This window comes from Vicugna pacos, chromosome 9 (assembly GCF_048564905.1).
Source record: "Vicugna pacos chromosome 9, VicPac4, whole genome shotgun sequence".
In the NCBI taxonomy this organism is placed as follows: Eukaryota; Metazoa; Chordata; class Mammalia; order Artiodactyla; family Camelidae; genus Vicugna; species Vicugna pacos.
This window is the reverse complement of record NC_132995.1, coordinates 8,782,406-8,901,754: the sequence shown is the minus strand read 5'-3', so window position 1 is coordinate 8,901,754 and position 119,349 is coordinate 8,782,406. Positions and strand designations below refer to the sequence as shown.

Sequence of the window (119,349 nt, the reverse complement as noted above, 5' to 3'; positions counted from 1 at the left end):
AGCATGCTCACGAGTGCTTCCTTCATATGTGGGAGCAACTGTCGGTCTGAGGGAGTGGTTTCCCCAGTTTGCATTTGTGTAGCTGGATGTATGGGTATTTGAACCCCGCTGACTGTGTGTCTATTTGTGTGTACTTGTGAGTCTTTGTATGTGGTCATATGTGAAACAGTAAGTGTGTAAGTACCTGTGGATGTGTACAGTTTTGCCTCTAGCTTGCATTTCTGGTTGTGTGTGTGTTATGTGTGTCACTCTGGATCTCTGTGTATGGTCATCTGTATGTAACTCTGCAGGCAACTGTGTTTGTCAGCAGATTGTCTCTCATGGTTCTTTCTGCAGTGTTTATCACAATTTTTAATTATACACTTGTTTGTTTGTTTATGTTCTGTCTCCCCCACTGGACTTCGTGACCCACGAGGGTAGGTCCCAAGGCTGTTGTGGTCATTGCTGGGTTCCCAGCACTGCCCTGCACACAGTAGGTACTCAGTAATTATTCATTGAGTAAATGAATCAGTGACTCATGAGTGTCTGTGTCAAGTGCACATGTCTGTGTAACTGTGTGAATGGTACTATGCCTCTGGGTGGCATTCTCCTATGTGTGCCTTCCAGTTTTTTGGGTCTCTTTTCCTACATACGTCTGGCTATGTAGCTCTAATTTTCCGCACCTACCACACAGTGTGACATGTAGCACAGCTTCAGTCAATATTTGTGGACTTGAACTGTATTAGCATTAGGACCTCTATGTACCTTAGTTTTATCATCTGTCTAATGGGTACAAATAATAATGATATCCACTCAGGGGACTGTGGTGGGTAGTAAATGAGTTCATACAGAGAACTCTTAGAAAGTGCATGGTACAGAATAAACTTTTACAAAACACCACTTTGGACTGTCAGCAGTACTGTTACCTCCTCTTTGTGTGTCCCTGTATGCATGTGTCCAGAATCTGAATCACAGACTCAGGCATTAGCTGTGTGATTCTGAGCTAGTGGGTCCCACAATACTTCCGAGTGTCAATTTCCTTCCTACAAAATGAGCATGATAACAGGCCTAATACAGGGATGGTTGTGATCAAATGAAGCCGAGTCTGTAAGTCTTGACCCTGGTGTAAGTTCCCAGGGAGCGCTCAGTGTCTGCAAGGCCCAATCACGATCATGACTGTGAAGCTCAGGAAAGGCAGTGGCAGGGTGGAGTTTGGGGGTGGGGAGATTAAAGGTTCAAATCATTCAGTGGGACTGAGAATGAGGAAAGTTGAAGAGGGACGAAAAAGCACCTGCTGCAGCAGGTTGGCTGAAGGTCAGGGTCCTGGAAGGACATCCTCCAAGGGACTGTTTGGAGGTTTACAATGAAAAGAAGCTGGAACTGTTAGGAGGGCTGTTGGAGGAACAGAAATCAGCCTGAGTCTTGCAGGCTGGTGGAATTTGGGGAGGGGTAACAACAGCAATAACAATATTGTACAGTGTTCAGGCTCTGATAGGGGGTGGGTGAGGAATTTCTGTCTTGTCCTCAGCTCTGTCCCCAGTGCCTAGAGAGCCTGACACAGGCGAGCTGCTGGGAAAATGTGTCTGAATGGCTGACTGGATGAATAAATGAATGAATGAACTTCATCCCACTTACGGATCTCCAGGGAAGGTGGGGAGGGCCGGGTGGGCTGCCAGGGCTGGCCTGGGGCCTTAGCCTCTGGGACCTGCCTCGTGCCTGTCCCCTGGGCCATTGTTCCCACAGCTCAGGGCTGCAGAGGGCGTGGAGGGGGCCGGGAAGGGAGCGTCAGGCTGCCGGCCGCCTGCCCGCCCTGGATAGGTGCCCGGAGTGTCTGCAGGAGGGAGAGGGTAGCTCAGGCGCCTGAGTCACCTCGGAGAAACCCCGGCTGGCCGCCGCATACCTGGCCACTGACATCACGGGCCAGGGCACCCCCGGGCGGCCCAGACAAGCTGACTGAATCACAGGCGGAATTCAGCCACCCCGGGTGCGGGCACGTGGCCCGCTGTGGCCCCCCCACCCTACGACACCCCCGCGTGGCTGTCTGGCTGCGGGGGCCGGCAGGCCACATTTGGGTCAGTGAGGGGGCAGGGAGCCTGAGTCAGGGACAGGGCAGCTCCAGCCAGAGACCACCCAGCCGCAGGCGTCCTCAAGGTGCAGAAAGGGAAGTGTGTGAGGGTGAAAGCCGGTGGGGAGGCCCCTGGGCAGTGAAGAGGAAGCCTGTGTGGGTGTGACTGGGAGGCTGTGGGCTGCGGCCAGCAGCTGGATGACCTGCGGGGGTGGAAATGGGGTCTGGGTGTTTGCGCAGAGAACAATGGAATCACCATGCCGTGAGCTCACGCACGCACACACCCCAGCTCGGCGAGCCCCTGCCTCCACTCACCCTAGGACCGGGGAGCCTCACCACCTCGGTTGGCACCAGCCCTCACTCCACGCAAACCTGCAGGTGGGGCAAGTTCCCTAAGCACTCTGGGCCTCAGTTTCCTTATCTGTTGAGTGGGGATAATAATAATTATTGCCATGACAGCTTACACTTACAGGGAACATGCTTTCTGCCAGGTACTATTCTAGGCATTTTACATATACATTTGTTTACTTTTCAAAACAACGGTAAGAGGGAGGTGCTGTTAGTATTCCCAATTCACAGATGAGGAAATTGAGGCCCAGAGAAGTTAAGTTACTCGCCCAGCATCACACAGCTTATAGTGTTATTGGAAGAGTTAAACAAGAAAATTAGTTTTCTCAAATGACTGCCAGCTATATTATTAATACTACTCATATTATTTTCATTCAAAGTCCAGCCAGAAAGGTCTTCAAAATTGTCATCCTCACCACCTTGGTCTGGTCCTTCCTTTTAGCTTCCCACAGTCTCTCCTACTTCCTCTTCTTTGGTCTTGCTTGTCTACTGTGGGGAGAGAGTGCTTTCGGGGATTCTTTCCAGTAGTTGTCCACACCCACCTCCACCAGGAAGTCCTCCTGGTTTGCTCAGGCCTCACTGAGCACTCCTGCCACCCAATGCCTAGGGGGCTTATAGCCAGTGACACACCATCACACTGTGTGGGTTTGGATTGGGGGTGGCTAGGAGGTTGGCCCCCATAGTGAGGGAGTCCACAACACCCCGGACCAGGGCCTGAGATAAACCAGTATCAGACAGTGGCCTCTGCGTGCTGTGTCTGCATATGTGAAATTGTGTGTGAGTGTGTGTGTGTGTGTGTAGTTGTGAGAGTGCATGGGAAAGATCATAGACAGTGACAGGAGCTGGGTGTGTGATCAGTGTATCTGTGTGCCTTGTTCTGTAGGTTTTTATGCAACTCTGAGCAAGTCTGTGGAGCATCTCTGTGCCTGTATGACTGTGGGGGGACCACCACACTAACGTAGATAGCCAAGAAATTCTGTGAGCCCACAGCCCTGCGGGTCCTCACAGTGGCAGATGGGGGTGTCTGGCTCTGCCAGTTTGTGTGTGTGGATATGTGTATCTGTGCAGACAGACAAAGGAATGTGCCTGTCGGCATCTGTGTAGTTTGGTGTATGCACACCCATGATGTGCATGCGTGACAGTGTGCGTTTAGCTCTGCGTGTGATTGCATGTTTGCTTAGGTAACTGTGTGTCTGTGCAGACAAGGGTCAGAGATGTGTGCGTGTACACCTGTGTTGCCCACCTGTGCATCTGTATTTCTGTCTCCACGGTTTGGATTCTATAAACCAAGCCTTCTTCTTCCCACCCCTGACAAACGTGTCTACCCTACCCCTGGGAGGACCCCAAGTCACCAGCTCAACTCACTTCCTCCCTGGGAACAGGCAGGAGGGACAGGCAGGCGGACTGTTTATCAACACCTGGAGTCAGGCCCCAGCACCCATGGACAGCCTTGCTGCATGTCAACTGGTCTATAACATCTTTCCCCTTCAAACAATGAGATGGCAGAGGAACAGAAGCCCAGATATGTTCCTGCACCAGGAAGTCTGTCAGAGTTTATGAATGAATCAATGAGTGAATGGTGAAGATTCACTTAATTAACAGATATTTATTGTGTACCTGCTGAGCACTTGGCACTGGGGACATGGCCATGACCAAGACAGTGTCAGCCTGGGGCCTGAGTAATAATACAGCCCAGTGAGGAAGATCAGTGATGAACCCAGACAGGCAGAGCAGGGAGCGGGGCTCCCGGGAGACAGGTACTGACCGAGGGAGGGCTTCCTGGAGGAGTTGGTACAGGAGCTGAGACCTGGAGGAAGAGAGTACCAGCTAGTGGAAGGGGCGGGGTGTGCCCCAGGCAGAGGAGAGAGCACACACAAAGACCTGAAGATGAGGCAGGGAGACCACAGCATATGGAACACAAAGGAGACTAGGGAGGGGAGAGACTGGCGTAACTGGACCAGGCCAGATCATGTCCGACCTTGTGGGATGTGCTGAGTGAGGAGTTTGGATGCAGGATTCGGGGGGGGGGTGGTCAAGCTAAGAGTCCCCAACCTGGACTACCCTGCTTTCCTGAAACTCCACAGACACCCCCTCCAGGAGACCTCTAGGATTGCTCAGTGGGGAGCACCCAGTCACACTCAATAATCAATACTGGGCAGTCACAAACCAGCCAGGCTCTACCCTCAGGGAGGTCACAGTCACGGCAGCAGGACACACACCCACACATACAGACCCCTCTCCTCTCGTGCCTCAGAAACTTTCACAGGCCTTTCTTTTGGAGCCAGAGCCTTGGCATCACCCAGGTGCTCCTGGAAATGCAAAAGACTACATCAGATGTGCACCAGACCCCCTAGGTGGTTCGCGATCACATTAACAGCTGAGAAGCACTGTTCTCGGGCTTAACCACCCTGTGCCTCGGTTTCCTTCTCTGTACAACAGGGATAACAACCGAACTTATGTATGGGGCTGATGTGGTATGAGGATTGACTGAGATAATGCATGTGAAAGCATTGAGCAGAGCTTACTAAGCATTGACTTTCAGTCTCCTCCTCCTCATTTTTATAATTACATTTCAGAACCCAAAAGGACTTTCAGAGCCCACCGTCATCCAACCTTTCTCTGTGGATGCAAGAACAGAGCAGCAAGGGTTTTGCCAAAGGAAGAATGTTCAAATGTGCTGAGGGCTCCTTTTGGTAGCATTGGCCAACCCTGGGGCTGTTTACAGGATGCTCTGAGCAAGCAAAGTTGGTACTGCCACCCCAGTCCCAATCTTCAGGGCAGAAGGCTGAGGGCTCCCCCTGCCTCCTCCCCATGCAGAGCCAAGCACTCGGGAGCCAGAGCAGAGGTCCTCCTCCTCCTGGAAGCTCCCTGGGATTGAGCCCCATGGAGAAAGAGTTGTCTTGCCCACTCTAAGCTCTGCGAGCAAGGCACACACATCTCTGTGTGTGTTTGAGTGAGACTCTGTGTGTCTATGTGTGTGCATGTGTGTCTGTCTGTCTCCAGGACCGATTTTTCCCTTAGGCACAGAGGGCATGGTGCCAGGGCCCAGTCTAATTTTAGAGACCCATGAAAATATTTAATTTCTTTTTAGATGAAAGAAAAACTGAACTTCTAGGTCAAATAAAATGTTTTAATATATGATATATGCCTTTTACAAATGCAGTCATGAAATGTAATTTTTAAAATGCCTTTATGGAGAAAGAGGCTGATGAACGCAAAATTTCCCAGGACCCATGAAAGCTCTAATGTGATCCTGTGTGTCTCTGTCCTGGGATGTCCGTAGGAGGGTCTACATTTGCAAAGGTCAAGGTGGCTTTGTTTTTAGAACAATATAAGCCCCTACAACATGCCAAGCTTGTTCCAGGAGTTTTACTGATATTCATTTTACATAATTCTCCCACCAGCCTCATGAACTCGGGGCTACTCTGACCTCCTTTCCCAGGCAAGGAAATGGAGGCTCCAGACATCAACAGCCCAAGTTCACCCAGCCACTCAATGGTGGGGCCAGAATGTAAGCTTAGGGGACCTAGGTTCTGGGTCTGCCTGTCCGGTGGGGTAAATGCCCAGCATCCACATAAGTGTGACATACATAACTCACTTAATAATTTAAAGCACAGGCTCTGAAGCCCCATGTGCTACATTCCTATCCCAGCTCGGCCACTAATTGGCTGTGTGACTCTAGGCAACTGACTTCACCTCTCTGGGCCTCCGTTTTCTTGCCTGTAAAATGATAGTACCTACTTTGTAGGAATGTTGTGAGAATTAAGCCCATTAATGTGAGTGCTCAGAGGAATTAATTCTTGTTCTTGTATGTAAAGAGCATCCACGAGCATCTGTTGCGAAGGTATGTGTATTGGTAACCGGGTGAAGGTGTGTTTGGGTGTGCAGGTGTGTGTGTGTGTGTGCACATGCATGCTGTTTCTCGGTTTGGCCGTGTGTGTTGTGGCTTATGGGTGAATGTCTGAATGCCTGAGTGTGACCCGAGTGTGAGTACGTACTGGCAGCTGTGTGGATGTGTGGGCCACCTGTGTCAGGGTGTCAAGGTCTTTGGGCAGCCAGGGTAGGTATTTGTGTGTCTCCTTTATTCCGTGGGAGAGGAGATGAGGGGCTTGGACAGAACAGGAATGAGGGGTCACTCCCTGTCTGATGCTGGGGCCGAGTCACTGCTTGGTGGTGGTTGCTGTGTCATCTCCTAGTCCCTGTCCTTACTGCCAGACTGGTGGCAGACAGAGGGGGCGTGGGGGAACGAGGTGCTTGAGGCTGGGCCTTTGTCTAGAAACCTCAGCCTCCCTGTATTGCCCCCATGTCCCTCCAGCCTTTCACCTCCCTACCCACTCCCCTCGATTGGGACAGGGAATCAGGAACCATTCAGACCCTCCTGCTCTGCTTCAGACCTGCTGTGTGACCACGAGCCAGGCCCTCTCCCTCTCTAGACCTGTGGGATTCGAGGACTTTCAAGAGCTTCTCCCTCTGTGCCCCAAAGGGGCCAGGCTCTGCATTGGGAGGGAAGTGCCAGGAACTCAGGTTTAGGAAGCAGCTAGGGGAAATCTTACCAGTGGGTGCTTAAGAGTTGGAGGCTGTGGTGCCCAAAATATCCTAATTAGACTCTTGAACTACATTTCCTAACTGGGCGGCCAGGTAAGCAGCTTACCCCTCCGAGCCTAGGTTATAATATTGTACACTGTTGAGCAGGTAGGGATAGGTTTGCAAAGCTTAGAGCTCCCCACCAATGGAAGTTGTCATTTAAACAACACTAAGGTTTTTCAGGGAGTTTCACCGAACCAGGCAGCTCTCAGAAGTCAGGAAGAGAAGGGAATTCTGGGTTTGCATTTCTTGCGAAGGAATCTTGGGCAACTCACAATCTATCATTTTCCTCTTATAAAATGAAGATTTTTCCTCCTTTAACCTTCCACAGCTGTTCTAAGGATTGCAGATCTTGTATTGAAAGGCTTAGTACAAGAGCTGACATACAGTAAGTGTTAAATACATGGCATCTATTATTATTATTACTACTACTATTATCATCGTTATCATTATTACTATTATTATTTATCCCCAGCCCCCCGCAAACATTATTTCTGACTACGGATAAGGAGCGGAAAGCAGAGGCTACCAACACCATCAGCAACTGGGACCCTTCACCCTAAGTTTCATTCCCCAGCCCCTCCAAACCCACGTACCTCCCAAACGCTGGACCTGGGGAGGCATTAGGGTCCAAGACACACAGCCTTTGTCCATCTGGGAAAAGTGAGAGGTAAACATTTTTCAAGCTCTAACAGCGAGTCAGGGTAGAAGCTGGTATAAACCTCGGGACTCCACCCCCACTTCCACTTTCACCTGGAGCATCAGAGCCCCTCCCATCCGGCCCAGGACTCAGTTTCCCCGCCTATGTGACTACACGACACAAGCCTGGGTCTCTTTTTGGAGATTTGACCTTCCTCTCGAGAGAGGGCGCTGCACCACCAGGAGAAATGGGGGGGAGGGATTGCCAGAAGTGAGAGGCACCCTCTACTAGGGTCTTCCCCGCCGGGGTCCTCCCCTGGGCCAGGCTAATTGCCTATTAATACCAGCCCCCGGGGAGGCGCCACGCTGCGCAGGCGCGGGCAGGTTCCGCAGGCGCGAGGGGCGAGCGCGCGAGCGAGCGAGGGATTCCCTCTGACGTAATTGCTAGGATACCAAACAAACACTCAGCCGCGCCGGCCGAGCTCCTTATATGGCTAATTGCGTCACAGGAACTCCGGGGAGACCAAGCCGGGATCCCCTCCCGCCGAATGCTCCAGAACGCAGCCCCCAAGACCCCCAAGGCTGTGAGGGGGATGCAGGTGATCAGATCGATGCTAGGGCAGACCTCTTGCCGGACGGCGCGGGGCCGGGTTCACTAGGGCCGGAGATATTGAGAAGTTTGTGGCGCGCTGGCCGGATGACGTAAGCAGGGGGGCCGGGCCCTGGGTATATAAATACAGGCTGGCGGTTCTGAGCTTCATTCATAAGACTGAAAGCTACGGCCAAGGCAGGGACACGCGGAGCTGGGACTTGATTGTTGTGGTTGTTCTTCTTGGGGGCTGTGAAATTCGGTTTATTATTTTTTTCCGGAAAGTTTTTGGAAAGCTTCTTCTAGATAATTCTACATTTTATTTTGGAAGATCGACTTACTTTTTTTCTTCTTCTTTATTACTCCCCTCCCCCCGTGGGACCCGCCGGACGCGTGGAGGGGACCGCACCCGAAGCAGATTCTGTACAGCGGGACAAAGCTTGCCACCTCTGGGGGAGCGATCCCCCCTCGCCCCTGGTCCTACGGAGCCTGGACTTCCAGGAGGCACAGCGGCATCTTGTGGGGGCCTGGGCTCCGCAAAGGAATTACACAGAAACTTTGCCATTGTTGGAGCGGGACGCTACCTTCACCCCGAGTTTCCCCGGACAGCGTACTCTGGGGACGCGCTCGGCTCACCCCGGACTCGCACCTTTCTTCTCCCACCCGGCCATAGCCTTGGCTTCCCGGCGACCTCAGCGTGGTCACAGGGGTCCCCCTGTGCCCAGGGAAATGTTTCAAGCTTTCCCCGGAGACTACGACTCCGGCTCCCGGTGCAGCTCCTCACCCTCTGCCGAGTCTCAGTATCTGTCTTCGGTGGACTCCTTCGGCAGTCCACCCACCGCCGCCGCCTCCCAGGTAAGGTCCAGAGGGTCGGGGTGCTGCTTTGTGTTTATACAGTTTTTAAAGGCAAGGGGGGGAGAGAGTAATACCCCCACCCCAAATAAAGTAGCGTCAAAACCCAAGATCTGAGAGGGAATAGGCTCACGGCGCACTTTGCAAACTGCTGAGTCCAGACGTACTTGCAATTGGTTGTGTGCGTGGAGCGCAGGGAGGGAACACAGAGGGGTAGGCTTTGGGGGTGGGGAGAGTGAGCTGTTTCATGCAACGTGTATGCGGTAGCAGGGGTAAGAACTTTAAGCCAGCTCGGGGACGGCTCCCTACTCAGGTCACCAACCTGAAGCTAGCGCAGTTAAGCAGGTGGGGGAAATCCCGGAGAAGCTTTCAGTAGCCTCCTCTCTTTTCCTCCTCCATCCGAGCGCCTACTCCAGCGCCAGGTCACCCTCTACCCAGCGGGAAGGCGGGCCTCGAACCCTTGGTCACGCAGCCTCCGCCTCCTGCGCGGAGACGTAACGGGGGACCCGTGCGTAACGGCTGACGCGCTGGAATCCTCCGTCTGACGCGGGGCACGCACGGCGCGTGGCGCCCCCTTCGTCCGCCCCGCCCCTGACGTCCCGGGAGCGTTCTATTTTGGAACGCCGGGGCCACGTTGCTAAGGGAGGGGGCAGTCCGGCGTTCCGATTGGCCGTCGCGGCAAGAGCTTCGGCCAATCAACTTTCCCTTCCTATTTGTAGGGCGCAGTTTCCTTCCCCCAGTTCGTCCCCGGAACCCGTGGTTCTTCAGCGTTAGGGTCTCTTTTATGGGCTTCTAGAGGCTGAGCGAGAGGATTCCAATCGCGAAAGGAGCGATCCGCTGCGAAACAATGAGTCCGCACGGACCTTGCAAAGATCCTGTCCCTCCGCTCTCTGGGTCAGAGGGTGTCTGTGTGTCGGGATTTCTTTGGGAGACATGGTGACCGTCACCCGCTTCTCCAGGCACACACAGGCATATTCCCACTCCCTCTACTCCGGACGCCCGGTGTCTCCGGCGTGTCTGAAGACGGGACTAGAACCGCTAACCCTAGGGGAACCAGCCAGGTGGTCTCCTGGAGCCCCGCCCCCTCTGGATTTCCAGGACGTTGATTGGCCACCGTGCCAGCCCATCCCTCACCACGCCCCCTGGGAGAGTAGTTAAGCCTTCCGAGCAGTTCTAGGATTACATTTGGGGGGTGGGGGGAGATGAGCGCTGCTTGGGCTTGGGGTCTCAGGACCTACACCGTTCCCCCTCCGCTGCAGTCTAAGGGAGCCCGGCTCCTCACTTTCTCTACTTGTCTGCTCATCGTAACCTGTCACTTATCAGTCTCACTCTGGGGAGAGACAATTACTTGAAACGTTGTTCTAAACTCCTAGGCCCGTCCCCCAACACCCTTTTAACTGGGACCCCCGCCCCTGCATGGGGTCTCATGGACCCTCCCAATCCCTCATCCCTTTGCTCAGAGGGGTGTGTATCTGTGTGTGAGTGTAGAGGAAGGCTTGGCCTAAGGCCTCTCCCTCTCCCTCCCCTTGCCTCTGGGGTGGGGGTGGGGTGTTGTGGCTGTGTGTGTGGCTGTGACTCCATCCCGGGGGTTCTGTCACCGGCTGTGTCCAGCCTCCTCCCCACCCCCCACACCTAAGAGTCACCAACCCGGGGTGTGATTCACCACCCGCTGGAACCGTGCAACCTTTCCCCGAGGAAGAAGGAGGAGGTAGAAGCCAGTTGCACAGAAATCCTCTCATTAACCACTGCGTCACGGTGTAGTGGAAGGGTGGGTGTTGTGGCTTTTTGCCTGTGACACACACATCCACACCCGCTCGCCCTGTGCTCACTCACGGGGTCGGTGTGTGTATGTGTGTTGGGTGTGTGTGTGTCGGTGTCTCTGTTTGTGTGTCTACGCCTGTGTGTGTATGTGTCACCCCGTAGGAGTGCGCCGGTCTTGGGGAAATGCCCGGTTCCTTCGTGCCCACGGTCACCGCGATCACAACCAGCCAGGACCTCCAGTGGCTCGTGCAACCCACCCTCATCTCTTCCATGGCCCAGTCCCAGGGGCAGCCACTGGCCTCCCAGCCCCCGGCCGTCGATCCCTACGATATGCCAGGAACCAGTTACTCCACTCCGGGCATGAGTGGCTACAGCAGTGGCGGAGCAAGTGGCAGTGGTGGGCCTTCCACCAGCGGAACCACCAGTGGACCTGGGCCTGCCCGCCCAGCCCGAGCCCGGCCTAGGAGACCCCGAGAGGAGACGGTGAGTAAGGGGCATCTGAACTTGGTCTGGGGTGGGAGTGGGGATGAAGGGAGAGAGGCAGGAACTTTTTCAGTACTGGGGGGAGGGATCACCTGCAGCCTAAATGCTGCAGAAACCCTATCATCCTTGCCACAGCCAGGAGGACCAGAGGGTCCTTTTCTCACTCCTGGGGGCTCTTGGAGAAGAGGAGGTTTAGGATGGATTGGGAGGTATGCTGTGTCCCCAGACCTCATGGCCTCTTTCTCCCCTACTCAGCTCACCCCAGAGGAGGAGGAGAAGAGAAGGGTTCGCCGAGAACGAAACAAACTGGCAGCAGCGAAGTGTAGGAACCGGCGGAGGGAGCTGACTGACCGACTCCAGGCGGTGAGGATAGTCCCTGGTGCGGGGTGGGAGAATGCTGAAGTGGGGCGCTATCCCCCCATCATCTGGTATCCAGCACCACCTGTGCCCTTATCCTGGACGGAGAACCAGAGGTTCCACATGTGGAACTAGATACAGACGGGGTCACCCATCTCACACACGCAGACCCTCACTCCTGGCCACTCCCTGTCCTGGTTTATGACCTCCTCGCCTCGCCCCCCTACCAGTCTCCTGGTCTTCGTTTCATCCTGAGGGGACATATGAGTGACCTTTAATAGAGGACAGCTCCAGTCATTTCCTCTTTTTTGGTCTTGGGAAAGCGAGAACCCATTTTTGCCTCAGTTTCTCCATCTCTTCAGCCCCTCTTGGAATCTCCCAGGTTCCTTGTAGCTTTCACATCCTGGAGAGTATGTGAAATGAAATCCTTTAATCCTACGTCAATTCCCCATCACCTGCCCCAGCCACCTGTAGTTCTCAGGTCTTGAGCTGATGGCCTCTACCCAGGTTCTCCTCTAATTTTATGCCCAACCTCAGCCAGAGAGTTTTCTACCTTATGCTTGCAGGGTGACCTGTTACCGTTTAAGGAAATCAGGGAAAGCTACTTTCCTGGGCTATCTGGTCTTTATCCTGGGAGGCAGAGGCGGAAGGGTCACAGAGGGGAATAGGTGGCCTTAGAAACAAATAACGATCATTGATTCATTCAACAAACCTCTGAATGCATCTTGCAACCAGAGACTTCCCATGTATACCTGGTCCTTTCCCAACCATCCACTTGACAGAGAGGGAAACTGAGACTTCTAGGAGACAAGACCCTTGGCCCAAGTTCCAGAGCACACCAGGCCTCCATCTCAGGGGGTCTTTCAGTCCAGAGCTGCCTTCCAGCCCTGGGCGTCGGCAGCCAGTCTAGGGGAGACCATTTCAGCCATGACCCACCTTCTCTAGTTGCTCACTGCCTTTTTCTCCTTCCTCACTCTCCTCCGCAACCCGGCCACCGGGGACCTCAGGAGACAGACCAGTTGGAGGAAGAAAAGGCAGAGCTGGAGTCGGAGATCGCCGAGCTCCAAAAGGAGAAGGAACGTCTGGAGTTTGTGCTCGTGGCCCACAAACCGGGCTGCAAGATCCCCTACGAAGAGGGGCCTGGGCCGGGCCCGCTGGCGGAGGTGAGAGATTTGCCGGGGTCAGCATCCACTAAGGAAGATGGTTTCAGCTGGCTGCTGCCGCCCCCGCCACCACCGCCCCTGCCCTTCCAGACCAGCCAAGACGCACCCCCCAACCTGACAGCTTCTCTCTTTACACACAGTGAAGTTCAAGTCCTCGGCGACCCTTTCCCCGTTGTTAACCCTTCGTACACTTCCTCGTTTGTCCTCACCTGCCCGGAGGTCTCCGCGTTCGCCAGCACCCAACGCACCAGCGGCAGTGACCAGCCTTCCGACCCCCTGAACTCGCCCTCCCTTCTTGCTCTGTGAACTCTTTAGACACAAAACAAACAAACACACAAGGGAGAGAGATTTGGAAGAGGAGGAGGAGGAGAGAGAGGGAAAGAGACAAAGCCGGTGTGTGGCCTCCCTGCCTCTCCTGTCGGACCCTCTGCTACCACTGCCATCGGACAGGAGGACTTCCTTGTGCTTTGTGCTGCCTCTTGTTTCTCTGGCCTGGCGAGGCCAGAGAGCTGGTGACTTTGGGGACAGGGGATAGGGAGGGGATGGACACCCCCAGCTGCCGGTTGGCTCACTCACTTCAACCCAAGCTCTGGGGATGGGGTGGGGGGTGGGGGGTGATGCCCACCTTCGGGCAAGAGGGAACGGGGTGCAGGCGGTGGGCGGTGGGGTGGGCTGGAGTCCTTTCCAGAGAAGCCTAACAAGGAAACGCCACAGAGCTCCCCCACCCAGGGTCGCCCACACCCACCCTTCAAGGGGTAACCAGGCTGGTTCTCCCTGCTCCCCCGACCTTAGCCTATGTATCCAACATTTCCATGTGGTTAGAGCTTCCTCTGAATTGAGCCCCCCTTTAAAGGGAAGCTGATGCTCCCCTATGATAATCTCCTTCCCCCCACCCAGACTTAGTCTGAAATGTGAACCTCCCTCCCTGACCGTCCAGCTGCTCTTCCCAGCAAAACTGGCTCTGGTTTAAAACTCCCGCCTCCTAAGGATGCCCCACGTTCAAACCCCAGCCCTCCGGTCTGATTACAGTATTATTCCCCTCTCCCCACCTTCAGCCTCCCCTCCTGGCCTTCCTTGTTGGGCCTCTCTGATTCAGGCAGCAGGGGGCGATGTGATGCCTGACCTGCTGGAGAGTTTTATACTGTGAAATGAGTTGGCCGGATCGTGGGGGGAGAGAACTCTTGCGGAGGGATTGTACCCCTACTCCCCAAAGCCTTTCCGTGGTTTCCCCTACCCTCCCACCACATGCCTCCTTCCTCCCCTCAGAGTGAGTTAGACTCAAGGGGGTGACAGAATGGAGAGGGGTGTGACCGTTATCCATCCGCGTGGCCCCTCTTCTCCCCCCAGACCAATCCCTGGCCTTTTTCTGCAAGGTCTGGAACCCCAACCCAGCCTAGGACGCCAACTTCTCCCTCCCCTCGGCACCCCACATCCTTTCTAGAAAGGAAGCAGGGGAGATTGCCAGAGGGCCCGACATTTGTCTGGAGATTGAAAGGCTGAGGCTTTGGCCCCCACCCTCCATATTTTTGGACTGGCAAACTCGAAGGGGCTGGGCTCCCGCCACCCCAGCTTCCCCCCAGCCCCAGCCCCGATTCTTGGTTTTGGCTCCTGCACCCCGCCTTCCCTTGTGCTTCAACTCATGAGAATTTTATCATGAGGCCAATGGATTTTTTTTTTAATATCGGGTGGGTCACGCCGCCCTCCGTGCTGCATGGAAAACATTCCACCGCCCCGTCCCGCGGCTCCCGCCCCGAACCCAGCCCCACTCCTGTGCCTATTTATCCATTTCCTGGTTTCCGAAAGGCACTTATATCTATTATGTATAAATAAATATATTATATATGGGTGTGTGTGTGCGCGTGTGAGTGTGTGAGCGCTTCTGCAACCTTGGCCTAGGTCACGTTGGCCCTCAAAGCCATGCCATTGAATTGGAAACACTGCTTCTGGAGACTTTGAGACAGCTTGTCTCTGGCTGTCTCTCTCTGTAGCTGTCTCTTTTCTAACTGTCTCGGCCCTTCTGGTTGTTTCTGGCCGTCTCTGGCTGCCTCCTTCCCGCTCCGTCTTTCCTTGTCCTGTCTTTACCAGACCTTTTCCATCTGTCTCCGTCCTGAGGTCCCTGATCCTCCAGCCGTCTCCCAACTCTGGGTTCGTTGGGGACCTGAGATTTTATTTTTGTGAGTAAGCCTGAGGGATTATAGATTTTCACAATCTGTATCTTTGAGAATTCTGGGTGTGAGTGTGAGACTGTGAGCAGGGCCTGCCCCTGCAGACCACCATTTATTGACTCCCCAACCCCCACCCCCATGCTGTATTTGTGATTTTCTTTGTATTTTGCACCTGACGCCCGGGGGGTGCTGGGGCTGGCTGGCACTGGGCTGCTACCCTCCCCCTCGTGGTTCTGCACTGTCGCCAATAAAAAGCTCTTAAAAATGCATCCATCAAGCTTCAGGTTCTGTTTACTCCTGAAACCCATTACCTGCCTCCCTTTCTTCCTTTCAGCATGAAGGAGTGAGGTTAGATTGCTGTGGGACTACACACACACACACACACACACACACAGGAAATCCTACCGGTGAATCAGCCTACAGCAGGATGGAGGGACTCTAGACAGTCAGGAGAACTTCCAATACACACAGGCTGTGCCTCCTCCTAGAAGAAGTAAGGAGGCAGAAGGTGGGTGATACTGAAGTGCTAAAGGGTCAGGAAGGCTTCCTGGTGAGGGAAGAACTTATGCTTGACCCTGTAATGCTATGGGGATGGCCTGAGCAAAGGTTAGAAAAAGAAGTTGAACTACAGAGGACTATTTTGAGATGGTCCCAGGAGTCCTCAGGCTTATATGAACCAAAAAAACATGGATCATGTTTCAGTAAAGATGCATTTCCTTTTGCTTTTCACATGATCACTTCTTCTGAATTAGGAACATACTGGAGACAACCCGAGGCTGACTAAGCCAAAAATATTGCCACTTCGTCCAAAGATACAGCTGAGCCATCCCCATGGCAAGCTCCAAGCCCACTCATTTGCAAAGGAGCAAGCATTCTGGGAACTGAAGTAATTGTCCAGAGGTCAGAAGTCTTAGTAAATGAATAAGCATGGGAATTCATCATGATGGAATGAATTACTTACTTAATTCAAAAATTTTGCTAAGTATCTACTGTGTGCCCACCCCCATGCTGGGCATTGTTAGGGACACCGCCGAGACTGAGACAGCCCCAGGCTCCCCTCTCCTAGGGTTCAGAGTCAACTGGGGGACACAGACTTGTTCCCTGTCAGGGACATCCAAAGTGGGCAGTTTTGGGGAAGTCCATGGGACTTGGGGGGCCCAAGAGGGAACCTAACCTGGTCTGGGAGTCAGGAAAGACTTCCTAGAGGAGGGGATAGCTAAGCTGAGTCCTAGAGGATAGAGGGTAGAAAAGGGACTAGAAAAAGGCTGAGTCTAATGAAATAGGGAGTCTGAAGAGCTGTTAAGTGGAAAGAGAGCTTGATACATTGAGGGAGTTGGAGGTTCACCATGGCTAGGACAAAAGGTGTGAAGAGAGGGGTTAGCAGGGACCAGATTCTGCATGCTAAAATCCCAGACTAAGAGTTTAGATCTTCTCTTGAGGGCACTGGGGAGCTATGGCAAGTTATGAGTCCTAGAAGGTCAGGGACAGCCAGTTAATCTTTGGAAAAGGAGGCAAGAATATACAACGCAGAAAGGACAGTCTCCTGAGCAAGTGTTGTTGGGAGAGCTGGACAGCTGCCTGTAAATCAGTGATGTCAGACACACACTTGCACCATACACAAAAATAAAATCAAAGTGGCTTAAAGACTTAAACATAAGACAAGACACCATAAGCCTCCTAGAAGAAAACATAGGCAAAAGATTCTCTGACAAATCATAGCAATGTTCTCCTAGGGCAGTCTACCCAGGCAATAGAAATAAGAGCAAAAATAAATAAATGGGACCTAATTAAACTTATAAGCTTTGGCACAGCAAAGGAAACCATAAGCAAAACAAAATGACAACCGAAAGAATGGAATAAAATATTTGCAAAAATGATGCGACTGATAAAGGTTTAATTTCCGGAATATATAAACAGCTCATACACCTTAGTAACAAAAAAACCAGTCTAATCCAAAAATGGGCAGAAGACCTAAACAGACATTTCTCCAGTGAAGACATACAAATGGCCAAGAGGCACATGAAAAAATGCTCAGTATCACTAATTATCAGAGAAATGCAAATCAAAACTACAATGAGGTATCACCTCACACCAGCCAGAATGGCCATCATGAAAAAGTTCACAAACAATAAATGCTGGAGAGGGTGTGGAGAAAAGGGAACCCTCTATACTGTTGGTGGGAATGTAGTTTGGTGCAGCCATTATGGAAAACAGTACAGAGATTCCTGAAAAAATTGAAAGTAGACTTACTATATGATCCAGCAATTCCAATCCTGGGTATATATCCAAAGGAAGCTCTAATTCAAAAAGATACATGCACCTCAATGTTCATAGCAGCCACAATTACAATAGGCAAGACATGGAAGCAACCTAAATGTCCATCGACAGATGACTGAATAAAGAGATGTGGTGTATATATACAATGGAATACTACTCAGCCATAAAAAATAAAATAATGCCATTTGCAGCAACATGGGATTGATCTGGAGATCATCATACTAAGTGAAGTAAGCCAGAGAAAGGAAAACACCATGTGATATCACTTATATGTGGAATCTAAAAAAAAGGACACAAATGAACTTATTTACAAAACAGAAAGAGACAGATTTAAAAAACAAACTTATGGTTACTGGGGGGAAGGGGGTGGGAAGGGATAAAGTGGGAGTTCGGGATTTGCAGATACTAACTATACAAAATAGATAAACAACAGTGTTCTATTGTATAGCACAAGGAAATATATTCAATATCTTGTATGAAACCTACAATGAAAAAGAATATGAAAAGGAATATATGTATGTATATGTATGACTGAAACATGATGCCATATAGCAGAAATTGGCACGACATTGTAAACTGACTAGATAGACTTCAACAAAAAAAAATTTTTTTTAAAAAGAAAGGAACGGGTGTGTGCTGTAGGAAGACTCCTCTAGCTGCCAAGTTGAGAGTAGCTGGGACAGAAAAGGGCAAGGATAAGGCGGAAGACCAGGGAGGAGGCTGAGGTGAGGAAACTGAGGTGTGAGGGGGAGCCAGGAACAGGACCAGGGCTGTGGGACAGAGAGGAGGGGAAGGGTTCAAAAGACATTTAGACCACCTTAAAGAATTAGAAAAAGAGGAACAAACAAAACCTAAAGTCAGCAGAAGGAAAGAAATGATAAAGATCAGGGAGGAAATAAATAAAAGGGAAATTTTAAAAAATAGAAAAAAATCAATAAAACCAAGAGCTGGCTTTTTGAAAGAGTAAATGAAATCGACAAACCTCTGGCTATATGCTAGGCATTTCCAACAATATTTTTGTTGAAACACTTTCTGGGTTTTATTTATGTTATTTGCAAATGTATGTTTCTGGATGGGGTTTGGATTTCTGCTGAAGTTTATTTTATCCGTGATGTATTTTTTAAAAATTATTTTCATACAGAGGAAAGTCTTCTATTTATTTTTGAAGTATTTCAGTGAAAACTTCGTGTAGGTCTGAAGCCATCTTTTGAAATGTATTTTCTTCATTGCCGGTTCACTGAGTCATCCCATGAAAGCTTTCTTTTGCTTCCTACAAATACATGCTTATCCCCTAAGGGATGCCTTTTAGTCATTGTGGACACGTTATTTAGTAAGTGAATGTCTCTGTTTTCTGTCTTACAAAAAACTTGTCTGTGTGCCCTTTCGTACTGACTTTTGTGTAGGATGAGAGTCCTTGGGTCACTGTGCAGTGGTCTGAAGAATTGTTCCCCCCCAACCCCAAGCAAGCCCTGTTGCTGTGTATGAGCGGCTGAGCTCTTTTTGTAAAATAACCTAAACCTGTTATTTCCATGCTGTCAAATTAGTCAGAGATTCAGGGTCCTTAAAACACACACACACACAACTCTGGCTGTGCTCACCAAAAATAAAAGAGAGAGGACCCAAATAAACAAGATAAGAAATGAAAGGGGAGAAATTACAACCAATACCACAGAAATACAAAAAAAACATAAAAGAGTACTACGAAAAATTATATGCCAACAAACTGGACAACCTAGAAGAAATGGACAGGTTTCTAGAAACATACAGTCCACCAAAACAGAATCAAGAAGAAACAGATAGGGAGTGGGAAGGGATAAACTGGGATTTCAAAATGTAGAATAGATAAACAAGATTATACTATATAGCACAGGGAAATATATACACGATCTTACGGTAGCTCAGAGAGAAAAAAATGTGACAATGAATATATATATGTTCATGTATAACTGAAAAATTGTGCTCTACACTGGAATTTGACACAACATTGTAAAATGATTATAAATCAATAAAAAATGTTAAAAAAAACAAAGAGAAATAGGGAAAAAAAGGGAAGAAACAGATAATTTGAACAGACTGATCACAAGAAGTGAAATAGAATCTGTGAACAAAACAAAAAAATGAAACAAAACAAAACCTCCTTGCAAAAAAAAAAAGTCCAGGATTGGATGGCTTCTCTGGGGAATTCTACCAAACATACAAAGAAGACTTTATAATAATTCTTCTCAAATTCTTCCAAAAGATTGAAGAGGAGGGAATACTCCTAAATTCATTCTATGAAGCCACCATTACCCTGATACCAAAACCAGACTATCAAAAAAGAAAATTACAGACAAATATCTTCGATGAACATAGATGCAAAAATGCTCAACAAAATATTAGCAAGCCAAATCCAACAACACATTAAAAAAGATCATACACTATGATCAAGTTGGATTCATCCCAGTGTCACAAATAGGGTTCAACCCATGCAAATCAATCAATGTGATACATCACATCAATAAAAGGAATGACCAAAACCTTCTTTTGATGATCATCTCAATAGACGCAGAAAAGGCATTGGATAATATTCAGTATCAATTCGTGATTAAAAAAAAAACTCTTACCAAAGTGGATATGGAGGGAACATATAGCAACATAATAAAAGCTGTTTATGACACACAGCCAACATAATACTCAATAGTGAAAAGTTGAAAGCCTTCCCGCTAAAATCTGAAACAAGACAAGGATGCCACTCTCCCCACTTCAATTCAACATAATATTGGAAGTCCTAGCCATAGCAATCAGAAAAGAAAAAGAAATAAAAGGGATCCAGATTGGAAGGGAAGAAGTAAAGTTGTCACTATATGCAGATGTTATACTATATACAGAAAACCCTAAAGATTCCACATAAAAACTACGAGAGCTGATGAACGAATTCAGCAAGGTAGCAGGTTACAAGATTAACATACATAAATGCATTGTATTTCTTTACACTAACAATGAAATATCAGAAAAGGAAAGAAAACAATCCCTTTTTAAATTGCATCAGAAAAATACTTAGCAATAAACTCGACTAAGGAGGTGAAAGACTTATATACCGAGAACTATAAAACACTGATAAAGGAAATTAAAGATGAGTTAAAGAAATAAAAAGATATCCCATGCTCTTAGATTGGAATAATATTGTTAAAATGGCCCTACAACCCAAAGTAATCTACAGATTTAAAGTAATCCCTATCAAAATACCCAGGACATTTTTCACAGAACTAGAATAACCCTAAAATTTATATGGAATCATAAAAGACTCAGAATTGCCAAAGCAATACTGAAGAAAAAAGAATGAAGCTGGAAGCATAATCCTCCCAGACTTCAGACAATACTACAGAGCTACAGTAATCAAAACGGCATGGCATTGGCACAAAAACAGACATATGGATCAATGGAACAGAAACAGAGCCCAGAAATAAACCCACACACTTACAGTCAATTAATCTTTGACCAAGGAGGCAAGAATATACAATGGAGAAAAGACAGTCTCTAAGGCAACTGGTATTGAGAAAGCTGGACAGCTTCATGTAAATCAACGAAGTTAGAACACTCCCTCATAACATACACAAAACCCCAAAAGGCTTAAAGACTTAAACATAAGACAAGAAACCACAAATCTCCTAGAAGAGAACATAGGCAAAACATTATCTGACATAAATTGTAGCAATGTTCTCCTAGGTCTGTCTCCCAAGCAATAGAAATAAAAGCAAAAATAAACAAACGGGACCTAGTTAAACTTATAAGCTTTTGCACAGCAAAGAAAACTATAAACAAAATGAAAAGACAACCTATGGACTGGGAGAAAATATTGGTAAACAATGAGACTGACAAGGGCTTAACTTCCAGAATATACAAACAACTCATACAACTCAGTACCAGCAACAATAACAGCAAAAAAACCAATCCAAAAATGGGCAGAAGACCTAAACAGACATTTCTCCAATGAAGACATACAAATGGCCAAGAGGCACATGAAAAAATGCTCAATATTGCTAATTATCAAAGAAATGCAAATCAAAACTACAATGAGGGAAAAAAATGACAATGAGGTATCATCTTACACCAGTCAGAATGGCCATCATTAAAAAGTTCACAAATGATAAATACTGGAGAGGGTGTGGAGAAAAGGGAACCCTCCTACACTGTTGGTGGCAATGTAATTTGGTCCAGCCATTATGAAAAGCAGTATTGAGATTCCTGAAAAAACTGAAAGTAGATTTTCTATATGATCCAGCAATCTCATTCCTGTTCATATATCTGGAGAAAACTCCAATTCAGAGAGATACATGCACCCCAGTGTTCATAGCAGCACTATTTACAATAGCCAAGACATGGAAACAGCCTAAATGTCCATCAACAGATGACTGGATAAAGAAGATGTGATATATTTATACAATGGAATACTACTCAGCCATAAAAACCGACAACATAACGCCATTTGCAGCAACATGGATGTCCCTGGAGGATGTCATTCTAAGTGAAGTAAGCCAGAAAGAGAAAGAAAAATACCATATGAGATCGCTCATATGTGGAATCTAAAAAAAAAAAGCATAAATACAAAACAGAAATAGACTCACAGACATAGAACACAAACTTGTTGTTGCCAAGGGGGTGGGGGGTGGGAACAGATAGACTGAGATTTCAAAATTGTAGAATAGATAAACAAGATTATACTGTATAGCACAGGGAAATATATACAAGATCTTATGGTAGCTCACAGAGAAAAAAATGTGACAATGAATATATATATGTTCATGTATAACTGAAAAATTGTGCTCTACACTGGAATTTGACCCAACATTGTAAAATGATTATAAATCAATAAAAAGTGTTAAAAAAAAGAGTTGTGGTATATATATAATGGCATACTACTCAGCCATAAAAAAGAATAAAATAAAGCCATTTGCAGCAACATGGGATTGATCTGGAAATCATCACACTAAGTGAAGTAAGCCAGACAGAGAAAGAAAAATACCATATGATATCACTCATATGTAGAACCTAAAAAAAGGATACAAATGAATTTATTTACAAAACAGAAGGAGACTCACAGACATAGAAAACAAATGTATGGTTACCAGGGGGGAAGGTAAGGAAGGGATAAAGTGGGATTCTGGGATTTGCATATACTAGCTACTATATATAAAATAGCTTATCTACAAGGTCCTACTGTCTAGCACAGAGAACTATATTCAATACCTTGTAATAGCCTATAATGAAAAAGGATATGAAAAGGAATACATATACACACATATATGTGTAACTGAATCACTATGCTGTGTACCAGAAATTAACACAACATTGTAAACTGACTATACTGCAATAAAAAAAATTAAAATGGAAAAAAACAATGAAATACTACTCAGTTATAAAAAAAGAATAAAATAATACCATTTGCAGCAACCTAGGTGGAACTGGAGATTATCGTACTAAGTGAAGTAAGTCAGAGAAAGACAAATATCATATGATATCTCTTGTATGTGTCATCTACAAAAATGACACAAATGAACTTATTTACAAAACAGAAAGAGACTCACAGACTTAGAAAACAAACTTATGGTAACCAGGGGGGAAGGAGGGTGGGAAGGGGTAAATTGGGAGTTTGGGATTAGCAAATACACACTGCTATATATAAAATAAATAGACAACAATGTCCTACTGTATAGCACAGGGAACTATATTCAATATCTTGTAGTAACCTATAATGAAAAGGAACATGAAAATTTATATATATATATTAAATATTTATAAAAATATATATATGTGAATCTCTATGCTTTACACCAGAAACTAATACATCGTAAATCACCTATACTTCAATTTAAAAAAAAGGACATTTAGAAGGCAGGACAGGCAGAACTTCGTGAGTAGCTGGCTTGGTAACGACAGCACAGGGCAGTGGTAAATAGCATAAGCCAGAGGTCTGACAGCCGAGCGGCTGAAGCGTACCAAAGCTGGGTGACCTTGGAGAAGAGACTTCACCTTTCTGAACCCGTTTCCTCAGCTGCAGAATGGGACTAAGGAAAGCAGTGAGCTCCTACCTGGTAGCGCTGAGCACAGAGTAAAGGTGCAGTTATCACCATCCTCATCGCTGTTATTGGGCCAGACTGATTCTTCGCCTGGAATATTCTCCCCTTCTGCTGGCTTATCCACGCTCATCCTTCAGGTGCAAGCTCAAGTGTTGCTGACACCCTACCTGAACTCAGTTTTCCTTATAAGATGTCCTCATAGGTTTTGTACCTGCTTTCCCAGTAGTTATCACTTTTGTAGTGGTTAATTAAATGTGTAATTAGTGGTGGTTTAATGTTTGTCTCCTTCACTGGGCTGGGAGAACCACGAGGCCAGAGTCAAGGTTTTATCGTCACGACTCTACCCCCAACGCAGCTCGGTGTCGGGCTGGGCACCCAGCAACCACTGAGCAGATGCTGGTTGAATGAGTAAATGAATGAGTGATCAAATGAATATTTAACTGATTAATAAGTGCATGCGTGGTTAAGTACACGAGTGAATAAATGACTGAATAAGTGAGTAAGCAAACGAAGAGGAGGAATCCAGGATCACTCTCAAGCTGTAAATATCCTAGAACTGAGAGTGTAGATGAGTTGTTCTTCGTCTTTTGGAGTTCTTCGATATTGCCGGGGGGAAAATTGTAACCACAGGAAGAGATACGCGTGGCGTAGGATAAATTGTGATGCAGAGGAGTACGGCGATATCTCTAGGGTACGGGTCCGAGGTCCTTCGGGATAAACGGCATTCTAATAATCAAGTTTGGAGAAAAGGGAAGCCCTGCACGCCCGAAAGGTGGAATTGAACCACTCTGTCGCTAGACAGCTACAGGTTTGAAGCCTGCACCCCAGACCACTGAGGATCATCCGGGCAGGAGAACACGGCCCCTCTACAGCTATATAAAAGCCAAAAATTCTATCTTTTTATAGTCATGGCTGCATAATTTGGTGGGATATAAGACTGTCGAAATCAATATATATAAATCCTCTCTAGCTATTTATTACGGAGTATGTCTTTCAAATGTTGTCTTTGCCTTATATTGATTGAATCATTGTCAATTTGGAAACCGCCTCATTTGCATAGCGCCTCGTATTCTGGGAAACGGCGCGCCAGAGCAGCGCCCTAGCTTCTAGCTCTTAAAGAGTTAGGAGCCACCTTTTCCAAGCGAGAAGCCAATGTTTTTAACAGAAGAGACTCATACTTCGGCATTCAGAAGCCCCTTTCTTGAAAAATCCGGATTCGAGTGAGTAGGTGCCTGCTAGAGTCTGACTTAGCCCAGCCCCGTAGGCTCCGGGCTGGCTGTTATAGGGCTGGTGCGACACCTGCTGCTCTTTTGTGGGAACTTCAGCTACCTACGGAGCCCTATGTTCAAGCAAAAGTTCAGTGAGCACCTATTGAATCCCAGGCACTGCCATAGCTACTGTCAATGGATGATAGGATTTCTGTCCCCATTGATCTTAGACACTAGAGATCATCGATTTTTGCACCTGAATTTTATACTGAGGAAAGTGAGGCGTAGGAACGGAGAGTACTGTACCCTAGTTTACACAGCCCATCCACTTGGGAGACTCATTCCTGTGTCATAATTATTATTACAAAAAAAGGTGATCCTTTCATAACCCAAGCAAGTGACCCTTTGATGACAATATCATTCCCCGGAAATCTCCCATGGCTCCATCTCAGAGTCAAAATTCTCACGACAGCCTTACAGTCCCTATGATCTAGTCCCTTTCACTCCTCTGACCCTATCTCCTACTCCTCTCTCCTCATATACTTGGCTTCAGGCAGATAGATTTCTTCCTGCACACACTAGGCATGCTCCCTTTTCGAGGCCATGGCGTTTATTCTTCCCCGTGCCTGAATTTCATTTCATCTACATGTTTACATGACTCACTGCTTCCCTTACCTCTGGCCTCTGCTTAAATATCACCACTTAACGAGGCCTTCCCTGACCACCCAGTTTAAAATAGCAAGCCCTGTCACTGTGTCCCCTTTCCCTGATGGACTTTTCTCCATCACCCTGATCACCACCTGCCATATTGTATGTGTATTTGCTTATTGTCTCGCTGGTCCCACTAGAATATCAGCTCCATGAAAGCATAGATTTTGTTTTGGTTCACTTCTGCGTCTCTGGTACCTAAACAGTGCTTGCGCACTTAGCAGATGCTCACTAAATGTTCGTAGGATGAATGCAAGAATATTATCAGTATCCTTCTCTGAGCCTCAGTTTCCCCACCCGGAAAACAAGACTAGCCCCACTAGGAGGAATCATAACAAGCAAATCCTGCTTGGCAAATCTGGATTCAAGAGAAGCCCCCTTAAGTCCTCCCTCTTTTAGTTAGCTTGCTGCTGCTAGGCAACTCTTGTATACAAAGTCTGGGGCTGTAACTATTACTCCTGTAACATCATTATCTATCTTCTAAAATGTGACATCCATCATTAGAGGCAAGATTTTAGGTGATGCACAAACAGATTAAATGGTAATGGTTTTGTGTTTATTCTATTTCTGGCAAGCGATGCTGACTTCCCTGGTGGTGAAGTGACATTTTCTTTTAAAAGACATTTGTTTTATTATTTTTAATAAGCCAACTTAAAGAAAAAAATTAGGTAAATAGCGGAATAGGTGATATAAAGATCAACCAGGTCGTGAGGAGATGACTGAGGTTTGGGAAATGGTGTCACAGCTAAGAATAGCAACTTCTGTTTACTGGACATTTATTCTATGCCCGTGACATTGGCTTTACATGTAGGCAGCTTATGGTGAATATTTCCATTTGAGGAAACTGAGGCTGTAAGAGGTGAAGTCACTTGCTCAGGGTCACGCAGCTAAAAAGTAGTGAAGTTGATTCAAATCAAGGCCTACGAGTCTTTAGACTCCAATTGCCTGCCTCCTCCTCCTCCAGCTTACAGTTTTAGAACCTGAAGCCCAAAGAGGTCATGAGGGCCTGTGCTTACTCCCAAGGCAGCTGGAATGGAAAGAAGTGGGTGAGTGAGAAGATAGACATGGTTAGATATAAGGGGGTGCAGGAGGAGTCCAGGGCCATACCTGGGTCTCTGGCCGGGTGACGACGTGGGCAGAGAGGACATCCCTGAGTTGGAAATCAGGTAGGACAAGGAAGAGGTTTGAGTGAGTTTGTCGGGGGAGTAGTCCAGAAGACAGCTGGATACACCGGTCTGGGACTCAGGTGTGATGGAGGGACAGCAGGCAGAGTGTGGGGATCGACTAGTGATGTCTGTCTTGAGCACAGGCATGGAAAGTGGCTGTGAAGGCTTGGCTAGCCCTGGGAGTGGCCATCTCTCAGGTAGTAGAGGGTAAGTTTACTCCCTGAGTATCACTCAGCTGCTTTTCAGTGCGGGAAAGTGAAAGTTGGAGGGGGCTGGAAGCACAGGAGGCCTTGGGTTTTCCACAGAAGTCTTTATTACAGTGTAAATCCAAGCTCAGGCCTCCCCTGGGCCCCATGCAAAGCCCCGGCGTTGGGGCTACTGGCGTCCAGGAGACACCAGCCCCTCACGGCGCCTCCAGCGGCGGGGTCACGGAAGTGTAGGGCGGGTGCCCTATTTAGGCAACTACAAGTCCCAGCAGGCCCCGCGGCCAAGGTGCCTCGCCTTTCCCGGGCTCCTAGAGCAGAGCCTCTTGGGAAATGTAGTCCTGGCCGCTCAGGCAATTTGCGCAAACTCCCAGGTGTGAGTGATCCTGACATCCACCAGGAAACCGCTCCGGCTGAGGCGGGGAGAGGGTGGGGATGGAAGGGAGATGGAGAGGGGCAGAGGGGTACAGAGGGTGGGGGCAGGCGTCCCGCGGGCAGAGACACCGCTTTCATTCGGCTTTGGCTTTGGATCCGGAGACTGCGGCTGCTGCCGAGGCAAGGGCTCCGGTCCCTGGGATCTTAGCTCGGATCCTGAGGAAGAAACAGGTGGAGTCAAAGGGTGGGGCAAGAAATAGGGTAAGTCTGTGAGAACTAAGGGGGAAACGGGATGGAGGAACTGAGTGCCCAAGCCAGCTCCTGCTCTCCACCTACTGGCCTGAGATGGAATTGTCTCTCACCCTTTAAGAAGGAGGCATTCAGCCCCAGGAGGTTTAGGGACAGGAAATATTGGGGGTCGGAGAGCATTCCCAAGATTCCCCCATTCCATTCCCCATCCCATCCATCACCACCACCTCCACCACATGCCCTTACTTAGCTTTGATGTGGCTCAACTGATTGGTCACCAATCCCACATACTGGTCAATCTGGGCCTGGGGAGACCAAGAAGGGGTGAAGGGAGAGATTGGAGGGGGTTCTTCTTCCTAACTCATTCAGGAGGCTTTTTCCTTCCCCATCCTCAAATCAGGAGTTGAGGGAGTGGCCCAACACACAGTCTTCAACTCTAAACCTAATAAAATACCCTTGGAAGTCAGAAGTTCAAGTTGAAGTCAGAAGTTCATTTGACCACACTCTGTGTGGGAAGCAATGTCAGGTAGAGACACAGGAATTTGCAACTGAGTTTGTGTCCTGGACATTATTGTTACTTTTTGAGTGAGTTGCCTGTGTGTGTATTTAGAGGACATTGGTATTGAGTCCCTGGGTGGATTGAATTTAAATACTAGTTTAATTCACAGTGTTAGTTGACTCTGTGAGTCTCGGTGATTCTGGCATGTGAGGGAGTTAGTTAAGACTATCTCTTTGGCAGAGACGTGTAACATTTGGCTCTCAGCTGTGCTGGAGAATGTGGAATCCCAGTCCATCTGCCTGTCTCTGGATAGGATATATGTCAGTTGGCCCTGGTTCTGCCAGTTTTCTGGGTAACAGACAGCCCACCTGATTTAACTGAAATGTCAGTCCCTTGCAGTTTCAGGGAGTGAGGGCATCAGTCAGTCCACCTGATTGGCTGGGATGGGTGTCAGTCAGACCCAGACTATGTGTAGGGATAGATGGCATCAGTCTGTCTGTCTGTCTGCAAATGGAATATGTGTTTTTCAGTCTCCAGGGGTATCAGGGTATCAGGAGAAGGCATTCATCTGTCTGCCTGTTTCTGGCTAGGATGAGTGTTATTCAGCCTCACACTGTGTCAGGGAGAGAAGACACCAGTCAGGCTGCGTCTAGAACATGTCAAGTTGGACCTTGGGTCACTGTCAGGGAGGAGTATCAGATAGACCACCTGCCTTGTGCTGGGACATGTCAATCAGATCCTGGCTCTGCCACAGGACACCAGTCGAAATGCCTGTCTCTGGCTGTTGAAATATCTTATTTTGACTCCAGTTGTATCGAGGAGGGGCAGCAGGCAGACCACCTGTGCCCAGCTGGGGCATGTGTCCATCAGACCCTGACTCTGTCACGGAGAGGGCACATTGTCTTGTCCTCCTGTCTCTGGCTGATACATCTGTCATGGGATCCTGGCTATAGCGAGGGGCAGTCAGACCACTCAAGTTTGGCTAGGATGCTACCAGCTGAGGGCCTTTCACACTCACCTGGTGCTGTCGGTACAGCAGAGGAACTGTGAATAAGCCAATCACTCCTGTGGGCACAGTAATAGGGATCAGGGTTCTCCCAGGAGTTTAATAGCTCCATCCAGAGCCCTGTCCCCCACCAACCCCTCAGTGACCCACATACCCACCCCACCCGCCACAGCCTTCCCAGCTCACCCAGAATGAGGAGAGTCAAACCATTGAAGACGGCACCCACGAAGGTCAAGATGTAGAAGAGAAGGGCCAGCTGAGGGTGAGGGGCAGGGTCAGCAGAGCTGACGGGGTGCTCCCCAGGCTGGGAACTTCCCCAGCAATGGCCCTCCTACCCACCAGGAGCAGGGACAAGAATATTGGGAACCCAGGAGGGAGCAGGGGCTTCCAGGCACCTTGAGGGAGTCCACGAGGTCTTCTACCAGGAAGAAATGCCGCAGCTGCGTGGCCGCAGAGACCACGTGGGAGGCCATCTGCTGGGACAAACGTTCTGTCTGCTCCCGAGTCAGGGTCAGATCCACATCCAGGTAGGCCCTGAGATAACCAGGGTGTGGGAGGTGACTCAGCAGGTGGCAGGGACAAGGGCAAGAAATGAGGGTTGGGAAGAAGGCCAGGCCTAGATAGAGGTGGGGGTCAAGAGACAGGATCAAGGATTAAGGGTCAGAGGTTAGGGCTGGAAGTCAAGGATCATGTGGGAGATAGAAGCGGGGATGGGATGCGTCAGGGCCAGGGTGAGAAGTCAGAGCCTGATTTGAGGTCATGGGTCCTGACTTAGGTCCAGTGCTAGGGTCTGGGCCAGGGGTTCTCACTGGAAAGGGTTGGCGCCGTCCCCCCGGTGCACGGCCTGCAGCACTTTTCGGTAAACCCTGAGAGAGATGGTGCTGCAGAGCAGCAACAGGGCCACGTGGGCGGCCACGGACACGATGCTAAAATGCAGGAGGCAGAGCAGGGAGACCATGAGGCCCGTGAAGACCACTCCCGACGTCCTCGTGTCCTTCCAGTACAGCAGGTCCGCCACTGTGGAGGGAGGGGGTGGCGATCAGGCTGGGGTTTGGAGCTGGTCTGGCTGACCTCTTGACCTCCTATTTCCTGTCTCAGGGCTAAACCATGACCTCTTGACGCACCTGTCTGAGCCTTAATCCAATTACCCGATTTTTATTTGTCATCTTTTATTCTATTCTTGCCTCCTCTCTTCTCCTCCTGAAAAACCCAAGTTAACTGTCTAGTAAGTCCCCTTAAGCTTATTTCTGCCCATAGATTATGGGCGGACACAATTTGGGGGTTAAGATGGTACCATATATATACTCTTCTACATCCTGCATATCTCACTCTACTTTTCCTCCTAGAATTCCCTCTTAGTCAACTGGAATAGCTTTTTTTCCTGTTCTATTCTTTGTATATAATTGAAGTATAATTGGTTTACAATGTTGTGTTAGTTTCTGATGGACAGCATAGTGATTTAATTATATATATACATTCCTTTTCAAATCCTTTTTCATTGTAAGTTATTATAAGATATTGAATGTAGTTCCCTGTGCCATACAGTAGGGCCTTGTTGTTTATCTATTTTATATGGACTAGCTTTTAATTCATTCTTTTTAAAGGCTACATACTATTCCGTGGTGTGACTTCACCATCATTCATTTTATTGAACCACGTATCTATTGCTGGGTCATTTACTTTGTTTCCTCCCCCATCCCCTTCCCCAGCAGTACTGCAAATACCAGCCTCCTACAGATATTCTTACCTCCAAGAGGTTCTATTTCTGAGACAGAATCCAAAGGGTGGAATCATCACTGGGTGGATTAATTATGTATTTTCAAATGTCATAAATATTACCAGATCGCTTACTAGAAAGACTCTAACAATCCTTATTTTCATGAGTAACATGAAAGTGATCTTTTCCCAGCATCCTGCCCAGCAATGGGTGTTATTGTTCTGTTTATTTTTTGCACCCTGACCAGTGTAGTTAGCTCCTTGATACTCCTGCCAACACATTTATCTAAGTCTAAAATATGTTAATAACACTATCCTCCTTCCTAGGCCTTAACTCAAATTTTTGATATCTTTCTGAGACTCATCTCCCTTTTTTTTTCTTTTTGTATTCATGCACATTTTAAATTAAATTCTCCCAAGCCCAGCCTAAACCCTGACCAGTGACCTCCAGACCCCAAAGTTTTTCATCTCACTCATCTAAACTTTGAACAGCCCTCCCTGTAATCCACTCCCCTTTGAGACCTGAACTGAGAGCCCAGTACTCTTCCTTCTACTTCCAGTCTCCATCCTCCAACCCTTACTCCAATCAAACTGATCCATCCCAGCCAGTCCCCCTTAGAGTCTGACTCCCTTCACTTTTGTATCCTCCCTATCACATCCTCCCACCTGCTTCTAACTAGGGCAGACCTCCCCCCAAACCCCTTCCCTACAGGCTCCCCTACAACACCAGAGCCAGTGAATGGGGGAGGGACGGGGTCGCCTGAGGCGGGGGCTAAGTTTAGGCAGCTGGGGGGAGGGAGCCTCACCCGCAGCTGTGCTGGCCCGTCTAGCTCCTGAGTGACAGCGCCGCCTGGGCCTGAGGCTGGGGGAAGGGGCCTCCCCGCTCTTCGGTCCCAAAGCTCCAGCTCGAGAGGGAGGGGACCCCACACCCTCTCCACGCACTCCTTAGACACCCCTGCAGCCCCTTAGCCCCAGCCTGCAGCTCTGGGGAATTTGGGACCAATAGGAAACATCCCCCAGACTTGAGGGAGATAAGAGCGAATATGGACCCCTTTCCGCGATCCCCCAGCACCCCCGTCCCGGCCCGCCCCGAAGGCCCACCTTTACTCCCCATCTCGGCTCCGAATGAGAGGCTACGGACACCGCTGCTTCTCAGGGATTTTGCCCACTTCAGTGGAACCAGAGGGAGGGAGTAGGGGGGCGGGGCCCCTCTGTACCCAGCCAATAGCTCTCCACAGAGGTGGGAACAATTCCAAAATGGGATGGCTGTCTTTGTAAACAGCCAAAATCAGTGATGTCTACAACTAACCCACAGGAACCGTTTGTGGAGGCTGAGCATACTTTAAAATAAGGCGGGGTCTATTTACAACTGGCCAATGCATGTGGTCAGGAAAGAGGAGAGTTTTTAAAAGGTGTAGAGTTTACTTTTAAATGCCCCATGGCTACATTCAGAAGAGAGCCTTTTTTCTCCTCCCCCAGGGATTTGGCCTCTCCAAAAATCAGCCTCTAGGGGGAGCACTCCAAAAGAGGGATTTTTTTTTTTCAGCAATCAGCCAATGCTAATGATCCAAGGAGGGCTAACTTCTCAAATGGGCGGGGGAACTGTATAAAAAGAGCCAATGGTAATCTTAGGTAACAGGAAAAAAATTTAAGGGCAGAGTTTATGATGTCTTGCCAATAGCAATACCTCCTCCCTTCTCCACTCTCCTCCGTTCCTTCGCGAGGCTGGTTCCTTAAAAATTCCAATCCTCCACCCTCGCTGTAGTCCAAAGGAGCACTGTCCCTGACGCAGTTTACCTAGAAGGTATGGTTCCAATGTGAATTCTGATTGGTCCGTGCTATGGAGGCACTGCCCCGTGATTGGCTCCCGCTCCAGCTGCCCCCACAGCTCTTCCTCCTTCTCGACCAGCGAGGACTCATCCGGCCAAGAGTTTGAATCCCGGGATCGGGGAGGGGATGGAGTGCGGGCCTGAGGGGTCCCAGAGCCAGGGCTGGGCTGCGGAGTCAAGACTTCGGGCGGTGAAGACTGAGCGAGTCCAATTTGTAGGTCCAGTTCTGGTGCGTTAGAGAGAGAAGGCTGTAAGCTTTCACCTTGGAGGTGCCCGAATGAGAGACCACCCACCCCTTGTGGCTTTGGTTCCAGCACCTGGGACATCTCACCTTTCCTAGCCTCTCCAGCCTCCGATCCATCCGGCTCCTCGTCTTCTAGTGGGGTGGAGCTACTTGTGGCAGAGTCCTCCCCGGACCCTGCTCCCCGGGCCGCCCAGCCCAGCTGGTCCAGCTTGAGCCCCAGGTCCTCCAGGGGACGCTCCGCCGGAGGGGCAGAATTGGGGTCACCACGGCGCCCAGGCTCCGGGGATTGGCTCAGGCTGGGGATGCTCTCCAAGCTATCGCCCAGGCCAGGCTGAGGGGGTGGGTCTCGCGGCTCCGAGACTGAGCGGCCCTGGGGCCGTGGGCGGCGGGCAGCTGAATCCCTGCGGGCCGCAGAGCCCACCACGCCATCAAAGGCGATGTAGGAGAAGGTCAGCTCCCGCGGAGTGCCCCAGTCCTGCGATGTGGTCTCTTCCTCGTCATCCTCTGAGAATTCCCGGGCTGTGTGCAGCTCCCGAAAATCCGAGTCGTCATTCCCTCCTGCCGTGAGCAAAGGAGGGCATGAACTCCTCTGACCAAGACCCTGACCCATTCCCCTTAACCCGTTTACCCAGCTTTGAGCCTCCTCAAGTCCCACTCTCACATCCTCCCTCTCTACTTACCTTCTGTAGAGTCAGGGGTAGAGGACGCTGTAGATGGAGCTTCTTCTGCGAGAAGGAAAGAATCAAGGACTCTTAGAAGCTTAGACTGCCCGAATTACAGAAGTAGTGTGCCAGTCGTGGAAACTTGTCCGAAATAAGGAATCTTAAAATTTTAATCACAGGACCCTTAGAACATTCTGCATACAGACTGTAAAACTTTAGTATCCTTACTATCAAGAAGCTCAGTCTTAGATTACCCAGTCCGGGAATCTCCATCTTCAAATTAGGGATTTTAGGAGGTTTCAATTAATTAATTCTTTCACCATTAATTGGGTGCTTACTATATGGCAGGCACTGTTTTAGAACCTGAGGATACAACTGTGAATAAAACAGACAAAATCCCTACTCCCATAGAGCTTATACTCTATAGGAAAGACAGACAATAAACAACCAACTTATGGTACTGGGTGCTAAGCATGGGGAGAAAAAATCAAGACAAGGGAGGAGAAAGTAAGGGGGTGCCATTTCAGTCAGGTTGGTGAGGAAGTCTTCTCTGATAACATTTGAGCAGAAACCTGAATCATGTGGGGAAGCCACAGGATGTCAAGAGAACTGCCTTCCAGGCAGAAGGAAAAGCTACTGCAAGCACTATGTTTTGCATATTTGAGGAACAGAGAAGTGTGCAGGTGTGAGTGAAGCATAGTGACTGAGGGAGAGAGGGATGGGACATGAGGACAGAGAAGTAAGGCCAGGGTGGCAGAGGCAGGTAGGGAGATCAAGTAGGGCCTTCCTTTGTAAGCCCAGGTAAGGAAAATATCTTAGAATGTTGGGATGATACTCTAAAATGTTGAAGTAAAAAATTCTCAGGATTTTGGCATCTGGACTCCCAAGACATGCAAGTGGCCAAGTCAGCGTTGAAATCCCCAGCTGTGAGGGTGTGAGACAGAGAATGTTAGACAAGGACTGTTATAGCCCTGGGCTCGGAGATCATGAGGATCAGATAAGACATTTTCATTTGTGGAATCCAGCCCCTTGGAGCTAGCTTTGCCTACAGGAGATGCTCAATACCACTTGGAAAGTGAAATCAGATGTCCCCCACCCCCACTTCGTTTCTTCAGCTGGGAAATAGGAGGCCAGGAATCAGAGGCAGGGAGCGGAGTGGGTCTCCTCCTAGGTAAAGCCACTGGTAATCAATGGTATTAAAGCCTGCTAAGGACCCAGGTGTCCTAGCCCTAAACCAAGGATGGCTGTTTCCCGGGGACAGAGCATTGGGCAATTTGGGCGAGGTCGGAGCTTCCTCTGAATGTGGGCAGAAAACGGAGGTGGGATGCAAAGATGGGTGATGTGGGAGTGGGGGATTCAGATCCCTCTTCTCCATCCTGGCTCTACCCCTCCATTCAAATCCCCTCCCCGCCGGCGGCGGCCAGCACCAGGGCGAGGGGACAGCTCCCGGCGAACATTCTCAACCCCCGGCGGAGCCCTGCGGCGCATCCCAGCGCCCAGCGCGCCCACCGCCGCTATCTCCGTGCCCCCCACTTCTGCCCTGTCTCATTCAGGTTCTCCTGGTCAAGTGGCCCCCATCGCCTCTAGAACACGGAGGGAAGGGAGAGCTTCCTTTGTCTCCTTCGCCTCCTCCCCCATCTCTTCTCTCCCCCGGCCTGAGGCTGAGGAGAAACCCGGGAGGAGCCCACCCGGGCCTCTGGGCCCCACACCAGGCCTGAGCCTCCCCCTACTCACTGCAGTGGGCGAAGACCGGCAGGACCTGCCCCATGGCCCACCTCGGGCCTGCATCGGGACCCCCGCCCACTCCGGCCACGCCGCCCTGGGCCTGGGGCCGCGGGCGCTCATCTCCGCCGCGCCCAGGACGCCGCCGCCGCCATCCTCGCCGACTCCTCCTCCCGGGCCGCTCCAGCAGCCACCGCCGCCGCTGCTGCCGCCGCCCTCAGTTCGGCTTGGCGGAGGCGGGCGGGGCCGCTGGTGGGGGGGGGGCACTGCAGCGCGAGGGCTGGGGGCGGGGCCAGAGAACGGAGGGGAGGAACCTGAGGGATGGCGAGGGGGCGGGGAAACTCGAGTGGATGGAGGGGGCGTGGCCTTTCTAATAGAGGAGCTGAGCTAGGACCGTAGGTTGCCGGGCCAAGAAGGCATGGAAGGCGGCCTGAAGGGCGGGGTCTAAAGGGAAGAGGGTGGGGCCTTTATGGAAGAGGCGCCAGGCCTAGGGTAGGGTGAGGGGCTCAGGGAGAGAATGATGAAACAGCCTAGGTAGAGAGGATGGGGCCGTGGATCTCAGAGTGGTTTGGGGTGGAGCTTGAGGTGGCACTGAGAGGACGGTATAAAGATTCTACTGCTGAGAGGTAGAGTATGAGCCTAGATTCTCAGAGGGAGTGAGAAATGGGGCGGGAGGAAACTACTCAAAGTTTGAGACTAGGGGAAGAGCTCAGACATGGGTGGGGCTTAAGCCAATTTAGACTTATTCAGGTTGGGCGGGGTCAGTCAGAGACAGAGAAGGTAGAGGCACAACCTTATCGAGAGTAGCGCAGAACAGGCAAGGGAGGAGGCGCGGCACAGAAGATGGACGTAACCTGGAGTAGGGGGCTGGGCCTGTAGTTAAGAGGCGGGGCTAGAGGCGGGGCTAGAGGCGGGTCCAGGACTGTCCCAATATTAGAAGCTTGTGAGGCTGTGGGTTTGAATGAATGAGCGGAACCTGGAAGAGAAGAAACTAAAACAATTAAGGATTTAAAGCTTTTGAAACCGGGGACGGGACCACTGATATGAGCGGAGCTTGGACAAAGCAGGGCTGAGGACCCGAAGCCTAGGGTTGTACTGAGAATACGAATTCTAGAGATCGTTTCTCTGTAACCCTTGTTTACTTCTGTGACTCAGTTTCCTCTTCAGTAAATTGGAGAAGATGATATGAAACAGTGTGTAGCTCATGATAAGTGCTAGTGTGTTATTATTATTATTTTTCCCTGACCCAAACTTCAAATCTCGCTTTGAAGGTGCGAGAAAGGAGACCGAGGAGTTCAATCCCTTCTAGTGACTCGACTTGAGTGTAGGTCAAGGGCATAGGAAGATTTAGGTGGTTTAAAATCTCAACGGTGGAGGGGATTAGTGGAGGTGACGAGGGTGAGGGAGCGGTTAGCAGGTGCAGAGGGTGGAGTCTTCCTGATCCCCAGGCCGAAGGATGGCGGCCCTCGCCCGCCTGCTGGAGCGTCTTCTCTGGCCATCTCGCAAGGAAGAAGAGGCGGAGGAGGAGGAGGAAGAGGAGGGGAGGTCTCCGGACAGGCCTCAATCCCTTCTGGACGCGCCGCGCTGCGCCCAGCGGCCGCACGGGGGTGTGGCGGCGTCGTGTGCCCTGAGCTTCGGGGCGAGCTCAGTGCAAGGCTGGGGAGCACACATGGAGGACGCGCATTGCGCTTGGCTCGCCCTACCCGGGCTGCCCCCAGGCTGGTCTTTCTTCGCAGTCCTCGACGGCCACGGCGGGGCGCGAGCCGCCCTCTTTGGCGCGCGCCACCTGCCGGGCCACGTGCTCGATGCTCTGGGCCCCGCGCCCCACGAGCCGGAGGGCGTGTGCAGAGCGCTGCGCCACGCCTTCCTGAGCGCAGACGCACGCCTGCACGCGCTCTGGCCCCGCGGCGAGCCCGGCGGCTCCACCGCTGTGGCATTGCTGGTTTCCCCGCGCTTTCTGTACCTGGCGCACTGTGGTGACTCCCGCGCGGTGCTGAGTCGCGCCGGCGCCGTGGCCTTCAGCACCGAGGACCACCGGCCTCTCCATCCCAGGGAACGCGAGCGCATCCACGACGCAGGCGGCACCATCCTCCGCCGGCGCCTCGAGGGCTCTCTAGCAGTATCGCGAGCACTGGGAGACTTTGCTTACAAAGAGGCTCCAGGAAGGCCCCCTGAACTGCAGCTCGTTTCCGCGGAGCCTGAGGTGACCGCCCTGGCACGCCAGGCCGAGGATGAGTTCATGCTCCTGGCCTCTGATGGAGTGTGGGACGCGATGTCTGGCACTGCCCTGGCGGAACTGGTGGCATCGCGCCTCTGCTTGGGCTTGGCTCCTGAGCTTCTCTGCGCGCAGCTGTTGGACACGTGTCTGTGCAAGGTCCTGAGGGCGGGGCTTGAGATCTTTGAAGAAAGAACCTAAGGGATTTTAGCGGGGGAGGAGCTTTGATGAAGAGGCACGAATAAAACTAGAAAAGGAGTGGCGCTCCACTAAGGGGCAGGGCCAAAATATGCAGAGCGCGGAGACTGAGGGAAGGCTTGTGGCAAGATGGGAGAGTAGTAGTGTTAGATAGGTAAGTGGGAGGGGTTTAAGAGAAAGGGCGTGGGTTTTTTGGAATGGGACAGCCCTTAGACTTCGGAGTGAGCCCTAAGGTGTGATCAGTGGCTGAAAGAAGAGCAGCTAAACAGCAAAGTGGGAGGAGCTTTGGTGAAGGGAAGTGGTTCTCTTTAATAGAGTGGGGCTAGGACAGTGAGAGGGCATGGTCTCAGGGGCTTGTCCTTGTGAGAGGCCTGGTTTAGACTGGCAGAAAGTTGGGATTTGAGAGAAATGGATGTAACCAGATTGTGAAGAGGCACTAGAACCCAGGGAGTGTTGGGAAACTCTATATCCAAGGGCATCCAACCGTGTCCCACCAGGCCCTCTTTTCTCCACCTTCTCCAGGGCAGTCTGGACAACATGACCTGCATCCTGGTCTGCTTCCCGGGGGCCCCCAGGCCTTGTGAGGAGGCCATCAGGAAGGAGCTAGCACTGGACGCAGCTCTGGGACACAGGGTTGTAGGTGAGCAGATGCCAGGAGCCCAGCAGAAGGGGTGGTCGCCAAGGAGGGGAACCCCTGTAACTCTTGCCTCCTTCTCAGAGCTATGTACCTCTACCCAGGAGCCTCCCAGCCTGAACACAGTTTTCAGGACTCTGGCCTCTGAGGACATCCCAGATTTGCCTCCTGGGGGAGGGCTCTACTGCAAGTAGGTTGGAGTGGGGTAGGGTGGAATGAGAGGAGGGGTGGTAGGGTGGAATGGGAGGAGGGTCTCCTCCTGAGGGCCTTCCTTTGCTCTGCAGGGCCACAGTCATCGCTGAAGCGTATTCTGAGTTCTGCCAGGCCTCAGGAGAGCGCTGGGTGGTAAGGACCCTGTGTTCCATAATCTTTCTCTTAGAAGCATGTAATCCAGCCCCCTCACACTGCCCCACCTCCTTAAGTGAGGGGGAAATTGAGGCCAGGGGGAGAAGGGCCTTGCCTGATACATTAATAAATTCTCACTCCTGGTCCTGAAATTTGTGCTAGACATGATGGGAGAGGGGGGATGCTGAAGCAGAGAAGAGACTATGCTTGCCCTTCAAGAAATGTACCCTGTACATTGCTCTGTGAAGCCCTATCATCCCAAACACCACCCACTCTATCCCAGAATAAGGCAAAAAAATTCAAGGAATGTTGATGACCCATACCAAAGGCTGATTGCGCTGCAGAGACCACCATAACATCTCTGAGGGTGGTCCGGGTCTTAGATGAGAGAGGTTGGGCACAGACAGCCTATTTGGAGATGTCCAAAGAAGTGGTGGGCAAAACCAGATAAACTGAGGCATTGGGTGGGAGTCAGGGAGGAAATGTGAAGTAGGAAACCTGAAAGCCTTTGCAGGGCAGAGAAGGAAGTTTGGTTATTACCAATTGGAGGAAGGCGGTGGGGGGTAGGGGGATTGTTGGTAGTTTCTCAAGAGTTAAAGGAGGTGTTTGTCAGGATTCTTTCGTGTTGTGAAAGGCAGAAACCCCTATTCAACCTGAGAAAACAAACCAGGGAATTTCCTGGGCCATGAAATTGAAGAGTTCAGAGACTTAAGGCATGACTGCTCCAGTTGTCGGATGATGTCATCAGGAATCGTCTCTTAGTTTTATTTTCTCTGAGTTGGCTTCATTCCCAGGCAGGGTCTCCGCTTGAGATAGCAGAGTTGCAGCTCCAGGCTCATATCCCAGGAGCCTACAATCCCCACTGGAGAGCGCGCGCCAGTTTCCCGGTAGTTGCAGCTGTGGTTCCAGAGCTGGTTCCCATTGGCCACACCAGATCACGTGCCTGACCAGTCACTGTCTCTGATTGGCTGGGCTAGGATCACAGGCCCATCCCCCAGCGCTCGGGCTTGGGGTTCACACCAGGCAAAACTGAGGGACTAAGAGATGAGGAATCCTGGTTCCTCAAAAGGAAAATAGGAGTGATGCTTCCAGAATACAGGGGAGTAAGTGCAAAGAGGTAAGGGGTTCCTATTCCCACATTTTATGTTACAGAAGGGGCACAATGGGGCTGGGCAGCCCGCTGGCACCCTTTCAAGCTCTGCCTTGGACTTGGAAGCCTGACACGTACACAGCTGTCATCCTCTGGGGATCCTCTGCCCCACTGGGGCCTCAACAGAATAAAGGAAGAAAACTCCCCTTCCTCGGCTGTGCAGACCAGCGGAAGGAAGGCAAGCCAATGGAGGAATCCCAGAATGTTTATTTCCCTTTCTCCTACTTCCCTCTCACATAGTCTTATGAGATAGGGGAAATTGCACCCGTCAGCTAGACTGCCCCCCACCAAAAAACCCCAAGCACAACACCCCCCAAACCAAATGTTTCTGAAATATTTAGAGCTGAATGGACCCTGAGAAATCATCCAGTTCAATAACCTTCTCTTCCCTTTCCATTTTTTATCTGTTTGGGGGTAGGTAGGGGGAAGTTTGATTAAATTTTCATTACATAATTCAAAATACATTTTTCTTGCGGAGGTGGGGGAAATACAAACATTATTTGCCCAGTCCTTTGGCAACTATATATTGGGCACCTGCTGTCTGCAAGGCCCTGCTCACAGCCATCAACTAAGGAGACCCACTGAGGTTCCTTACCCCCAAAACCTCCTAGTGTGAGGGGTGGGGTGGGGGACAGTAAACAAGGGAACCCATAAATAAGGTCATTTCAGACACTGACAAGTGTCTCAAAGAAAATGAAACTAGGGGACGTGATAAGTCAATGTCTAGGGGAACTACTTTGGTTTTTTACATTATTTATTTTTCGAACGGGTAATAAGTTCACTTGGTTTGAAATTTAAAGGGCACAAAATGGTATAAAATGAAAAGTCCCTCTCGATCCCCCATCCCACGGCCACTCAATTTTCCACCTGGGGATGAAGAGGGGACCACTGAGAAGGAACCTAACACAGAAGTAGCCAACCATGCAAAACCCCAGGGAAGAGTGTCCCAAGGTGAAAGGAACAGTCAGTGTGAAAGCCTAGAGGCAGGACTGAATTTGACATTTTCAAGGTGAGGCTTGAGATTACAACCATCAAACTCCATGATCGCATCCCCTGTCCCCAGTGGACACCCCTGCAATGAGTCGGAGTGATTTTTTTTTTCAGATCTTTTATCGGGCATGTACACACACATATATATGGTACCTTAGGTGTTTCCTTGATTTTTTTCATACCCTATGTATCATTTGGCAGTCTGGGTTCTTTGGTTTGTTTGTTTTTTACTCAGTAATGTGTTGGAGAATTCTTTCATGCCACTTGCACATCTCATTCTTTTTAGCTGCTGCGTAGACACTTCAGACAATGGTTTCACCATTCATCATCCTCTTGATGGACATTTAAGCTGTTTTCAATTTCTTGCCCTTACGTCACTGCTGCCATAAAGATCCTTGATCAGGCTCCTGTGTCCATATGCAAGAGTTTCTCTAATACAAGAGTCTGCTACATCTTTTGTGTGGCACTTGAGCTAAGAATGAGTTTTACATTTTTAAAGGCACACAGAAGTCCTCCCCTCCTATTTCACAGATGGGAAAGCTGAGACCCAGAGAGGAGTAAGGACTTGTCCATGATTACACAGAACAGGGGTTCTCATACAGCTAGATAAATGTGTGTTGAGCTGCTGTTCTGGGCCTGGCTGGGTTAGTAAGACCCCAAAATCAATCAAATCTACCTCTGCCCCCAAAGACCTCACTACCTGAGGAGACATACAGACAAACAATTATAACCTACTGTAAATCAACGGTTCAAGGTCTCCCAGAGTGGGGTGGAGAAGGGGAGAGGATTACTCAGCTCTTTGGAAAACAATGTCAGAGCATGGCCTAGGAAAACGAAGTGAAGGAGCTCAGGACGCAGGCACGCAGGCAGCGGATTCCACTTGGAAAAAGGCTGGGAAGGTTGAACCCTGAGAGTAGTTGGTTTTACACTCATACCTTGCACCCAAGCACCACTGGAATTCTGGTGGCTCAGGCACGAGGCAGGCCTCAGTTTACCCATTTCTAAACGTCAAACTGATGATTTCCCAGACTCCTGCCCCTGCCTTCGGCATCTTATCCAGGCCAGGTGGCGCTCTACGGGAGGGGCGTGACCATATTGGTGACGTCACGTGGGGCGGAGCCGGCAGGACCCGCTGCGGAAGCCTGGGAGGGTGTAGGGACTCAGTCGAGTCCCTGGCGCGTGGGGGAGGGGGCTCGCAGGAGCCGGCACTCTGGGAGGGGTCTCCCCGCATCCGTGTCCTCCGATTGCTGGATGATCCCGCCATCCTCCTCAGACGAAACTGAGTCACGGCGGAGCGTGCATCGGGAAGGGGCCAGGGACCTTATCCATACGGGGACCGGGAGTCCCATTTCCACCCAGGTCCAGCGACGCACCCTCTCCCCCCTCGCCACACACACACACACACCCTGCGGCTGTGAGTCAGCGGCCGGCCGCACCCCCTCGGCCCACTTCCTCCTCACCTTCCCAGGGCGGGCGGGGGGTGGGGGGACAGTGAGAGGGGTGGGGCCCCTCCCCACCCATCCCCCTCCTCTGCAGGGGGTGAGGGAATTCACCCTTTAGTAACCCTTCATAAATTGGCAGAGAAGAGAGACGTTGCGGGGTCCGAAGGCAGGAGGATTTAAGGGAGAACATTTGAGAGAATCTATGCTTAACCAGAGGGTCCTCCTCGCCCCCCAAATTAAGTAGAATGTAAAGAAATGGAGAAGATGACGGGGAAATCAGAAGAAATGGTACCCCCATTCAGATTCCCATAAGAATTTCCATCGTGGGAGTAAACTAAGGATCAAGGAAGGATCCCTTCCCCTCTACCAAGCTTCCCCCCTAATTTGGGGGTGACCCCCCCAGAGTGCATTGCTATGCAGTAACATTGGGGAAGAGGGAAATAGCGGAAGTCTAAGGTTCCGCGTCGCCCTGTTAAGCACCCTGCACCTCCCAACCCTACCTCCTGGAGATGTCCGCGGCCCCTTTAAGGCGCGGGGCATTGTGGGTGTGGGGAGTGGAATTTTGGAACGAAATGTAGCGAAGAGAAGTACAGTAGTAAGAGTAACATTGTAGCCGCCGCCGGCCGAGGGGGCGCGCCGGGGAGTGGACGCCGCACCCCCTTTCTGCAGGAGGGACCCCGGATCACAACCCCAGAGGGAGGAGGCGCCTGAGGACCCGCCCCGGCCCTGTCCACGTTCCCCCCAGGAAGCCGGACTCTATGGGGCGGGACCCTGGGGGAGACTGAGCAGAACCTGGAGCCAGCCCTGAACCCCTGAACCTCGAGCTAGGGGCGCCCCGGGAGCACCTACCCCGTGGGCGCTCCGCCCGCCCGCCCAGCAGCCATGAGGTGAGCCACGAATTGCCTCCAGATCCTTCCCCGTCCGGCGCGGGCTCCCGCCCCGCCTTTGTCCCCCTCCCCCCAGCTTGCTCCAGGCTGGAATTTGGGGACAGGACACTGGGAGCCTCGAATTTGAGGCCGAGCCCCCTTGGACGAGCTTCAGGTATTGACCACTTTCCCCTTGAGTCCCAAGGCTCCAGGTGGTGCCGGTGAGGTTCTTCTAGGATCCCTCAGATTTGGGGGCGCTCCGAGGACTCCCGAATTTTTAAAAGACTTTTTCAGAGAACCTCCAAGTTGGTAGATACTGCCCGCAAGGAGGCCAGAATTTAGGCAGGGCTCGGACTTCCCCAAATCTCAACCTGGCCCCGAGAGGGATTGTAGGGGGCCAGTTTGGGGTGTCCCTGGGACCTGGAGGAGAGATTAAGACGTGGATCTTGGTTTTCTGGGTCCCCTTTTACGTGGCGCTGTAAGAAGTCTTCCCAAGAGGGATCTTCTCCTTAACTTCGGGGGTACTTAACCACCTAAATTTGGGGGGCTCATCCTGTGGAGGAGGTTGGTGCGGACGGATCTACGGACCCAGACGCAGCCTTGAGGGTCTGCTTGGGACTCCCCTCCCCCGCCGCTCCCTACCTACAATTTGCTTGAAACAGGCTGTGCCTAGGACCGAGCGAGCGCTATGAGCCGAGGGCGGCTCCCCGGCCTCTGGCCAGAAGGGCGGCCCCTCTCCCCCACCTGCGCGGCCCTAGGGAGGGAGGGGGCGCGGCAGCTAGGGGAAGGGGGGCCTTTGTCTTCCTGACTCACCTGTCGAGACAGCTGGTGTGGGGGGCGGGCAAGGAGCACTGTGGACAGGCAGCTTTCCCCACCACGGCGCCTCCCCCTCCTCTCAACACCGCCCCCCACCTTCCCCAGCCGTCCGGAGTTGTGCGGTTGGAGGAGGGGGCGTTGGAAAGATTCAAGGTCATAGCCCTCTACCCCTGGGACCTAGGCTTCCCAGAGAGTTCCAGCTATCTTCCCAGGAATTTAATCCTGGGGGAAGGGGGCCCAAGGGACCCAGGGATTTTGTCTTTTCCTGGGGCTCACCTGAGGGCGGGGCCAGTGCGGGCTGGGGATCCGACTAGCCCCCCCAACTCCCCTCCCCTTGGCCCCCCATAATCTCTCCCTTGAGGCCTGAGCCTGACAATACTATCTCCCTTCCTCTACTCTCTCTGGGACTTCCTGCCCCAAAGCCCCCAGCTTCAGGGGGAGGCCCCTGGGGACGTCTGGGGATTAACCCTCTGGTGCTCACATCCTCCCACTTCCCCCACGTTCCTACCCCTGCCCTCTGACATGTGTGGCATTCCTTTTTACGACCGTTAGAGAATCCGTCTCCCACATTTGTTCTTTCTGATGTAAAGGGACTGTTGGGAAATTTGGAGCATGGGGGCACCCACAGGACTTCCTGCCTACCCTTTCCCCCATTATAGCAACATCCCTGTCCTGGAGAGGGGTCCGTTTTAGGGAGTCAGGCTCTCTCCGTTCACCTTCTTCCCGGGGGACTCTTCTCTCCCACTGCCCCCCAGCCCCGCCTTGCGTTTCCGGTCCCAGGCACGGTGGAAGGCGGATGGCGGATGTCCGAGTTAGTGCTGCCTCACTCACTGAGACCGTAAAAGGGCAGGAGCAATGTCTCAGCCGGCCTCCGCACCCCGCCCCCCCATCCCGGAGGCCCTGGCCCTCCCACAGGCCCCCCTATTGCCGGCCGGGCCAGACCTCCCACCTCCTGGGGGGTGGCAGAAGTCGTGCCTATGCCTGTCCCACCAGAGGGCCACTCCCACCTCCTGACAGGGTTTTCCCTGAGGAAGGCCACACCCGACCCCAAATGGCTGCACCCCTTCTCCCAGGACAGCTAGGACTCAAAAAGACCCACACCTCTGTATGGTGGCAGCTGGGGAAACTGAGGCTCAAAGAGAGGATGGCCTGACCCAAAACCCCTCAGACATTCCTAAGCAGTGTTGAGGGAGGGAAGGGAACTGGGATCCTCTGATTTCTGGCTGGTTTGGCTAGGGGCAGTTGGAAGAGAGGATGTTAAGATGGAAAATTACAAGATATAGTTCTTTTTCTCCTAGTTTAACAAATATTTGTTGAGTGTCTGCTGTGGCCGGGACTCTGAGCTGGGATTCTGGGAAGGCTGGGAAGTAGGGCAGAGGTCTGAGAATCTCAGGGCAGATGGGACTGGAGAAGAATTTGGTCCATTTCTTTCCTCTTCCAATAGTAGTAATTGTTGTTGTTTTATTTTCTTTTTTAATAATGAGAGACCATTTGATCAAGCATCTACTTTGTACCAGGCATTGTACTAGGTGCCTGATTAAATTTAATTCTCAAAGTAATTCTAAGAGATTGATACTATTATGACTGTCCCCCTTCCCCAGATGGGAAAATGTAGGCCCAGAAAAATTAAGCAAATTGCCTATTAAAAGTCAGTTTGGAAGTGGGCAAGCCAGAATTTGAACTCAGGGCTCTTTCCGGACTCTTACGCTATTAGAGAAAATGGAAAATTAAACCTTCAGTGGTCTTTAAAAACCAAAAACTAGTAACGTGCTTTCACCGTACGAACACTGAAGATGATGCCGATAAGGAAGAAGAAACCCAGTTACCTTCCTGTTCACTTAGGGGGAACTGAGGCCCTTCAGGGAGGAGGGACTAAAGTGAACCCACACAAGCCCCACAGACCCTAGATTTGATCTCTATTCAGGGTTGCTTCAAAGAAGATTTGTAGTTTGGAAAGGTTGCGTGTGCCTGGGGGCTGGGGGGCGGAGGTTGAATGACAAGTTTTACGGTGTAAGGGGCTATAGGACAAAGGGGTAAAGGGAAGAGCAAACCTCTAATCTTGGAGGCCTTGAGTAAACCAGAGAGACTATGTTGATTGCATCCAGTGATGAGGAGCTCTCTCCCTCATGTTTTGCCCCTCGGCACCCTGGGGCACCCTTGGACGGGCCTGTGCCAAATTCCAGGTCCTGCCCTTAGGGCTTTTCTTATCTCTTTCAATTCTTACCAAACCTGTTGAGTTTTGGTTTCCAGGGCTAGAAACTAAGGCTCAGAGAGGGGAAGTTGCACAGCAAGGGGGTGACTTCAACGTTTGTTTATCTATCACATGCTAGAGTTTTCCAGAATGGATGGACTCGCAGGGGGAGGGGGGGAGTTGTGGGCTGGCTGGGGTAAATTAAGGCTCTCATGTCACATTGAGGGGATGAGACCCCATTTCAGTCTCACTCCCTGCTTCCTGGTGGTGGGATTTCCTGTGCCAGCTTTCGCCCTGGCTTTTTTTTTTTTTCTTTTTAACTTAAGTAATGCATTAGTTTACCAGCCCCTGGTAAAACAAAACAAAATGAAAAGAGAAGGCATAAGCAATTCAAAAGGGTAAACAGTATGAAATGTCCATTTCCTCCCTCCCTCCTTCTTCAGGCCCCCAGTGCCCCAGTGCCTCTCAGGCAGCCACAGTTAGTCTCCTGAGAAGCAGCCTCTGCATATATCATCACTCTGTGTGCAGAGGTATTTATAGCCTCCCCACCTTTTTTTTTTTTAATAAACCTCTGATACACACTACTTTATACCCTGCCTTAAAAAAACATTCAGCTTAGCTGCTTCCTCCTCTTTAAATGAGGTTAAGAATGTGGGGGGTACTTGTGTTCAAATATGAGCCCCTTGGCTTATTTGCTGTGTGACCTGAGATAACTGTCTTCACCTCTCTGTGGCCACAGTACCCCATCTGTAAAAAGGGTAAGCACCGGAGTCCATCTCAGGAGGTCATTGCAAGGTTTATTGTAGAAATTAGAGCTTAGTACCTAGAACAGTGTCTGGGAGGAAGGCTAACTAGTAAATGTCAGCTACCATTTTTAAATCTTTTCCCTTTTTTTAACCGGTGGCTAATTTAACAACAGTTGAATACCTACTACGTGCTAGGTAGGCACTATTCTAAGTTCCAGGGACACAGCAGTGAACAGAAACGTCGCTGTCCTGACGTTTTGGTAGGAGAGATAGACAAGGATCTGTCGGGCAGGGATCCGTGATACGAAATGTGCAATATGCAATGAGAAGGAGAGGAGCTTTTCTAGATAGGGTAGCCAGGGAGGGCTTCTCAGAAAAGGTGACGTCTAAACAGAGAACTGAAGGAGGTGAAAATCCATGTTGAGGGAGAACAAGAGCACAGGCCTGAGGCTGGAAGGTATCTAGCACACTGAAGGAGCAGCCTAGAGGCCAGTGGGGTTGGAACAGCAAGCTGGAGGGAGGGAAGGGATGAGATCAGAGATCTCACAGATCATGAAGGCCCCGGAAGAACATGGCTTTTATGCTGCGGGAGCCACCATGGGAGCTTCCAAGAAGAGGAGGGACACGATCTGACTTGTGTTTTAACAGGATCCTTCTGCTGTAATGGGGACACCATGGCTTGGAGAGGGACAAGACCAGTCTGAGTTCACTCAGCAGGTGCTAGCTCTCTGGCCAGATCAGAGACTCAGCAGGGCAGGGTCACTTGGGAGAGCAAAGTGCAGCCAGGGTGGGGTAGCAACGAAGGCCCCGGGCACCTGGCCAGAGTCTGCCCTGGGTGTGGGTGGCAGGTGTGGGTGGGGCCTTACCTCTGCCCTCCAGGGGCAGTGGAAGCCAGAAACAGCCCCTGGAGCTGTGCTTGTCTGCAAACAGCACCCACACAGTCCCCTGTGGTTAAGACTGTGGACTTGGGAGCCAGGTGGCCTGGGTTCAAATCCTTGCTCTGCTACTTACTAGCTGTGTGATCACAGGCGAGTCAAACCTCTCTGGGCCTCTGTTTGCAGTCCTTGCAGAATGAGGATGAAACTGCCCATCTAGAAGGGCTGCAGTGAGACTAAAATGAGAGACTATGAGGAAAGGGCTTAGGGCATCTGACCAGCTGCAATGCCTGATAAGAGGGGGTGGCCCCAATTAAGTAAACTTGCGGGGAGAGGTCCAGGGGACTCAGCTTCCGGGCCTAGGAACCCAGATCTGGGTCTGCTGAGGGGCTTTCCCTGCCTTGCCTTTTACAGTGTCAGTGTCACGCCCCAGCCCCCAGCCCTGGTAGAGACAGAGCCTTCGTGGGGTATAATTTCTCTCCCCAGAAACGTCTGACGACCAACTTCCTCTTTTCAGGAAAAAGTCCAGTGGGGGTGGGGTAGGGCAGGGACTAATGCTTCCCCCTGGTCTGTGTGACCTTGGGCAAGTCACTTCCCGTCTGGGAGCCTGAGTTTCCTCATCTGGGGAGGAGGGCATTGACCCTCCCCAGAAGGACTGGTAGCGGGGCAGGAGGGAAGTGGCCGTCCAGGGCCCCAGTGGTGCCTGTTAAGGGTGCCCACGGAGGGGATACCAATACTCCCTGAGCCCTCAGCACATGCCAGGCAGCGCGCCAAGTGCCTGACATGCCCAGACTCATTTCCTTCTCCCACTGCCCTGGGAGTTGGGGTCTGCCATCTCCCCAGTTTGTAGGCAAAGAAGATGAGTTCTCATGTGGGAAGGTTGCTTGCCTGACTCACATGGAGTAGGTGGCCCAGCGGGAATTTGTGCCTAGATCTGTGGATGTCCGATCTTGAAACCTGAACCCTGAACCAGTTTACTGACCCCTCCCTCAAAGGCTAAGTCAGATGTCACCTCCTCTAGGAAGATCTTTCTGACCCCCAGGCTGGGACAGGCAGGGTGGGAGGGCTAGGGAAAGGGATGTGGGGTTCTTACTTGACTCGGATGTGCACTCGAGTGGGCTTTGTGTAATACACTGCACACTACAGCATCTTGTATTTTTTGAGTTGAGTTTCAATAAACTACAATTCCCCCCCCCAAAAAAAAACCCCAAGCCTGCCTTGGGTTATCACTGTCTGCAGACTGGACCCTCTCCTGCACTGGAGGGTGGGGCCGGGGCTGTCTGGGTCACTGCCTGGCATGGAGCAGGGAGTGTCTGCTGATGGCCATTGGTGCCCGGGAAGAGGCGGGGTGGATGGATGGGGGGGCGGCAGGAAGTGGAAGAGCCTAAGTAAGATCTAGCCTCGGTCTCCAGCTAGTTGCAAGCCTCACCCTTCCCCTCTCCAAGCCTCAGCTTCCTCCTACCCAGTGGGGAGTGGGGGCGGAGGTAGGGTGGGGGTCCAAGCACCCCATCAGATATAGGGAAACTGAGGCTCCAAGAGCACCAGGCATGGACTGGTTCCCAGCGCTGCCCCGAGTTCCTGACCTGTCCCTTCTGTCTCCTCCCAGCTCCCCCTCCTCTGGCTCTCACTCTGCATCTCTCTCTGACTGTCCCAGTCTCCCTGTCTTTCTCCATCTACTGTCTCTCTCTGCTCCCTACCTTTCCACCTGTTTCCCCCCACTATTCCTCTGTGTGTCTTTCAGTCAACCTCCACTCTGTCAGTTCGACTCCCTTTCTCACATCTCTGTATGTTTGTCTCTTCCAGTCTGACTCTTCCTCTTCCTGTCTCTTTCTCTCCATTTGACTGTCTCTCTCTCTTTCCGCGTCTGTCTCACATCCCCTGTTTGTCTGTCTCTCTCCCAGTCTGTCTGTCTCTCTGTCCCGCCTCTTTTTCTCTCCCAGTCTTTCTCCTCGTCTATCTGATCTCGAGGGTCTGTCTCCAACCCTCTCTCCTCATCCGCCTGTCTGCCTCTGCCTCTCCATGGGTCCCTCCTCCTCTCACACTGTCTTTGTGTCTTTGACTCTCCCAGGGGTACCTGTATGGAGAGGGTGACTGGCCCCTGGAGGGAGGGTGCCAGGCTCCCCTGTGCTAACAGCCCCTCTCCGCTTCTCCCCCTCCCGGCAGTGAGACTGTCGTCTGCTCCAGCCGGGCCACTGTGATGCTTTATGATGACAACAACAAGCGATGGATGCCTGCTGGCACGGGCCCCCAGGCCTTCAGCCGCGTCCAGATCTACCACAACCCCACCGCCAACTCCTTCCGGGTGGTCGGTCGGAAGATGCAGCCAGACCAGCAGGTGAGTCTTCCCTCCCCTCCCCTTCTGTGGGCTGGACCCACCACCTCTCACCCACCTTTCCCCTCCTGCCAGGTGGTCATCAACTGTGCCATCGTCCGTGGTGTCAAGTATAACCAGGCCACCCCCAACTTCCACCAGTGGCGTGACGCCCGCCAGGTCTGGGGCCTCAACTTCGGCAGCAAGGAGGACGCAACACAGTTCGCCGCCGGCATGGCCAGTGCCCTAGAAGCACTGGAAGGTTAGAGACAGTGGACAGAGGGGACCACTGAGCCCTGCCTTGTGACCTGGGGCCACCACTTTACCACCTGGGCCTCAGTTTACCCATCTGAAAATGGGGTTAATTCACTGCTACCGTGAAGAACTATTATGAGGATTTTGTGGGCTCCAGTGTGCCCCCGTGTGCACCCACATATAAAATGCACAGTTTCTAAGAGTACACTCTGCTCCATGAATTTTTACACATGCACACATGCACACCCCTGTGTGACCACCTCCCAGATCAAGATCTAGGTATTTCCAGCCCCTAGAAGGCTCTCTGTCCCCTTTCTAACCATTGTATTGACTTACGTCATCATCAATTAGCTTTCAGGCAACGTTACTCAGGGGGAAAAAACTCCAGTTGGTATTTCGTAAACTTGAACGTGCCCACGAGTCATCTGAGAAAAATACACATTCTGATTCAGATGGGTTGGGCTGGGGCCTGAGCCTCTGCATTTCTAGCACGTTCTCCAGTGATGCTGAGGCTGCTGGTCCACAAACAGAACTTTGAGGAGCAAGGCTTTAGGTGATAGCTGTGCATCTGGGGTCTGGGGTCGCTGCTGTAGAATTTCAGATCACCAAATGGTGGGGGTGTGCTTGCTTCCTGGAGCAATTTCACTGCCAGTGGGGAGGGGCTTGTTTGTGTGGGGCACAGAAAAATACATGGGAGCCAGAGGCCTGAGGGCGGGTGTGGAGGAGGCTGTGGGTTCTCAGGTGGGGGTTCTGAACTTCTGTGACAGTGGGTAAGAGTCTGGATGCTGGAGTCAGCTGGAATTCAAGTCTTGTTCCTGCAAATCCCAGTCTGCTGGACTCGGGACAAGTGACTGCTCCCTCTGCACCTTCCCTGTCCCCCCTGTAACCTGGGCATCCTCATAGTGCCCACCTCACACCCCAGCCTGGGTTGTCAGGGTTCCTGGGAGGCCTGGGGGAGCTGAGGGAATCACACCTAGGGGTAGGGCTGGGTTCCGGGGTGACTCACCAGCCTTCCCTCTTACTTTCCAGGAGGAGGGCCTCCGCCCCCGCCACCACCTACAGCACCTCCTACCTGGTCCGTCCAGAACGGCCCCTCCGCAGAGGAGGTGGAGCAACAGAAAAGGTGGGGCCAGTCCCTGGATGGGGAACCTTACCCCTGCCAGAGTTCTAGGGTGTTCCAGAAACCCTGACTCCTAGAGTTCAGAACTCTTCAACTTTCAGTTTCCAGAATGTTCCAACTCCCAGGGGACTAGAAAGTGACAACTTTCAGAAACTCCCACCTCCTGGAGTTTAAAAAAGTCCTGATGCCCAGAGTTGCAGAACCTTCTGACCCTTGAAATCCTGGTCCCCCAGAATCCCATAGTCCAGAATTTGCTTGCTTAAAGGATCTTGGGCATTTTGTAACTCACATGTTGGTGAAGGTCGGAGGACTAGAATGCTTGCATCTAGGTCTTGCCCTGTCCCTGGCCTCCCCCGCAACCCTTTCGTGGGCTCCTGGGGGATGGAAGGCACGAGGGGGGCTTAGGGGCCAGCCTCGCCGGAGACCTCCGAGGGCCGATCCTCTGAGGGACGATCTGGCAGGTTGCTGGCCATCCTCGGGGCCCTGACTGACGGCAGCTCATCATCCCTCCCCAGGCAGCAGCAGGCAGAGCACATGGAGCGCAGGGTCTCCAATGCAGGTGATTGCTCGATTGGCCTCAGGGGTCTGGGGACCGCCGCAGAGGGAGGGGGCCAGCCGGACAACAAAGAAGGAGGCTTCTCTCTCAGCACCCCTCCTTTTCTGTGTTTCTTTCAGGAGGCCCACCTGCTCCCCCGGCTGGGGGACCGCCCCCACCTCCTGGACCTCCCCCTCCTCCAGGTCCTCCCCCACCCCCTGGTATCTCCTCCTCAGGGGTCTCGGCTGCGGGCCATGGAGCAGGGGCAGGCCCACCCCCTGCACCCCCTCTCCCCGCAGCACAAGGTCCCAGTGGTGGAGGGACCGGGGCCCCTGGCCTGGCCACAGCCATTGCCGGAGCCAAACTCAGGAAAGTCAGCAAGGTGAGGGGACCAAGAATGGCTAGTGTGGGGTGACAGGGCCTGAAGAAATAACAAGACTGAGGCCAGAGTTGCCTGGAAGCCTCACAGGAGGGCTGGGAGGCCAGGAGGCCTAACCATAAAGTCCCCTCCTCTCTGTAATTTCTCCAGCAGGAGGAGGCCCCAGGGGCATCCTTGGCTCCCAAAGCTGAGAGCAGTCGAAGCACTGGCGGGGGGCTTATGGAGGAGATGAACGCCATGCTGGCCCGGAGGTGAGCCTGAGCCTGGAGTCCTCAAAGGTCATAGAAAGCCCTGGGATCAAACCCTCAGGCCTACAGTTACCATTTGGAGATTCCAGTTCTGTAGGGTCAGGTGGTGGGAGGGCGCACATTCCCATTTAGTTGGTTTCTTTGGGTGAAAATTCCCCCTTTGATAGCCAGGTTTGGGATATAATGATGGGGACTGCATTCTCCTGAGATAGCTGAGATTTGCAACCACCTAGGTATCCTCTAGAATGTTCAAAACCCAGAATTCTAGGACCTGAGGAGATCCTGCCTCAGAATCTGGGAACTCTGATTCCTTAAATCTCAGCGGTCTAAGATAGAGTCCTCTGCCCTTAGAATTTTGTGATTCCCAAATGTGGAAATCTTAAAACCCCCACCCTAATTTGAGAACAGCACTCTCTTTAACTTCTAAAACTAAAGTTTTCTTAACCTTGACCAATTCCAGAACTCTGCACCCTAGAATCCACCTTTCCAGAACTCTGGAGAGGGGAAATGCTGAGTTGCTGAAGCCCTCTGTTTTTGCCTTTCTCTCTTGCAGAAGGAAAGCCACACAAGTTGGAGAGAAACCCGCCAAGGATGAATCCGCCAATGTGAGTTAGGGGCTCTTCCTGCCATATACACCTTGGGCTGTACCCTTTGGGTAGGGGTACTGGAGAAGGGGCTTTGATAGGGATGGGCTGGGTTTGAAGCTAGAGGAGTCAGCCGAGGTGCAGTGGTCCCTGGCGCATGACAGTTTTATTTCCCACCAGCAGGAGGAGCCAGAGGCCAGAGTCCCAGCCCACTGTGGTAAGTGTGATAAGCCCACCCTAGTTACAGGAACTACAAGTCCCAACCCTCTCCTCACATATAGCACACGTTCATGGGAGAGTCTATACAAATAACGCTGGGTATTGTACTCTCCTGAGATGGTTCTTTGAACAGGGGCTGATGAGGCTCGGGGAGAAAGATTGAGGCAGAGCATTCCTTGTCCCTGATCTTTTTGATTTATTGCCTTTCCCCCAGAATCTGTGCGGAGACCCTGGGAGAAGAACAGCACAACCTTGCCAAGGTGGGCCATCAATATTGGGGCCCCACCCCCAGAAATAGTTGGATTTGCCAAATTTGTAGAGAGGAACAGTGTGACCAGGAATGGGAGGTAAGGGAGGCAGACCCTCTCTTTAACCTCATTTCTGCCCCAACCACACCAACTCTCCCAGGATGAAGTCATCTTCTTCAGTGACCACTTCCGAGGCCCACCCCTCTACGCCCAGCTCCAATGATGAGTCAGACCTGGAAAGGGTCAAACAGGTAGCTTGAGGGGAGAGGGGGCTGGAGGTGAGGTCTCTGGGGATAGAAAGGGGCTACAGGAAGAAAGGAGATCTGGGTTCAGACTCTGCCATGTGATTCTAGAAAAGGCCTTGGAAACCTCAGTTTTCTGGTCTAAGAAATGGAGAGATTGGATAAGATTGGTGATGACACAGACACCATAACTCCCTTATCCAGTGCCTGTGACCCTGCACTCATTCCTGATGAGTACCCAGAATCCTTTTCAGCACACTGGCCCCAGACATTTATCACCAATCGGAGTTGACAGGAGACTGGAATGTCTTTGCCAACCCTGGTACTGGATGTTCTCCAGTACTTTTCTTCTGGCTCCAAGGATCCAGAATTCTCCCCTAGAATTCTCAGTCACTCTATGGCCTTGCCTGTGATGTCATGGTCTGTGTGTGATGAGGTTCTAGAACCTCCTTCCTCTGGCCCCTCAGTCATTAAGAAAGGGGGGATTCACTTCTGCAAGTCCAGGTACCCTTCCTGATTGGTTGCACCACATTATTTTCAGGAGCTTCTGGAAGAGGTGAGGAAGGAATTGCAGAAAGTGAAAGAGGAAATAATTGAAGGTGAGATTGTTTTTTATTTTAAATGTTGATTTATTTTGGAGGCATCATGGCCCTCGGAAAGAATCCTGTTTTGGAAGAAAAGAGGGAGGAGGCTCTGCCCTGATCTCTGCCCCCTTGTTTCCTTCCAGCCTTTGTCCAGGAGCTGAGGAAGCGGGGTTCCCCCTGACCACAGGGCCCCAGAAGATCCAGTTTCTCCTTTCCGCACATCCCCTTGCCTGTCACCTGCTTTCCCTGCCTCAACTTGACTTGGAATTGGCTGAAGGCTACACAGGAATGCATTTTCCCCACTCCCCATCTCACCTGGAAAATTCCAAGGGGGTGTGGCTTCCCTGGCACCATGCCCACACCCATACTGGCTGCTGATTGGCTGGGGAGGCCCCCACCCTTTGCTCCCTTTGGTCCTTCCCCTCTGCCATCCCCTTGGGGCTGGTTCCTCTGCTGGGGATGTACCAATTAACCCCACAGTGAGGGGGAAGGAAGGAGGGAATTTCACATTCCCTTGTTCTAGATTCACTTTAATGCTTAATGCCTTTGAAGTTTTGTTTTTTTAAGGAAAAAAAAATATATATATATATTTAGGTTTGGGGGGAGGAAATTTTTTTCTCTTTGGTTTTGATAAAATAGGGTGTGGGAAGTTTTTAATGCTGTGCCCCAGGCTTGTCCCATTTGAGACAGCTATTTAATGGGGGGGATGTCCCACCAAGGCTGGGGGCGCCTCCCCCCACACCGGGACTTCCCTTCCCTCTGGCTCCTTCCCTTTTTCTATGAGGAATTAAGATGCTGTAACTTTTTGGAACCTCAGTTTTTTGATTTTTTTATTTGGGTAGGTTTTGGGGTCCAGACCATTTTTACCCTCTGGGGAAAATAAGATGAGGGAGAAAGGAAAAGGGGGAGGAAACCTCCCCTCTCCCACCTTCACCTTTAGCTTCTTGAAAATGGGCCCCTGCAGAATAAATCTGCCAGTTTTTATAAATGCTAAGATTTCTGGAGTGATTTTGATGGGCTCATGAGGAAGGGGGCCCCTCCCTCCCCCAGTAATCTGCCTTCTCATCTTCCTCCCTCGCACTTGAACCTCCTTCCTCAGGCTCCGGCAGCCAGGATGGCCTTTGCCCCCTCTCAGCCTCCCTCTCTTCCTCCCAGTACCTCTCACCAGGCAGCCTCCTCACTCCTCACCCTGGCCCAAGCACTTCGCCACCCTCGAGAAAGCCAGGGGCAAGACCCTTGGCTTTCCCCAGGCCTCAGTTTCCCTATCTGAGAAAGGGCTCAAAGGGTGACTCTGGCCCCTTTCCACCAGAACCCTCCCAGCTTCCCCTAATTCTAGTGAGCCTTGTACCCATTTTGCATGTATATCATGGTTCTCTGACACATTCTTAAGATGATTTCTTTCCCCCAGAACTCCTTTAATTATAAAACATTTACAGTCTAAAACATATATACATATAGAATTCAGAAGTCATAGAACTCATACAAACCCCCTTCAGTGGCTCAGTTGGTTGGCAGGGGGTAGGTGAGGTAGGTAGCTCTGCTTGGTGGAATACTCCATTTGGTTGGAGGTAGGAAAATTCAGGGGTGAGGGGCAGGTGGTCCCACTAGAGGAAGCCTTTGCATGAAGGAGGGAGGTGTGTACTGGGTGTCCAGGCCAAAGGCAAGAAAGGGGAATCCCTGAGTACTCTGAAGAGCAGATTTGGATGGAAGATAGGGCTTGTGACAATGACCCATGTAGCAGGGGGACAGCTGGGTCCCCATGAGGGCAGCAGGGGAGGATGGTGGGAAGGTTTAGAACATTCAGACGGGTAAACAGGGTGCTGAGACAAAACACAAAATGGTTCAGCCCAAGACAGGGCCAATGTTCCCACTCTAAAGGGCCACAGAACATTGGGGGGCGGTCAGTCTGGTGGAACTACACTGGAAGACACTGCGTGTCGGACTAAAAGCCTGTATATGTGTGGAAGGAGGTTCTGTTGGAATGATCCACTTACGGAGGGGAGGACCCCAGTGAAGGTACCAATGGACTACAGATGGGAGCCACAGGGTGACTCGCTGGAGCTGATGCACTCCAAGATCCGTCCTTCTATTCCCTGTCCCCAACAAAAGAGTGAAGTAGATGGAAGGTGGTGGGGGTGGTCAAGTCCATCAGAAGTTTCTGCATTTTCATTACAATGGTCTGTACCAGTGAAGAAGGGGGAAGCTGTCCTGGTGTAATGGATGAGGTCCCGGGGAAAAGATCACTCCTCAGAAAAGTTGGAAGTGTGAGTGACAAAATGAGAAATGGTCCATGTGTCCTGCTAGCCCTCCCAGTGGTGGGTGGGTGGGGTCCGATGAAAGACACTGCTTTTCCATTCCAAAGTGCTAAACCAGTGGATGGGGCGGGGGGCAGTTGGGGGGGCCTGGAAGGTTCCATAAGTGGATGGGGGAGTCCCAGCAAAAGGTACCCCTCACTGGGCAAGTTAGTAGGGAGGTAACCGATAAGCCTAGTTGGATCAGCCCCAGTCCAGGATCACTTCTGCCCCTAAAGGGACCTAGTGGTATTAGCTGGGCGGGTTCAGGTAGGGACCCTGCGGACAGAAGGCCGTGTTGGACACATGGCGGCCCAGACAGCTGTCACTCACAAGACCAGGGCCCTGCGGCTTCCTATTCCTCCGGCGCGGGCGGCGGATCCAGGGCGCAGAGCTGGGCGCGCACCTCCCGCATCTGCGCCTGCAGCTCCTCCAGGGCGCCCCGCGGCGGCGCCGCCTGCACCTGCGCCTGCAGGGCCTCGAGCGCCAGCGCCAAGTGGTCCACCTCGTCCCGCATCGCCGTCCAGGCGGCGCGCCGCTCCCCCTTCTTAAGACGCAGGTTCTTCTGGTGGCGCCAGTACTCCAGCACCAGGCAGCTGCAGGCCATGACGAAGATGGTGGCCTCGCCCAGCAGCTCGGCGCCCAGCTCAGCAGCCGCCTCCTCGTTCAGCGGCTTGACGGATTCGGCATTGAAGCCCATGAGGCGCATCTTGGTCCGCATCTCCATCCAGTGGTACACTGCCGGGGGAGAGAGGGGTCAGGGATCTTTGCTGGGGATTGCAAGCCCAGTCCCTCGACGCCTCGGCGTCTGGATCAGAGCACTGGGGACGCGGCAGCCAGAATCGCGGGCGCTGGGGACTGGGCGCCATAACCAAGACCCTCGTCGGGCCTGACACGCGGAATGCCGAATTAATTACTGGGCCAGGGGTAGCCCGGAGGGCATCTTTTGAAAACGTCCAGAAAATTCTGGTTAGCGGCCAGGGATGAGAAGGATTGCCCTAGAGGGGAGGTCCAGTGTGGGGACCGCTCTTCTAGAGGGGAGGGTCACAATCCAGAGCAGGTATAAAGCTTGCCCCCTCGCCCCTCTCACAGCCGACCAGCCAGGCCCGTCCTCAAGTGCGTTCACTGTGGGGTTTGGGGCTTTGGAAGGAGCACAGGGCTGGAGCGCTGCTGCTCTGATGCCAACTCCTTCTTTACCTAATCACTTATTCATGAGAACAAGGATTATCAGCATTGTTTGTCATCATTTGTAGGCACAGCATAAACATAGAGCTGAGGATGAAACCTGATTCACTGCAGTAATAATTAATATTCATCCACTGATACACGAACTGATGGGAATAATCTGCCTCCTTGGGGTCATTAAGGGATGAATTTCTGAAAACATTTGATACTTGACCCCTTCCAGCCATCCTCCACAACAGCTGGGCTGATGGAAGTACCTTCCTTTAAATTAGAAGAATAACAGATACACCTGGCGGGATTACTTAGACTATAGAGGCGGGTATACTGAGAGACAGACGTCCGTCTTTCCACCTCCAGCTTTAGTCCTATTTCTCAAAGCTTAACCACTTTTGATCTTTTTTCTGTTAATATTTGTTAAACAAAACATTAAAAGGACTAGCAATAAAGAAAAAGTTTGACACGCTGGAATACACTGAAATTGAGAACTTCCATTCCTCAAAAGATCCCAGCAAGAGAAGGAAAAGGCAAGTTCTGGACTGTGGGGAGCCATTTGCAACACACCTATCTGACCAAAAAAACTCAGATTCAGGATATGCAAAGACCTCCTGGGTCAATAAGAGAACAGCAGACCTCCCGATGAGAAGGACGTGAATCCCCTAAGAGGGTAAAATCTACAAGGCCACTAGGCTTGTGAAGAGGTGCTGGCCTCTAGTACGTATCAGGAAAATACTAATTAAAGTCACAAAGAGAAAGCACCATAAACCCACCAGAATGGCTAAAATAAACAACCCACACATGCTAAGTGCTGGCAAAGATGTAGTTGGATCAGACTCGGAAAAGGTAATTAAGAACACCCACTCTGGAAGCTGGTTGGCAGTGCCTACTGAACATAACATTCGATGCTTTATGAGCTGGCAATTCTGCTCCTGGGAGGACACCCACAGAAACCTGTCACAGGTTCTCCAAAGACATGTCCCGGCATATTCACCCCAGTGATATGAATAAAAGACTCACCACAACCCAAATGCCCATCAATAGTAGGATTGGTTTAAAAAAAAAAAAAAGATGGACACAGTGAAACACTCAACAGCAGTGAGAACAAATGAACCCCAACTACATTCAACAAGTTGAATGAATCTCACAATGTTGAGTGAAAGAGGCCAGACAAGGGCACATGCTGTGTGATTCAATGTATATATAAAGTCCCCAAACAGGCAAATTCAATCCGTAGGGTTACAAGTCAGGATGGTGGTTACCCCTGGGGGGCACAATGACCAGAAGGGGCGCATGGTAGGGTTTCTGGGGGACTGGTTATGTTCTGTCTCCTGTTCATTCTGTGAGAGCTTATCAAACTGTACACTTAGGATCTGTACACTTTCTTTATGTACATTGTATTTCAGTTAAAAGTTTTTAAGCGTGTACCTAATGAGCATAAGGTACTGGGTTCAATCCCCAACACCTCCATTAAAAATGAGTAAATAAAAAAACTTCGATTACCTCCCCCAAAATAAAATAAATAAATATATACAATTTTTAGGGAGAAGGTATAGCTCAAGTGGTAGAGTGCAGACTTAGTATCCACAAGGTCCTGGGTTCAATACCCAGAACTTCCTCTAAAAATAAATAAATAAACCAACTACCAACCCCCCTCAAATTGTGCAGTTGGCTAATTTAAAATCACAACCCTCTACATCTTGTATGGGTCTTTCAGAGTGGCCCGATCTGAGTCATCTCATTAGCAATAACAGATACACCTACCATTAGGAATGAAGAATTTTGACTGTGCCTTAGAAATTGCGAAAACGCCTAGATGTATTCTTAACCAATAAAGGAGTTACTTGAGACATCAGCATCTAGCGCTGACTGGTGATTGACTCTGAAGATGGTGGTCAGTTTCAATCTCCTACCTGTCCAGTCTTCCGCAAGTGCTGCTGGCCTCCGGGACATGCGCCGACGCCAGCTGGAACCCAGGACCAGTGCCAGTTGGAAGTCCCGATTCCTTCTCTTATCAGGTACAGGGCTTGCCTCACCCTCCTCCTCTGGCCCAGCTCCCCAACCCTCACGTCTCTCTCCCCTGCAGCTCTCTTCCTCCTGCTGTTCCCACTCGTGCCCGGATGGCCCCAAGACTCCAAAGGTGAGCGGGAGCATGGGGGACAGGGCACTGTGAGCCCTCTAGGGTGGCCGGGAGGCAGTGAGGGGCTCAACTCCCACCTCTACGCTCCTGCTCAGCTTAAATGTCAGCATGAGTGCAGAATTCTGACCCACCTCCCACACCCAGGTTCTGAGATGGCCTCTGGAGGATCCCCCATGCCAGCCCCTTGCGCTGAATGTGGGTGCTGGGGGTGGGGGAGTGCCAGAAATGGGGTGTCTGCTGAGCTGGGAAGGAGAAGGGCAGTGATCGGCCAAGTCAAGAGCCAAAGTCGAGTACCACCCCCCACATACCCAGCTGGGGAGATTTTGTATTATCCCTTATTTTTTTTTCTCGGGGCAGCGTGGGGAGAGGTAATTAGGTTTGCTTGTTTATTAGAGGAGGTAACGGAATTGAACCCAGGACCTCGTGTGATGCTCTGCCACTGAGCTATACTCTCCCCCCATCCCTTATTTCAACCTCACTACCTGACAGCCAGATTCTGTCTGGGTGATATGCCCATGAAGCAGACAGTCCCATTTTAGAGATGGACAAAGTGTGGCTCAGAGGGGCACAGTTACTTACCTGAGGTGAGGGGGAGAGTGGGGCTTAAACCCTGACCCAGTGATGTGAGTTTCAGCCCTAAAATCAGGTAAGTGCAGCCATGGCGTGAGGGACAGAATGCGGGAAAGGAGCCATAGGAGGCACGATCAGCTGAGGACTCTTCTGATGTGAGGAAGGTGGTGAGGAATGTGGTGCCACAATTCACCTGGGACAATGTGAGGCAAGAACAGCTGGGTGTGGACCTGCATCTCCTTGCCCCTGAAACTTTGCTAGCCTCCCTGCCCCACCCACCGACCTTGGACATGGTATGTTTGTTGAAAGATGCTGACCTCATGCCTACCCAGCCCAACCTGCTCCCCCTCGGGTGACATTTGGGGCTGGTGCTCCTCACACCCTTAGTGACCCCACCCAGCATCAGCCTGATCATTTGGCCAGGCCGATGTGTGGACGGGGCCACCTCACTGTCCAGTTCTCTTTCTAGAGCCTGAGTGAGGCTGATCATTGTCTTGTGTGACCACTGGCTATCTGCACTTCATCAGCTGTGACCGGGGTGCCCAAAGTGAGTGGCTGGCAACCTTGCCCACAGGATAGGAGCTCACTGAGCGCCTGAAAGCTCAGCACAGATCCTACCCCCTGGGCCAAGAAGAAGGCTGATGAGAAGGCAGCCAGAGCAGAGGGGCATGACTGCTTTGGGGACAGAGGCCAACTGGCCATCGGACTTAAGTGCTGGGTAAAAGATGAATGGATGCAGGGAAATACAAATCAAAACCACAAGGAGATAGCACGTCCATCCATTAGGGGATGGCTAGAATCAAAGAGTCATATAACAACTGTTAGCAGGATGTGGAGGAATCAGCACTCTGATATAGCTGATGGGAATGGAAAATGGTACAATGTCCGGAACAGGCAGATCTAGAGACGGCAAGTAGATTGGTGGTTCCCCGGGGCTGGGGCTGCGGGGAGGTCAAAGAAAATGGAGAGCAAATGCCAGTGGACTGGGGGTTTCCTTTTAGAACATGTTCTAAAATTGATTGTGGGGATGATGGCACAACCCCACAAAAGTACTAAAAACCATTGACTCGTATGCTTTAAATGGGTGAATTGTACGATATGTGAATTCTATGCCAATGATAGTCTTAAAGTTAAAAAAAAAAAGAACGGATGCAAGAGAGATAAGGTACGGGAGAAGGGCAAGTGCCTAGGCCCTCCCGCTGAGCCCTGTCTGGCCCGCAGGGGAGGTGCTGGTGGTGAGAAAGGAGAAGTGGCGGCTCTGTGGCAGCATGGCGCTGGACCCCAAGGATGGAAAGTGGAGCTGCTGCAAAGGTTTCTACCCTTTCCACCGCCCCACACAGAGGTGCTGCCAAACCTGGGGGAAGTTCATCATCATCCCCATGGACCCGGAGAAGTCAGAGGCCGAAGACTGCAGGACATACACCCAGAAAACTCTAGGTAGGTCCTGGCCCCACTGCTAGCTTCCCTTTCTGCTCTAGGGGGTCTCAGAGACTCTGTTCTCTCCTTCCTTCCCAGGAGCTCTGCCCTCCATGGAGGGGTTTGTCTGCTTCCAGACAGGGCGTCTGTGCCAATAGCTTAGCTGCGTTCCAGTTCCCACTGTGTGACCTTGGACAACTGTCCTGCCCTCTCTGGGCCCAGTCTACCTGTCACCAAGTGACAGATACGCACAAGAACTTCTCAGCCAAACAGGGTGGGGTTGGGGCTTTCGTAGTCCCTCCCCACAGTTCCAGAAGTGATCCCTTCCCACAGTTCTGGAAGTGACAATTGTTTTTAAATATTACTTAAAAAAAAATTTTGGGGGGCGGCAGGTAATTAGGTTCATTCATTCACTTATTTATTTAATGGAGGTGGTGGATATTAAACCCAGGGCCTCATGCATGCTAGGTATGTACTCTACCACTGAGCTATACCCTCCCCCTAAAATAATTTTTTTAAAGATAAAATCCATAAGGAGAGAAAATGGAAGAGAGTTAATAAAAGGAATGATAGAAATAGTTGTGAATTACATATTATAATCATAATAGTGTAAACAATAAACATTAATTTTACCAAAAAAGTTGTGATACAATTATATTAGGAAGATGAAGGGAGAGTTGGGAGCAACAAGATACGAAAACCATAGTGGGAGACAAGTGGTAATTGAAGAAAAAGTTCAAAAAATAGAAATAGAATCACATTGTTAAGAAATATGGAAGTAAATACAAGGGGAAAGGGAAGAGGAACAGCTAAAATGAACACTTGTCTTGGGTATGGGACTCAGACAAATGGAAGAGGCAGAAAATGCCTGCTTTGTTATAAACCTTGCAATGTATTTGATCTGTAAAACTACGTGTGCTTTTTTCTTAGCGATTACTTTGATAAAAAATTAAAGATAAGTTTAAAAATCAACCCCAAGATTTTGTGGTGGGTATTAAGATAGAAATAATAAATAATCAGCACATTTACAGTGCCTATGCACATGGCGGTACCCAGCAAATACTAGTTTCCCACCTTTTGTCAGTTAGGCAGGGTAAGTGCTTGCAGTAATATGCATATGACTCAGAGGTTCGGTGGTTTGGCTAAGCACTCATGTGAGGTATGTCACAAAGCAAATTATGTGCCCTTCTAATCTTTTTTTTTTTCCAATGAATGGTTTTATTGTGTCTGGGGAGGGGGTGTTCTCTCTGCAAGCTTTCAGGGGCCGCCCCTCTTGTGTTCAGCCCTCCTCTGAGCCCCTGCCCCATCCCAGGCCCATAAGAATGTCCCACAGCGGAGGGGGTCGGGGTGGGGGCAAAGGAAAGAGGCTCAACTCAACTCCCGGCTGTTGGGAGTCATGACCAGGCGGAAATCACTGAGGGTCCCCATGTGGCCGTGGTGCCTGCTGACCCCCTGCAAGGGTCTCACAGATACAGATACTGCCAAGGTCAGGGGAAGCCCCGTCTCTGAACCTGGGCTGGTGGTGACGTGGGTGTTTGGTTTTCTCTTCTCCATATGTTACGAAACAAAATGAAGACGGACGACGAGATTTTTGTACGTTCTCATGCAAGGATATCCTTGATGGAATGAGCCTGATACTGAGGGGCACACATTCTGATCTGGTTTTGATGAAAAGCAAATCATACTATTAACTGGCTGGGATTGTGGGACTTTCTTCTTTTCCTACTGGCTGATTGTATTTAACCAGCAGGTGTTCCAGAACAGGAAGGAACAAGAACAATCTCCTAAGAAGCAGAACCGCAGTGCCAGCTGGTGCCTGCCCAGGCCCTGTGACCCTCCAAAACTTCCTAGCCCTTAGGCATTGGCAGCATCCACCTGCTCCTCTTCAGAAGATAAACGCCAGATAGATGTTTGAGTAGCGAAACTAATGGCCTCGGGAAATCCCTGAATTCGCTGTAGCTCAGGCTGACTTCTGTCAGTCCATGTTTCCCCTGTCCCTTTGTGTTCACGATCCCTTCTTCAATAAAAAACCCTGCATGTTCACACTTGGGCACTCACACAGGCACCTATTCTCTGTTTGACTCATTGTTCCCTAAAGCAGGGAACCTATTAAAAGCTTTCCTTTGTTCTTCAATTTCTCTTGGTTTCTGATAAATTCTTTTTACCAACCCACGTCACCAGCCCACCATGTGTCCTCCAATAAGAACCTCTGTGGATCGATCCAAAAGTGAGCCTCTTCCAGGAGCCTGCACCCAACCCGCCCCAAGTCGTGCACTAACTTGAAGTCACGTGCAGTATTCCACGTGGCAGGGCAGTCCGTCCACCTACCGTCCAGTGGGTTGTTGCCACCTGAGCCGCACTTGGGATGGGAGACAGAAACCTTGGAACCAACCAGATGTTTTGAGTGTGACTCACCAAGCCTGGGACCTTAGCTCCCAAATTGCAAGATCACAGAGATAAGTGCATGGAGACTGGGCTTAAATATTCAGTGCGATCATGATTGGCGAGGGTCTGCCCCTGAGTGGGGATGGCTCTGGTGAGTGGTTGGTGTTGGGGGTCCTGGTCTCATGCTCCCTGGAAAGCCGGGGAACACTAGGGCTGCAATTCTTCCCTCCGTCCCCAGACACCCTTCTCCACTCTTGCCTGCCATTCTCTGCTCCCAGGAAGCTGAGTGCGTGGGATGGCATCGCCGAGACACTGTCCTCTATTTCTGGTGGGCACTGACTTGGGGCAGTGCCCTCAAGAGGGGGGACAAGAGAAGGTAAAGCTGGGGTAGTTTCCCCGGCTCCTCCATGGCTTGGCTGCAGCTTGCATCTGCCCATCTGGGTCCTGCTCCTGGTTTCCTTCTGAGATCTCCGGGTGGTGTCAGCTCTGCTATGTCCAGTTCCTGGGGGCCTCAGCCCCTCCCTGGCTCCCTTCAGCCTGCCCATACCTGCCCACGCTGCTGTCTTGCACTCTCTTCAATAAACAAAATGAACAAAGCAAATAAACAGGAAAAACCCGCACAGCCCCCTAGGGCGCTAGGGGGCCATTAGCCTGGCCCTTGAGGTCTTGCACAAATCCAGCCTCACCAGCTCATCTCAGCCCACCCCACCCTGCTCCAGCCACACTGACCACTCTTGGTGGCAGCTGGAGCTTTGCACAGGCCCTGCCCTTTACTGGAACACCCTTCCCTCACAAACTGCTGTTCATGAGAGTGGTTCATAAATCCACCCTCACCTGGCCAGAGGGGGTCTGATGCCTTCTCCTCCGAGACTTCTTATTGGTCACTTAAAATAGATACAGAACACTTTAGAGGATAAGTCCCACTTTGTACATACAGGTACATTGACCAATATGTATACAATTAATAATTTTTTTCTCTTCACATACACAGGCTTAGGATCACGAAACACAGCTAAAAGTTAACAATGATCATCTCTGGGTAGTGGGATTACAGACGATTTTTTTCATTCCATTTTTTGTTTTTCAGTGTTTGCTGTGATTTCTCTAGAGAGCCTGCTGTGTTTGGAAATCTGTGGAAAATAAAGAAATGACCGGAATGGAGTTCCTTTCTGTACTCACTCCTCCAATTCCAAGTCAGCCCTCGGCTCTTAATCACGCAAGGCTTGGAGCCATACCCTCCTTTCCACAGCCCCAGGCCCTGTGTGATCTGGTCACTGACCCTTCATTTTGCCCACTATGCTGTACACCTTGAGCTCCAGGACAAGGTCATTTAAAAAAAAAATTTTTTTGCACATCCTTCCTCACTCTCATCTCTGGACCTTTGCACATGTTGCTCCCTTTGCACCTGGTTTCTGCAGGACCTCACCCCATGCCCCTTTTCCCTTTGTTGACTTTAACTTGTATCCTTTCACTGAAATGAAATATAACCATGTGTATATCACCTTTTGTGTCCTGTGAGTCCTTCTTAGCATATCATCAGGTCTGAGGGTGGTTTGGGGGAACCCCGACACAAGCAGATTCAAGGATTCAATGATATGATTCTTGACAATGAGGCATCAAATCACACAGGTCAGAACAGCCACCACGGAAGAGTCCACAAATGATAAATGCTGGAGAGGGTGTGGAGAGAAAGAACCCTTCTGTACTGTTGATGGGAATGTAATTTGGTGCAGCCACTATGAAAAACAATCTGGAGATTCCTTAAAAAACTAAAAATAGATTTACCATACAATCCAGCAATCCCAGTCCTGGGCATATATCCAGAGGAAACTCTAATTCAAAAAGATACATGCACCCCAATAGTGCCTCATAGCAGCACTATTTACAATAGCCAGGACATGGAAGCAACCTAAATGTCAGATTGACAGATGACAGGATAAAGAAGATGTAGTGTGTGTGTGTGTGTGTGTGTGTGTGTGTGTATATATATATATATATATATATATATATACATACATACATACATACATACATACACACAAGGGAATACTATTCAGCCATAAAAAAGAATAAAATAATGCCATTTGCAGCAACACGGACGGACCTGGAGATTGTCATACTAAGTGAAATAAGCCAGAAACAGAAAGACAAATATCATGTGATATGACTTGTATGTGGAATCTAAAAATAGGACACAAATGGAGTGCTCCTTGATCTGCAGGTTCAGGTTCACAGAAGGCTGCAGCCAGGCTCAAAATGGAACCATGTTTTGCAACCAGTAAGACAATGAAGTTACTGTTTGGAGCCCTCAGGGCAGGATTCATCAAACTGAATATGCAATGGAAGCTGTCAAACAAGGTTCAGCCACAGCTGGTCTGAAATACAAAACCCTTGCAGTGTCGGTTGCATTGCAGAGAGCACAGTCAGAACTTGCAGCTCATCAGAAGAAAATTCTCCATGTTGATAACCATATTGGTGTCTCAATTGTGGAACTTACTGCTGATGCTAGACTGTTACGTAATTTTATGTGCCAGGAGTGTTTGGATTCCAGATTTGTATTTGACAGACCTCTCCCTGAGTCTCGTCTTGTATCTCTAATTGGAAGCAAAACTCAGATACCAACGCAACGATATGGCCGGAGACCATATGGTGTTGGGTTGCTTATTGCTGGTTATGATGATATGGGCCCTCACATTTTCCAGACCTGTCTGTCTGCTAACTATTTTGACTGCAGAGCTATGTCTATTGGAGTCTGTTCTCAGTCAGCTTGTACTTACTTAGAGACACATGTCGGAGTTTATGGAGTACAATTTGAATGAACCGGTTAAGCATGGTCTGCGTGCCTTACAGAAGACACTTCTTGCAGAACAGGACCTAACTACAAAGAACGTTTCCATTGGAATTGTTGGTAAAGACTTTACGATTTATGGTGATGTTGACATGTCTCCATTCCTGGAAAGGCTTCAAGAAAGACCACAGAGAAAGGCACAGCCTGCTCAACCTGCTGATGAAGCTGCAGAAAAGGCTGTTGAACCAATGGAACATTAATGATAGACCAGTCTATATGTGGATTATCAAACATGTAAGAATGCAGGAACACATACTGAGGACACTAATCTATACTTTGAACCAAAAGATGCAGAATGGTGGAATGGTATGTTTTAGGAATCAGTCCAGAAGTGAGTTTTTTCCAAGCAACTTTACTGAAACCATACAATGGGGTGCATTTTTCTTTAAGAGAGTCTATATAACCATTTTGTAGAAAGTATAGCTATATGTACTAATGTTTTTATATGGAGAACACAGTGCCTTTGTGGTTTTAAAGACAACTGTGAAATAAAATTGTCTTACCTGCAAAAAATAAAAAATAAAAATAAAAATAGGACACAAATGAACTTATTTACAAAACAGAAACTGACTCACAGACATAGAAAACAAACTTATGGTTACGGGGTGGGGGGGAAGAGCGTGGGGAAAGATAAATTGGGAGTTTGGGATTTGCAGATACTAACTACTATATATAAAATAGATAAATGACAAGGCCCTACTGTATAGCACAGGCAACTATATTCAATAGCCTGTAATAACCTATAATGAAAAAGAATATGAAAAAGAATATATATCTGTATAACTGAATCACTATGCTGTACACCAGAAACTAACAAAACATTATAAATTAAAAATTTATAAAACATTATTCATTAAAAAAAAAAGAGATACAATTCTTGTAAAATCCTCCTCACAGCTCCTGGAACCTAAGAAATGTGAACTGGAAGAGATTAATTTCTTCTGTGCCCCAGTTTCCTCCTCTGCAAAATGGGGGTTATAGTCATCCCGTCCTCTAAGGGTGAGGATGCTTATAACTTGGGGCAAAGAAGCTCTTCCCAGAAAAGGGAGGAAAAGGAAGACCCATAAGGGAAAAGATGGGGAAATCTGGCTTATTAAAAATCAAAAAAATTTGGGAAAAGGACAGAAGACCCCACAAGCAAGCACTGAGGACGACTAAGGCAGGCACTTCTCACAGGAGTTCAAATGTCCAGTAAACAGCTGAAAACATGCTGAGCCCACTCAGGACCATCAGGGAAGCAATGATCACACCCCTCCATGCCAGTCTTCTTACCCTGAGGCTCTGACAAGAAGTTTTCCAAAAAGTATCCCCATCTCAGACAAAAGGGTAGTATGCAGATTCTGTGAAAGCACCTACAAATCACTAGTGAAAGACTGAAGAATAAAAAAAAAAGTGGATGCAGTGTGTTAAAGAGTGGCTTCCAAAAGTGCCCATATCCCAGTCCCCAGATCTCGAGAAACTTGCTTTATACGCAAAAAGGACTTTGCAGCTGTGATGAAGCTAACGATCTTGAGATGAGGAATTATCCTGGATTATCCCCATGGGTCATAAATGCAACCCAAAGTATCCTTATGAGAGGGAGGCAGGGGGAGATTTGATCACTGTGGTAGGTTGAAGGGATGTCCACACCCAAATCCCTGGAATATGTGAATGTGGTCTTTTTGGCAAAAGGGTCTTTGCAGATGTGATTAATTTAAGGATCTCAAGATGAGCTTATCCAGGATTACCCAAGTAGGCCCTCAGTCCAGTGCCAAGTGTCCTTATATGAGGGGGAAGAGGACAAGACAGACACACAGAGGAGAAGGCCACAAGAAGATGGAGACAGAGACTACAGTGATGCAGCTACAAGCCAAGAAAAGCCTGGAGCCACCAGAAGCTGGAAGAGGCTGAGAACAGATTCTCCCCCCAAGCCTTGGGAGAGAGCACAGCCTTGCCAATACCTTGATTTCAGCTAGTGATACTGATTTCAGTTTTATGACCTCAGGAACTGTAAGAGAACAAATGTGTATTGTTTTAAGCCCCCAAGTATGGGGTCATTTGTCACAGCAGCCACTTGAAACTAATACAAGGGACAAAAGGCTTAGACAGATACAATTCTCATTAAATAATTGTATTAACAGATGCGATTAGTATCTTCGCAAAAGATGATGATGAGAACGGCCAATAAGTACATATAAAGATGCTCAACATCACTACTTATCAGAGAAAAACAAATTAAAACCACAATGATAACCTATAATGAAAAAGGATATGAAAACGGATACATGTATATGTATGACTGAAACATTGTGCTGTACACCAGAAACCGACACATTGTAACTGAGTATACTTCAATTTAAAAAAAACCACAATAAGATATCACTACATACTAACCAGAATGGTTAAAATTAAAAAGAAAAAAGAAAAGACTCAATATGAGCAGGGGAGGGTATAGCTCCGTGGTAGAGCACATGCTTAGCAGACACGAGGTCCTGGGTTCAATCCCCAGGACCTCCATTAAATAAACAAACAAACGGACAAACCTGATTATGGTTTGAAAATAAGAATGTTGCCTACCAGTTGCCTACAAGAAACCAAAAACTATTTTCAAGCTCTTGTTCAAAAGACTTGGTTTTGGTTGAAGGACAGACAAACAGTTGACAGGACAGGATGGAGAAAGAGGTGCTGTGTCCAGGGAACAGAGCGATGCTGCTGTCCGGTCTCAGGTGAGGAGGGGAAGTATGGACCGTTCCATGTACTTGGAGACATCAGCCACCAGTACATTTGGAAAACGAAGAATGCAGTTTCTGAACTTAAACTTGTCAAAATCAAAACGCAATGCAACACAATCTCAGTGAATGACTTAAGCACAAAGAAAACCTCAATAAAAATATTAGAAGAAGGTAGAGTTGGCGATACCAATTCTTAGGGCAGTGGAGCCCTTTTCAAATAAAGGCAGAAAAAAGAAATGCTTGCAGGAAAAATGGCTAATAGATTTGGTTACTTTAAAAGGCAAAAACTTCAGTAGGTCAAAACACTCCAGAAACAAACATTAATTTCACAGATAGTGAAAACAGGCATTTTCCAAAAGCACTGCAAATGTCCAATAAATGGCTGAAAAGATGCTCCACCTACAGGTAAACAAGAAAACACAAATTAAAAGAAGGATGAAATTCCACCGTGCACTTGTTTTGGGTTGAAAATTTTTTAAGTTTGATCATTGCAAGTGTTGACAGTTCCTCTGTCACTGCAGAGCTTTTAGGGAGCATTTTTATATTAACTATAAAAGTTTTTAATATATTCAGTCCTTTCTGCTCTTGGCATCTCCCCAAGGAAATGCTCATGCTGGCCAGAGAGGCACGTGCAGACTGCTCACTGTCACAAGAGGGAAGAGGTGGACAGCGACCAGGCACATAAAGGGGGATCTTAGGTAGGACTTGGCGTAGCCAGACCACTCCCAAAAGAGTTCTGCCAACATTCCCCCAAACTGGAGACAGGATTCCTTCCAGGGAAGGGGCTTTGGTTTCTCTGAAACAGCTGAACTTTAGGAAGAGACCATGCAATTTAAAAAAAAAAAGTATGAAGGTACATGGATATGCCCTCCGAGTGAGGCGGGCATCTTGAAAGTGACGGAGCCCACGGTGCCCCCCAGGTCCATATCAGCCCTTATCCAAAGGGAGCCTGGCCTGGGCACTGCCATTCTGGGGGTGAGAGGAGCCCTAAGACCAGAGTCCCACATCCAAGCCTGCCACCTCCATTTGCCTCCTTCCTCCAAGATGTCCCAAGTGAACACCAGGAAGTTTCCCTGATGGAGGAGTTGGTGAGATATAAAGAATGTCAGTTACACAGCATGAGGAGATACCCCAGGACTGTCTTTCCAGCCCCCTGCTGACTATAATTCAGAACAAATAATCAAAGCCTGTCAAAGTGCACCCAAATCTGAGGTGACCAGGGGGTAGGGAAGGGCAGGGCTATCAGCATCTCACACTGGTTCTGCTGCAGCCGCACCATCTCAGGACCAGCACGTCCCTTCTCAATGCACTGAGCAAAAATCTTGAACATCGACTCCCCACCTCCCATCACTCACCAAATCTTGTCTGCTCCATCTTTGAAATATTAATATGCCCAGAATCCCACTTCTCCCTACCTCTGCTGTTTCTGTCTGGTCCAGCCACCATTAACTCCCTCCTGGACAATCACAGTCACCTCGTCACTGGACTGGCGACTCCCACCTTTCCCACCCATAGTCTGTCCGATGATCCTGTTAAAACTAAGTCAGTTCACATCCCTCCTCTGTCAGAGCCGTCTGGTGGCTCCTACCTCACCCCAGATTAAAAGCCAAAGTCTTCACCATGGCCCAAGGCAGCCCACTTTATGTAGGTTTGTATAATATGTAAACAGGTGTGTGCTTTTCTTTACAAAATAGAATAAAAGTGAACAGAAAGCAACAGAGTGCATCACACATGGTAAGGGCAATTATTGTTTAGTGAAATTTTGGTTCTAACAAAGATATATAATATGTGATATGTTACATAACAAAGTGGGTTTTATATGTTTAAAATACATATTAGGTATATATGATACATATATATAGTTTTTCTGCATGAAATGAAATACGATAAAGCAGGAAGTCTCAGACTGCACTGCACGTATTAAGTGTAATTATTCAGTGAAATTTTAATTCCAATGCTAAATACACACACACAACATATAGTATATAATGTTATGTGACATATTACATAAAACATTTTTATATTCCATTACATACTATGTCACATAATGCATGAATTATGCTATTTTATCCTACATATATAGGGTGAATTGTGAATTATTAGATAAACATGTACATGGTGGATTATATAGACTCTGTCTCATTGTGCCTCACTGCTGGAGATTGAGATGGAGATTCTGAGATCTGCAGACAGCAGGGTTATTGCTGCATCTCCAAGAAGTAGCCCCGGTGGGTAGAGAGTGACGGGAGCAGGGCTGGGCAGGAGGAGCTGAAGTGCTCTTCAGGTGCAAGGGTCGATTCTACGGGGCGCCCGAAGCTGGTAAGACCCTCCAGAGTTGTGTCAACTGAGGCAAGGCGGCTGCCCTTTGTCTTCCTGACCCCCTTGCTTATCTTTCTTCCCTTGTTTACTCTGTTCCAGGGGTCAGTAAACTCTTCACATAAAAAGCAAGATAGTAAATATTTTCATCTTCGAAGGCCACGTGGTATTTATCAGAAATGACTCAACTCTGCCATTGCCGTGCAGAAGCACCATAAAAAATACAGTAACAACGGGTGGGGCTTCCAGTTAAGCCCTTATTCACGAAGACAGGCAGCCCATGGCCTGAGTCCGCTAAGCTCTGCTCTCTTCTGACAGCAGGACCTCTTGCTGTTCCAGGAGCAGGCCAACCACACACCTGCCTCAGGGCCTTTGTCCATACAATAACCTTTTCTCTCTCCCTGGTAGCTGCCCTCAGGGCTCCTCTCAAATGTCGCCTCCTCCTTGACCACCTGATCTAAATCAGTCATCCTCATCCCTCCTGAACGCTTTTTCTTCTCAGCTCTCATCATCCAAACACTGGATTAGTTTTTTTTCTTCTTTATGGTCTGACTCCTGCACTAGAAGTCAGCTCCCTGTGATGGTGACCTTGTCTAGTCCTGGCTGGTTCCCAGCCACTAGAATGGGGCCAGGTGCGCAGCAAGTGCTCAGTAAACATTTCTCCAGCGAGCAGGCAGATGATGCTCACTTGAGTCTCCTTTGGACATGCCCTCTGTCTGTTGGGGCGGGGGGACCCCGACCTGGCCACACAGCATTATAGTGGCCAGCACAGAGACGACCATATGGGCCAATGGATCAGGAGAGGGCTTTGTGAAGTCCCTTTCCCCCTGGGGTGGCTATCCCCAGGCAAGAGCCAGCCCAGTAGGGAAATTAACACAGGGAATAACAGCGCCTGCCAGGAGATGGGAGAGGCGGAGCCCTTGGGACATCAGTTGAGGTTTTGTGAGCCAGTGTGAATGAGTTTCTGTTCTGAAAGCGCTGAGTCCCTCAGGAGAGGACGAGTCTGGATTCACTCTGGCCCTTTCTTTCCAAATAACGGTGGGACGGGGCATGTAACGTTGGAAAAGAAATGTCTGTATATGCATCTGTCCCCCCACCGGACTGTGAGCCCACGAGGGCAGGGTTGGGCTGTCTCAGTCATGGCTGGGACCCTAGCACTAACACAGAACGTGGCAGAAAACATGGTGGGCACCTCGGTGACAGTTTCTTGAGTGAAATAATAAACGACGAATATTCTTCTAGGGTTAACAGAGATCTTTTTTTAATATGGAAAAAAATGCATCAACTTGAAGACAAACAACTTGAATTCCACATTTATTCTAACCCCTCTCCCCATGTCGCGAATGTACACAAAATTTTAGTTAGTAGGAAAGCAGAGTGCTGAAGCATCCTCTGGCCTCAGGCATTTGGAGAGGGGATCCTTTCCACTTCCACATACCCTCATCCCACCCCCACCCAGTGGGTGAAGCGGATGCATCCCGCAAGGTCTCGCCCCACATAGGCACACGTCAGGGCTGAGTTTTGAGTCCCAGAGATGTGAGAGTAGCGCTGCCTTAGGGTCAGGACAGCGCAGGAGCTCGGACCCAGGCGCTCATCTTCATACCTCACCTCTGCTTCCTCCCTGCCTCTGTGACCTTGGGTAGCTGACTTTCCCTCTCTGTGCCTCAGGTTCCTCATCCAGAAAACAAAGAAAATAATGTTTGAGGGATTATGTAAAGCACTTAGAACAGTGCCAAGCATCTAACCAGAGCTCAAGAATCTCCATCAACTATGATAATGACCACACCTTATTGACCCGATGATGGGGAGAGGGTGGGCAGTCCCTGGGCTCCAGCAACCCATGCTACAGAGAGGTCTCAGTGCCACAGTGGACCCCCAGGGGTAATCATGGAAACAGGCACTGGGCCTGCTCATCTGGCTCCATTAATCACCCCTTCACACAGTGTAGCTCTGTCTCTTGCCTTTTCTCCCCTCATCACTTAATCCACTCAGGTCACTTTCAACTTTAAAGACAGTCCCACCTGGGACCCAACCTCCTCAGCTCCCTCCACATCAGAGAAGGCTCTTCTAGAAGGAATTAAGGTGCTGTTTCAGAACTCCAGTGTCTTGGTTTTCTATCTGAGTAGGTCTTGTATCCAAATCATTTTCACTCCCCTGGGGAAGTGAGATGAGGGAGGAAGGAAGTGAGAGTCAGCCTCCCCCTCTCCCTTCACCTGCAGCTGCTAGGAAACGGGCCCACGTGGAATGGATCTAACCCCGTTCACTACAAGCTAAGATTTTGGGAGTGATCTGGGGCTGTTCTGATAGAACATGGAGGCCCCCACTCCCCACTATCAGTGCTGAGTCTGGGAGACTCTGCCCCTCCCCCAGTAACCTGCCTCCCTCTCCTCCTCCTCCTCGCCCTGTATCCTCCCTGCGTCCCTCCCGGTGCTCTAGACTCTGCTCTCACTTCTTCATCACCTCACTGGCTTCATGGCCTTGGGCAAGTCCCTCTCTTCCCCTGGGCCTCAGTGTCCCCATCTGGGAAAGAGTTCACTGGATGACTCCACCACTCACCCTCATCAGAACTCTCTCAGCTTCTCTCCTAGCTTCAATGAGCCTTATACCCATTTGAAGAGCCATATCATGATTCTCAGATGATTTCCTTACTCCAGGGCTCTTTTAATTAGGAAATTTCTATAGTTTGAAAGAGAGAATACAGACTGGTGGGGCCCAGATCACCACCCCGCCCCTCCGCCTTCAGAGGTGAGTCCAGGAAGAGAAATCAGGCAGTGATGGGTGGTTCCTGGACCATTCCTCTCATCCTCGTGGTTCCCCGAATGACCCACGGGGTTGGCAGGAGGCATGGTGGGTTGAATGGTGGCTCACCAGAAGGGGTGTTCCCATCCAACCCATGGAACCTGAACGTGAGCTTATTTGGAAAAAAGGTCTTTGTATGCGTAATTAAGTTACAGTTGAAGTGAAATCATCCTAGATTTTGAGTGGGCCCTGAATCCAATGACAGGAATCTTTAGAAAAGACAGAGAGGGAGAGAAGGCCACGTGAAGATGGAGGCAGAGACTGGAGATACGCGGCCACAAGCCAAGGAAGGCCGGAAGCCACCAGAAGCTGAATAGCAAGGAAGGCTCCTCCCCTAGAGCCTTCGGAGGGGGCGTGGCCCTCACGACACCTTGACTTCAGATGTCTGGCCTCCAGAACTGTGAAACAATAAACTCCTATTGCTTTAAGCCACCGAGTTTATGGAAATTAACAAAGAAGGTAAGACCGACTGGTGGTTTAGCCCAGTGGGACGCAGGGGGGCCTTGGGGCTACAGAGGCAGGAGGGCACCACTGCATGAAGGGGGACTGCTCAGCCAGTCCAGAGCCCCGGGGGAGAGGGGCAAGGGCACACAGATCCATAGATTTGGACGGAACATGGAGGACGTGATCATCTAGTCCATAGCCGGTAGCCCCCTGAGAGCAGCTACTCAAGACAGTGCGGAAGGTAGGAAGGGCCCAGGGACTGAGGGCAAGGAAACAGGGGGACGAGGCTGCAAGACAGATTAGCCCAAGGCAGGATCAATGTTTCCAGCAGAAGGGGGCCTTGGAGGGCGAGGAGAAGACCCCCCGCACAGCCATTCCAGTGGGCTGTGCCACAGACTGAAGGATGACTGGGTTCTGTTGGAATATTCCATTTGGGCATCTCAGGGGAAGGTACCACAGATCAGGTTAAGGGGAAAGATATATTTGATGGATTAATTGAAGCCAGGATCCCCTTTTTTCTTCTCCCTCAAAGAAAGAGGGAGAAGAGCCCACCTTAGACGGTGAGGGAGATAGTTCACTGGCACCGCGTTTGTTTCCTCACAACGGTCTGTACCGACTTACAAAGGGAAGGAGGTGTTCCGGTACAAAGGATGATCATCCCAGAAAAAGGTAACACTGTCAGGTAAATGGGGGACTGAGGCTGATTTGGCTGAAGTCTGGTTCCATTTTTTCTTCTGCGGGAAGAATGATCAGGTGGTCCAGCAGGCTGGGACCTCACAGGTCTGTGAGGAGTGGGGGTGGAGATGAGCACTGTGCACTGTACCAACGAGCCAGAGACTGGAGGGGGCTATTTTGGAACAAACACTTAGCCTGCTAGGGGCTGGTCCCAGTGGAAGGTACCACTGGTCAGTTGGAGGTGACCTAATCCAAGTTCCATCAAGATCCTGTGGTTTCCACTGGGCCAGCACAGGCCGGGGTAGTGCAGGGAGAAGGCCACATCAGGGCATACTGCCTAAGTTCACGCTTCAGTAGACTTCTACTCCTTGGATGTGGACGCTGCCCGGGATGTGGATGGTGGGTCCTGGGCACGGAGCTGGGTGCGCACCTCTCGCATCTGCGCCTGCAGCTCCTCCAGGGCGCCCTGTGGCGGCGCCGCCTGCACCTGCTCTTGCAGGGCCTCCAGCGCCAGCGCCAGGTGGCCCACCTCGTCCCGCATGGCGTCCCAGGCAGCGCGCTGCTCCTCTTCCTTGCGACGCTGCTGCGCCTGGTGGCGCCAGTACTCGAGCACCAGGCAGCTGCCTCCCACGATGAAGATGGTGGCCTCACCCAGCAGCTCAGCGCCCAGCTCGGCGGCTGCCTCCTCGTTCAGCGGCTTGATGACCGTGCCCCGGAAGCCCATGATGCGCATCTTGGTCCGCATCTCCACCCAGTGGTACACTGCAGGGGAAGAGAGGGGTCAGGTGGTGCGCCAGGAGCCCCCTGCAAGCCCCGCCCCTCCGCGCCTCAGTGTCCAGGCTGGAGAAATGGGGACATGGCAGCCGGAATCACCAGGGGGGCACTCGGAATAAGATCCGCACCTGCCATGGCCCCAGGCGTGCCAGTCACCAGGCGGAGGGTGACCCTGAGGGCATCTTTTTAAATCTCCCAGAAGATTCTGCCAAGCTGCCAGGAATGAGAAACTCTGGCCTAGACGGGAGGTCCTCAGTCTGGGGACCAAGCCCCTGGAAGGCCACTAGATGCTCCCAGGGCACAAAGTCCTGGGAAGGTGTAAAAAAAAAGGGTCAATTACCAGAAGATCAGCCCCCTCTGCTCTTCCCTCAAGCCACCTGCCCTGGCACCATCGCTCCATCCACTTCCCAGGGAAAAGGCAGACCTCCTTTCTTTCCAAATCTTCCCCAAATGCAGAATTAGGGCTGCAGCGGAGGGGGACCTCCTGGATCCAAAGAAAAGGTGGCTGATATGTGGGAACCGATGCTAAGCGTGTGAGCGCTGGATAACCAATCCTCTTTGCAAGTCGGGTGGCTCCCATCCTAGATTTTCACCAACCTTGAAGATAGAGCTAAGAGTTGTGAGCTCTTTATGGTGAGGCTTTGGGCACATACCTTGGAATAAGCTCAGAGGTGACTGGTGCTGCTGGAACAAAACCTTCCTTGCCTAGCTGCTCCTCTGTGAAGGAAGGTCTCAGCATTTGTCTTAGAAACCAAGGTAGAATTGAGGCTGAAGCCAGACTCACTTCTGTAATAGTTGCCATTCATCCAAGGACACATGACATTATTGTATTCTAGCCCATTTGGAGACTCATTTCCAACATATCATTTTACTTTTAATGTTTAATCATTATCCATGAATTCAAAATACTGAAAATGTTTTAAATTAATTGTGCACTAATAAGTTTAACCATAGTTCAATCCAGAAGAAAACATTTTAATAGTCAGAACTTTATGGTAACAGGAAATTTTACAAATTAAAATTTGAATTTCTGTACATATTTTGGTTGCTGATACATCATTCATCAGACAGAATTTCATGGGGAAGGGAACTGAAAATATAAGTTTAAGGACAAAAAGGAACAAGGTAAAATTCCTGACTGTAAAAGAAGAACGTGTTCATTTTTTTTCTTCTAAACTGGACATTGGGGTGGGTGGGTACAGCTCAGCGGTAGAGCATGTGCTTAGCATGCACAAGATCCTGGGTTCAATCCCCTGTACCTTCATTAAAAAAATTAACAATAATATGCCAGACATCAGCAGGCACCAGATCAGTGTGTCAATTGCACTAGACACTTCAAAGAAAGGATGCGCTGGATGTTTGAAAATGTCAGTATTCGTTAACACACCAGAAACTATATCCTCTGCATCTACTTGAACTTACGAAGAGAAGTTTTAGTTGTCAACTTGAAAATGCACTAGAGGGTATATAACTTCTCAATTTTTTTAAAGGAGTAAAATTTAAAATTTTTTTAAAGCAGCAAAACTGTGGAGTTCTGCCCGGGGCTGGCAGTCAGATCCGAGGAGAGTACCCAGGGTCCCCTCTCAGTAACTGCCAGCTGCTGTGGCTACTGTTGCTACTAGTTGTTACGTAGACCCGATGTGGTGGGGTCCCTGGGGGCCAGGCTGTGGAGACCCCTCCCACACTGAGGTCCTAGCATCAGGTCTCTGTGGGGTCCACCTGGGGTCCTGCCACCTGGCAATGATAGCCGCTCTGCTCTGAGTCGTCCACCCCCAACCAGAGTGCCTCTTCCACGCCCCCTTCTGCTGTCCTTATCCAGGCCCCGTCCTAGCTCTGATCAATGTCCCCTCTTTGACCTCCCATCACTCTGTGAATTGCCTTCAGAGCACCTGTCACAACTGGGAATGGTCTCGTCATCCAGACACTTGTTTGCAATCTTTAAGTTCCACCAGGTCCAATTTATTTAGTTTTGTTTTTATTTCTTTTGCCTTAGGAGACTGATCCAAGAAAATATTGTTACGATTTATGTCAAAGAGTGTTCCACCTCTGTTCTCCTGTAGTTTTATGGTTTCAGGCCTTACATTTAGGTCTTTAAACCATTTTGAGTTAGTTTTTGTATACGGTGTGAGGGAATGGTCTGATGGGATTGTTTTACATGTGGCTGTCCAGTTTTCCCAGCACCGCTTGTTGAAGATACTGTCTTTTCTCCATTGTATATTTTTGCCTCCTGTGTCGAAGTCACGCCAGTTGGCTGTAGGCAAGGGAGTATTCTTCCCTAAGCCTTAGTTCCTCTTCAAATAAGGACCCTCCCACCCACAGGAGAGTATTGCTAAACGGACTAAATGAGATGATACGAAACCTTCCCAGTCAGGGCCAGGCTTAATACACTGCAACAAGGCCTTTGGAGTCATATGTTAGGCTGCAAAACAAGTCTTAACAAATTTAAGAAGATTGAAATCTTATCGTCTTTTCTGACCACAACAGTAGGAAATCAATTATAAGAAGAAAACTGGAAAATTCACAAACATGTAAAGATTAAACAACATGCTACTGCACAACAAATGGGTCAATGAAGAAATCAAAAGAGAAATTTTTAAAATACCTTGAGAAAAAAGAAAATGAAATACAATATACCCAAGTTCATGGGATGCAGCAAAAGCAGTTCTGAAAGGGATGTTCATAGTGATAAACACCGATCTCAAGGAAGAAGAAAAATCTCAATAAACAACCTAACTTTATACCTCAAGGAACTAGAAAAAGGACAAATGAAGCCCAAAGATAGTAGAAAGAAGGAAATGACAAAGAACGGAGCAGAAATAAATGAAATAGAAACTAAAAAGACAATATAAAGGCTCAATGAAACTAAAAGCTGGTTCTTTGAAAATATAAACAAAATTGATAAACTTTTAGCTAGACTCACTGACAAAAAAGAGAAAGAAAATAAATAAAATCAGAAATGAAGAAGTTACAATCGATACTACAGAAATACATAGGATCATAAGAGACTACTATGAACAATTATATGCTAACAAATCGGACAATCTAGAAGAAATGGATAAATTCCTAGAAACGTACAGCCTTCTAAGACTGCATTATGAAGAAACAGAAAATCTGAACAGATCAATTACCAGTAAGAAGACTGAATTAGCAACTGAAAACTTTCCAAAAAACAAAAATTTGGGACCAGACAGCTTCATTGGTAAATTCTACCAAACATTCAAAGAAGAATGAATACCAATCCATCTCAAATTCTTCCAAAAAACAGAATAGGAGGGAACACTACCAAACTCATTTTACAAGGCCAGCATTACCCTGATACCAAAACCAGACAAGGACACCACAAGAAAAGAAAATTACAGGCCAACACCCCTGATGAACACAGATTCAAAATCCTCCACAAAATACTAGCAAACTGAATTCAACAACACATTAAAAGGATCATACACCATAATCAAGTGGGGTTTATTCCAGGGCTGCAAGGATTAAAAAGTCAATCAATGTGATACACCACATTAACAAAATGAAGGATAAAAATCATATAGAAGATCATCTCAACAGATGAAGAAAAAGCATCTGACAAAATTCAGCATCATTTATGGTAAAACATCTCAACAAAGTGGGTATGGAGGGAAGGTACCTCAACATTATAAAGGACATGTATGACAAGCCTACAGCTAACATCATACGCAATGGTGAAAAGCTGAAAGCTTTTCCTCTAAGATCAGGAACAAGACAAGGAACAAGAAGTCCTAGCCTGAGCAATTAGGCAAGAAAAAGAAATAAAAGGCATCCAAATTGGAAAGAAAGAAATAAAACTGTCACTATTTACAGATGACATCATATATACAGAAAGCCCTGAACACTCCACCAAAAAACTGTTAGAACTAATAAATGAATTCAGTAAAGCTGCAGGATACAAAATCAATATACAGAAAATTGCAGGGGCGGGTATAGCTCAAGTGGTAGAGTGCATGCTTAGCATGCACGAGTTCCTGGGTTCAATCCCCAGTACCTCCACTGGAAAAAAAAACAAAACTAATAATAAATAAATAAATAAACCTAATGACCCCCTACAATTTTTTTTTAAATTAAAGGCTTTTGAAAAAAAAGTTAAAATATATTCATATATATAGAAAATTGTTTCTGTACACTAATAATGAACTAACAGAAAGAAAAATTAAGGAAAAAAACTCATTTATAATTGCATCAAAAAGAATGAAATACCTAGCAATTAATTCAACCAAGGAGGCAAAAAACCTGTATACTGAAAACTATATGACACTGACGAAAAAAACTGAAGACTCAAATAAATGGAAAGATATACTGTGTTCATGGATTTGAAGAATTATTATTGTTGAAGTGTACATACCATCCAAAGCAACCTACACATTCAATGCACTTCCTATCCAAATTCCAATGGCATTTTTCACAGAAATAGAACAAATAATCCTAAAATTTGTATGGAACCACAAATGACCCTGAGTAGCCAAAGTAATCTCAATAAAGAGGAACAAAGCTGGAGGCATCACATGCCCTGATTTCAAACTGTATTACAAAGCTATAGTAATCAAAACTATATGGTACTAGCATAAAAACAGACACATAGATCAATGGAATAGAATCGAGAGCCCCAAAATAAACCCACACATAGATGGTCAATTTTTAATTTATGACAAAGGAGCCAAAAATATACAATGGGGAAAGGATAGTCTCTTCAATAAAAGGCACAGGGGAAAATGGACAGCCATACGTAAAAAAAAAGAAACTGACCACTACCTTACACCATACACAAAAATTAACTCAAAATGGATTAAGCACTTGAATGCATGAACTGAAACAGTCAAACTCCTAGAAGAAAACATAGGCAACCAGCTTCTTAATATCAGTCTTGGCAAAGATTTTTTGGATTTCACACCAAAAACAAAGGCAACGAAAGCAAAAATAACCAAGTCAAACTAAAAAGCTTCTGCACAACAAAGAAAACGAGAAACAAAATAAAAGGGCAACATTAAATGGGAGAAAATTACAAATCATGTATCTGATAAAAGGTTAATATGTAACATATACAAAGAACTCACTTAACTCAATAGCAAAAAATTCCAAACAATTTAATTTAAAAATGGGCAGAGGATCTGAATAGACATTTTTCTAACGAAGACTTACAAATGGCCAACAGGTACATAAAAAGATACTCAACATGATTAATCATCAGGGAAATGCAAATCAAAAGCACAATGAGCTATCACCTCACACCTGTTAGAACAGCTATTACCAAAAAGGCAAGACACAGCAAGAGATGGCGAGGATGTGGAGAAAAGGGAACCTTTGTACACTGTTGGTGGGAATGTAAATTAGCGCAGCCACTATGGAGAACATGATGGAGGTTACTCAAAAAATTGAAAGTAGAACTACCATATGATTCAATTCCACTTCTGGGTATTTATCCAAAGAAAAAAAAAACACTAACTCAAAAACATATATGCACCCACGTGTTCACTGCAGCATTATTAACAATAGCCAAGATATGGAATGGATGAATGGATTAAAAAAATGTGGACTATATACACAATGGAATATTATTCAGCCATAAAAAAGAATGAACTCTTGCCATTTGTGACAATGTGGATGGAACTAGAGGGCATTCTGCTAAGTGAAGTAAGTCAGATGGAGAAAGACAAATACCACATGATCTCACTCGTGGAATCTAAAAACAAAACAGCACAGGGGACTTATATTCAATATCTGGTAATAACCTACAATGAAAAAGAATATGAGAACATATGTATATGTATGACAGAGACATTGTGCTGTACACCAGAAACTGAAACAATACAGTAAACTGACTACATTTCAATTTGAAAAAAACAGTAAAAGCAAAAAAAGACACGTAAAAATAAAACAAAACAAAACAAACAAAAACCTCAAGCTCATAGTCACAGAGAACAGATTGGTGGCTGCCAGAGGTGGGGTGAAGGGATTGGGCCAAACAGGTGAAGGGGGTCAAAAGGTACAAACTTCTGGTTATAAAATAAGTAAGTCACGGGGACATAATGTACAGCATGGCGACTATAGTTGAATAAAAAGTTCTCATCACAAGGAAAAAAATTCTATAACTACATGTGCTGATGGATGTTAACTAGCCTTATTGTGGTGACCATTTTACAATATACAAAAATATCAAACCACTGTGTTTTATATCTGAAGCTAATATAATGCTGGGTCAATTACAACTCAATTAAAACAAAAAACAAAAAAAAAAACTTGTCCAAGCCAGAAATATATAAGTACTGCCTTTGGGTTTCCAGGCCTCTGCCCTGATCTCGCCACCTCCCTGATATCTGGCCTGGATCTCTCTCACCTCGTCCCCATGCAGCTTTCATACCTGAAGTCACCAGACTGAAACCAGCATCAGATCAAGGTACTCTCCTGCTTAACATCTGGCTTCTGCTGACTCTAGGATAAAGTCCAAACTTCTTAAAATGGCCTAAAGGTCCCATGTGATCAACATACCTTTTACCACCAGTCCTCTATACATGTGGAATTATTTTCAGTTTTCAAAACATTTTGTATTCTCTTTATATACATGTTCTCTCTTAGCCCCAGGCTCATCTCAGTTGACTCCTCCTCCAGGAAGCCCTCCCCGGGCTTTCCCAGCCTCCTGGTTCCCCAGTTCAGCCCTGCCCACTTGGGGCCACCAGTGTCTAGGGACAGGTCTGTCTCTCACAACAGACTCTGAGTCCTTGGATAGCGCTGCTGTGTCCCCAGCACTATCCAGCACAAAAATGGACTGAGACTGGACACTCAGGGAAGGTTTGGCAAATGAAACAATAAACAAAAGAAACACATCAAAAATAAGAACTTTTGGTTGGTCATGAGCGCTGGGGTATGGAATGCTCTATCTATATTTTTTTCTTATCTGTGTTTTTACATTTTTCTACAATAAACATGGATTGCTCTTCTATTTTTAAAAATAAGAAAAAAATTCTGACTGCATATCCTTGGAACCACAGTCCTGATTCTAGGAATTTATAACCTTCTTCTTCAAGAAAGGAAGTAGAGATTTATAGAAAGATCTGGATACCAGAGGAACATCCTGCCCCCTACTAGCATGGCCCATTTAGTGGGGAGCTTCCTTCACCTGCCAAGACAGGGAACTGCTCTGCATTCAGCCATTCAGGGTGCACCCTGAGCACCAGCCACCCGAGAAGCTGCCCTGCAGGACAGACGGGACTCATGAGGGGGGAATTTACATGTGACTTTTGGGGCGAGAGGCATGTGAGTGGTGCATGACACCATCTGGTGACCCAAAGGTTTTATGGTCATGGGACAGGGTCACTTGAAGAATCCTTATTGAGGACAAGACAGGTTCTAAGGAACCTAAACAGGAAGTACCTCAGTTGGCATTAGAGGAGCCTTTAGATCTGTCTCGGGAAGATTCGCTGCTGCAGAGAGGGTGTGTGCCCGCCGAGAGAACCCCGCAGGGCGGTGGACCCTGCAGCAGCCAGTGTCATGGGGCCAAGGGCAGGCTCCACCCAGCCCTCACTCCTCTCTCCTCTGCCTCCTGCTGTGGCCATTCTCTAAAGACTGCCCTCCCTGAGCCAGGAACCCTGGGGTAAGCGCAGGGGTAAGGAGGTTAGAAGGCTGGGATCTTCCGAGGGGAGATGAACAAGTGAGGTGGGCAGTGGGTATGGCAGCTTCCACACAGGAGTTTGAAAACTGCAGATCTACAGTCATAAGCTGCAGCATCAATGTGGTGTATGATGACCAGCATCTCCCAGAAGAAAACAAATTTAAATTCACAAATGCCTAATTCCAACTATATAAAATTCTAGAAAATGCAAGCTAATCTCTAGCAGATTAGCGGTTGCCTGCGGATCGGGGGAGTTGGGGGCTGGGGCTGGGAGGACAAGAGGCATAAGGACATTTTGGGGGTGATGGGCACGTTCACTCTCTAGATTGTGGTGATGGTTTCACGGGCGTTCGTGTCTATCAAAACTTCTGTGTGCAGTTTAGTGTGTCAACTGAGCCTCAATAAGGTCATAAAAAAATAAAAGAAACAGAAGAGAATAAAATAGAACAGGAGAGACTAAGCAAGCCAGGAAGGAAGAGGAGTGGGCATCAGCCGGATGAAGGGACAAACACCACGGGAGATGAGGGGCGGTCCTCAGATGGGAGATAAGAGCTAAACCAGAGTCAGGAGTGGAGGGGGCCAAGGTGCCCCCAGGCAGGGAGCCCCGTCTCCCAGCTCTGCCCAGGCCCCGGCTGAGTTGTTTCCGGCCCCCAGGTGATCCACGTGGAGGCAGCCATGCCCTGACCCCAAGAATGGCAGGTGGAGCTTCTGTGCGCTCTACTACTCCTTCCATCGGAGCTGCTCAGCCAAGACGAAGGAGTTCCTGGTTATCCCCTGGGGACAATACCAAGTCAGATTAGGACAACCGCAGGAAATACAACAGGAAAAAGGTCTAGGCTCAGGGAAGGCATCCTCCCCAACCCCGACTCCCTCCTCTTCCTTCCTGAGCCTTCACTTTAGGGACTTGGCCTGGAGTCACCCAGTGGCTATTTCTTTCCAGGAATGTTCTGAGCCACAGATATCTGGGCCACAGGTTATGGGCCACACGTTCTTGTGGTGTCACCTTGGGTAATTTACTTCATATTTCTGGGCCTTAGGCTCCTTGTCTGCAAAACAGCTCTGGCCAGGGGAAAGGATGAAGGCCCAGTGGTCAGGGAAGATGAAGCATGCAGTTTTGGAACCCCTTCCCCGGGGCTCTCCTTGTGGCAGAGGGAAGTTCCTTCTGTTAGCAAGTGAACACACTGAGCTGCAGGCCTGTCCCATAGCCATCCTCCTAGCACCTGAGAGGCAACAGACCTAAGAGGGGAAAGATGAGCATTCAAGGATGTTCTGGGCAGCGAGGTTGAAAGCGGTAAGAAGTGGGAAACAACTCAACTGCCAGAAGCAGATGATCCCCAGTTTGTGCACATGACAGTCCCCCGTGACTGGGCCTTCCTGTACCGAGAGGCTGCAGAGCTCTAAAGGGTGCTTCACTAACTTCCCTGCCACATGGGCCCAGGATGTGAGTTACAGTCGGCCAATGAGATGCATCACCCAGGACGTGCAAGGAGACATGAGTAAAACAGAGCCCCCAACTGCAGCTTCGCCCGGGTTCTGTAGGCAAAGGTAGGTTAGGGACATCAGGGTTTTCCAAGGTGAACTTCCAGTGTCCTATCACCAATTTCATGGGTGTTATGGCTTCCTGGTCCCTGGATAGCATTAAATTGATACATTCTTCAACACAGCACTCGAGTAGGCAGCCTCAAAGGCAGCAGCTCCCCTGGTGGGTCAGTTCTGTAGTGCTGTTTCCAGAGGCCCAGGAGACAGGTATTTCCTCCAGGCCTTCCAGTAACTGTGCAAGCCTCATTCTTTGTATTTAATTGCTTTCTGCCTAATTTATTTTGAAATACATCAAAAATAAGACAGACTGATCAATAGATAGAGGGATGGACTGATGAACCAAAATGTGGTAAAGGAAGCACAGTAAGATGTTACTGGGAGAATCTTCATGGTGGGCATGTGGGTGTTCAATGTAAAATTCTTTCATTGTTGCTGTATGTTTGGAAATGCTTATAATAAAATATTGAAAACCATCTTCTCTTCTAAAAGAGCTGGAGTGTTTTCTCTTTTCTGTAGGTGAACCCTGATTATACAGTGGCCCTCAGAAAAGATGAAAGCTCTCTATGGCCGATGTGGAAAGGGACCCTAAACACAACAGGTGAACTAAGCAGCTGTCCTGGCCTCGGCCCAGCACAGTGGAGAAATCTCCTCCCCAGAAACAGGGGCCTCAAGGGTCTCTGGGTCTCTGACTCCCCCTGCTGGCCTGAGATGAAGGTAGCACGTACTCCCTCTGGCTCCCTCATTCTCCTGCCGGAGAACCTGCGGTTTTAAGAGTTACTGCTGGAGGGAGAGAGGGCATAGCTCAAGTGGTAGAGTGCATGGTTAGCATGCGTGAGGTACTAGGGGACTGAACCCAGTACCTCTTCTTAAAAAAGTAACTATCTGTCCCCCTCCGCAAAACAGCAAAGCTCCCCCTCCAAGTCTCAGTTCCACTCTTTATAAAAAGAGTTTAATTAACCATAAGTTCCATCAAGATGGACTGGCCTGGCTCCAAATTAAGATTTCCATAAAGGGCAGCCACTGTAGTTACGTTATAATGTTATAAGTTATAATTGCTCCTCCAGGCCTGGGAAACAAGGTCACCATTAGCAACACCCAGTGGGTCCTCTTCCCTCTGGAGAATGCCAAGACCACAGGCTTGGAAATAGGCCCAGCCTAGATCTGATCTCCACTTCCTCCATGAACCCCCTTCCCCTCCCCAGAATGACTGGGGATGGGGGTAAAACAGCCCACAAGAAGGGACAGCTCTTCTTACGGCAGATTTCCAATTAATAAATGGAAAAGGAAAGAGGGAAGTGGAAAATCAACACTGGAATCATACCACAACATAACTGTTGCAGGCAAGATCTAAAATCGATGCTAAAATTAGTGGACAGAAGTTTGAGGAGAAACAGACTATTTGTATAGTCCCCAAGCATCTTCCCCAAGAAATTTGTTTCATTTTCTTTTTACTGAGGTATAATTGACATAGTATTATATTCATTTCAGGTGTACAACATAATGATTTGGTACTTGTATACATGGCAAAATTAAATTAACTGTAAAGGGAAAGACACTAACTTGACCCTGGACAAACCTAGTGGACACCACCTTAACCACGTGACCAAGGTCAACATGATCAGAAATTGGACAGATTGACATCGTGAATGCCCTGCTGTGGTTCCCTGAGAGGACACAGCAGCAGTTCTGCTGTATTTCTGCCAACAGTGTGGAACCTCTTTCCAATTGTAAGAAAGCATCGGACAAACTCAAATTGAAGGAATATCTACAAAATTAACTAATCAGTCTCCTCCGAAAGGGCCAAGGTCATGAAAGACAAAGACAGACTGAGAAACTCGCACGGATTAAGAGAGACTATAGAGATATGACAACTAAATGCAACGCGGGGTACTGGATGAAATCCTGGGACACAAAAGGGACAGGGGTGGAAAAACTGGCGAAGTCTGAATGCCATGCGCGGTCGCGACATCGGCGCTGCAGTCATGTTCATTTCCTGGGTTTGTTCACTGTACGGTGTTTACATGAGAGGCTGTCATCAAGGGAAGCTGAGGGAAAAAAAGGTATGCAGGAACTCTCTGGACCATTTTTACAACTTTTCTGTAAATCTAAACTGAGTTCAAAGTAAAAAGATAAAAAAAGAAATAGCATTCAGGTGGCCAGACTTGGAGGAAAGGGACCCTCTCAAACCTTGGCGGCCGCAAGTGTAAATCTGGTGCACACCCTTGAGTCAGGAATTCTGCTGCTGGAGCTGGATGCCAGACTCACCCAGGCAGGTGTGAAAGGCTTGCTGACACATTAATCCTGCAGCATCATTTATGATGACAATAAAACAGCCAGGAAAGACCCTGTAAGACTATCTACAGTCTCATAAATTACAATAATTCTGCCAGCAGGTGAAATAGAGGGTAAGAAAGTTTTTTATGAGCTGACAGGTAGCTCTCTCCAGGATAACATATAACACGGTCAGTGAAAAGCAGTGAGGACTAGCACAGTGTATACTGTTTGCTATATTCATGGAAAAAAAGAGGGCACAAATCAGCATCTGCTTGGAATGCGCAGTAGTTCTTTTTTTTTTCTGGAAAATACACAGGATAATAGTGGTTTCCTCTGTGCAGAACAGGGTGCCTGGGGAACAGAAGTGGAGGGAGACTCTCCCCTACATACTCTTCTGAACCCTAAACCACGTGAATTTAAAAAACAAAACAAAACCAAAACAGATCATTAAGATTTTTTCTCCCCAAAAATCAACAAACAAGCCACCCTGGACCCTGGATTCCTGGTTAAGCCTGTTTAGATTAAATACTGTTCTTCCCTCAGCCCCACTAAGATGGCAGGCGGGCGGAAAGAAGCCAGAAGCCCCAAAAACAGCGGGAACAGAGTGGCATGGACTGAAGAGGAGCAAGTCACAGCAGCCTCAGAGGCCAAAAGCAGATGGCTGAGAGGTAACTGACAGCCAGCAGGAAGGGGACCGAGGCACCCGTGGGTGGGTGGGTTTGGGGTGAGGCAGGGTGGCAGGCAGCTGAACCCAAGAGACTGGGATGGCACACACCAGGCCCTCTGAGAGTGGGGATAAACTGAGGACTCCCAGAACCGCTCTCCTCCCCGACAGGAAATTGAGAGGGTGAACCAGGGGGACTCCAGGAACAGTCAAGGGGGTTTTGCCATGCTGAAAACAGGCCTGTCGCTCGCCTGCGGCTGGTGGCCAATGCACAGAGGTCAAGAGTGCACCTGACCTCAGCCCTGAACCCCAGTGATGCTATCTCGAGTTGCTGGGACTGAGACCACACCTTCCACTGAGGTATAGAAAGGGGTTCTGCTCAGCAGTGCATCTCGGTCACACAGGGAGATGGGAAAGATCTAGGCCAAGGCATCCTGGTGGTTCCCAGGCCCCCATGCCCCTCTTCAAGAACACAGAGGCCCCTCCCCGCTTCCCCTCTCCCTCTCTAAAGCCCCGGTGAAGTAGGTATCTGCTCGGTTTGCTGGCCCCACATCCACTTCTCTTTCTCTGGAAACTTCTCCTGATTCTCCTTTGGGGATGCCCCTCCCCTACCGCTCTCTTATGTTGTTCAGGTAAAACCAACCCTACCCTCATCTTCAGATGTTGGCATTCAGCCCTGGGATTTTTTTCCTGGAATTTCAGAGAAGAGGCTCTCTCCTTCCTCTGGGGTTGCTTAGGGAGTGGGATGTGAACCCGGAGCTACTGAGGCCATCTTGTCCCCAAAAGGAGAAAGACTGCCTGAGAAAGAGGACAGCACAGAGAAACACAGGGCCCAGGGATGGGACGGTGACTTCCAGGTGTTGTCTGAGGTCCTGGATCAAGCTGAGCATGAAGCTATATACATCCAGAGCTTGTATGCATTTGCCCATTAGCTTAGGAGTCTGTAAATAAGAGTTGAAGGAGAAGTTCAGAGTGAGATCATCACCCCTCCTAGACAAACACAGAGAGACGTGGGTTTCAAGGAGCACCGGAGGGGGAAGTTCCTAGAAGTGTGTGCCTATGAACATGTATATACAACAGGACACCAGCATCACAGAAAAGAGACTAGACAGGTCTTCTGCACTGAGCAAGTGTTACTTTTATAAGTAGAAATCTGCTTTCTTTTAAAATAGTAAAGTAAATATATTAATTCCTTGTTGTCCTTGACTTCTTTTGTAACCATGACACTGGGTCCCTGCTGCCCTCAAATGTCTAACACGGCCTTGTATGATCTGTCCTCAGATGGCCATCCAGTCTCTCCTCCTGCCACTTGCAGACCCACCATCTGCACTGCAACCACACCAGCCTCCTCTGATTCCCCTCGTTCAAAACCTGACCCTTACGCATGCTATTACCTGTGCCTCTGTCTTTCTACTTTGACTCACTCCTCCTTGACCTCTGAGTCATCCCCTTCTCCCAGAAGCCCTACCTGAACCCACAGGCTGGCTAAAGTCCCCTCCCAGCTTCCCAGCCCAGCACCAAACCACTGACAACTCTGGATCATCTAGAGGCAGGCCTCTCTCCTCCTCTGGACTGTGAGGCCCATGAGGGTAGGACTGTGTCCTCACCACTAAGCACAGGACCCAGCACAGAGAGGATTCCAAGGACTGTTGGATGGATGGAGCGACAGGGTTTGTTTCACCTCTGTGTCCACAGCCCGCAGCACAGGGCATGGTATAGAGAAGATGCTTATGGGAGGTATGTTCAAAGAATGAGACCAAAAGTGAAAAGTCAGCTTGGCGAAAAAAGATGCTTTATTCAATCAATGCTGTTGGGACAACTGGACAGCCAACTAGGAAAGAAATAAGATGGATCCCTACCTCACATCTAAAACCCAAAATAAATTCCAGATCCATCAGACTTAAACATATACACAAGACTATAAAATTACTAGACAACTGTCTCATTCTCTCTTTGAGTTTCTGGTGGCAGCAGATCAGATGCACAGTGGCCTGGAAGACCCTAGGCCTCCAAGCAGCCCCGAGATTTCTGCTGAGACCCTTGTTAGACAAATGTTCTACAGTAAATTTGCTTGACAACAATGGAAGCCCTTTTGTCCGCAGTTATCCTGGTTGTTTTTATACCTGGGGCAATGCCTCACTGTATCACCAGGATGGGGAAGGAGATTTGCTTTTCTCTTCATACTTTACTTCTCTTGTAATTTCTTTTCTTCAGCCATCAGAAAAGGAAAGAAAGAAGGAAGGGAGGGAGGGAGGAAACCCAGCAGATTCCTTAGGCAAGTCAGGTGAAGTTAGAGCACCGGAAAGGATTCCCTTAAAACCCTCCCTGTGTGGGTGCAGGGATGGGGTGACTCCACATACCATAGCATGAAGGCTGCCTGCCAAGTGCCATACAGATTGGAATACTGATGGCAGCATTCCTTGGGAGAGCATAATCCAGAAATAACCTAATGTCCACCAGCAGGAATGCGGTACATCCACACTAAGTACCGACTGCTATGAAAAAGAACATGGGATTGAAAACAATTTTCAAGATATTCAGCTAAGAGGGACAAAAATGGGTATACAACCTTTTATGTGCGTACCTAGAAGAATATAGCTGATCATGCATCTCTGGAAAGTGGCTGGGGAGTGATCTTTAGTGGTTCCCCTTCTGACCTCCTACGCTTTAGATCACCCTCTGCCCCAGTTACACAGGCCTCTTCACCGTCCCTGGAACCAGGCAGGTATGTGCTAGCCTTAGGGCCCTTGCACTTACTGTGCCTTAGGCCTGAAACACTCCTCTCCAAACATCCATACTTGCTCATTTGACTCAAGTCTCGAATCAAACAATCACCGCCTCAGAGAGGCCTTACTAAACTCACTCTAATAGGGCACGTACCTTCTCCCATTACACCTAATCCTTCTTTCTGGCTTCATCTTTTCCTAAGTACCACCTAACACATGATATATTTATTTTCTTATTTACTATCTGTCTCTTATCAGGAGAATCTCAACTCTAAAGGGCAGCAAAGACTTGGGTCTCTTTATAAACAGCTGTATCCCCATTGCCTGGAAGTAGGAGGCATTTGGTAGATATTTCTTAATGAACAAAGAAAAGACAGGCAGGCAGATAGGCGTGGGAAATGTATGTGCTTTTCACCATATTCCCTTTTGCACCACTTGAATTTTTCTACCACATGCGTTATTACTGACCATGATGGAATTAAACTGGAATTCATAACAATGAGAAATCTAAAAAGGCCCCACTATTTGGAAATTAGACAACTCACTTCTAAATAACCCATAGGTCAAAGAAGAAATCACATAACAGAACTAGTAAATATACAGAACTTAATGACAATGATGACAATGTGCCAAATTTTATGGAATACATCTCAAGTAGCGCTTAGAAAGGGAAATTTATATTTAAGTGCTTATTTAAGAAAAGGGGAAAGATTTTTAAAAAGCAATAATCTAATATTCTATCTAATTAAAAAAGAGCAAATTAAACTCAAAGTAAACAGAAGAAAATAATAAGAGTAGAAATCAACGAAAAAGGAAACAGACAAGTGAGAGGAAAGCAACAAAGCTAAAAGGTGATTCTTTGAAACATACTTTGATAAACCACTAGCAGGATTAGTGATCAAAAATAAAGAAAAAAGAAAACATAAATTACCACTATCACAAATGACAAAGGAGACATCAATATGGAGCCTACAAATACTAAAAGGATACCAAAGGAATGTGACGCACAGCTTTATCCCAATAAATTCAACAATTTACATTAAATGCCATACACCTTGAAAAATATAATATTTGGAAACTGACACTAGAAGAAACAGAAAATCTGATTAGTCCTATAGGAAATTGTGTCTGTTATTAAAAGTCTTCGCTTAAAGAAAACTACAAGCTAAGATGGACGTTTATAGCAAATATTTAAGGAAGAAATAATTCCAATTTTACACAAAATCTTACAGAAAATAGAAAATGAAGGAATATTTTCCCAATTGTTTTATGAGGTCAGCAAAACCATGATATTAAAACCTGAAAAAGGCAAAAAAAATTACGAATATGTCATTGATGACCACAGATGCAAAAATCTTCAGGAAAATATTAGCAAATATGTGAAATATATAAAAAGGATAATACACCATGACCAGATGGGGTTTATACAGGAATATGGAATATAAGACTTTCTTTTTTTAAAACAAATCATTTAAATTCATAATAGTAATCAAACTGTGGTAGCCAGCCTCGAAGATGGTGCCCAACAATCCCTGTTTCCTGGAATTTACACCTCTGCATAGTCCCTTCCCACACTGTACCAGGGTTGGTCAGTATGATGAACAGAATGTGACAGAAGTGGTAGAACGTCACTTTCAAAATTACATTACAGACACTGCTTCTTCAGGCTTGGTCACTTTCACTCTTGGCTTACTCTCTTTGGGGGAAGCCAGCTGCTAGGTCATGGGTAGCTCCCTAGGGAGAGGTCCATGTGAAAAGCAACTGAGTCCTCCAGCCAACAGCCAGCGAAGAACTGAGACCTTCTATTAACAACCATGCGAGTGAGTCACCTTGGAAGCAGTTCCTCCAGTGCCAGGTGAGCCTTCATTTTGAGAGACTCTGAGACAAAACCACTTAACTAAGCCACTCCCAATTCTCCGGAACTGTGTGAGGTAACAAATGTTTATCTATTATCACATGAAAAAGTATTCAATATTACCATTCATTAGAGAAAAGCAAATGAGTTGCCATTTCATACTCCAACTGTAATAGCTAAAATTAACTGTGGAAAATATTAAATATTGGCAAGAATGCAGAGTAACTAGAAACACATTGGAAAACTTGGGTAGTTTCTTATAAGATGAAACATACCTTTACCATATAACTCAGAAATTTTACTACTATGTATTTACCCAAGAGAAATAAAAACATACATCCACACAAAGACTTGTACAAGGATGTTCACAGCAGCTCTACCTGTAATAACCAAAAAAAAAAAAACTGGAAACCCAAATGATTAAGAGAGTGCATAAACAAAGTACAGGACATTCACATATGGGAGTAAAAGAAAAGAATATACACTAAAAGCAATAAATGAAATGAACCACCGATAGATACATACAGCAAAAAGGAGATACCTATGAACAAAAGCTAGACAGAAAGTTCATACTGCGTGGTTCCATTTATATGATGTTTAACAATGTCGTAAAGCTAAAACTAATCCAGAGTGAGAGAGATCATACAGGGTAACACAACGGGAAAGGAAGGAACTTCTCCCAGAGCAATGGAGAAGTGTTGGTTATATGGGTATATGCTTTAATATTCATTAAACTATAGATTTTTATTAAACTTTGGGTCTGTACATTGCATTGTATAGACACTGTACTTCAGTAAAGAACAGATAAAAAAATCAATTAATCACTAAACATAAGAGGAGTCTGGGAGCCAGTGGGGCTTGATTTTTCATTCAGCGTTGCCTCTGGGAACTTGCTGCTGTGAGATATTTCCCCATTCATAAAACCACAACAATCATATAAACTCCCTAATAACATGGTTAATATCATTTGCTGAGATCACAGAAACCATAATAAATGAAAACTGTTACCGTCAGTTAAGAAATTACTATTCAGAGTAAACATAGCTTCGAGCCAGTCCTTATGTGGGCTGCCCTTTCAGGGGTGCGTTCCAGCCAGCTGAAAGCTCGCCCCACAGTGCTCCAGGTGTTTACAGATTCATGGTGCCACAAGCAGGGTGGGAGCTTCCTTTGGCAAACCTGGCCCCATCCTCCATCACTGCCGCTGGAGACAGCAGTGACACACAGTGCACCAGTCACCGGAGGGCACAGAACAGGCTGTGTTCTGCCTGTCAAGCATCTTGGGGAATCCCATCTCCCCCACTCAGTAGGGTTAACCTCGCCCCCCTAGACTGGCCAATCAGAGCACTGTATTCCCCAGGCTACAGTGTTTGGCTCGGGGGGATGGGGGTGTGACCCAACCTGGACCACTGAGATTGGGAATTTGGGTGGAACCACTGGGAAGAAGGGGCTCTCTGTGCCCTGCAGTTACTAGGTAACACCTTCAAATGGGAGTTCCTAGGGAGGAGGGACTTTTGTCTGTTTTATTGTTAGTCATACCTCCTAGAATAGTTCCTGGCACATAGCAGGCACTAAATAAAAATTTGTTGAATGAGTCAATTATACAGCCCCTTAATGGACTGAAGCATGTCCTTGTCCCAGAAAATAATCCACCTCTTCTCCCCACCCAGATCTGGAAAGTCTGCACAACTCAACTTAGTACAGACAGCATTTGGGGATTTAACAGGCACAAGGGAAGCAGCTAACAGAGAAGTGAAGAGGCTGGTGTGCTCTGGAGTCTGATGGTCCTGGATTCAGGTGCTGGCTCTGCTACTTACACTCTTGGGTAAGTTTCTCAACCTCTCTGTACCTCCACTTCCTCTTTTTCAAATGGGGATCACAGTCCTTGGCCTGAAGGGATACTGGTGCATTCAAAGCTTATGCATGAATTGATGGTCTAGTGGGAGACTCAGCACAGCTGAGACTGGGAACAGGGTTGAACACGGTGGGTGCAAACTGGAACCATATGGTCTGGTCTGAGCTCTACCACTAAGCACCTGTGTGCCCTCAGGCAGGTTACTTAACAGCTCTGCTCAGTTTCTTCATCTGTTCAGTTATGCTAATGATGATAATTTACCTCATGGGATTTGGTGAGAATAAACTAAAATACATATGGCTACAATAACCTTAGTGTTGATTATTATTAATACTACTTTATATTATTTTTTACTGTCTTATTAATACATCCTCCCCCCACGCCATTAGAGCCCAGAAGTGATAATCACCACCCTGACTTCCCATAGAGCGAGGGGTGATTTGTGACTCCATTCTGGCCAATCAGCAATGAGGGGAGTCCCCTGGGGGCTTCTGAGAAAAGATTTTTCTCCTTGAGCTTTCTGTCATTTCCTAGAACCCTAACCCCCATATAAACTCTCACACACACTTCCTTCCTTTGGACACTGCAACATAAAGGCATGATGTCTGAAGCTCCAGCAGCCCCTTTGAGGCCTTGAAGAAAGTTACTGCCTGACCACCAAGATGGCAGAGACAGAAAGAGTCCTCAAGTCCCTAATGATATCACCAAGCCACCAAACCAACCACAAAGCCACCTGCCTCCACCAACAAGAAACATCACTTAGACTTAAGGTTGGACATGTTGATCACCTACCGTAGATCAGGTACCCCTGAGGAAACACAACTGTCACCCAGATTTAGGTGACATGGCGATCAGTGTGTTGAGATTTATTTGCTGGGTTTTTAGTTAACCACAGAGGAGCACCAATTGATTTGTCTTGTTCTTTCTTTCAGAATAAGCATATATTACTTTTGTAAATTTAGTGAGTCCCCCTGAAAAACTTTAGAGGAAAAAAATCCCTAAAAGGCAAAAATAAAATAAAATTTGATTCACTTTTAAAAAGGAAAGAGCTAAAAACAGCAAGACATTCAGCAGGGGATTTGGCACAGGCCAGGCCCTCAGTAGGAGGTGGCTGCTGCGGCTGTTCGCTCATCAAAGGCAGGACCAAGGTGGGTCCGGAAGCCAGAAGGTCACTTAGGAAAGACAGGAGTGAGGGGGCTCTGAGGAGGTCACCAGCTGTATGGAGGCTTAGGGGTCCGAGGTGGGGTCAGCTGGAGCCCCAGCAGCAAGAACAGAGGAGGAACCAAGAAGCTAGAAGTGGGGAGTAAGACCCCAGTTAGGGACAGGAGCACATCCTGGGAGGCCAAGACATTGGGGTAGGCCTCTAAGATGACCACGAAGTCTCAAGAATGGATGAATAAAGAGTGGGGTACAAGGTATTTCTCTGGCACACACGAAGAAAATATCAGAACTTTTGGTTATATTTTGCAGGAGGAGGAGGAAAGGGGAAGGCGAGGAAGAAAAAGGCAAAGGAAGAGAAGAAAGGAAGGGGAAGAAGAAGAGGAAAAGGAGAAGAAATTAAGCTTTTCTAGGCATACAAAGATACAGCGAGGTCGACTACCGAGATGACTTCCAGTGCCTCTCAGGCGGCAGGTGTCAGCATCCCCAGGTGTTGGACCTAAAGGCTGAAAGACTGACAAGGGCGCCCTCTCCTGTCCGCTCAGCGCATTGCAGCTCAAGCAAATAGATTCCCTGGGATAGTCTCAGGTTGCAAACCCACCAGTTAGTCCTCACTTCTTAAAAAGACTCCTGCTCAGAAAGCAAGGAGATTTAGCAATGCCAGCACAAGCAAATTCCAAAAAAACGCCTCTGCATAGGAAGGGTGGGACTGAAAACTGAGCACCGGGATTAAATGCAGCTGACAGCACACACACTTCTCTTATTCGGATCTCTGTGCCTTACCTAGGTCGTTGTCATTCTTTGTGACAGCCGTGCACAAAGAATGTCAAAACTAGACTCTCACAGAGGGTTACACCAAGAGTTTCTACATGCATTTAACAATGCCTGTATAAGGAAATATTTTCAGTGAGAGCAAGAGTATCTGGGGGAGTTACGAATACAGAAAATAAAAATTTTACTTTTAAAACATTAACGTCACCCCTTCCAATTTTTGAATGTTTTTAAATGTGCATAACACATTCACAGTATTATCTGTCAGCACTATACATCACTCCTAACTAATATATACACATTCATATCACACACATACATGTATATTCATACTAGGAGAGAATTCTCAAAATGTTTCCTTAATAGGAGAGCATAATAAAACTGTTCGGAGGCCACCAGCAGCAGCCCACTGTCATGTAACATAACTGTTGTCATGCTCTGGCGATTATGAACAGACTCCAGGGAAGTGATTTCCAAACACTCATGCACACCAGGATTTTGTCTGGAGAATGATAAAAATAAAAATGTCCAGCCCTTCCTTCCCCAGGTGGGGATCCAATCAGGTACCTCAGGTAGCCCCCCAGCAGCTCAGGGGAGCACCCCACAAAGCTCACTTCTTTTTTTCCCTGCAGATCATCTACCTCTCAGCTCACCAATCCCCTCAGCAGCTGGCAATCGTTTAGTCCTACTGGACTCTGTACTTCAACTGTTGTATCCATTATTTCTCCAAGTTCGATTTGGTTCTTTTTCCAACTTCCCAGTAATGTCTTAAAAAATTTATTTAGTTGTTTATTTTTTAATGGAGCTATTAAGGATTGAACCTTGGACCTTGTGCATGCTGAGCATGCGCTCTACCACTGAGCTCTACCCTCCCCTCCTTCCCAGTAATTTTTATTGTACCCGTTTGTGGTTTTATATCCCTCCTATTTTATCCTTTTCATATACAAACATAGCTGTTTTATATCCATATCTGATTGTTCCCATGTCTGCAACGTTTACCAGTCTTGACCTGCCGTATTTTGCGTCTGCTGACTCTCCATCATGGTGCCGGCTTCTCCGTAAGGCACGTGATTTTTATCATGAGCGCATAGGTGCCGGAACTCTACCTAAAAGACTCCTCCAAGGCCCAGGCAGAGGAGGAGGGGTCCTCCAGGGAGGCTTTATGTTTGTCCCTACCAGGTACTTAGGGGGCACACAGACCCGGGTTCATTCTCAGCCTGCTGTTTCCAGGAACTTTCAAAGAGCGTAATTCAAGCCTTAAAGTCACACGAGGGAGTGTCAGTGGCCGCAAATTCCCAGAGGAAGACTTTCTCCATCTCCATCTAGATCTAAGGCCGTGTGACTTCGCAGGATGGGTTTGTTTTTAGTTCAGTCCTCCCCTGAGGACCTGGTTTTGCACAAGGCAGTCCCCTGCCCAGCTTTCCCACAGCTTAGCCTCTGTCCCCGAGGCCCTGTGACTCTGCCAACGTCCCCAGAGTATCACACAGCTTCGGTGCTCACTCCCCTCCTTGGCTCTTTATTCATGCTTTCTCCTTGCTCCAGGAGGAGTCCCTTTTCCCCCCTGCAGGTACAACCATTCATTTGAGGGGATGCTTTAAATATTTTAGGAAGCATTAAGTCGTAGGAGGCTCTCTACTCTCTCTGTGTGACTTTCTCACGTTTCTTTACTCAGAGATACAGCTCTAATCCCAGCTTCTGATCAAACAGAGTAACTGCCCTATGCTAGTTGGAAGTATTCACGGGAGAGCCCAGACCCTTCTGCCTGTGGCCAGCCTGTGAGGGCTGACTGAGGAAGATGGACCAGCACCATCTGGAGGTCTGAAGTGCTGGCTGCTCGGCTACAACAGGCCACCAGGGTGTGCACCCTGAGACGGAATGCGCTAGAAAGTTGAGTTATTAAGATGAGGAGGAGGAGGACGAGGAGGGGGGAACCCTCAGTGGTGGAGTGCATGTCTAGCATGCGTGGAGGTCCTGGGTTCATGCCCCAGTAAATAAACAGATGAAAAAACCGAATTACCTCCCTCCCCAAATTAATTACCTCCCCTCCAATTCATTTTAAAAATAAAAATTAAAAATAGAAAAGATGAGGATAAAAATAATAATAATGGTGCTCATACCTTCAACAAACATTCATGCAGCACTTAAGGGCCAGGCCCTGTTTAATGCTTTATGGATATTAACTTACAGAATGAGTTACAACAATACAATTTACAGACAACAAAACCAGGCCCAAAGAAGTTAAGTAACCTGCCCTGGGGACACACAGAAAGGGGCAGAACTGGAGTTCACACACAGGCAGCTTAGTCCCAGAGGTGGGGTCCCTGACCACTCAGCCCCGAGGTACCGGTTCACCCTAAGGGAGGTACAGAAAGGCAGAGGGACTTGCGTAGGACACACCCCAAGGAAATGGCAGAGCGGGAGCTGAGAGCTGGAAGCCCTTATCTGGAAGCAGAGTTCGCAGCCTCTGGACTGTGAGGCCCACGTGTAACAAGAACGGAGGCTCACAGCCAGCACCAGCAACCAGATGCATGTGCTCTGGGACAGGCCTTGATATCCACTGGCTCTTGGATCCTCACAAGAACCCTGGGAGGTGAGTTCTAGCATGACCCTCACTTGATAAATATAGATGCAGAGTCTCACAGAGGTCAAGCCACTTGCCCAAAGTCACACAGCTCATGAGTGGTGCCGCGATTCAAACCCAAGAGTGTCTCCTTGGTGGCAAACTGCTGTTGGTGACCGTCTGCATCATGCCCTGTGCAGGCCCCTCCTATGCTCGCTCTGGTCTGTCCCAGGGCTGCCTGGACCAGCAGAGTGTGGTGGAAAGGATGTTGTGACGCCCCAGGCCTCACTCTTCAGTGGCCTGCAGCTCCTGCTTCTTCCCTCATGGAAATCCGGGGTTCCCTGAGAGACCATGAGAGGAGAGACACCGTGAAGAAGAGCAGTCCTGAGACAACACTGAGGGGGAGAGAGAGCACTGGCCGTTCCAACATCCCAGTCGAGCCTCCTGATGACTCCAGCCCCAGCCGCCCTCCACTGAACCCCCTGAGAGACCACCAAGCAGGACCGGCAGAGCAGCTGCCCAGCTGAGCCCAGCCAAGCCACAAGACTGAGAGAGAGAACAGTCTGGTCATGGTTGAAAGCCGTGAGGCTGCAGTCAGACTGCTATGCAGCAAAAGGAAAGTGAAACCAGCTCTGAAGCCGCAACTTGTAAGAATGATCACAGAGCTAAACTCCACTGGAAAAGTGACCCCAGCAGCCTGAATAAACTCTGGCATATTTGTATTCGTTCCCCGTTGCTCCTGTAACAAAGGACCACAGGCACGGTGGCTTAAAACAAAACACACTTCCTATCCACACTTCCAGAGGTCAGGAGTCCAAAACGGCTGTCAAGGCTAGACTCTAGGTGTCATGTGGCGAGAGTTCCTTTCTGGAGACTCTAGGGGAGAATCGGTTTCCTGGCCTTCTCCAGCTTCTGGAGGCCGCCTGCCTTCCTTGGCTCATGCTCCTCCTCCATCTTCAAGGCCAGCAGGGTAGCATCTTCAAATCAGTCCCTTTCCTGTCTCCCTCTTTCACTTCTGAGGACCCTTGTGATTACACTGGGCCCCTCTGGGCGATCCAGGCTACACTTCCGATACCAAATTAATCATATCTGTAAAGTCTCCTTTGTTGTGTAAGGGAACATTCAACAGGTGCCTGGGATTAAGATGTGGGCACCTCTACCCACCAGAGCTGTAAACTGGAAAAATGACCAGTATTCTCCAAAGGCATAAGGGGAAGCCAATTTAAACTTTGCCGCTGCCCAGGGGCCTCCCACAGCTCCTGGAAGCATCAGCAGCGCACTCTGTAAAAATGGCCCCCAGTTGCCTGGCATCACTCACCTCCTTTATTTTTCCTCCCCCAGAAATCTTTGTTTAAAAAGATCTCTGCTTTCCCCACACAGTGCATCACCGATGACTTATGCTTCTTGCATTGACTGGTCTTTCCTTGGGCAGACACACCTACACCTCCAACCCCTACTGTGAGAAGACGGACAGCCAGGCCTGTCCTGCTGAGTCAAAAGAACCTCAGCCAAAGAAATGGATGCCGGATGTGTGGGTCACCTCAGGGGCCTGACCCAGGAGAACGCACAGCAGCCACAGGTTCTGGGAAATTGCAATCGCACAGGACAGGGACACGGCAAAGGGCAGTCAGCCAGGTGAAGACTCTAACAACATCATTTAAAAAGTGTAAATATGAGATGGCAGTGCATTCCAACAACCAACACCATCTCCAACCAAACCGGTCCCAGGCTGAGCTCCTGGCCCTTTCTGTCCAGCCTGCCCTCCTCTGGTCTACCACGTCACACCCGACGCACAGGAAATCCCGCTGGCGCTACCTTCCAAACACATCTACTGGTTATTCATTACCAAGGGGAAAAGGAAAGGTTCTTTTTAGTGGTCACCACCTTCAGCAAGGGATCCAAGCTACCATCACAAATGACGGAACAAACAGACATCAGGAGCCCCCTGAGGTGACGTCCTTAGGTGTTCTGTGGTGTTCCTGCCAAGTATGCTCAGCATGAGCAAATCAGAGGAAGCGATCAGAAAACTTCAGATTGTCGGACACAACAGGACCACTAGGTTGGACACTTGCAAATGTCAGTGTCGTGAAAAACAAGAAAGAACAGGGATACTACTACAGAGCAGGACCAGCAAACTTTTTGTAAAGGGCCACAGAGTAAATATTTTAGATTTGGGGCCACACAAACCCAACTCTGCGGCCACGGACAGTATGCAAACAAATGGGTGTGGCCATGTTCCAATAAAACTTTATTTACAAAGACAGGCAGTGAGCATGACTGCCGAGCCTATGGTAGGTTAAAGAATACTACACAGGCATGATAATCGAATGCAGTGAGCTGACCTTGAGTTAAAATAAAAATAAAAATAAAATAATAATAATAATAAAAAACAGCCATAAAGGACATTTTGGGGACCAGAATATGAGCTATATATTAACCATGAGTTATAGCTATAATAGTGAACAAAATTGTTATCAATATTATTGTTATCAGTGTTTATTTCTCAGGCATGATATTGGTACTGTGTTATATAGAATGTCTTTGTTCTTAGGAGACACAGGCTGAAATATTTCGGAGTGAAGTTTCATGTCCAAAATCTATTTTCAAATTGTTCATGAAAAAAACAAATTGTGTGTATACATTCTTTCTTTGGGAGCAAAGACAAAGCAGATCTGTTGAAGGCTAAAAACAGATGAACTAGGTGCTGAAGGGCATATAACTAATGACTATGCCATTCTTTCTTTCAACTTTTCTGAGACTTTGAAATTTTAAGAGGAAATTTAAAATATTTCCAGAATCTGACCCCTCCTCCCCACTCACCTCCCACCTGGACTATCATAGTCATCCCCTCCCTGCATCCGCCTTCATCCTACGATTGCCAAAAGGACCTATTAAAAGAGAACTCAGATCCTGTCCCTCCTCTGCTCAGACCCTCCAATGAGTCCCAGCCACTCAGAGTAAAGCCAAAGAAACTGCAGTGCACGATGTGTCCCCCTTCCCACCACCTTCTCCGCCCTCAGTCTCCACTCCGCCTCTGCTCAGCCACATTGGCTTCCTTGACATTTGCTAAACATGCCAGGCTCATGCCCACCTCGGGGCCTTTGCATGTACGGAAACTTTGGGCTAGAATGCTCTGATACCTGCGCAGTCAGCTCCCTCCTCTCCTCATATTTTCAGTGAGGTCTCCCTGATAACCCTATCTAAACTTAACAACTGTCCCCAAATACTCCTCCTTCTACACCCCAGATGTTTTCTCCAGAGCAGTTACTGCTATCTGATAAGACTTCGTATTTTAACTATTCATTTTGTATACTGTCTGGCTTCCCCCAGTGCCGAGAATGCCAGGTCCCCTGAAGACAAGATTTGTGGTTTTTTTCTTCGCTGCCGTATCCATAACATTTGCACAACAGCCACAACTCAGTGTGCACTAACTTAACATTTTACATCCATTTACTCCCCACAACAACACGACAAGATGAGTATTATTTACAGCGTAAATACATATATAGAGTATACACAAAATGGGAATAATAACAGTGTCTACTTCATAATAATTGGTGAGGATTTAATGCTGTGACGTGCTTAGCATACCGCCTGGCACAAAGTGAGTGCCTATTAAATGTCGCTATTATATAATATCCACTGTGCAGAAGAGGAAACTGAAGGTCAGTGGGGTTAGTGACCTGCCCAGAACCACCTGGCTGGGAAGGGGTTGGGGGACCAACAGATTGGAACCCATGTCAGTCTCACTCAAGAAGCTACTTTCTAAACCACAATGCTAAGATACATCACAGTGTTTGGCAGAGAGGCAATGGCAGGAAATAGAAACCAGCTCTGGGAACCCAGAGTGCAGGATTAAAGTCCTCCCTCTGGCACCAACTCCATGTGTGATCTCAGCAATTCCCTTCTGCTCTCAAGACCTCGGTTATATTGTCTATAAACTAGGGGAAGTCATTTCCCCTCCCTGACATAGGGACAAAACAGTGTGAGGGTCAAATGAGAGAGCCTGTACGAAATGCAATACTTTTCCATTCTAAGAGCTGCAACTCTGGCAGCAGCCTGACCAAACACCGAAAGACCAAGAATTTCAGGCCCTGAAAAGCAAGCTTTAAGCACTCAAAGTTACAAGGGAAAAAAGTGTGCTCCCCTCAACTATTTGGCCTTTGTGCATGCTCCTCCCTCTCCCTCCACATCATCCCTGTCCCCCTGTTGTCTGGTGAGATTCTCCTCACCCTTCAGTTCCCAGCCCAAAGGTCTCCTCTGCCAGGAAGCCCTCTTTGAACTCCATGCCAGGTCAGAATTCCAGCGGGGTGCCCCATCTAAGCTCTGCCCACTCTGGATCTTGCAGGATGAGTCTGTCCCCGCTGCACTGTGAGCTCCTTGAGGGCACAGACTGGGGCTGGCTTGATTTCTGCTGTTTCACCAGCACTACCCAGCACAAGGCCAGGCACAGAGCAGAAGCTCTAAAAATACTAACTAAATGAAGTAATAGATGGATGAATGGTGGTTCCCTGACCCTGCAAATTATGTTAAATTTCCATATTCTATACTCCCCCCAGGCCAAAGGCACATTGATCATCTTTTGAAAGCAGCTCATATTTTGAACGTTTACTATGCCCTTCAGATCTCAGCTCAGGCAGAGATCCTGTAGACACCCTCTCTGACCCCACACCCCTGGGTGAGGAGCTTTCTCTGTGCTCTGGAGTTCGCACAGTCCTGACTGACCTTAACAATGATGGGTTATTAATGTGTCTCCCAGTGCCCAACAAAAAGCCAGCTCGGTTTGTCTACTGAATGAATGGACGAACAAACACGTATAGAAGTGGTATTAATGAATAGATGGACGAATGTCCGCTCTAGTTAAAATTACCCTTTTGCCAGATTCCCAGGTCACGCCCCCAGACCCCAGACTTCGCCCCGAGCCACGCCCCTAACCCAGCCCTATTTCCCGGAGCACAGTTGGGGTAAACCAACGTCTTAAACGGATGATATACAAGCACCTCTCACCTCCCAGGACGGGAGGGAAACTGAGGCCTGAGGTGGAGTTTTGGGAACGAAGCTTTAGAAAGATGGCCTGGCAAAAGACCCCGTCTGATCTTTTCTCGGCTTTCCCCTAGCTCTTCTGAGTCTTCAAATGCCCCGCCCAAATCACTCCCCTTCCCCATACTATTGGCTCGTCTAGACATCAGTCTCCACGCGCTCTCTTCCTCTATTGGCTAGTATTCCCAACTCGGCGCGGGCTCCCTGACCCGCCCCTTACCCCAAGCCTGTTCTTACTATTAGGCTACCCGCATGCCCCTCTCCCAGGAACCCTCCCTATTGGCTGCAGGACTTTGCCGGTTCGGGCTGTGATTGGTCGTGGACAGAAGTCCATCTCTTCCTGAGCAACCACCTGATGGGGGTTAGAGAATGGAAAGGTTGAGGGGACGTGGGGTCAGACTCACGCTGAGCCGGCGGGAGGCAGATATAGGTCTTGAAGAACTCGCTTCGGCGGGCGGCCTCCTTAATGCGGTTGGCAAGCGGCTTGCTGACCTGCCGGATGCCCAGGTATAGCAGCTTCGCCATAGGGAACGCGCCCACCACCATCCTGGCGGTCGCAAGGGGCACGCGCAACCTTGCTGACTGGGCGGGGCGCCTCGGAGCTCTCCCTCTTCCCCCGCCCTCTCGTCGCCTTGCGTGCGTACGTACGTGCGTACGCCCCGTGGGTAACTGCAGGGGCGCTCTCTGACGTCACTGCGTCGACGCTAACGCTCCGACGTCCGTTTGATGAATATGCAAATTTATGGCGGAAGTGAGGCCGTCAGGGGGTGGTGCCGTTAAACGGCTGCTCGCGGGAGTGTGAACGGGTTCCCACGCCCGCTTCGGCTGATGTCATCGCGCTCCTCCGTGACGTCGCATACCTAAGTGGCTTCTCCGCCTCAAAGAGGCTCTTAATTAATCCTAATCAGGACTAATGAGTCCTATATACCCTCTTCCCCGCAGTTAGAGCCCTCCCTGGGAGCAAGAACCTAGCCAGGTAGTCATACGGACCTGGGTTGGAATCCCAGCTCTGCCATTTACTTAACTGTGTGTGGCGAGTGACTTAACCTCCCTAGGCATCAGTATTCCCATGTACAAAATGGGAATCATGAGAGCACTTAATAACGTTATTGGATTGTTGTGGGTCTTGCATTCGAATCTTGAATATAAAAACATGGTGAGTGAACTATGTTAAATGCTTAGAATGGTGCCAGTCATCCAATAAACAGCCCTTATTACTATACAGGTATTAGCATTATTTTCGCTAACTCCAGCGTGCGAGTGCATTTCCTCTCCAGAAGCAGCTAATCCAATCATTTCCCAAGTAACTGACGAACTGAGGCCAGAACAGGGGGCAGGGATGGCACAAGGCCCCTCAGCCAGCAGAGGTTGATAGCCCGGCATCTTGACTAATAAAACTATACCCGTTTTCAAGCAGCCCAACTTCCTCCGTTTGTGGGAGGGCCCCCTGGGAGCTGGCTCAGCAAGGAGTTTAAGGACATGCATGTCCCAGACTGTCATCCCTTACCCAGCGGGGAGCAAAATCTTATAAACAAGGTCAGGAAGGAGTTGAGAGAAGTTTCTGGATGGTGGAGTGCTGATGGATAACAGAAATTCTAGAAAAGGCAGGGGGGAGGGGAAGTACAAGGAGCAGAGGAGCTGTGTATAGCAGGAAATGAACATTCAGGATACAGTGTCAGGGGACCCAGGGCTTTACTCAGCATCCACTCTGACTCCCTAAGTGTCCTTTGTCACTTCCCTGGCCTTTTTAGACCTCCGTTTCTCTGTCTGTAATAATGATACTGGCATGTGTGAACCCTGATACTCTAAATTACTAAGAATGCCAAGATTCCATAGAAACAACCCCTCCCCAGGATCCCTTCTGGACTGAAGGTGTGAGGAAGCTTGGGGCCTATTCAAGGTCCATAATTCTCTTGGGACCAACCCACACCCCATTTTACAGACTGGCCAAATGAGGCTAGAGGATGAAAAGGATTTCTGCAGAGTTCCAGGGATAATCAGGATGGAACTGAAGCTATGGTTTCTTGAGTCCCAGCCCAGAGTCTTCTCCTGATCCCTGGAAGATTGTTAGCCTGGGGCCCAAGGACCTACTGGTGGGGGCTGCGGTTCCTCACAATCGTTTCAGGAAACTTTCAAACATGTACATGACTTTTTGGGTGTAATTCACTACTGTTTCATCAGTTAGAACAATAGTTGGTATACAGTAAGTGCTCAATAAATATTTATTGAATGAATGGGAATGAGCATTTGGTGGAGGGATGGTATGCAAGCTTTCAGCTGATTCCCAGAGGGGACTGTATTCAAAAAAAAGTTCTGCCCCCTATATCTCCATTCCAATAGCTTTTTGGCCATGAAACAGGGTGGCAAAATTACTAGGCACCCCCAGATTCCAGGCCTCCCTCTTTTCTCTCCCCCAAAACAGCAAATCCCCAACTTCCTAAATGTCAGTGAACCACCCCTCCTCCTCCTCCTTCCTCTTTCTTTCTCTGAAAAGGGTTTTCCAGGAACCTCTTCTGGGAACTTCTAGGGCAAGGGTGTGTGTGCTCCTGTGTGTCGGGGGGCGGGGGGCGCGGGAATCTTCACATCTCATCAGGAGCCTGGAGCCTGTTACACACCCATGGGGAGGAAGAGAGGGAGGTGACCTACCAGAAGGGGTGAGGCCTGTCTCGAGTTGGGTTTTTCCTCTGCTTTCCAGTCTGATTCTGGAAGAACAACCATTCCTGGTTGATCCCTGAGGGCTGGGGAGGGAGGGGAACACCATCAACCAGGGCAGCAGCCTTTGCCACTCTGGAGCGTGGGAACATAGGCGGAGACAGGGAGGGGACAGGGAGCCTAGGATGGCCCCAGCACTGACTCACCGGCTGTGTGACCCTGGGCTAATCACTTGGCCTCTTTGGTGACGGTCTTAGAACAGGGCCTGGGATCATTCCCAGAGGTCCTTCCAGTTCAGGTCTGCTTGTCACCCTTTCCCAAGATGGGCAAGGGGCTCGAGTTACACGGCCCTTGGTGCTTCTTGCATCACGATAATTCCTTCAAGTAAATCCCAAAACTGATACCGCTCCTTGCTCGCTCCACCCACCCCGACCCTGGTCCAGCTGTCAGGATCTCCTGCCTGGACTACTGTAGTCACCTCACTGGACTCCTGGCTTCTGCCCTTACTTTCCATACTCTGTTACCCACTCAGAAGCAGGACGATTTTCATAACATTAAAGCCAAATCCCATCAATCTCTGCTAAGAGCCCCTCTGTGGCTCGCATTTATCTTGGAGTAAAAGGCGAAGTCCTCATCTGGGCTTACAAAGCTCTGAGAGATTGGCCCCTGTCCCCCGCCATTCTCAGCTTCTTTCCTCACATCCTCCTGCCCTCTGCTCCCACCACACCACTGTGTGTACTTGCTGTCCCTCAAAACTCTCATACTCCAGGACATTGCACTTGCTGTTCCCTCTGCCTGCGGTGCTCTTCCACCCAACAAGGCTGACCCCACCCCAGCCTCCTTCAGGTCTTTTCTCAAATGCCCACTTCTCAGCGACCCCTCCCCTGACCTCCTTATCTAGATAAGACTCCATGTCACTCTCTATCCCCTCAGTCGGCTTATCAATTCCAAACTTTATATTTATCTTTATTTACTCGCTTACCATGAGGGTGGGGCCTGGGCTGTCTTGGTCACCATTTTGTTCCCAGCCCCTTGAGCCCAGAGCTGGGCAGAGAGTAGGTAAAAACAATTCTCTCTTGAGTGAATGAATAAATACCCTTCTCTTTTCCTGAGTCCCCGTCCCAAGTCTGCCCTGCTTGCTGCTTCTCCAGCCAGTCAGCTGATTGTCCTTCCTTTGAGTTCTGACATTCACCCTCTTCCTCAGTCCTGACTTTCGCATTGTCCTGTTCTTGCTCTCCATGGGTCCTTCCCAAAGGCAAAATTGATCACTCTACCCTCGGTGTGAATTTCTCCTTCCACCTTCTCCTTAAGTCACAGACTTTTACCCCCTCATTGGAAATAATCCTAACTTTTTTGTCTTTACCTTCTGGAAACTTAATTTACTTGTCCTCTCCTCCAGGAAGCCCTCTGACCCCCAGACTGGATTCTCCCAGCCGTTGGGCTCCCCTGTCTGAGCCCTGCCCATGCTGGGTCATCGCTATCTGGGGACAGCTGTCCCCCATTGAGTGGGAGCCATGAGGGCAAGGCCAGGACTGTGATTCGTCACTGCTGGGTCACTGGTTCCACCCAGCACAGGGCTAGACATCATTCTTCTGAATTGTTAGAGGGTTGTGGAGGATGATAGTTGACCAGTGACACACCAACCTCACTGTTTTCCTATGTTCTTATATTCTTATGAATATTAACACAGTCTTATTTACATACAATTTGCATACACCAGACCAAAAGGGGAGGAGTGTGGGATAAGACCAGAGGAGTGGGGCCTCTGCACGATTTGAGGTTCACTGTACTGGTGGCAGCATCTTCAGCTGCACCTGGTCCCTCTGGGAGGGTGGAGCTGCCACCGAGTTGGCTGCCATGACCTTGGCCATGCTGTTCCTCTTGGAAGTGAGCGGGGTGTCCAGGGTGAGCGAGGCATTGGCCATCTCCTGGGGCTTGTCACTGGCCAGGAAACGGAGCAGGTTATGCAGGGCCTTGGCCACGTCACTGCGGGCGCCCTCGTTGACGAGGCAGTAGAGGATGGGGTCAGCCACACAGTTGAGGCTGGTGAAGGCCAGTGAGCTGTGGTATGCTGAGAAGACACGTTCCTCGAAGCCACAGTCCCAGGGGCGGCCCAGGTAGACAGCACTGCGGGAGAGCAGCAGCACGTGGTAGGGCGCAAAGCAGACCAGCACGATGGCGATGAGGCTGAGGGCCAGCCTCTTGATCTTGGCCTTCTCCTGGCGCTCGGTGGACACGCTGCCCCGCACAGCCCGCAGGATGCCACAGTAGGACAGCAGCATAAGGGCCCATGGGAAGAGGAAGCCCACGAAGACCCGGTAGAGGTTCATCCAGGCCACCCAGCCCTCCATGGGGAATTTCTCAAAGCAGAAGGTGTGATTGTAACGGTCGCGGAAAAGCTCATCATGGAACAAGGGCACCGAGTTGGCGCCCAGCTCTGTGGCCCAGACCACAGAGCTCACAGCCACAGCCATCTTGACACGGCGCAGGCGGGTGAACCGCAGTGGGTGGGCCACAGCCAGGTAGCGGTCCACCGAGATGCAGCACAGGAAGGCGATGCTGATGTAGATGTTGGTATAAAAGATGAACCCGAAGAGCTTGCAGGAGCCAGGGCCGTGGATCCAGTTGTCGTGATGCAGGAAGTAATCAACCCAGAGCGGCAGCGTGCAGATGTACAGCAGGTCGGCGATGCTGAGGTTCATCAGGTACACACCCAACTCGTTGCGTTGCCGCACCTGGCGGTAGGCGGCCCACAGGGCCAGGCAGTTGGTGGGCAGCCCCACGCCGATGACGAAGATGTACAGGGAGGGCGGGAAGAGGTGGTCCACGCGGGAGTCCACATGGCAGCCCTCCCACGTGCGGTTGCCCATCCTCGACACTGGGGATTTCGAGGTGCTTCCCCTGGCCCACAAGGGCTGTGGGGCCACAGGGGACAGAAGGCCATCAGGCCCCCTGGGCCCCCTCCTTGGAGGCTCAGGGGAACATGGTGGGAGGGAGTCCAGGGGGAAGAAATGAGGTTGACTGTGAATCGTGGGCCAGGCTGGGCAAAGAAGGATGGAGCTTGAGAGGGAGAAGTTGGAAGAGGGATAGAATTACGACAGGAGGGAGATTTGCGGGATGGCAGGATTAACAAAGAGCTTCATCAAGGAGGTGTTTATAGATCAAATCAGAGCATAAATGGGGGAATATTGGGGTAATACAAAATTGGCCGGGGCGGGGGGTTTATAGAGAGGATGAAGGCATCAGTGGGCAGTGGTGAGAGGGAGATACTTGTGGAGGATGTAGAAAGTAAGTGTGGCCATGCTGAAGTAATGGTGGGGTGGAATGCTCTAGAAGACACAGGAAATATATGGGATAGTGTTGAGATAGGACCAGCTACAGTCAGGGAGTATTGAAAAGACCAGGCAAGGTGAGTGGGAGTGCTGGCATTTCCTAGGACCCCAGTAAGAAATAAGGAAATAAGTTAGGTAACCAATGAGGAGAAAATTACGGAAAAGGAGGGGTCCTGTGAGGGATGAAAGACAGGGAGAGCTCAGCCTGGGCAACGTGGGAAGGATTTTTAAGAAACAGGAAGGAGGTGAGTAAGGACTGGATAAGAGCACGGTTAACAATACAGGGAATTTAAAGGGGCCAAGGGAGGGGCTCCAGCTTGGTCCTGGTGGGGACTGAGCAGTTGGGACGAGGCGGCTCCACCTCACAGTTCAAAGCTGACTTTCCAGTGCCTGTAGGGAGAGAGGACTGCAGTGAGGGGAGTCACAGACTGTCCCCTTCTCCCCATTCCCCTTTGTAATAGTGACTACAAAGGGCTGCAGAGGGTGGGAACCCTGACGATGCCTAATTGAGCCCCCATTCTAAGCAACAGATCTCTGAAAACCCAGATTTGAGATGCCAGAAATATTTCTTCCCTAATAGAGGTTAAAATAAAGACTCAACTCAGATGTTTAAACTTTCTTCCAGAAACCATATAAAACTGGCACAAGTATCAGATCTTGCTTTGGGAAATGCTGAACTAGGCTTACCCTGTCATGTGAGAGGCAGGGACATGGGGCCCAGAGAGGCTGGGTCACTCCCTTCAAGGATGCACAGCAAGGCAGTGACGGAACTTAGGGCTAGAACCAGCCTCCCACCCCTAGCCCAGGGCACCCCATTCTAGACAATGATGATGACAGAGGTGACGATAACAGCTAAAGTTTACTGAGTCTATTACATAGCAGACCCTGTTCCAAATACTTTTGTGGGTGTGAATTTATTAAAATTTCAAGAACCCAGTGAGGAAAATACTGTTACTTTCCCTATTTGACAAACTGAGGCACAGGGTGGTTCAGAGACCTGTCCAAGGTCCTGATGGCAGGAGCGTGGAAATGTCGGCTCTCACCCCGTTTCTCCTGCCTGTGCTTCAGTTTTCACCCAAGAATTGCTGGTCAGAAAATAGTCCTGGGTTTGACAGCTCAGGGAAGCATAGTTGCAGGGGGCTGGGAGGGGAAGGGATGCGAGGAGGAGCTTCTGGACTCCATCAAGATCTGGAGCAAGGGGAAGCCCTGGGGGCACGGCCGGGAGTCCCCTCCCTCAAGGGGACTTCATTGCCTCTTCCCACTCCCCTCTGATTTTCCCGAGAGCCTTGGTCCTGGGGAGACTTGAAAGCACAGGAAAAGGACAGTCTTGGACCAAACCCCGGATCATTGTCAACCCCAGAGAAGAGGGGAGTCAAGTCCTGAATTAGAAGCATTTTCGGAAGCCACTCCATCCACAGGTTTGCATTGGTTTAGTTTTGGAGAACTTTGGGGGTCGGTCCTTGATTTTATTTATGTATCTTTTTAAGAATGTTTTCATGGAGGTACTGTAAAGGACCTTGTGCATGCTAAGCAGGTGCTCTACCACTGAGCTATACCCACCCACCGACCCTACCCCCACATTGGTTTAGTTTAGGCTGTGAAATCATTTTTTTTTAAACCAAATCCCAATTGGAAACCCCATCTAAGACAGTGAAAAGGGGACGCTGCTCTGTGTTCTGATTGAAATGAGGTGGGGGGAAGAAAGCCACCTCTGAAGAATCCCCAGGGCACATTTTGAAAAACCACTGGTTGAAAAAAATAAAAATAAAGAAGGAAAACCACTGGTTGAGTCAGTTGGACAGATGATGAAACTGAGGCCCAGAGAGGGGAAGGGATGAGCCCAAAGGCACACAGCAGGTCCATGGGAACCTCCCAGATGGTTGAGCATCTTTCCATGGGAAAGTCCTCTTGGTGCTACCTAGCTCCACAATAAATCCTGAATCCATGCATGTCTCTAAAACCCCTGCCACTGCCTGCTCTGCTCCACCATCACCACTCACTTGAACCTTACAGTAGCCTCCTCATAGCTTTCCTGGCTGTTGCTCTGGCTTCCCTCAACTCACTTCCCACACAGCAGCCAGAAAGATCTCTCTAACATGGAAATCAGCTCTTGTTACTTCTCTGCTTGAAACCTTCCAATAGCTTCCCAGTGGACTAGGGGTAAAATCCCAAATCCCTTCGCCAGGTGACAAGGTGCTGTCTGACCTGTCTGGGCAGCCTAGCTGACTTTCTTGCCCACCTCCCCTCCTCTGCCTCAACTGGCTCAAAACCTTTGTTCTTCTTTCAGATCTTCTCAGGACTAGCTCCCTCATCTCCATCACTCCCTCAGGGAGGCCCTCTCTACCAAGTCCTACCCACCCATCCCCAGAGCTCTCTCCTCACATTATTTTGTATCTTGTTTGTGCCTGTCTGTCTAGAATGGATGTTCCAGGAGGGCAGGGACCTTGTCCTTGAGCACCCATGACAGGCCCAGCATCCAGTAGACACTCAATAAATGACTGGACCAAAGGAACACGCATTGGTCAGCCCCTCCTCCAACACAGGCCCCCCTCTTCCCCTGAGAGGGCACCACCTCCCACTTCAAGCTCTAGTGAGGCCCTGCGGGATGGCAAGGAAGGAGATGGTGAGGGGAAAATTGAAAAGGGCAAGACCCATCCGCTGCATAATTGACTTTGAAAGGTCAGAGCTGAGTCCCGCTTAGTAAGCCCTACCCCCTGTGGGTTCCTCAGCGACAGAAGGGCTGCCCTCACCTCAGCCTCACAGAGACTCCTGGATCCTGTGAAGATGGGATGGAGGGAGCTTGCTCCTGGCTAGAACAGTGCAATCCAGTCCCTCCCTTTGAATTGAAACCCCTCCATCCCTGAACAAATCACTGGAAACATCTCTCTCCCCTCTCTCTGCCCTGGGTCTCTCCTTCCTCCTGTAACACTGAGGGAATTTCTTCCTCTTCAGGAACCTCAGTTTCCCTTTCTGTATAAATGGGGGTGGGGCATAACTTTTGTATAGCGGTGACACCATATATAAATTGTGCAGTACTTGAACAATTATTACTATTCACTGGGAAGCTGAGACAAGAACTGAACCAGTTCGTAATGGGAGGAGGTGCCAAGAGCTGGGAGTTCCCTTTGCCCCACCTTCTCGTGAACCCCTGGGTTCAGCTGAGGCTGGAGCGGGAACACAGACAGGAGACTTATTTCCGGCACCCAGAGGAAATACACTTCCCATTGCTAATTTCCTCGAGGGGGAACCAGGTGGATGCTCACCCCCCTCTCCTCCTATCCCTCCTCCCCAGTCCACCTGCTTCATGGGGATGCTGGGCATAGGGGAGGGGCACTTAGCCCTCTCCTCCCCCCACCCCCACCTGAGCTCTGCCCACCGTCCAGCCCGCAAGAGACAGCATGAAAAGGCAGACTCTTAGAACTCCACAGGGCAAGAGGCCTATATGCCACCACTGGGGATGCGAGGCTACTTCTGACCCCTTCCTGGTAGAGATGGGGAAACTGAGGCCCAGAGTCACAAGGCAGTCGTCTAAGTCACATGATGTATCAAGACACTGTAGGTCTTAACTCAAAAACTTCCCCTTCCCTGAATGTTTTCTCTCTTTCCTGTAATTTTCCTCAAGTGTTTCTGGGGTTCTCAGCACCCCCTGGAGAATCTGCTGAAAGGTCTAAGGACTCACTACCACAAAAAAGCAAGTGGCCTCAATGTCTTGCATATCCTTTCATCACCTAACTCCTCTGCCCAGCCCCCCACCATGGGTTGGGATCAAAGTTGCCTCCCTCGCTCAGGCTTTGTTGGGGGGTCAACCCCCAAATCTCACAGTCCCCACAAGAAGCTCTCCCTGGCCCCCAGGCCCCTTCTTTGGTCCATGCTGGCCCCTCCCAGAGGGGCAGGAAAGAGAGATAAGCTGGGAGTGTGGAGCCGTAGTGGGGAGACAGGAAGGACTGGTCAGACCCCTGCTGGCACTTGGCGTCTCAGTGCTCAGTGCTCGAGCCAGAAAAGTCCATGGGCCCCACCAGCCACCTCCAAGTCCAGCAAGGCTGAAGGACTGGGCGGGGGCGGGAGTGGGGTGAGAAGACAGGAGGGAGAGGTGAGGCAGCCCCCCACGTCCCCCACACTGGTTCACTCACCAGCCTGGTCCTGGACGCCTCCAGGCTGCCTCTCTCACCCCCTCATTTCCCTCCTCTGAGGGCTCCTGCTCTCCCCTAACTCCCCCATCAGCCCCCAGGGACCAGCCAGCTCCGGTCTGCTCATTACTGGGCGAAATGTGATCACGGAGCCTCGCTCCCCACCTGGTGCCCTGGCGGCTGGCTGGCGGAAACTGGGGGACAGTCAGGCCACCATGATAGCTCCGCTGGACCTCAGTTTCCCCATTTCTACCGAGGGGATCCCCATCCCCTACACCACCCAGAAGGGACACCAGGGTGTTCTGACTGTACCCCTCTGGTGTTCTAGATTCCAAGGCTCTCAGATCTTCGGTTCTATTGTTAATCCAGTTCATGGTTTACTGTTCTATTATCATAATATTCTAGAGCTTTACCTTTCTACCATTCTGTTATTATTATCATGGCGGCCTTCCATGCCCTTACCCTTCTAAGTTTCCAATATTCTAGGAGTCTCACATTCCAAGATTCTCAAGTTCTATTGTTAGAACACTCTATGATTTTTTTTAACGTTCTACGATTTTCATAATCTATTATTAAACTCTCTGTGATTATCTTTGCCCAGCAAACACGAATGTGTATTTCCCTTTTCTTTTTTACAGAAATGGGACCATACTATATATACAGTGAACCTCACTTACTTTTTTCTCCTTATCTATTCTGTTTTTTTTTTTTTAACATTCCGGCAGCCTGAAGTTGTAAGATTATGCAGGATTCTAAGATACTAAGGATTCAATGGTGGAGGGGGGCAGTCACCATCTTCACCTGGCCCCTAAATTCTCACCACCTTTGGGGGACACTCGGAGCCCAGGCTGCATCCCTACCCCTTGCCCGGCAGGCTTTGCCGCCTCTCTCCCGGCTCCCTGGCTCACACCAGCTGAGTTATTATTTGTCTAGACACAAACCAAATTATAGGCCCTGTCCCACGGGAGCAGTGGGCTTCGTGGGGAGGGTCAGGAGACAGAGGCAGGCGGGAATTAATCTCTGTTCCCCCCCACTTCCCCTCTCCTCTTCCCTCCTTCTCTGAAACTCCACCCCTTCCACCCAGACCAACTCTGGTCCAGTCTCCCTCCCCACCACCATGGTTTTAGAAATATTTTCTCTTTTCTGCTTCTAAAAAAACCCACTCCCTTCTAGGTTGTGGCCATTCACACTCGCCCTGGCATTCTCCCCTCCACCTTATGAAAACCTCCTTCCCCAAATTAATCTGACTTAGTGGCAGCAAAAGAAGCCAGATCTGTGAATTTGGGCTTCAGTTGAACTGGAGTCCCAACCCCAGTCTGAAACTGACTCCCTGGGGGGACTTCTGCTCTTGGGCCTTTGGTTTCCCCATCTGTAAAATGGGTGGGTGCTTGGTCTGGAAGGCTCTGCAAGACATCTTTCAAGCTCTTAGCTGTGAATATTGAAAACACTACTCTTTTTGGATTGAAAGATACAAATATCCTGAGGCTTTTAATTTGAAGATTTGAGCATTCCCAGTCTTCCTCTCTGACCATTCTCACATATTTGGGTCCTTTTATTCAAAGATTTCACATTTGATCCTTCTTTTTTTTTAACTTTTTTTGGGGGAAGGGAAGATAACTAGGTTTATTTATTTAATGGAGGTGCTAGGGATTGAACCCAGGACCTTCTGCATGCTAAGCACACACTCTACAACTGAGCTATACCCTCCCGCCTTAAGACTTCTTGATTCTATCATTTCCAGAGTTCAGGAGCCCCCTCCCCGACAGTCTCTCTCATTTTCTCCTCCTGGAACACACCCAGGAAGGAAAACTTCCCATCCTCACCCCAAACTTGAAGTCAAGCTCATCCACAGAGACAAGAGTTGTGGGGGGGCCCTTGGTGAATTCAGGAGGAATGGGGCAGGTGGTGGCCCTGGAGGGAAACATGGGGGTCTATGGCCCCCATCATCTCCATCTGTGCTCCCCAGAAAACCGCCCAGCGCACATCCCTCCTGAGTACACAGCACATACCCCACAACCAACACGTCACAGAAATTCCAGAGCTGTTCTTCATCTTGGCTGGGGGTTAGGGTACGGGTGTCCAGTTCATGGAGGTGGGGATGAAGCCAAGGCAGGAAGGAGTTAACGGGTAACCCAGCCAAATCCTGGAAGGGAGGAAGTGGGGGAGGAAGTTCACCCCCCAGCCAGGAATTCCTGAAATTGGAGGGTGGGGTGGGTGCGACCTCTAAAGCAGTGGGGTGACTCTGTTAAGGCGGAGCCGGGGTCACAGGGTCACTTAGAGCCCACCTGCCCCAGGTGGCAACCCTACTACCCCCTACCCAAGTTCCTCAGCCCAGGCGAAAGCTCTGGGATTTGCGAGGATTTCGACTGTGATGACGACGACGGGGTGAAGTTGCCAGAAAGGGGTCTCAGATACAAAGAGACAGAGACAGAGGAATATGGAGAGAGACGAGGAATACGGAGAGAGACAGAAACTGGAAGGCAAAGGGCAAAGAGATGCTCAGAGACGGGGAGACGTGGAGATGGAAGCAGACAGATCCGTAGAGACTGAGAGTTCATCAAGAGACTGAGACAGGGGCAAACAGAGAGAGACAGTGAGACAGAGATACAGAAATAGACACAGAGACATGCAGAGATGGAGGAGACACACATCTAGAGGGAGAAGGACCGCAGAGACAGAGATATCAGAGACAGATGGAGAGATGGAGACAGACCCAGAGGCAAATCAACTGCGGAGACTCCGGGAGAGCCAGCCCCAGAGAGGGGCGGGGACGGAGACGGCGCGGGAGACTGAGGCAGCCGGCGCCGGGACGCAAAGCCCCCAAGGGGCGCAGGGAGGAGCAGTATTCGGCGGCCGCACGACCCGCGCGGGCAGGGGAGGGACCGGCGCCTACCTGTGCGCGGCGGCTGGACGGGGCGGGCGGCGCGTCTCTCGGCGGCTGGGGGTTCTGGGCTGTACTGGCGGCGCTGGGACCCGGCGGCGACTCCTCCCGGTCCCGGGGCCGGCGTGGCCAGCTGAGGCCCCGCCCCGCCCCGCCCCCATTAACCCTTCCTTTGTCGCTCCCCCTTAACTCCTTTAAGCCTTTACCCCACCAAAGGCTTCCAGCCCTGGGGAAAGCTCACTTGCTGCTGGAACACCTCCCAGTCCTTCAAAGTCCCCAGGCTGGAGGCCTCCACCTCATTAAACCCCTCTGCTTACCCTCCTGCCCACCCCGCACTCTAATTCGATCAAGCCCTAAGCTGTACGGGAAAGTGAGGTCCCTCACTAAGTCTCCTGGAGCTAAACCATTTCCTCCCTTCGGAGCCCCCAGGCCCAAATCATTAACTCTCTGGTTATCGCAGGACCCCCTTCCCAAGGGAGATAATAAGCAGTCTGCTAGGTCCCCAAGCCCACGGCCACGGTCATAGCCACCTCTGGAAGGAGTCCTGGGGTTTGCAGCTCCAGCCCTGCCTCTTGGCTAGACTTAGGCTGGTGACCTCTCTGTGCCTCAGTTTTCTCTTCTAATAATGTGGTCCCTCATATTCCCTTTGTCATGAGGATGTCAGACTATCAAGTCTGTAAAACATGACACCCCCCCCCCATGCTCCCCTTCCTCCCTGCCTCCCAGGTAGGAGGAGTGTCATTTTTGTGTTTGATTAGTTTACTGTTGTGTGTCTGTTGTCTACAAAACCACTGGACATGTAATAAGTGTGCAACACACATTGTTTTCAGGGAGTGAATACACAAATGGTAAGTGGTCCAAAAATACTCGCTGGTTTTTATTATTACCATCAGATCCTTCATAAATTGGTCAGGAGAATTCATTCTTGGGCAAAGCACTTTGGACAGATTTGGGATGTAGTCCTCGAAAAATGACAGCTGTTAGGTTTGCAAATTCTTTTTTTTTATTTTTTAAATAAAAAATAAAAATATCTGGATCTTAAGGGAACAGTCCAAAGAGTTGTGACAAACAGATACACCCATGTGACTAAGCACCCAAATTGACATAAACATTTCCATCACCTAAGAACACTGTTTTTTTGCCTGTTCCAGGCAATACTCACACTCTTTATCACTCTCAGAGGCAACTGTGTACTTTTTTTTTCCTTCAAATTAGCATTGCCTGTTCTAGAACTCCATAGAAATGAGGTGAAACACTTCTATTTTGTTTTGTTTAAAGTAGCTATTATAATCGTTTGCTGTGTGGCCTTGGACAAGTGACTTCACCTCTCTGAACCATATTACCCTCTTCTTCTCAGGGCTTTTGAGGGAAATTGAAAGTGAGAGAGTTAATCAAGGGCCCAAGTGACCTGCACTGCACACAAGAATGAAAGCTTTTTCCTTCCACCCTCCCTCAAGCGGACAGACAGGGACACTCTGATGGAAGTGTCATGAAGGCTTTAGCCCCTCCCTACAAATAACCCCATATACATCTTATCAGCTTCAAGACAACCCTCCTGTCAGCCCCATGACTATCCCAAGCTCCTCCTACAGAGAAATTCCCAGGCTCACTGGTGAATGAGGATCCCCTTCCCTCCTGGGCT

General features: G+C 49.2%; 6 protein-coding genes, 1 long non-coding RNA gene, 1 other non-coding gene and 1 pseudogene across 14 annotated transcripts; 4 read left to right on the top strand and 5 right to left on the bottom strand.

The window, feature by feature from the left end:
• The first annotated feature begins 8,279 nt into the window (after nt 1-8,279).
• FOSB (FosB proto-oncogene, AP-1 transcription factor subunit) lies at nt 8,280-15,252 on the top strand. Of its 2 annotated transcripts, XM_006208564.4 has the most exons (5): nt 8,280-9,059; nt 10,980-11,300; nt 11,556-11,663; nt 12,665-12,820; nt 12,961-13,434. In XM_006208564.4, the coding sequence occupies exons 1-5, from the start codon at nt 8,934-8,936 to the stop codon at nt 12,961-12,963; spliced, it is 714 nt and encodes a 237-aa protein (XP_006208626.1). In that variant the 5' UTR covers nt 8,280-8,933; the 3' UTR covers nt 12,964-13,434. The 2 variants fall into 2 exon arrangements, with proteins under 2 accessions (XP_006208626.1, XP_006208624.1); XM_006208562.4 differs by having other exon boundaries at nt 12,665-15,252.
• Nucleotides 15,253-24,080: 8,828 nt separating this feature from the next.
• TRNASTOP-UCA (transfer RNA opal suppressor (anticodon UCA)) lies at nt 24,081-24,167 on the bottom strand. Its single transcript has one exon. It is a non-coding gene; the product is annotated as a tRNA-Sec (tRNA).
• Nucleotides 24,168-26,695: 2,528 nt separating this feature from the next.
• Nucleotides 26,696-35,181, bottom strand: RTN2 (reticulon 2). 2 transcript variants are annotated; one of them, XR_012076204.1, is made up of 10 exons: nt 34,918-35,133; nt 33,202-33,246; nt 32,609-33,079; nt 32,136-32,503; nt 29,542-29,749; nt 29,128-29,266; nt 28,919-28,988; nt 28,745-28,791; nt 27,474-27,532; nt 26,696-27,194 (listed from the first exon to the last, which is right to left on the bottom strand). XR_012076204.1 is itself a non-coding variant. In XM_072968763.1 (10 exons), the coding sequence occupies exons 1-10, from the start codon at nt 34,949-34,951 to the stop codon at nt 27,113-27,115; spliced, it is 1,413 nt and encodes a 470-aa protein (XP_072824864.1). In that variant the 5' UTR covers nt 34,952-35,181; the 3' UTR covers nt 26,696-27,112. The 2 variants fall into 2 exon arrangements, 1 of the variants encoding a protein (XP_072824864.1); XM_072968763.1 differs by having other exon boundaries at nt 32,246-32,503; nt 34,918-35,181.
• Nucleotides 35,182-36,313: 1,132 nt separating this feature from the next.
• PPM1N (protein phosphatase, Mg2+/Mn2+ dependent 1N (putative)) lies at nt 36,314-39,916 on the top strand. 2 transcript variants are annotated; one of them, XM_072968764.1, is made up of 5 exons: nt 36,314-37,279; nt 37,841-37,958; nt 38,037-38,142; nt 38,237-38,297; nt 39,450-39,916. In XM_072968764.1, the coding sequence occupies exons 1-5, from the start codon at nt 36,362-36,364 to the stop codon at nt 39,516-39,518; spliced, it is 1,272 nt and encodes a 423-aa protein (XP_072824865.1). In that variant the 5' UTR covers nt 36,314-36,361; the 3' UTR covers nt 39,519-39,916. The 2 variants fall into 2 exon arrangements, with proteins under 2 accessions (XP_072824865.1, XP_072824866.1); XM_072968765.1 differs by having other exon boundaries at nt 36,575-37,108; nt 39,450-39,821.
• A 2,493-nt stretch (nt 39,917-42,409) lies between these two features.
• VASP (vasodilator stimulated phosphoprotein) lies at nt 42,410-55,086 on the top strand. Of its 2 annotated transcripts, none has more exons than XM_015242960.3 (13): nt 42,410-42,766; nt 49,537-49,708; nt 49,781-49,946; nt 50,969-51,062; nt 51,575-51,618; nt 51,735-51,976; nt 52,124-52,224; nt 52,775-52,826; nt 52,989-53,022; nt 53,239-53,284; nt 53,433-53,523; nt 54,056-54,113; nt 54,242-55,086. In XM_015242960.3, exons 1-13 carry the CDS (start codon nt 42,762-42,764, stop codon nt 54,277-54,279), a joined length of 1,143 nt encoding a protein of 380 aa, XP_015098446.1. In that variant the 5' UTR covers nt 42,410-42,761; the 3' UTR covers nt 54,280-55,086. The 2 variants fall into 2 exon arrangements, with proteins under 2 accessions (XP_015098446.1, XP_006208623.1); XM_006208561.3 differs by having other exon boundaries at nt 42,411-42,766; nt 52,986-53,022.
• A 394-nt stretch (nt 55,087-55,480) lies between these two features.
• On the bottom strand, nt 55,481-105,423 carry OPA3 (outer mitochondrial membrane lipid metabolism regulator OPA3). 2 transcript variants are annotated; one of them, XM_031681921.2, is made up of 2 exons: nt 105,120-105,423; nt 55,481-57,127 (listed from the first exon to the last, which is right to left on the bottom strand). In XM_031681921.2, the coding sequence occupies exons 1-2, from the start codon at nt 105,259-105,261 to the stop codon at nt 56,745-56,747; spliced, it is 525 nt and encodes a 174-aa protein (XP_031537781.1). In that variant the 5' UTR covers nt 105,262-105,423; the 3' UTR covers nt 55,481-56,744. The 2 variants fall into 2 exon arrangements, with proteins under 2 accessions (XP_031537781.1, XP_006208621.1); XM_006208559.4 differs by lacking the exon at nt 55,481-57,127 and adding an exon at nt 74,595-76,634 and having other exon boundaries at nt 105,120-105,404.
• LOC102540087 (proteasome subunit alpha type-1 pseudogene) lies at nt 66,344-67,311 on the top strand (annotated as a pseudogene).
• LOC140698050 (uncharacterized) lies at nt 99,245-104,815 on the bottom strand. Its single transcript, XR_012075453.1, has 2 exons — nt 104,683-104,815; nt 99,245-100,016 (listed from the first exon to the last, which is right to left on the bottom strand). It is a non-coding gene; the product is annotated as an uncharacterized lncRNA (long non-coding RNA).
• Nucleotides 105,424-109,018: 3,595 nt separating the features above from the next.
• On the bottom strand, nt 109,019-117,803 carry GPR4 (G protein-coupled receptor 4). 2 transcript variants are annotated; one of them, XM_072966844.1, is made up of 3 exons: nt 117,720-117,762; nt 116,836-116,969; nt 109,019-111,089 (listed from the first exon to the last, which is right to left on the bottom strand). In XM_072966844.1, exon 3 carries the CDS (start codon nt 110,235-110,237, stop codon nt 109,149-109,151), a length of 1,089 nt encoding a protein of 362 aa, XP_072822945.1. In that variant the 5' UTR covers nt 110,238-111,089; nt 116,836-116,969; nt 117,720-117,762; the 3' UTR covers nt 109,019-109,148. The 2 variants fall into 2 exon arrangements, with proteins under 2 accessions (XP_072822945.1, XP_072822944.1); XM_072966843.1 differs by lacking the exon at nt 116,836-116,969 and having other exon boundaries at nt 117,720-117,803.
• Between the last annotated feature and the right edge of the window lie 1,546 nt (nt 117,804-119,349).

Coding starts and splice junctions, on each gene's coding strand:
- VASP (XM_006208561.3), top strand. Junction 49,947..50,968: donor TGCCCTAGAAGCACTGGAAG/GTTAGAGACAGT, acceptor CTTACTTTCCAG/GAGGAGGGCCTCCGCCCCCG. Junction 53,285..53,432: donor AACAGCACAACCTTGCCAAG/GTGGGCCATCAA, acceptor CAACTCTCCCAG/GATGAAGTCATCTTCTTCAG.
- PPM1N (XM_072968764.1), top strand. CDS start 36,362: ATGGCGGCCCTCGCCCGCCTGCTGGAGCGTCTTCTCTGGCCATCTCGC. Junction 37,280..37,840: donor TGGACACGTGTCTGTGCAAG/GTCCTGAGGGCG, acceptor CACCTTCTCCAG/GGCAGTCTGGACAACATGAC. Junction 38,298..39,449: donor CCTCAGGAGAGCGCTGGGTG/GTAAGGACCCTG, acceptor TTTATGTTACAG/AAGGGGCACAATGGGGCTGG.
- RTN2 (XM_072968763.1), bottom strand. CDS start 34,951: ATGGGGCAGGTCCTGCCGGTCTTCGCCCACTGCA. Junction 33,080..33,201: donor TACCCCTGACTCTACAGAAG/GTAAGTAGAGAG, acceptor TGCTCACGGCAG/GAGGGAATGACGACTCGGAT. Junction 27,533..28,744: donor TGCTGTACCGACAGCACCAG/GTGAGTGTGAAA, acceptor TGGTCTCCCCAG/GCCCAGATTGACCAGTATGT.
- GPR4 (XM_072966843.1), bottom strand. CDS start 110,237: ATGGGCAACCGCACGTGGGAGGGCTGCCATGTGGACTCCCGCGTGGAC.
- OPA3 (XM_006208559.4), bottom strand. CDS start 105,261: ATGGTGGTGGGCGCGTTCCCTATGGCGAAGCTGCTATACCTGGGCATC. Junction 76,635..105,119: donor CTGCCTCCCGCCGGCTCAGC/GTGAGTCTGACC, acceptor CTTCCCCTGCAG/TGTACCACTGGGTGGAGATG.
- FOSB (XM_006208562.4), top strand. CDS start 8,934: ATGTTTCAAGCTTTCCCCGGAGACTACGACTCCGGCTCCCGGTGCAGC. Junction 9,060..10,979: donor CCACCGCCGCCGCCTCCCAG/GTAAGGTCCAGA, acceptor GTCACCCCGTAG/GAGTGCGCCGGTCTTGGGGA. Junction 11,664..12,664: donor TGACTGACCGACTCCAGGCG/GTGAGGATAGTC, acceptor CGGGGACCTCAG/GAGACAGACCAGTTGGAGGA.